Source organism: Triticum urartu, chromosome 6A (assembly GCF_056163025.1).
Source record: "Triticum urartu cultivar PI428250 chromosome 6A, HENAU_Tu73, whole genome shotgun sequence".
In the NCBI taxonomy this organism is placed as follows: Eukaryota; Viridiplantae; Streptophyta; class Magnoliopsida; order Poales; family Poaceae; genus Triticum; species Triticum urartu.
In genome coordinates this window covers 160492818-160636996 of record NC_141878.1, presented here as the reverse complement: position 1 = coordinate 160636996, position 144179 = coordinate 160492818, and the positions used below count along the sequence as shown (strand labels likewise).

Sequence of the window (144179 nt, the reverse complement as noted above, 5' to 3'; positions counted from 1 at the left end):
ATGGCACAAGAAACTATGATCTCTAGTTGTCATTGCAAACATGTTTATTCATAATAGGATGAATCAGGAACGATGAACTAATCATATTTACAAAAACAAGAGGGGTCGAGTTCATACCAGCTTCTCCCATCTCAAACAGTCCATCATATATCGTCATAACTGCCTTTCACTTGCACGACCGAATGATGTGAATAATAATAATGGTGCGCGTGCATTGGACTAAGTTGGAACCTGCAAGCATTTAATAAACAGGAGAAGACAAGGCAATATAGGCTCTTTTGTCAGATCAACAATAATGCATATAAGAGCCACTTCAACAATTTAATCATGGTCTTCTCCTATCAACCCCCAAAGAAAAGAAATAAAACTATTTACACGGGAAAGCTCCCAACAAGCAAAAGAAGAACAGGAAATCTTTTTGGGTTTTCTTTTTAATTACTACCACAAGCATGGAAATTAAAACTAGCTAGAAGCTACAACTAATTTTTTCGGTTTCTCTTAAGGTTTATTAAACACACAAGAAGAAAGCATAAAAAGAGAAAATAAACTAGCATGGATGATACAATGAAAAAGTATGAGCACCGACATCTAGCAATGAGTGTGTGAACATGAATGTAATGTCGGTGAGAAATACATACTCCCCCAAGCTTAGGCTTTTAGCCTAAGTTGGTCTATGGCCACGGCTGGCCTGGCGGATATCCATAATAATAGTTGGGGTCGTACTGCGATGCAACAGTTATTGCATCATGGGCTGCAGCTTGGAGGCGAGCTATCTCAGCTCTCCTCTTATACTCTTCCGCCTCCTCTCTGGTTATAAAATATCTCCCTTTTTCCTAAAAGTCAAAGAAAGTAGAGGTACGGAGAGCGACGTGATAGGTGTGCCGTCTGTCAAAGATTAGTCGGTACTGGAGGAACTGATCATTCCTCTCAACAAACGGATGATGAACCATAGCCTCATAATCCAAATAAGCAGGAGGCAACTCAATATCATCCTCACGTATGGTTATACCAAGAAAATTAGCTATGCGGGTTGCATAAATTCCACCAAAGAAATCTCCATTAAATCTATTAAGATGCAACCTACGTGCAACAATGGCTCCCAAATTATAAGATTTATCTCCTAACACAGCACTCCTAAGAATACTGAGGTCAGGGACACACATGTGACATGCCTCATCTTTACCATTAATGCATCTACCTATGAAGAGAGCAAAATAATGTATAGCAGGAAAGTGAATGCTCCCTATGGTAGCTTGTGTTATATCTCTAGATTCCCCCACAGTTATACTAGCAAGAAAATCTCTAAATTCAGATTTGCGAGGTTCCCTAACACTACCCCATTGTGGAAGTTTGCAAGTAGTGGTAAAATCCTCTAAGTCCATCGTATAAGATTTTTCATAAAGATCAAACAGGACAGTTGGAGAATTGCGTGAAGATGAAAATTCAAACCTCCTCACAAAGGAACTAGTGAGATAGTGGTACTGGCGGCACTTTTCCTCCTCGAAGCTCACAAGATCAGCGTTACGCAAATATGCATTAAATTCTTCCTTGATTTCCGCTCGATCCATAAAGTCCTCTGAAGGCCATTCACAGGGCCGCACTAGAGCGTCCCTTGGTGGCTTGTCATCAGCATCACCCATTGCAAGCTTGGGTTCTTGTTTCCTTGAAGAGCCACCTTGGTACATTTTCCTAAACATATTTCTTCCTCTGAAAAATTTCTGAAATTTTTAGTAACTTCAAATAAAGGTGAGCCAAGCTCAAAAAAATTGATAGCAACTACTCCTACAAGTGCCTAGAGCCTATATCATGCATCAAAACTACTTGGAACCATATAAATTTGACACGCAAACTCAAGAACAGGGTCACCTAGGCAGCACAAATTTGCAATGAATAAAGCACTAGAACAAAAACTAATTGGACCAATGGAAGAGTCACATACCAAGGAACAATCCCCTCAAGCAGTTTTATGAGAGGTGCTTTGAGCACGGAGATCGAAAATGGCAGCAATATGAGCTTGGGCTCGGGTTTGAGTTGGATAATGGTGTTTGTGGGAGGAAGGAGTGTGTGGGTGCAGGAATAAGTGGAGGAGGGCCACTGAGGGAGTCCTGGATTAGGGGGTCTCCGGACACCCAGACTATCTCCATTGGCCGGACTGTTAGACTATGAACATACAAGATTGAAGACTTCGTCTCGTGTCCGGATGGGACTCTACTTGGTGTGGAAGGCAAGCTAGGCAACACGGATATGGATATCTCCTCCTTTGTAACCGACCTTGTGTAACCCTAACCCTCTCCGGTGTCTATATAAACTGAAGGGTTTTAGTCCGTAGGACAACAATCACAACATACAATCATATCATAGGCTAGCTTCTAGGGTTTAGCCTCTCTGATCTCGTGGTAGATCTACTCTTGTACTACCCATATCATCAATATTAATCAAGCAGGACGTAGGGTTTTACCTCCATCAAGAGGGCCCGAACCTAGGTAAAACATCGTGTCCCCTGCCTCCTGTTACCATCCGGCCTAGACGCACAGTTCGGGACCCCCTACCCGAGATCCGCCGGTTTTGACACCGACATTGATGCTTTCATTGAGAGTTCCTCTGTGTCGTCGCCGTTAGGCTTGATGGCTCGTACAATCATCGATAGCGATGCGGTCCAGGGTGAGACTTTTCTCCCCGGACAGATCTTCGTATTCGGCGGCTTTGCACTGCGGGCTAATTCGCTTGGCCATCTGGAGCAGATTGAAAGCTACGCCCCTGGCCGTCAGGTCAGATTTGGAAATTTGAACTACACGGCCGACATCCGCGGAGACTTGATCTTCGACGGATTCGAGCCACAGCCGGGCGCGCCGCACTGTCACGATGGGTATGACATAGCTCTGCCGCCGAACAGTACCCCAGAGGCTGCGCCCGCATCAGCTCTGACCCTTAGCTCGGAGCCAACTACGCCAATCGAGGACGGGTGGTTAGACACCGCCTCAGGGGCTGCAGCCTCAACGGCGATTGAGCCGAACACCAGCATAATCCTCTGTGCAGCCCGTGACTCCAAGGTGCCGGACTCTTTTTCTGACTCTGAACCGCCCGCGCCCCTGCCAATCGAATCCGATTGGGCGCCGACCATGGAATTCACTACCGCGGATATCTTTCAGCACTCGCCCTTCGGCGACATTCAGAATTCACTAAGGTCTCTCTCTTTGTTAGGAGAGCCCTGGCCGGATTATGGCCAACAGGATTGGGATGCGGATGACGAAGAAATTCGACGCCCACCCACCACCCACTTAATAGCCACTGTTGATGACACAACTGACATGCTCGACTTCCACTCCGAAGACATCGACGGTATGGACGACGATGCGGGGGGTGAAGAGGAACCACCGCCCACAGGGCGCCGGACGTCCACCTCATCATATGACGTATACATGGTGGACACACAAAAAGAAGACGACGACGAGGAACGGAAGGACGCACCGAAGGCTTGTTCCCTCGAGAAGCAGTCAAAGCGGCGGCACAAGCACTGCCCCAAATCCCGCCTCGGCGGAAATAACGATCATACAGACCCAACATTGGAGCAGGGCGAACCACTGCCGGACCACGACAATATGGAGAATCAAATCGAACAAACCAATTCTATCAAAGATAATAGTCCGGACGACATAACGCCGGACAGGCACCCGGAGCAGCAGAATGCCCGTCAAAGTCTTGTTGCCACCGCGAGGAGTCTGAAAAAGCAGAAGCAAAGGCTCAAGGCTGCGCAGGACACACTCCAAATCAGATGGAGTAAAGTACTCAACACAGCAGCGAAGTACGGCGGCAATCGCCCCACCAAGAGCTACCCAAAGCGGAAGTTGCTACCTGAATTCAATGAGGAGGCCTTAGACCCCCCACAACCAAAAATCAAAACGGCCACCCTGCCAGATAGACGACCTCACGGCCAACATAGAGCGGCAAACAACGCCACTCACAAGCCAATACGCGATCCACGCTAGGGCTCGCACCAAAAGGGCGGCGCAACCAGATCCATCTATGGACCACACAAGCGCGCCCCAGCATACGATGTAACACAACAAACATCCGAACAACGCGGTACACCCAGATACAGGGGTGCCACACACCCCCTATGTTTCACCCAGATACGCGGTACACCCAGATACAGGGGTGCCGCACACCCAGATACGAAATGTGGAGACCATGAATTTCCAGAGGGATTCAAACCCGTAAACATAGAGGCATACGATGGAACAACAGACCGTGGGGTCTGGATTGAGGACTATATCATCCATATCCATATGGCTCGAGGAGATGATCTCCACGCCATCAAGTACTTACCCCTCAAGCTCAAAGGGCCAGCTCCTCACTGGCTTAAAAGCCTCCCCAAAAATTCCATTGAAAGCTGGGAAGAGCTCGAAGACGCTTTTCGGGCAAATTTTCAAGGGACTTATGTCCGACCTCCGGACGTGGATGATTTGAGTCATATAACTCAACAGCCCGGAGAGTCAGCCCGAAAGCTTTGGAACAGGTTTCTTACTAAAAAGAACCAAATTGTCGACTGTTCGGACGCCGAAGCCTTGGCAGCTTTTAAGCATAGCGTCCGTAACGAATGGCTTGCCACACACCTCGGCCAAGAAAAGCCGAGAACAATGGCAGCATTAACAAGCCTCATGACCCGCTTTTGCGCGGGTGAGGACAGCTGGCTAGCCAGATGCAGCACCAGCGACCCCAGTACATCTAAAGTTACAGATGGAAACAGAAAATCACGGCGCAACAACAATAACAAACGCCAGAATAAAGAAGACAGCACGAAGAGCACGACAGTAAACGCCGGATTCAAAAGCTCTCGGCCAGGTCAACAAAAGCCGCCCTCTAAAGGCGCCAGAGACGAACTGTCCAGCCTAAACAAAATTCTGGACCAAATATGTCAGATCCATAGCACCCCTGGTAAACCCGCTAATCATACCCACAGAGAATGTTGGTCTTCAAGCAGTCCGGCAAGCTCAACGCCGTCCACAAGGGGGAGGATACACCAAGCAAAGACGAGGATGAGCCTCTCAAGCAAGACACTGGGGAACAAAAGAAATTTCCACCAGAAGTCAAAACAGTAAACGTGTTACACGTGATCAAGGGGAGAAACAAAACGGCACTCCCAGAAAAATATGCCCAAAGGCATATCACCACGGAGTCCGGCCACTGGTCGTCTCAACCGATCACTTTCGACCATCACGATTACTCAGCAAGTATCCGGCGTGCAGGATGGGCTGCCCTGGTATTAGACCCAATAATCGACGGATACCACTTCACATGAGTCCTGATGGACGGTGGCAGCAGTCTCAACCTGATATACCAGGATACAATCCGCGAAATGGGGATAGACCCAATGAAAATTTGCCATAGAAATACTACCTTTAAAGGGGTAATGCCAGGCCTAGGGGCTCAATGCACGGGCTCCCTGCTACTAAAGGTTATATTCGGCTTCCGCAATAACTTCCGTAGCGAACATTTAACCTTCCACATCGCTCCATTCCAAAGTGGCTATCAAGCACTACTTGGACGTGAAGCTTTTGCTCGCTTTAATGAAATACCACATTACGCTTCCCTGACGCTCAAGATGCCCGGTCCACGCGGCATCATTACAGTGAATGGATGTATTAAGCAATCTTTGCGCGCCGAAGAGAATGCGACTGCCTTGGCAGCCGCACACTAAAAACGGCCTCACCAACTAAAGCATTTGATAGGTCGTCAAGACCACGGACGCGGTTAGACGAGTCTGGCGCTGCTATATGTAATTTGTACCGGATTGATGGACACACCCCTATTACAAATACAAGGGGCTCGATGCGCGCAGACAAGTGGCAATTTCTACTCATTTTTAGTTATACATGGTTTCTTTAAAAACTATCTTTTTGCACGACAACTTTTTCACCTAAGTTCCTCTCTTTTACAGATGATCATCGTGCTACACCCGTCCAGGATACGGCACAACGGAGACACAGGCGCAGACGTGCAGCAGGGACCCGCTCCAAGGATTCTTTTTAGATTAAGACCCTGCGTAAACCTTTTTTACTGTCTCTTGTTGATACACATCCCTCGAATTCTCAGTACAATTGAGAAGGATACTGACGTCTTGGCATGTGGCCACGTCAGAATAATGCACGTACCTGGACACAAGGGGCTTCTAACAAAGGGAGCTATTTAGGCCCGATTTATACCATAAAGACCGAATACCTTAGGGAGTGTTCGGCGTCGCGAGTTTGGCCTTATATGCATCAGCTCCGAATCATTGTCTTTGGTCAAATGTTGGGTTTGCCCGGCTCCTGTGTTTTGGTGCCTTACGTTCCGCTTTATCGGCTAAGGCAGCACCAGGAGAACTACTATGATTGTGCCCTGGTTCATCCGGACGAGCACCTCAGTAGAGAAAGCTGAAAACTGACTGTCATGATATAGCGTGAGACTGGTCAACCACTCGATGACCTATCGGAATGTTAGAATTCCTCCGCCCTAATGAAGGGCCATTTTCTGGCCAGGCATGTATGCACCCCGAGATCGAGAGAGTGCGGAGCCATCAGGGGCTATCTAGTAGCCCCACTGTCAAACTCCTATGGCTAAGTGAAAGTGTTAAAGCATTATAGTCCGCTTGCCTCGTTCGCTGCGCTATCACCTCCTTAATAGGACCAAGACGTTGGGTTAAGTGTGAACACGTGTTTTTTGTGAGAACCTCCGCATTATATGCGTGGGGGTTGAAGCCGACGACTGCAATCTTTCAGGTTATATACATATATACACAAACGGCCGCGCAGGAGGCATCACATTACTTTCCGGCAAAATTATAAATACAGCCTTACTATATTTCATAAAAATATTGTGTTTACAATGGGAATACATGTCATTTAAACATAATATTCTTCGAGCACTGGGAATCTATCAAACGAGGACCCTCAAGAACCTCTTCAAAATAGTGCTTGGCAGCTGCTCGGCCTATGGCCGAACCTTGCGCTGCAACAGTGGTAGCATCCATCTCCGCCCAATATGCCTTGACACAGGCAAAGGCCATCCGCGAGCCTTCTATGCACGCCGACCTCTTCATCGCGTTGATGCGCGGCACCGCACCAAGGAACTGCTGCACTAAGCTGAAATAGCTGTTCGGCTTCGGCTTCTCCGGCCACAAATGATCTACAACAGACCTCATGGTGAGTCCGGACAACCTATTAAGTTCGGCCCATTCGGCTAGCTGATCAGTCAAGGGAAGCGGACGCTCTGGAACGTTGAATTGCGACCAGAATAGCTTGTCCACTTCACGATCTGATTGATCCTGGAAGTATTCGACCGCATCGACAGCGCTCACCGCCAAGTCCAGAGGGGCATACCGTGGATCTCCGAACTTCCTCCGCAGCAGAAAGGGCTTCCCAGCCGCAATATCCCCGGCTTCGCGCAGCTCCTCCTTCGCCCTCATAGCAGAGCGACTGTCTTTGGTCGCCATAGTGGCCTTCTCAAGGTCCGCTGCCTTCACTCGGTTCTCTTCTTCAAGGAACTGGCAACTGTCGGCAATGCCTTTTAATTCTATGGCCATCTTGGCCATATTTTCTTTGCTTTCGCAATGGGCGGCCTTCTCGGCTCTTAACTCTTCGGTCGCCTTCAAAGCAGCCGCATTACTAACCCTTGCTTGTTCCTTGGCTCGGGTGAGTTCCGCCCGAAGGGTCTCCACGGTGGCAGCTCCGTCTGCAGTCACGACATATTAAAGATACTGGCATCATGCTGCTCTTATAGTGTGACATTCACCAGAAAACATTACTTACCATGTGATTCGTCAAGCCGCTTGTTAACAAGCTCGATGTCGGCGTCTTCCGCATCCAGTTGCCGTTTTAATTTGGCAAACTCACTAGTCTGGCTAGCCACCGGAGCTTCCACCACCTGCACATAAAGGCAGTCTAGTGATTTCCTGGGACTATGATCCTCTGTTCACCGCCGCTCTCGACGACAACCAGAGTCTCAGGGGCTACTATCTACACAGGGCACACCTAACATATGCGGTACTATCACATATTATCTCACGTACCTCAAAGCCTGTCAGTAGACTTATAAAGGCTTCATGTAATCCGCTTTCGGTGGACGAAATTCTCTCCATCACCGTACCCATCAGCGTATGGTGTTCTTCTGAGATGGCCGCTCGCCCCACCAGCTCCCTCAGAACGTCCGACAGCATACCTGACGGTGCCGGACTCTTTTGTTTGCTCTCTTCGGGAGCCGGATGCTGGGGACTTTGGGGGTCTATGGGATTATCTTCTAGCCTCACCATATCCGGAGAGGCCCTCTGTGACGACACTTCGGGGTCGCCCGCTTCTTGAGCGGAGGAGTCCGGGGGAGGCGTTTCGCTCTCCATCATCTCTGAAAGAAGATCCCCCGAAGATGAGCTCAGCTGAGAGGGGCTAAGGCCCGTACTGCAAGATATATGCGGCATTTATTTTCTCAGAAGAAAGATAGTATACCTTCACTATTAAAGTATTTTTGGGATCACTTATGACTCGTTGGAGGGCTGATCCCCCCGCGGACTTTGTGCGGCAAAAGCACCCCCCGAGGCGGGACCCTCTGTGGGAGACTTCTTCTCCCGTTTGGAGGCCTCGGCTTCCGGATCCTCGGAAGCAGTCCTTTTCCTCCCCTAGTTATCCTCCTTCATGGAGACGCTCATTCCCTCGGTGGGAACTGGCAGCAATGGGGGCCCGCATCCGCCCGTATTATCCCCCCCCCCGTATCTTCCTTCGAGGGCTCCGGGCAAGGTGCGAGCTCGAGCATCTTTTCCAATACCAGATTTTCCAAAACCTCAGGAAGGGGGCCAAACACCGAATCATCTTCGCCTTTGTTAGCCAGTCCTAGTCAAAGAGCGAACTCTCAGAAATAACTTCATGATGAATAAAGGACAGTGTGTTCGGCTAGAGGATTTCTTACTTATTCGGCGGCGCGGTTACTGCTCAGGCCCACGTCCTCAGTAGCATCCGGACACTCTATTTGAGGTCCGAAGAATGACTTGTACATCTCCTCGTGCGTCAGGCCGAGGAAACTTTGAATGGCACGCGGTCCTTCTGGGTTGAACTCCCACAAGCGAAGGGGCCGGCGTTTGCAAGGCTGGACTTGACGAACCAGCATAACTTGTATTACCACGACCAAATTAAAATCTCCCTCGAAGAGATCTCGAATGCGGCTTTGCAGCATAGGCACGTCCTTGGCTGGACCCCAGCTCAGACCTCTGCTAATCCATGACATTAGTCGTGGTGGGGGGCCCGAGCGGAAAGCGAGGGCAGCCGCCCACTTGGCACTTCTAGGAGTTGTGACGTAAAACCACTCCCGTTGCCATAATTCGGACACCTCCGGAAAGGAACCTTTCGGCCATGGAGCTCCTGCCATCTTGCCTGTTGATGCACCTCCGCACGCTGCATGTTGCCCCTCGATCATCTTCGGCTTCACTTCAAAGGTCTTGAGCCACAGGCCGAAGTGAGGGGTAATGCGGAGGAAGGCCTCACACACAACAATAAATGTCGAGATGTGGAGAAAGGAGTCCGGAGCTAGATCGTGGAAATCTAGCCCGTAATAGAACATCAAACCCCTGACGAAGGGATCCGGAGTGAGGCCTAGGCCTCGTAGGAAGTGGGAGACGAACACGATGTTCTCGTTGGGTTCGGGAGTAGGGACGACCTGCCCTTGAGCAGGAAGCCGATGCGAAACCTCGGCGGTCAGGTATCTGGCCTCCCTCAACTTCTTGATGTCCTCTTCTGTCACGGAGGAGGGCATCCATCGGCCTTGAAGGCTGGATCCGGACATGATTGAAGATCTGGAGCACCTAACCTGGGCTTTGGGTGTTGGAACTCGAGGTGGGGGAAGGGTTCGATTGAGCACGAGAGGGAAAAAGACAAAACCTTGTCCCTTTATAAAGAGGGTGAATATCAAGCGTCCTCTCCGTAGCCGTTTAGGACTTGCCTATAATCTAGGAGTCCTAGACACGGTTGGGTTACCCACGACCGCATTAATGAGAATCCCGTAATTGGGGGAACACGATCTCTGCTTTGACAAGACATGTCAAGAAACCGCCTCGCGTTATGTGTGGAGCTGGTTGAAGAAAAACGGTTCAAATAATCACCGGGACATGACATAACGTCATGCTGCCAAAACAAGTCAGCAAATTGGATTTGCAAGAATATTATTCTCTCTACGGCGGTATGTGGAACTTATTTTGCAGGGTCGGACACTATCCTCGTATTCAAATTCTTCTATGATGTATTCGGAGAAGGAACCCGCCTTGCAATGCCGAAGACAATACTGCGCGTCGGACTCATCGTCATTGAAGCCTGGTTCAGGGGCTACTGAGGGAGTCCTGGATTAGGGGGTCTCTGGACAGCCGGACTACCTCCATTGGCCGGACTGCTAGACTATGAAGATACAAGATTGAAGACTTCGTCTCATGTCTGGGTGGGACTCTACATGGCGTGGGAGGCAAGCTAGGCAACACGGATATGGATATCTCCTCCTTTGTAACCGACCTTGTGTAACCCTAACCCTCTCTGGTGTCTATATAAACCGAAGGGTTTTAGTCCGTAGGACAACAATCACAACATACAATCATACCATAGGCTAGCTTCTAGGGTTTAGCCTCTCTTATCTCGTGGTAGATCTACTCTTGCACTACCCATATCATCAATATTAATCAAGCAGGACGTAGGGTTTTACCTCCATCAAGAGGGCCCGAACCTGGGTAAAACATCGTGTCCCCTGCCTCCTGTTACCATCCGACCTAGACCCACAGTTCGGGACCCCCTACCCGAGATCCGCTGGTTTTGACACCGACGTTGGTGCTTTCATTGAGAGTTCCTCTGTGTCGTCGCCGTTAGGCTTGATGGCTCCTACTATCATCAATAGCGATGCGGTCCAGGGTGAATTGATACTGTGGACTTGAGGTTGTTTCCTTGGAAAGTGTACCGTATGCTCATTACCATTAACATGAAAAGTGACATTGCCTTTGGTGCAATCAATAACAGCCCCTGCAGTATTCAAAAAGGGTCTTCCAAGAATAATAGACATACTATCGTCCTCGGGAATATCAAGAATAACAAAGTCCGTTAAAATAGTAATGTTTGCAACCACAACAGGCACATCCTCACAAACACCGACAGGTATAGCAGTTGATTTATCAGCCATTTGCAAAGATATTTCAGTAGGTGTCAACTTATTCAAATCAAGTATATGATATAAAGAGAGAGGTATAACACTAACACCGGCTCCAAGATCACATAAAGCAGTTTTAACATAGTTTCTTTTAATGGAGCATGGTATAGTGGGTACTCCTGGATCTCCAAGTTTCTTTGGTATTCCACCCTTAAAAGTATAATTAGCAAGCATGGTGGAAATTTCAGCTTCCGGTATCTTTCTTTTATTAGTAACAATTTCTTTCGTGTACTTAGCATAAGGATTCATTTTAAGCATATCAGTTAATCACATACGCAAAAAGATAGGTCTAATCATTTCAGCAAAGCGCTCAAAATCCTCATCATCCTTTTTCTTGGATGGTTTGGGAGGAAAAGGCATGGGTTTCTGAACCCATGGTTCTCTTTCTTTACCATGTTTCCTAGCAACAAAGTCTTTCTTATCATAACGTTGATTCTTTGATTGTGGGTTATCAAGATCAACAGCAGGTTCAATTTCTATATCATTATCATTGCTACGTTGGGCATCAACATGAACATTATCATTAACATTATCACTAGTTTCAGGTTCATTACCAGATTGTGTTTCAGCATCAGAAATAGAAATATCATTTGGATTCTCAGGTGTTTCAATAATAGGTTCACTAGAAGCATGCAAAGTCCTATCATTTTTCTTTTTCTTCCTTTTAGAAGGACTAGGTGCATCTATATTATTTCTCTGAGAATCTTGCTCAATTCTCTTAGGGTGGCCTTCAGGATACAAAGGTTCCTGAGTCATTTTACCAGTTCTAGTAGCCAATCTAACTGCAAAATCATTATTCTTACTATTCAATTCATTGAGCAAATCATTTTGAGCTTTAAGTACTTGTTCTAGTTGAGTGGTAACCATAGACGCATGTTTACTAATAAGTTTAAGTTCACCTTTGACATTAGCCATATAATCACCCAAGTGTTCAAGCATATCAGCACTGTGTTTTAATTCTCTACCAAAATAAGCATTGAAGTCTTCTTGCTTAACCATAAATTTATCAAACTCATCTAAGCATGGGCTAGCAAACTTAGTAAATGGGATTTCAGCTTTATCATATCTATAGAGAGAATTTACCTTTACTACCTGTGTCGGGTTATCAACACCATGTATTTCTTCAATAGGAGATGGATTAAAATTATGCATTCCTTCGACAGGCGGTAAATTAAGACCATGTATTTCTTTAATAGGAGGTAAATTCTTAACATCTTCGGCATTAATACCCTTTTCTTTCATAGATTTCTTTGCCTCTTCCATATCCTCAGGACTGAGAAATAGAACACCTCTCTTCTTCGGAGTTGGTTTAGGAATAGGCTCAGGAAGTGTCCAATTATTTTCATTAGTCAACATATTATTCAATAGAATTTCAGATTCATCCGGTGTTCTTTCCCTAAAAACAGAACCAGCACAACTACCCAGGTGATCTCTGGAAGCATCGGTTAGTCCATTATAAAAGATATCAAGCATTTCATTTTTCTTAAGAGGATGATCACGCAAAGCATTAGGTAATTGGAGAAGCCTCCCCCAAGCTTGTGGGAGACTCTCTTCTTCAATTTGCCCAAAATTATATATATCCCATAAAGCAGCTTGCTTCTTATGAGCAGGGAAATATTTAGCAGAGAAGTAATAAATCATATCCTAGGGACTATGCACACAACCAAGATCAAGAGAATTAAACCATATCTTAGCATCACCCTTTAATGAGAACGGAAATATTTTAAGGATATAAAAGTAACGAGTTCTCTCATCATTAGTGAACAGGGTGGCTATATCATTCAATTTAGTAAGATGTGCCACAACAGTTTCAGATTCATGGCCATAAAAATGATCAGATTCAACCAAAGTGATTATATCAGGATCAACAGAGAATTAATAATCCTTATCAGTAACACAGATAGGTGAAGTAGCAAAAGCAGGGTCAGGTTTCATTCTAGCATTAAGGGATTGTTGTTTCCATTTAGCTAATAACCTCTTCAGATCATATCTATCATTGCAAGCTAAAATAGCTCTAGTAGCTTCTTCACCCATAACATAACCCTCAGGAACAACAGGCAATTCATATTTATTAGGGGGAGAGTCTTCAACATCACTTTCATCAATATTATCATTTTCAATAATTTCATTCCCTCTAACCCTAGCAAGTTGTTCATCAAGAAATTCACCAAGTGGCATAGTAGTATCAAGCATAGAAGCAGTTTCATCATAAGTATAATGCATAGCAGAAGTGGCATCATCAATAAAATGCGACATATCAGAATCAATAGCAGAAGCAGGCTTAGGTGTCACAAGCTTACTCAAAATAGAAGGTGAATCAAGTGCAGAGCTAGATGGCAGTTCCTTACCTCCCCTCGTAGTTGAGGGATAAATCTTGGTTTTTGGATCTCTCAAGTTCTTCATAATGATAAGCAAATATAAATCCCAAGTGACTCAAAGAATAGAGCTATGCTCCCCGGCAACGGCGCCATAAAATAGTCTTGATAACCCACAAGTATAGGGGATCGCAACAGTTTTCGAGGGTAGAGTAGTCAACCCAAATTTATTGATTTAACACAAGGGGAGCCAAAGAATATTCTCAAGTATTAGCAGCTGAGTTGTCAATTCAACCACACCTGGAAACTTAATATCTGCAGCAAAGTATTTAGTAGCAAAGTAATATGATAATAGTGGTAACGGTAGCAAAAGGTAATGAAAACAAAAGTAATGTTTTTGGTATTTTGTAGTGATTGTAACAATAGCAACGGAAAAGTAAATAAGCGAAGAACAACATATGGAAAGCTCATAGGCAATGGATCGGTGATAGAGAATTATGCCAGATGCGGTTCATCATGTAACAGTTATAACCTAGGGTGACACAGAACTGGCTCCAATTCATCAATGTAATGTAGGCATGTATTCCGAATATTGTCATACGTGCTTATGGAAAAGAACTTGCATGACATCTTTTGTCCTACCCTCTCATGGCAGCGGGGTCCTAGAGGAAACTAAGGGATATTAAGGCCTCCTTTTAATAGAGTACCAGACCAAAGCATTAACACATAGTGAATACACGAACTCCTCAAACTACGGTCATCACCGGGAGTGGTCCCGATTATTGCCACTTTGGGGTTGCCGCATCATAACACATAGTAGGTGACTATAGACTTCCAAGACAAGATCAAGAACTCACATATATTCACGAAAACATAATAGGTTCAGATCTGAAATCATGGCACTCGGGCCCTAGTGACAAGCATTAAGCATAGCAAAGTCATAGCAACATCAATCTCAGAACATAGTGGATACTAGGGATCAAACCCTAACAAAACTAACTCGATTACATGATAAATCTCATCCAACCCATCACCGTCCAGCAAGCCTACGATGGAATTACTCACGCACGGCGGTGAGCATCATGAAATTGGTGATGGAGGAAGGTTGATGATGATGATGGCGACGGATTCCCCTCTCCGGAGCCCCGAACGGACTCCAGATCAGCCCTCCCGAGAGGTTTTATGGCTTGGCGACGGCTCCGTATCGTAAAACGTGATGAATCCTTCTCCTTTATTTTTTTCTCCCCGAAAGCAAATATATAGAGTTGGAGTTGAGGTCGAAGGAGCTCCAGGGGGCCCACGAGGTAGTGGGGCACGCCCCCACCCTCGTGGCTAGGGTGTGGGCCCCCTGGTCTTGATCTTTTGCCAGGATTTTTTATTATTTCCAATAAGACGTTCCGTGAAGTTTCAGGTCATTCTGAGAATTTTTGTTTTTGCACATAAATAACACCATGGCATTCTGCTGAAAACAGCATCAGTCTGGGTTAGTTCCACTCAAATCATGCAAGTTAGAGTCCAAAACAAGGGAAAAAGTGTTTGGAAAAGTAGATACGACGGAGATGTATCACTGTACTCACCGATAAACTTCCCACAACTATTCGGAAGAGAGTGCAAATACTTGCTGTCTATTGGGATGATCCGAGGAAAGAACTTAGTGACCAGCACTGGCCCTAAGAATTTTCATCAGGCACATCAGACTCAAAGGAAATTCTCAAGTTGAGATAACCATTTTAAGCAAAAGGTTGGAAGTCCATTTTCTCATGTATCTGAGAAGGAGCAGGTCGACTTGTCCCACGTGATTTTGGAGTGGTGGCGCATGCCTTCTTAGAGCATCTCCAATAGGCGATGTAAAAGTGTATTCCCTAAAAATAATTTTAGGCGAGGATGGAGAATGTTTTTGGGCACCAAAATAGATTTTGCTTTATCAGATGCCCTAAACTAGTGCCCTAAAATTTCGAAAGTAATTGAAACATGAGATCCGATAGTGGGGAGCCAATGAGGAGGTTCTGATAGTTGTTGGAGGTTGAGGAAAGGCCGTGTTGGCAGGAACCGTAGGGGAGACGGGGGATGTGGACAAATCCAGCGACACCACGCTGACCGAGTGTTGGAACCTTAGCAAGGAGTGGTGGCTCGGTGGTGGCCGCTACATCGCTGGGTGGTGGCGGTGCATGGATGACCATCTCGGGTAGTGGTCGGTCTGGGAACAACCAGAATGAGGCGACATCGTCCCTAGATTCGCTAGCGACGCATGGGTCACGATAGATGTATCGATCAGCGGGGTGGCGGTGGAGCTGGGGGTGGCCGACAGAGTCACAGCGGCAGCCGGCAGCGTGTGGCGGCGGTAACCGGCCGGAATCTATGTGGGGTGGCGATGGTCAGTGACAGAGAAGTTTCACCCGATGCATAGGTTTTAGTCAGAACATTTTTGGTTTTGGGAAGCCACTAGAGGTGCTGCAAATATGCAACACATGTAGGAAAATTTTAGGGAACTTGTAAACAAAATTTGGAGCCCCATATAGAGATAGGGCATATGTTGGAGTTTTTTATTGTCCAAAGTACCTCAAATGGTAGTTGTTGTGGGATTTTAATTGTTTGGTGCATCTGTTGGACATGCTGTTAAGTATATCATGCATGTGGAAATGTTGCGGTTAGCAAGCGTGAGGCAAATCATGGGCGGCGTTGCTTCGAGGTTCTGCACACCTCTTCTATGGGCCCCACATCTAAAACAAAGCGACCACTCCTTCCCATCCTCATCCAACCGCGATGATCTCCTCCACATGTTTCTTATCCCCCTTGTCTCACCCTCTCTCCCCACCCCCCTTTGACAAGAACCTTCACCAAAATCATGACCCGTCGCTCACTTGTCCTTTGAGCTCCAATGCACGTGACCTCCCTATCCTTCTCTACCCCCTCGCCACAATGGCCTTATCATTCCCAATCTCTCATGTTTTCGTTCAAAGCCATGCCCAGCTCCACTCCCCTGCTTCGGCGTATGGGCAATATATGTGGATGTCTGGAGAGATGGTGTGGCCACCGGAGTTGTTACGATTGTCAACCGGGGTGTGGTGAAGGGTGGAGACTTTTGGAGAACATTGCATGGGAAATAAAAAAATTCCTATGCTCACCAAGATCAATCTAGGAGATGAACATCCACGAGAGGAGAGATTGCATCTACATAGCCTTGTAGATCGCTAAGCGGAAACATTGATACGTCTCCATGAAGGAAATATGCCTTAGAGGCAATAATAAAGTTATTATTTATTTCCTTATATCATGATAAATGTTTATTATTCATGCTAGAATCATATTAACCGGAAACATAATACATGTGTGAATACATAGACAAACAGTATATCACTAGTATGCCTCTACTTGACTAGCTCGTTGAATCAAAGATGGTTAAGTTTCCTAGCCATATACATGAGTTGTCATTTGATTAACGGGATCACATCATTAGAGAATGATGTGATTGACTTGACCCATTCCGTTAGCATAGCACTTGATCGTTTAGTTTGTTGCTATTGCTTTCTTCATGACTTATACATGTTCCTATGACTATGAGATTATGCAACTCCCATTTACCGGAGGAACACATTGTGTGCTACCAAATGTCACAACGTAACTGGGTGATTATAAAGGTGCTCTACAGGTGTCTCCGAAGGTACTTGTTGGGTTGGCGTATTTCGAGATTAGGATTTGTCACTCCGATTGTCGGAGAGGTATCTCTGGGCCCACTCGATAATGCACATCACTATAAGCCTTGCAAGCATTGCAACTAATGAGTTAGTTGCGGGATGATGTGTTACGAAACGAGTAAAGAGACTTACCGGTAATGAGATTGAACTAGGTATTGAGATACCGACGATCGAATCTCGGGCAAGTAACATACCGATGACAAAGGGAACAACGTATGTTGTTATGCGGTTTGACCGATAAAGATCTTCGTAGAATATGTAGGAGCCAATATGAGCATCCAGGTTCCGCTATTGGTTATTGACCGAAGACGTGTGTCAATCATGTCTACATAGTTCTCGAACCCGTAGGGTCCGCACGCTTAAAGTTCGATGGCGGTTATATTATGAGTTTATGTGTTTTGATGTACCGAAGGCGTTCGTAGTCCCGTATGAGATCGGGGACATGGCGAGGAGTCTCGAAATGGTCGAGACATAAAGATCGATATATTGGACGACTATATTCGGACATCGGAAAGGTTCCGAGTGATTCGGGTATTTTCGGGAGTACCGGGGAGTTACGGGAATTCGTATTGGGCCTTAATGGGCCATACGGGAAAGGGGAGAAAGACCTCAAAGGGTGGCCGCACCCCTCCCCATGGGCTGGTCCGAATTGGACTAGGGAGGGGGGCGCCCCCTTCCTTCCTTCTCCTTTTCCCTTCCCTTTCCTTCCCTCCTACTCCTACTACTTGGAAGGGCTCCTAGTTCTACTAGGAAAGGGGGAATCCTACTCCCGATGGGAGTAGGACTCCCCTAGGGCGCGCCATAGAGAGGGCCGGCCCTCCCCCTCCTCCACTCCTTTATATACGGGGGCAGGGGGCACCCCAAAGACACACAAGTTGATCGTCTCTTAGCCGTGTGCGGTGCCCCCCTCCACCATAGTCCACCTCGATAACATTGTAGCGGTGCTTAGGCAAAGCCCTACGTCGGTAGGACATCAACATAGTCACCACGCCATCATGCTGACGAAACTCTCCCTCAACACTCGGCTGGATCGGAGTTCGAGGGACGTCATCGGGCTGAACGTGTGCTGAACTCGAAGGTGCCGTACGTTCGGTACTTGATCGGTCGGATCGTGAAGATGTATGACTACATCAACTGCGTTGTGCTAAGGCTTCCGCTTACGTTCTACGAGGGTACATGGACACACTCTCCCCTCTCATTGCTGTGCATCACCATGATCTTGCGTGTGCATAGGAAAATTTTGAAATTACTACGTTCCCCAACAGTGGCATCCGAGCCAGGTTTTATGTGTTGATATAAGATGCACGAGTAGAACACAAGTGATTTGTGGGCGATATAAGTCATACTGCTTACCAGCATGTCATACTTTGGTTCGGCGGTATTGTTGGATGAAGCGGCCCGGACCGACATTACGCATACGCTTACGCGAGACTGGTTCTACCGACGTGCTTTGCACATAGGTGGCTGGTGGGTGTCAGTTTCTGCAACTTTAGTTGAACCGAGTGTGGCTACTCCCAGTCCTTGCGAAGGTTAAAGCAGCACCAACTTGACAAACTATCATTGTGGTTTTGATGCGTAGGTAAGAACGGTTCTTGCTAAAGCCTGTAGCAGCCACGTAAAACTTGCAACAACAAAGTAGAGGACGTCTAACTTGTTTTTGCAGGGCATGTTGTGATGTGATATGGTCAAGACATGATGCTAAATTTTATTGTATGATATGATCATGTTTTGTAACCGAGTTATCGGCAACTGGCAGGATCCATACGGTTGTCGCTTTATTGTATGCAATGCAATTGCGCTGTAATGCTTTACTTTATCACTAAGCGGTAGCGATAGTCGTGGAAGCACAAGATTGGCGAGACGACAACGATACTACGATGGTGATCAAGGTGTCGCGCCGGTGACGATGGTGATCATGACGGTGCTTCGGAGATGGAGATCATAAGCACAAGATGATGATGGCCATATCATATCACTTATATTGATTGCATTTGATGTTTATCTTTTATGCATCTTATCTTGCTTTGATTGACGGTAGCATTATAAGATGATGTCTCACTAAATTTCAAGATAAAAGTGTTCTCCCTGAGTATGCACCGTTGCCAAAGTTCGTCGTGCCCAGACACCACGTGATGATCGGGTGTGATAAGCTCTACGTCCATCTACAACGGGTGCAAGCCAGTTTTGCACACGCAGAATACTCAGGTTAAACTTGACGAGCCTAGCATATGCAGATATGGCCTCGGAACACTAAGACCAAAAGGTCGAGTGTGAATCATATAGTAGATATGATCAACATATTGATGTTCACCATTGAAAGCTACTCCATTTCACGTGATGATCGGTTATGGTTTAGTTGATATGGATCACATGATCACTTAGAGGATTAGAGGGATGTCTATCTAATTGGGAGTTCTTAAGTAATATGATTAATTGAACTTAAATTTATCATGAACTTAGTCCTGGTAGTATTAGCATATCTATGTTGTAGATCAATAGCTCGCGATGTTGCTCCCCATTTATTTTTGATATGTTCCTAGAGAAAACTAAGTTGAAAGATGTTAGTAGCAATGATGCGGACTGGGTCTGTGATCTGAGGTTTATCCTCATTGCTACACAGAAGAATTATGTCCTTGATGCACCGCTAGGTGACAACCTATTGCAGGAGCAGATGCAGATGTTATGAACGTTTGGCTAGCTCAATATGATGACTACTTGATAGTTTAGTGCACCATGCTTAAGCGGTTTAGAATCGGGACTTCAAAGACGTTTTGAACGCCATGGACCATATGAGATGTTCCAGGAGTTGAAGTTAATATTTCAAGCAAATACCCGAGTTGAGAGATATGAAGTCTCCAACAAGTTCTATAGCTAAAAGATGGAGGAGAATAGCTCAAGCAGTGAGCATGTGCTCAGATTGTCTGGGTACTACAATCGCTGGAATCAAGTGGGAGTTAATCTTCTAGATAAAATAGTGATTGACAGAATTCTCTATTCACCATCACCAAGTTAATGGAACTTCGTGATAAACTATAGTATGCAAGGGATAACGGAAACGATTCCCAAGCTCTTCGTAATGCTGAAATCAACGAAGGTAGAAATCAACAAAAATATCAAGTGTTGATGGTAGACAAGATCACTAGTTTCAAGAAAAGGGCAAAGGAAAAAGGGGAACTTCAAGAAGAACGGCAAGCAAGTTGCTGCTCGAGTGAAGAAGCCCAAGTCTAGACCTAAGCCTGAGACTAAGTGCATCTACTGCAAAGGGATTGGTCACTGAAAGCGGAACTACCCCAAGTGATTGGCGGATAAGAAGGATGGCAAAGTGAAGATAAGTATATTTTATATACATGTTATTGATGTGTACTTTACTGGTGTTTATAGCAATCCCTCAGTATTTGATACTAGTTCAGTTGCTAAGATTAGTAACTCGAAACAGAAGTTGCAGAATGAACAGAGACTAGTTAAGGGTGAAGTGACAATGTGTGTTGGAAGTGGTTCCAAGATTGATATGATCATCATCGCACGCTCCCTATACTTTCGGGATTAGTGATGAACCTAAATAAGTGTTATTAGGTGTTTGCGTTGAGCATGAATATGATTTGATCATGTTTATTGCAATACAGTTATTCATTTAAGATAGAGAATAATTGTTGTTCTGTTTACATGAATAAAACCTTATATGGTTACACACCTAATGAAAATGGTTCGTTGGATCTCGATCATAGTGATACACATATAAATAATACTAAAACCAAAAGATGAAAAGTTAATTATGATAGTGCAACTTATTTGTGGCACTGCCGTTTAGGTCATATTGGTGTAAAGCGCATGAAGAAACTCCATGCTGATGGGCTTTTGGAATCACTTAATTATGAATCACTTGATGCTTGCGAACCATGCCTTATGGGCAAGATGACTAAGACTCCATTCTCCGGAACAATAGAGCGAGCAACTGACTTATTGGAAATAATACATACTGATGTATGCGATCCGATGAGTGTTGAGGCTTGCGGCAGGTATCGTTATTTTCTGACCTTCACAGATGATTTGAGCAGATATGGGTATGTCTACTTGATGAAACATAAGTCTGAAACATTTGAAAAAGTTCAAAGAATTTTAGAGTGAAGTGGAAAATCATCGTGACAAGAAAATAAGGTTTCTACGATCTGATCGCGGAGACAAATATTTGAGTTACGAGTTTGGTCTTCAAATTAAAACAATGTGGAATAGTTTCACAAATTCGTGCCACCTGGAACACCACAACATAATGGTGTGCCCGAACGTCATAACCATACTTTATTGGATATAGTGCAATCTATGATGTTTCTTACCGATTTACCACAATAGTTTTGGGGTTGTGCATTAGAGACAGCTGCATTCACGGAAAAGGGCACCATCTAAATTCGTTTGAGACGACACTGTATGAACTGTGGTTTGGCAAGAAACCAAAGTTGTCGTTTCTTAAATTTTGGGGTTGCGATGCTTATGTGAAATAAGTTTCAGCATGATAAGGTCAAACCCAAATCGGAGAAGTGTGTCTTCATAGGATACCCAAAAAGAGACTATGGGTACACCTTCTATCACAGATCCGAAGGCAAGATCTTTGTTGCTTAAAATGGATCCTTTCTAAGAGAAGGAGTTTCTCTCAAAAGAAGTGAGTGGGAGGAAAGTAGAACTTGATGAGGTCACTGTACCTGCTGCCTTATTGGAAAGTAGTTCATCACAGAAATCTGTTCCCGTGACTACTACATCAAGTAGTGAGGAAGCTAATGATGATGATCATGTAACTTCAGATCAAGTTACTACCGAACCTCGTAAGTAAACCAGAGTGAGATCCGCACCAGAGTGGTACGGTAATCATGTTCTGGAGGTCATGTTACTTGACCATGACGAACCAAAGAACTATGAGGCAGCGATGATGAGCCTAGATTCCGAAAAATGGCTTGAGGCCATGAAATCTGAGATGGGATCCATGTATGAGAACAAAGTGTGGACTTTGGTTGACTTGCCCAATGATCGGCGAGCCATTGAGATTAAATGGATCTTCGAGAGGAAGACGGACGCTGATAGTAGTGTTACTTTCTACAAAGCTAGAATTGTCGCAAAAGGTTTTCGACAAGTTCAAGGTGTTGACTACGATGAGAGTTTCTCACTCGTATCTATGCTTAAGTCTGTTCGAATCATGTTAGCAATTGCCGCATTTTATGAAATCTGGAAAATGGATAAACAAAACTACATTCCTTAATGGATTTATTAAAGAAGAGTTGTATATGATGCAACCAGAAGGTTTTGTCGATCCTAAAGGTGTTAACAAAATGTGCAAGCTCCAGCGATCCATCTATGGACTGGTGCAAGCATCTCGGAGTTGGAATATACGCTTTGATAAGTTAATCAAAGCATATAGTTTTATACAGACTTGCTTGTGGTGAAGCATGTATTTACAAGAAAGTGAGTGAGAGCACTACAGCATTTCTGATAAGTATATGTGAATGACATATTATTGATCGGAGATAATGTAGAATTATTCTGCAAAGCATAAAGGATTGTTTGAAAGGAGTTTTTCAAAGAAAGACCTCGGTGAAGCTGCTTACATATTAAGCATCAAGATCTACAGAGATAGATCAAGACGCTTGATAAGTTTTTCAAGGAGTACATACCTTGACAAGATTTTGAAGTAGTTCAAAATGGAACAGTCAAAGAAAGAGTTCTTGCATGTGTTACAAGGTGTAAAACTGAGTAAGACTCAAAGCCCGACCATGGCAGAAGATAGAAAGAGAATGAAAGTCATTCCCTATGCCTTGGCCATAGGTTCTATGAAGTATGCCATGCTGTGTACCAGATCTATTGTATACCCTACACTGTTTTTGGCAAGGGAGTACAATAGTGATCTAGGAGTAGATCACTGGACATTGGTCAAAATTATCCTTAGTGGAATAAGGATATGTTTCTCGATTATGGAGGTGACATAAGGTTCGTCGTAAAGGGTTACGCTGATGCAAGTTTTGACACTGATCTAGATGACTGAAAGTCTCAATCTGGATACATATTGAAAGTGGGAGCAATTAGCTAGAGTAGATCCGTGCAGAGCATTGTAGACATAGAAATTTGCAAAATACATACGGATCTGAATGTAGCAGACCCGTTGACTAAACTTCCCTCACAAGCAAAACATGATCACACCTTAGTACTCTTTGGGTATTAATCACATAGTGATGTGAACTAGATTATTGACTCTAGTAAACCCTTTGGGTGTTGGTCACATGACGATGTGAACTATGGGTGTTAATCACATGGTGATGTGAACTATTGATGTTAAATCACATGGCGATGTGAACTAGATTATTGACTCTAGTGCAAGTGGGAGACTGAAGGAAATATGCCCTAGAGGCAATAATAAAGTTATTATTTATTTCCTTATATCATGATAAATGTTTATTATTCATGCTAGAATCGTATTGACCGGAAACATAATACATGTGTGAATACATAGACAAACAGTATGTCACTAGTATGCCTCTACTTGACTAGCTCGTTGAATCAAAGATGGTTAAGTTTCCTAGCCATAGACATGAGTTGTCATTTAATTAACGAGATCACATCATTAGAGAATGATGTGATTGACTTGACCCATCCTGTTAGCATAGCACTTGATCGTTTAGTTTGTTGCTATTGCTTTCTTCATGACTTATACATGTTCCTATGACTATGAGATTATGCAACTCCCATTTACCGGAGGAACACTTTGTGTGCTACCAAACGTCACAACGTAACTGGGTGATTATAAAGGTGCTCTACAGGTGTCTCCGGAGGTACTTGTTGGGTTGGCGTATTTCGAGATTAGGATTTTTCACTCCGATTGTCGGAGAGGTAGCTCTGGGCCCACTCGGTAATGCACATCACTATAAGCCTTGCAAGCATTGCAACTAATGAGTTAGTTGCGGGATGATGTGTTACGGAACGAGTAAAGAGACTTGCTAGTAACGAGATTGAACTAGGTATTGAGATACCGACGATCGAATCTCGGGCAAGTAACATACCGACGACAAAGGGAACAACGTATGTTGTTATGCGGTTTGACCGATAAAGATCTTCGTAGAATATGTAGGAGCCAATATGAGCATCCAGGTTCCGCTATTGGTTATTGACTGGAGACGTGTCTCGGTCATGTCTACATAGTTCTTGAACCCGTAGGGTCCGCACGCTTAAAGTTCGATGGCGATTATATTATGAGTTTATGTTTTTTGATGTACAGAAGGCGTTCGGAGTCCTGGATGAGATCGGGGACATGACGAGGAGTCTCGAAATGGTCGAGATGTAAAGATTGATATATTGGACGACTATATTTGGACATCGGAAAGGTTCCGAGTGATTCGGGTATTTTTGGGAGTACGAGGGAGTTACGGGAATTCATATTGGGCCTTAATGGGCCATACGGGAAAGGAGAGAAAGGCCTCAAAGGGTGGCCGCACCCCTCCCCATGGGCTGGTCCGAATTGGACTAGGGAGGGGGGGCACCCCCTTCCTTCCTTCTCCTTTTCCCTTCCCTTTCCTTCCCTTCTACTCCTTCCTTCTCCTTTTCCCTTCCCTTTCCTTCCCTCCTACTCCTACTACTTGGAAGGGCTCCTAGTTCTACTAGGAAAGGGGGAATCCTACTCCCGATGGGAGTAGGACTCCCCTAGGGCGCCATAGAGAGGGCCGGCCCTCCCCCTCCTCCACTCCTTTATATACGGGGGCAGGGGGCACCCCAAAGACACACAAGTTGATCAAGTTGATCGTCTCTTAGCCGTGTGCGGTGCCCCCCTCCACCATAGTCCACCTCGATAATACTGTAGCGGTGCTTAGGCGAAGCCTTGCGTAGGTAGAACATCAACATCGTCACCACGCCGTCGTGCTGACGAAACTCTCCCTCAACACTCGGCTGGATCGGAGTTCGAGGGACGTCATCGGGCTGAACGTGTGCTGAACTTGGAGGTGTCGTGCGGTACTTGATCGGTCGGATCGTGAAGACGTACGACTACAACAACTGCGTTGTGCTAACGCTTCCGCTTAAGGTCTACGAGGGTACGTGGACACACTCTCCCCTCTCGTTTTTGTGCATCACCATGATCTTGCATGTGCGTAGGAAAATTTTGAAATTACTATGTTCCCCAACACTCCAACATATCTATAATTTTTTATTGTTCCATGCTATTATATTATCCATCTTGGATGTTTTATATGCATTTATATGCTATTTTATATTATTTTTGGGACTAACCTTTTAACCTAGAGCCCAGTGTCAGTTTCTGTTATTTCCTTGTTTTTGAGTCTTACAGAAAAGGAATACCAAACGGAGTCCAAACGAGTTGAAACTTTACGTCGATATTTTATGGACCAGAAGAAGACCACGAAGTATCAGAGATGGACCAAAGAAGCCACGAGGCATCCACAAGGGTGCCCCCTAGGGTGCGCCCCCTACCTTGTCGCTGCCTCGTGGACCCCCCTGAGTTGAAACCGACACAAAAAATCTTATAAATCCAGAAACCCCTAGAAAGAAACCTAGATCGGGAGTTCTACCGCCGCAAGCCTTTGTAGCCACGAAAAACGAATTGGGAGCCCGTTTCGGCACCCTGCCAGAGGGGGAAACCATCACCGGAGGCCATCTTCATCATCCTGGCACTCTCCATGATGAGGAGGGAGTAGTTCACCCTCGGGGTTGACGGTATGTACCAGTAGCTATGTGTTTGATCTCTCTCTCTCTCGTGTTCTTGATTTGGCACGATCTTGATGTACCACGAGCTTTGTTATTATAGTTGGATCATATGGTGTTTCTCCCCCTCTACCTTCTTGTGACGAATTGAGTTTTACCTTTGAGGTTTCACTATTATTGGATTGAATACTATTATGGAGTTGAGAACACATGATGTACGTCTTGCGTGGGATACCCGTGGTGACAATGGGGTGTTCTATTGATTAACTTGATGTATGTTTTGGCACTCAACTCGTGGATTCCCGAGGTGACATTGGGGTCTATGCATAGGGGTTGATGCACGTTTTCATCCTTGTTTCTCCAGTAGGAATCTTGGGGCACTCTTTGAGGTTCTTTGTGTTGGATTGAATATTATGAATCTGGAGTTGTTTGATGCATATCATATAATTGACCCACGGATACTTGTGGTGACATTGGAGTACCTAGGTGACATTAGGGTTGATTGATGTGTATCATATGGTGTTATTTTACTACGAACTCTAGGGCTATTTGTGACACTTATAGGAATAGCTCAATGGATTGATCGAAAAGAATAACTTTGAGGTGGTTTCATACCCTACAAGCAATTTCATCTTATGTTCTCCGTGATAGGAACTTTGGAGTGACTTTTGTCGCATGTTGAGGGGTTGCCATATGATCTAATTATGTTATCATTGTTGAGAGAACTTGCACTAGTGAATGTATGAACCCTAGGCCTTGTTTACAAGCATTGCAATACTGTTTTCGCTCACTTTTGTTACTTGCTACCTTGCTGTTTTTATATTTTTAGATTACAAAAACCTTTATCTACTATCCATATTACACTTGTATCACCATCTCTTCGCCGAACTAGTGCACCTATACAATTAACCATTGTATTGGGTGTGTTGGGGATACAAGATACTCTTTGTTATTTGGTTGTAAGGTTGTTTGAGAGAGACCATCTTCGTCCTATGCCTCCCACGAATTGATAAACCTTAGGTCATCCACTTGAGGGAAATTTGCTACTGTCCTACAAAACTCTGTGCTTGGAGGCCCAACACGAGTCTACAAGAATAAGGTTGCGTTTTATATATCAAGCATTAAGAAATGCGGTTGATGTACTCAAACATCTTTGTGATCCAATCACGATCCGTCCCGCGAACTCCCGATCCAAGTGGCGAACGGACGGCACCTCCGCGTTCAACACACGTACGTCTTGATGATGCCTTCACCTCCTCGATCTAGCGAGCGATGGTGAAGTAGTAGCTCGAGTCCTCTGGTAGCATGACGGCGTCGTGGCGGTGGTGGTGGAGAAATCTCGGCAGAGCTTCGCTAAGCACTACGGAGAAGAAGATGGCTACAAGGGAGAGGGAGGGTGGTGCCATGACATAGAGATGTTCTCAAGGGTGCGACTGCCCTCTCTATAGCTCTCTATATGTAGGGGGAAGGGGGGAGGAGGGGGTGCCCTAGATCCCATCTAGGGGGGCGGCGGCCACAGGAGGAAACCCTAGATGTGTTTTGGGCGCCTCCCACCCCCGGGAGCCTTGCCCCCAAGGCAAAAGGGATGGCTTCCCTAGGGGGGCGCCCCCACCCCTTCTGGTTACGTGGGATGGGGTGAGGGGGCACACATCCCCTTAATGGGCTGGTTTGCCCCCTCCCCTTGGCCCATGAGGCCCCCAAACACTTGTTGGGCCCCTCGGAACCCCTTTCGGTCATGTTGGTCATCACCCGGTTGAAGGAAATATGCCCTAGAGGCAATAATAAAGTTGTTATTTATATTTCCTTATATCATGATAAATGTTTATTATTCATGCTAGAATTGTATTAACCGGAAACTTAGTACATGTGTGAATACATAGACAAACAGAGTGTCCCTAGTATGTCTCTACTAGAATAGCTCGTTAATCAAAGATGGTTGAGTTTCCTAACCATAGACATGTGTTGTCATTTGATGAACGGGATCACATCATTACAGAATGATGTGATGGACAAGACCCACCCGTTAGCTTAGCATAATGATCGTTTAGTTTTATTTCTATTGCTTTCTTATGACTTATACATGTTCCTCTGACTATGAGATTATGCAACTCCCGAATACCGGAGGAACACCTTGTGTGCTATCAAACGTCACAATGTAACTGGGTGATTATAAAGAGGCTCTACAGGTGTCTCCGATGGTATTGATTGAATTGGCATAAATCGATATTAGGATTTGTCACTCTGTATATCAGAGAGGTATCTCTGGGCCCTCTCGGTAATGTACATCACTATGAGCCTTGCAAGCAATATGATTAATGAGTTACTCACAGGATGATGCATTACAGAACGAGTAAAGAGACTTGCCGCTAACGAGATTGAACTAGGTATGATGATACCGACGATCAAATCTCGGGCAAGTAACATACCGATGACAAAGGCGACAACGTATGTTGTTATGCGGTTTGACTGATAAAGATATTCGTAGAATATGTAGGAGCCAATATGAGCATCCAGGTCTCGCTATTGGTTATTGACCGGAGAGGTGTCTCGGTCATGTCTACATAGTTCTCGAACCCGTAGGGTCCGCACGCTTAGCGTTCGATGACGATTTGTATTATGAGTTATGTGTTTTTGATGACCGAAGATTGTTTGGAGTCCCAGATGAGATCACGGACATGATGAGGAGTCTCGAAATGGTTGAGAGGTAAAGATTCATATATTGGAAGGTTGCATTCAGACACCGAAAAGGTTTCGGGAAGTTTCGGATAAGTTTCAGAGTACCGGGGTTATTGGAACCCCCCCCCCCCCCGGGGGGGGGGGGAAGTTAATGGGCCAACATGGGCCTTAGTGGACAAGAGAGAGGGCCGGCCAGGAGGTGGTGCCCCCCTTGCCAATCCGAATTAGACAAGGGGAGGGGGCGGCGCCCCCACTTTCCTTCTCTCCTCTTCCTCCTTCCCTCCTTCTCCTAGTTGGAATAGGAAAGGGGGGGTGCAAATCCTACTTGGACCGGGAGTCCAAGTAGGACTCCCCCCTATGGCGCGCCCCCCCTTGGGTTGGCCTCCTCTTCCCCCCTCCTTTATATACGTGGGAGGGGGCACCCCAAAGGCACACCAAGTTTTCTCTTAGCCGTGTGCGGTGCCCCCCCTCCACAGTTACACACCTCCGTCATATCATTGTAGTGCTTAGGCGAAGCCCCGCGCCGGAAACTTCATCATCACCGTCAACATGTTGTCGTGCTGACGAAACTCTCCCTCGTCCACAACTGGATCAAGAGCTCGAGGGACGTCATCGAGCTGAACGTGTGCTGAACACGGAGGTGCTGTACGTTCGGTGATAGGATCGGTTGCATCGCGAAGACGTTCGACTACATCAACTGCGTTACTAAATGCTTCCTCTTTCGGTCTACGAAGGTATGTGGACACACTCTCCCATCTCGTTGCTATGCATCTCCTAGATAGATCTTGCATGATCGTAGGAATTTTTTTGAAATACTGCGTTCCCCAATAGTGGCTCTAATACCCTTCATCCTATATATCAATCTTCACCTCCGGACCATTCGGGAGTTCCTCATCACGTCCGGGATCTCATCCAGGACTCCGAAAAATGTTCGGTAACCACCATAATGACTCAACTATACTTATATCATCACCAACCTTTAAGTGTGTAGACCCTGCGGGTTCGAGAACTATGCAGACATGATCGACGCACCTCTACAGTCAATAACCAATAGCGGGACCTAGATGCCCATATTGGTTCCTACATATTCTACGGAGATATTATCAGTCGAACCTCGATGTCAAGGATTCAGGTAATCTCGTATGTAGTTCCCTTTGTCTATCAGTATGTTACTTGCCCGAGATTCGATTGTCGGTATCTCCATACCTAGTTCAATCTCGTTACCGGCAAGTACCTTTACTCATTTCGTAATACAAGATCCCGTGACTAACTCCCTAGTCACATTGCTTTCAAGCTTCTTGTGATGTTGTATTACCGAGAGGGCCCAGAGATACCTCTCCGTCATACGGAGTGACAAATCCCAGTCTTGATCCATGCCAACTCAACAGACACCCTCGAAGATACCTGTAGAGAACCTTTATAGTCACCTAGTTACGTTGCGACATTTGATATACACAAGGTACTCCTCTGTTGTCAGTGAGTTGCATGATCTCATGGTCATAGGAACATATACTTGACATGCAGAAAACGATAGCAATAAACTTGACATGATCATACGCTATGTTTATAGCGTGGGTCTTGTCCATAACATCATTCTCCTAATGATGTGATCCCATTATCAAATGACAACTCATGTCTATGGCTAGGAAACCATAGGCATCTTTGATCAACGAGCTAGTCCAGTAGAGGCTGACTAGGGACATCTTGTTGTCTATGTATCCACACATGTATTTGAGTTTCCTATCAATATAATTCTAGCATGGATAATAAACGATTATCATGAACAAGGAAATATGATAATACCCAATTTATTATTGCCTCTAGGGCATATTTCCAACAGAGACCACATGACCGGTGGCGTGTTGCAACTGCAACACCTGGATGTTGTAATGGCGATGGCTAGGTACTAGAACCGTGACACATTGATGTTGGCATGGCGATGGATAGATGTTGGAATTTTGATGGATGAATGTTGAGAGAACACGGGGAGCTTACAATGGTGACCACAACTGGTGGGTGCAGGAACAACAACCACCGGATGTTGGAACTGCGACCATCGGAGCTTTCAGCGGTGACCATGACTTGGCAAGAGCTGCAACCATGATGGCCAGATGCTGGAGCTGACACCCGCCATAACTTCAACTGGATATGACGACAACTATAGCGGGGCTATGATACCTCCTTTTTAGTAATCCGATAAAGGAATAGAAAATTATTCCTCACCTATTTTCCCAGAGGTGGCCCTGGGTTATCGAACCCATGAGAGGAAGCTTCCCTTGAAGCGATGGTATTTAGCAAGCTTTCATTAAAGGGTCAATTCCAGCTTTTGACTGGATCAATTAAGCAAATGATGACTCAAACACTTAAAATAAAAAGAGGTACGGGTATGAGGTCTTAATGCTTACAACCATGTATTTTTGTTGGGACCAGATATGATCTTTATTTGTGCGCTCGAAGTTACCCATCAAGATGTACTTGTTACGAACTGAAGTGGGAATGTGTCCAAATAACATCTTGATCGGCATGATTCCTGCATCAAGAATCAGTTCTCCTATGGCGGGCCCTATCTGTCGCGCGGGGTTTCCTCGATAATTAAGATAATAATAATAATTGAAAGGATCGATATGGTAGACTAGAGGGGGTGAATAGACAACCACCAATTTTTAGCTTTTCTTAACAAATTAGGTTAAGCAAAAAAAAGGTTGTCTAGATATGCAACTAGGTGAACAAACCTATACGATTCTAGCAACAACTACAACACAAGGAAGCAAAGGATACACCACAATACAAGCTTGCACAAAGTAAAGGTAAGAGATAAGTGCAAGTGGAGCCGGTGAAGACAAGGATGTGTTACCAAAGTTCCTTCCCTTGACGGGGAAGTACATCTCCGTTGGAGTGGTGTGGAGGCACAATACCCCCCCCCCCCAAGAAGCCACTAGGGCCACCATATTCTCCTCACGCCCTCGCACAATGCAAGATGTCATGGTTCCACTAGTGGTGCCCTTGAAGGCGGCAACAGAAGCTTCACAAACAAGGTTGGAGCAATCTCCACAACTTAATTGGAGGCTCCCAACACCACCACGAAGCTTCACCATAATGGATTGTGGCTCCAAGGTGACCTCTTCCGTCTAGGGTGCTCAAACACCCAAGAGTAACAAGATCCGCAAGGGATTAGTGGGGGGAATAAATATCTCTTGGTGGAAGTGTAGATCGGGTCCCTCTCAAAACCCCTAGAAAATCAATAAGATTGGTTGGCTAGGGACAGAGATCGAGTGAAAATGGAGCTTTGAGCAACAATGAAGTTTGGGGAAGAAAGAGGTAAGTCTTCTTGTGGAAGAAGACCCAATATATATAGTGAGGACTAATCCGACAGTTTTTCTGTCCACATCCCTCACACAAGCGGCATTACCGCTCTAGGAGCGGTACTACCGCTCGGGCGATAGTTCCAGACCTAAGTGAACTAGTAGAGAGCCATGAGACTGTAGTGCAGCCGGAGCGGTACTACCGCTCACCGCCCTAGCGGTACTACCACTTAGGGTGCTTTATATAGGAACCAACAGTGGTAGGAGGAGTAGGGCGGCAGTACCACAACATCGGCACTACCGTTGCCCTACTGCCGCTCAGTCACAAACCAATCCAGAAGGCCACGAGTAAGCGGTAGCACTACAAAAAAATACACATCCATGACATTTTGGGCTGAACGAAACTTTTTTCTATCATGCTTATGACACTTCTATGACGATAATTGTGACAAAAACCGGTATCATCATAGATGTGGTGGGGTCCTACTTCTATGACAAAAAATCATGACAGAAAATGGGCTTTTCGTCCTGGGCGGCCGGAGACGCAGCTGCATGACATTCTTTGGGCCATCCATGACGGAAAAAATCGTGGTAGAAGCGAGGGCGAGGAAAATATCAGGGGAGTTCCTGGTTACGGTGGGTGGTCGGGGGACGAGCGATGCGCGTTTCTCTCGTACGTACGCGCGTGTGTGCGAGGCGTTGGGCTTTAACTGAACCCGAGCGATTGCACTGCAGGTTACGTGTTACTGAACCCGAGCGATCGATCCCTTGCTGTTAACTGAACCTGAGTGATTCCTTCGCTACTGCTGCTAACTGAAGCTGATCGAACACTGCTGCCTCCTTCCCTTGATGAATAGTGAGCATTGTTGGGGGGTTTTGGATGAACAGTTCCCGGTGGGGGGTTGGATGAAAAGGACCCCGTGGTAGTAGAGGCCGTTGCCGCTGGATGAACAGTACCCCAATCGATCGAGCCGGTGGATGAACAGGACCCCGTGGAGGGCTGGATGAACAAGACCCTGTGGAGGGATGTTTGAACAGTAGCTGGTGGAGGGCTGGATGAATAGTAGCCCATGGAGGGGTGGTTGAACAGGACCCCGTGGAGAGGGCTGGTTGAACAGTAGCCGGTGGAGGAGCGCGTGGTGGAGGCTGGATGAACAGGAGCACGTGGATGAACAGTCGCAGGTGGAGGCTGGAGGAGGTCGACGGTGGATGAACAGTAGCCCATGGAGGTAGTCGACGGTGGAGATGAACAGTATCTCGTGGAGTCCCGTTTTGCGGTACGCCACACCCCTCCCGATGAGCAGGACCCCCATTTCAACCGTATCGCTCCAACACAAGTCTGTTTCCTCCGTTTTGTGGTATGCCACGCCCCTCCCGATCAACAGGACCCCGCTTCGACCGTAGGAGGTCCGTTTCCTCCGTTTTGCGGTACGCCAGACCCCTCCCGATGAACAAGATCCCATTTCGACCATGGCCGGTCGAACACAAGGTTGTTTCCTCTGTTCTGTGGTATGCCCGGCCTTGTTTCCATCAGCTGTTCTGTCCAAGCCGGTTGGCTCCCGATGAACACGATGACGCATTCCGTTCCGACCTAGCCGGTTGCCTCCCCATGATCACGACGACGGCGCAGCTTCTCTGTTCCAACCCAGCCATCTACACGAGCCCTGGCCGTACATATGCGCGAGTAAGCGTTCGAGACCCCGCCCGTATGTACGTACATGGCCATAGTTTTTGGCGTGTAGCTGTATGTACGTGTACACGGTTTAGATGGGACAGCCTGAACTGCTACGTGGGGGGCCCTACGATGACATGTCCGCTACTTACTCGGCCACGGTTCATACTTGCAGAGAGACCGATCGAACGGTATGTACGTACACGTTCCAACAAGACAGACAACGGTATGTATGCTTCGACCGGGTGGGTCCTAGCTGTCAGGGAGGAAAAGTACGCACTTCCTTGCGTGCGAAGATATAGCTGATGTGTCCTAGTTGTTGAAGGAAATATGCCCTAGAGGCAATAATAAAGTTATTATTTGTTTCCTTATTTCATGATAAATGTTTATTATTCATGCTAGAATTATATTAACCGGAAACATAATACATGTGTGAATGCATAGACAAACAGACTGTCACTAGTATGCCTCTACTTGACTAGCTCGTTGATCAAAGATGGTTAAGTTTCCTAACCATAGACATGAGTTGTCATTTGATTAACGGGATCACATCATTAGGAGAATGATGTGCTTGACTTGACCCATTCCGTTAGCATAGCACTTGATCGTTTAGTTTGTTGCTATTGCTTTCTTCATGACTTATACATGTTCGTATGACTATGAGATTATGCAACTCCCGTTTACCGGAGGAACACTTTGTGTGCCACCAAACATCACAACATAACTGGCTGCTTATAAAGGTGCTCTACAGGTGTCTCCAAAGGTACTTGTTGGGTTGGCGTGTTTCGAGATTAGGATTTGTCACTCCGATTGTCGGAGAGGTATCTCTGGGCCCACTCGGTAATGCACATCACTATAAGCCTTGCAAGCATTGCAACTAATGAGTTAGTTGCACAATGATGTATTACGGAACGAGTAAAGAGACTTACCGGTAACGAGATTGAACTAGGTATTGAGATACCGACGATCGAATCTCGGGCAAGTAACATACCGATGACAAAGGGAACAACGTATGTTGTTATGTGGTCTGACCGATAAAGATCTTCGTAGAATATGTAGGAGCCAATATGGGCATCCAAGTCCCGCTATTGGTTATTGACCAGAGAGGTGACTCGGTCATGTCTACATAGTTCTCGAACCCGTATGGTCCGCACGCTTAAACGTTCGTTGACGATATAGTTTTATATGAGTTATGTATGTTGGTGACCGAATGTTGTTCGGAGTCCTAGATGAGATCACGGACATGACGAGGAGCTCTGGAATGGTCCGGAGGTAAATATTCACATATTGGATGATATGGTTTGGCTAAGGGGTCAGGCCCACGGGGCTATAAGTCAGTGCAAAAGGAGTTTTGCGGAGGCCAGGGGGCCAAATGCCGGAGACACTGGCGTCTGGCCCTGGGCCAGACGCCGAGGCCCATGGCGTCTCGGCCAGACGCCAAGGATTGTGGCGTTTGGTCCTGGAGTCCGAGTGGGACTCTTGCCTTTCGGGCAAAACCGACTTTGAGGAGGCTTTTGCTCCAAGTTTCGACCCCAGGGCTCAACATATAAATAGAGGGGCAGGGCTAGCACGAAAGACACATTAAGAAACACCAAGCCGTGTGCCGGCAACCCCATCTCCTCTAGTTTATCCTTCGTCATAGTTTTCGAAGTGCTTAGGCGAAGCCCTGCAGCTATTGTTCTTCACCAACACCGTCACCACGCCGTCATGCTGCCGGAACTCATCTACTACTTCTCCCCTCTTGCTGGATCGAGAAGGCGAGGACGTCACCGAGCCAAACGTGTGCAGAACTCGGAGGCGCCGTGGTTTCGGTACTTGGATCGGTCGGATCGTGAGGACGTACGACTACATCAACCGCGTTGTTATAACGCTTCCGCGAATGGTCTACGAGGGTACGTATACACCACTCTCCCCTGTCGTTTCTATGCATCACCATGATCCTGCGTGTGCATAGGAATTTTTTTGAAATTACTATGTTTGCCAACAGTGGCATCCGAGCCTGGTTTTATGCTTAGATGTCATATGCATGAGTAGAACACAAGTGAGTTGTGGGCGATATAAGTCATACTGCTTACCAGCATGTCATACTTTGGTTCGGCGGTATTGTTGGATGAAGCGGCCCGGACCGACATTACGCGTACGCTTACGCGAGACTGGTTCTACCGACGTGCTTTGCACACAGGTGGCTGGCGGGTGTCAGTTTCTCCAACTTTAGCTGAACCGAGTGTGGCTACGCCCGGTCCTTGCAAAGGTTAAAACAGCACCAACTTGATGAACTATCATCGTGGTTTTGATACATAGGTAAGAACGGTTCTTGCTAAGCCCAGTAGCAGCCACGTAAAAACTTGCAACAACAAAGTAGAGGACGTCTAACTTGGTTTTGCAGGGCATGTTGTGATGTGATATGGTCAAGACATGATGCTAAATTTTATTTTATGAGATGATCATGTTTTGTAACCGAGTTATCGGCAACTGGCAGGAGCCATATGGTTGTCGCTTTATTGTATGAAATGCAATCTCCCTATAATGCTTTACTTTATCACTAAGAGGTAGCGATAGTCGTAAAAGCATAAGATTGGAGAGACGACAATGATGCTACGATGGAGATCAAGGTGTCGCGCCGGTGACGATGGTGATCATGACGGTGCTTCGGAGATGGAGATCACAAGCACAAGATGATGATGGCCATATCATATCACTTATATTGATTACATGTGATGTTTATCTTTTATGCATCTTATCTTGCTTTGATTGACGGTAGCATTATAAGATGATCTCTCACTAAATTTCAAGATAAAAGTGTTCTCCCTGAGTATGCATCGTTGCCAAAGTTCGTCGTGCCCAGACACCACGTGATGATCGGGTGTGATAAGCTCTACGTCCATCTACAACGGGTGCAAGCCAGTTTTGCACACGCAGAATACTCAGGTTAAACTTGACGAGCCTAGCATATGCAGATATGGCCTCGGAACACTGAGACCGAAAGGTCGAGCGTGAATCATATAGTAGATATGATCAACATAGTGATGTTCACCATTGAAAGCTACTCCATTTCACGTGTTGATCGGTTATGGTTTAGTTGATTTGGATCACGTGATCACTTAGAGGATTAGAGGGATGTCTATCTAAGTGGGAGTTCTTAAGTAATATGATTAATTGAACTTAAATTTATCATGAACTTAGTCCTGATAGTATTAGCATATCTATGTTGTAGATCAATAGCTCGCGTTTAGCTCCCATGTTTTATTTTTGATATGTTCCTAGAGAAAACTAAGTGGAAAGATATTAGTAGCAATGATGCGGATTGGGTCCGTGATCTGAGGTTTATCCTCTCATTGCTGCACAGAAGAATTATGTCCTTGATGCACCGCTAGGTGACAAACCTATTGCAGGAGCAGATGCAGATGTTATGAATGTTTGGCTAGCTCAATATGATGACTACTTGATAGTTTAGTGCACCATGCTTAAACGGCTTAGAATCGGGACTTCAAAGACGTTTTGAACGCCATGGACCATATGAGATGTTCCAGGAGTTGAAGTTAATATTTCAAGCAAATACCCGAGTTGAGAGATATGAAGTCTCCAACAAGTTCTATAGCTAAAAGATGGAGGAGAATTGCTCAAGCAGTGATCATGTGCTCAGATTGTCTGGGTACTACAATCGCTGGAATCAAGTGGGAGTTAATCTTCCAGATAAAATAGTGATTGATAGAATTCTCTAGTCACCATCACCAAGTTAGTAGAACTTCGTGATAAACTATAGTATGCAAGGGATAACGGAAATGATTCCCAAGCTCTTCGTGATGCTGAAATCGACGAAGGTAGAAATCAAGAAAAACATCAAGTGTTGATGGTAAACAAAACCACTAGTTTCAAGTAAAGGGACAAAGGGAAGAAAGGGGAACTTCAAGAAGAACGCCAAGCAAGTTGCTGCTCAAGTGAAAAAACCCAAGTCTAAACCTAAGCCTGAAACCGAGTGCTTCTACTGCAAAGGAACTGGTCACTGGAAGCGGAACTACCCAAGTAATTGGCGGATAAGAAGGATGGCAATGTGAACATAGGTATATTTGATATACATGTTATTGATGTGTACTTTACTAGTGTTTATAGCAATCCCTCAGTATTTGATACTAGTTCAGTTGCTAAGAATAGTAACTCGAAACGGGAGTTGCAAAATGAACAGAGACTAGTTAAGGGTGAAGTGACGATGTGTATTGGAAATGGTTCCAAGATTGATATGATCATCATCGCACACTCCCTATACTTTCAGGATTAGTGTTTAACCTAAAATAAATGTTATTTAGTGTTTGCATTGAGCATGAATATGATTGGATGATGTTTATTGCAATATGGTTATTCATGTAAGTTAGAGAATAATTGTTGTTCTGTTTACATGAATAAAACCTTCTATGGTCATACACCCAATAAAAATGGTTTGTTGGATCTCGATTGTGGTGATACACATTTTCATAATATTGAAGCCAAAAGATGTAAAGTTAATAATGATAGTGCAACTTATTTGTGGCACTGCCGTTTAGGTCATATTGGTGTAAAGCGCATGAAGATCCATACTCATGGGCTTTTGGAATCACTTGATTATGAATCAGTTGATGCTTGCGAACCATGCCTCATGGGAAAGACGACTAAGTCTCCGTTCTCCGAAACAATGGAACGAGCAACATATTTGTTGGAAATCATACATGCTGATGTATGTGGTCCGATGAATATTGAGGCTCGTGATAGGCATCATTATTTTCTGACCTTCACAGATGATTTCAGCAGATATGAGTATATCTGCTTAATGAAACATAAGTTTGAAACATTTTAAAAGTTCAAAGAATTTCAGAGTGAAGCTGAAAATCATCGTAACAAGAAAATCAAGTTTCTACGATATGATCGCAGAAGTAAAATATTTGAGTTACGAGTTTGGCCTTCAATTAAAACAATGTGAAATAGTTTCACTACTCACGCCACCTAGAACACCACAGTGTAATGGTGTGTCTGAACGTCGTAGCCGTACTTTATTACATATGGTGCGATCTATGATGTTTCTTATCGAATAACCACTATATTTTGGATTTTTGGGGGTTATGCATTAGAGACAGCTGCGTTCACATTAAAAAGGGCACCATCTAAATCTATTGAGACGACACCGTATGAACTGTGGTTTGGCAAGAAACCAAAGTTGTCATTTCTTAAACTTCACGGTTGCGATGCTTATGTGAAAAAGTTTCAACCTGATAAGCTCAAACGCAAATCGGAGAAGTGCGTCTTCATAGGATACCCAAAAGAAAATGTTGGGTACACCTTCTATCACAGATCCGAAGGAAAGAAATTCATTGCTGAGAATGGATCCTTTCTAGAGAAGGAGTTTCTCTCGAAAGAAGTGAGTGGGAGGAAAGTAGAACTTGAAGAGGTAACTGTACCTGCTCCCTTATTGGAAAGTAGTTCATCACAGAAATATGTTCCTGTGACTACTACACCAATTAGTGAGGAAGCTAATGATGATGATCATGTAACTTCAGATCAAGTTACTACCGAACATCGTAGGTAAACTAGAGTGAGATCCACACCAGAGTGGTACGGTAATCCTATTCTGGAGGTCATGTTACTTGACCATGATGAACCTACGAACTATGAGGAAACGATGATGAGCCCAGATTCCGCGAAATGGCTTGAGGCCATGAAATCTGAGATTGAATCCATGTATAAGAACAAAGTATGGACTTTGGTTGACTTGCCCGATGATCGGTGAGTCATTAAGAATAAATGGATCTTCAAGAGGAAGACGGACGCTGATAGTAGTGTTACTATCTACAAAGAATTGTCGTAAAAGGTTTTTCGACAAGTTCAAGGTGTTGACTACGATGAGAGTTTCTCACTCGTATCTATGCTTAAGTCTGTCCGAATCATGTTAGCAATTGCCGCATTTTATGAAATCTGGCAAATGGATAAACAAAACTACATTCCTTAATGGATTTATTTAAGTAGAGTTGTATATGATGCAACCAGAAGGTTTTGTCAATCCTAAAGGTGCTAACAAAATATGCAAGCTCCAGCGATCCATCTATGGACTGGTGCAAGCATCTCGGAGTTGGAATATACACTTTGATAAGTTGATCAAGGCATATAGTTTTATACAGACTTGCGGTGAAGCCTGTATTTACAAGAAACTGAGTGAGAGCACTACAGCATTTCTGATAAGTATATGTGAATGACATATTGTTGATCGGAGATAATGTAGAATTATTCTGCAAAGCATAAAGGAGTGTTTGAAAGGAGTTTTTTGAAGAAAGACCTCGATGAAGCTGCTTACACATTGAGCATCAAGATCTATAGAGATAGATCAAGATGCTTGATAAGTTATTTCAATGAGTACATACCTTGACAAGATTTTGAAGTAGTTCAAAATGGAACAGTCAAAGAAGGAGTTCTTGCCTGTGTTGCTAGGTGTGAAGTTGAGTAAAGACTCAAAACCCGACCACAACAAAAAATAGAAAGAGAATGATAAGTCATTCCCTATGCCTCAGTCATAGGTTCTATAAAGTATGCTATGCTATTTACCAGTCCTATTGTATACCTTAGCATCTTTCTGGCAAGGGAGTACAATAGTGATCTAGGAGTAGATCACTGGACAGCGGTCAAAATTATCCTTAGTGGAATAAGGAAATATTTCTCGATTATGGAGGTGATAAAAGAGCAATGTTGAGGATATCGCTTATTGTTATTGTCTCGGTCAGCTAGGGATTAGAGATTAATCGAAAGTCGGTTGATTAATTGATTTTATCGGTCGACTATTAATCGGACTTTTTTGTAAATCTCAGGTTCTCAACACTATAATACGCTATATTCAACACCAAAACAATATTTGATAGAAGTGTTACCCTTATTTCTAGCCTTTGAATCCTCATTATTAATGACAAACAAAATAGGACAAAAGTACATATTCCGTAACAAGGTCCACAAAGCATAAATAAACATAGTTTTTGCAAACATAGTGCTATGAATAGGTTTGATTTATCGGTAGATTCCCAATAAATCGCTTGTCAGAACGATAAATCGGTACAAAAGATAAATGGCAAAGATAAGGCATAATCTCATCGGTCACCCCCCAATTAGCGATAAATCGGAAGATTAATCGATGTATCGGAAGATTTCTTGAACAGTGTAAAAGAGTTCGTCGTAAAGAGTTACGTCAATGCAAGCTTTGACACCAATCTGGATGACTCTAAGTCTCGATCTAGATACATATTGAAAGTGGGAGCTATTAGCTAGAGTAGCTCTGTGCAGAGTTTGTAGATATAGAACTTTGCAAAATACTTACGGATCTGAATGTGGCAGACCCGTTGACTAAACTTCTCTCACAAGCAAAACATGATCACACCTTAGTACTCTTTGGGTGTTAATCACATGGCGATGTGAACTAGATTACTGACTCTAGTAAACCCTTTGAGTGTTGGTCACATGACGATGTGAACTATGGGTGTTAATCACATGGTAATGTGAACTATTAGTGTTAAATCACATGGTGATGTGATCTAGATTATTGACTCTAGTGTAAGTGGGAGACTGAAGGAAATATGCCCTAGAGGCAATAATAAAGTTATTATTTATTTCCTTATTTCATGATAAATGTTTATTATTCATGCTAGAATTGTATTAACCGGAAACATAATACATGTGTGAATACATAGACAAACAGAGTGTCACTAGTATGCCTCTACTTGACTAGCTCATTGATCAAAGATGGTTAAGTTTCCTAACCATAGACATGAGTTGTCATTTGATTAACGGGATCACATCATTAGGAGAATGATGTGATTGACTTGACCCATTCCGGTAGCTTAGCACTTGGTCGTTTAGTTTGTTGCTATTGCTTTCTTCATGCGTTATACATGTTCCTATGACTATGAGATTATGCAACTCCCGTTTACCGGAGGAACACTTTGTGTGCCACCAAGCGTCACAACGTAACTGGGTGATTATAAAGGTGCTCTACAGGTGTCTCCAAAGGTACTTGTTGGGTTGGTGTATTTCGAGATTAGGATTTGTCTCTCCGATTGTCGAAGAGGTATCTCTGGGCCCACTCAGTAATGCACATCACTATAAGCCTTGCAAGCATTGCAACTAATGAGTTAGTTGCGGGATGATGTATTACGGAACGAGTAAAGAGACTTACCGGTAACGTGATTGAACTAGTTATTGAGATACCGACGATCGAATCTCGGGCAAGTAACATACCGATGACAAAGGGAACAACGTATGTTGTTATGCGGTCTGACCGATAAAGATCTTCGTAGAATATGTAGGAGCCAATATGGGCATCTAGGTCTCCCTATTGGTTGTTGATCAGAGAGGTGTCTCGGTCATGTCTACATAGTTCTCGTACCCGTAGGGTCCACACACTTAAACGTTCGTTGACGATATAGTTTTATATGAGTTATGTATGTTGGTGACCGAATGTTGTTCGGAGTCTCGGACGAGATCACGGACATGACGAGGAGCTCCAGAATGGTCCGGAGGTAAAGATTTATATATTGGATGATATGGTTTGGCCAAGGGGTCAGGCCCATAGGGCTATAAGTCGGTGCAAAAGGAGTTTTGTGGAGGCCAGGGGGCTAAACGCCGGAGACCCTGGCATCTGGCCCTGGGCCAGACGACAAGGCCCATGGCATCTGGACCAGACGCCAAGGATTGTGGCGTTTGGTCCTGGAGTCCGAGTGGGACTCTTACCTTTCGAGCAAAACCGACTTTGAGGACGCTTTTGCTCCAAGTTTCGACCCTAGGGCTCAACATATAAATAGAGGGGCAGGGCTAGCACCAAAGACACATCAAGAAACACCAAGCCGTGTGCCGGCAACCCCGTCCCCTCTAGTTTATCCTCCGTCATAGTTTTCTGAGTGCTTAGGCGAAGCCCTGCGGAGATTGTTCTTCACCAACACCGTCACCATGCCGTCGTGCTGCCGAAACTCATCTACTACTTCGCCCCTCTTGCTGGATCGAGAAGGCAAGGACGTCACTGAGCCGAACGTGTGCAGAACTCAGAGGTGCCTTGCTTTCGGTACTTGGATCGATCGGATCGTGAAGACGTACGACTACATCAACCGCGTTGTTATAACGCTTCCGCGAACGGTCTACGAGGGTACGTAGACAACACTCTCCCCTCTCGTTGCTATGCATCACCATGATCCTACGTGTGCGTAGGAATTTTTTTGAAATTACTACGTTCCCCAATAGTTGTCAGGGGGAGTATTTTTTTGCCCGTAATAAGGACGCACTTCCTTGCGTGCGAAGATGTAGCTGGTGGGTCCCAGCAGTCAGGGGGAGAAAACATTGTTTTTCAGGGTAAAAAGGATACAGTTGCATGCATGCGTCCATGGGCGTGGTGCGTCCCCACTGTTAGCCTCTCATGTACAGTCATCTTCCGATGACTCTCGGTTGTTGACCACATTGACTACACCATGCCAAGTGCACCAAGGCCAGTGGACGACGGCGAGGCCCTAGACTGGAACGACCCAGAGATGGGGAAGACACAGCAGTGGAGTCGCAGATGGAGAGGAGTGGGAAACTTGACTGGTTCGGGTGGGCGGCAGCACTGCCGCCCACGGGAGACAAGAGAAAGAACAGAGGTTGAAGAAGGAGCACGGCTGTTGGATTAACATCCAACGGTCCAGCTGCTAGAATCATTTGTTGATTAAGTTGACAAAGCCCTGCGTACACGTCTACTTAGTAGGCACACAAGCCAGTCACCAAATCTGCCGGGTCCCAGCTGTCATCAGGAGGAATGGTTTTTTTGCATAACAAGGAGGCACTTCCTTCCGTGCGAAGATACAACCGGTGGGTCCTAGCTGTCAGGGGAGGAAACAGCTTAATAAGGAGGAACTTTCCTTGTGTGCGACCATGGACCTCGTGGGTCCCAGCCATCAGGCTCTCCACATACAGTCCTCTTCCGATGACTCTCGTATGTTGACCACGCCAGGTCGAGCGCAGCAAGGCGGTGGACGACGGCGAGGCCCAGACTGGAACGACCTGGAGATGGGGAAGATGCGGAAGTGGAGTCGCAGACGGAGAGGAGTGGGAAACTTGACTGGTTCGGGTGTGGGGTGGGCCTACCCTCGGCAGAGAATAACAGGAGGTGCGGAGTGGAGGGATGGCCTGGCCATCGGTGGGGTAGCATTTCGTTGAGGTGCGCCAAACAACACCGTTGGATGTCAGAGGCTGGAGCAGGCGGTCCCGGCAGCGCTGGGGTAAGAAGATGAGAGATTGAAGAATAATGCCGGGCGTTGGATGTAAATCCAACGCCTTTCTTAGGCTTCGACCTACTGGCCCACATGTCAGCTAGTCCATTTGTTTTTTAGTCCATTTGGTGAGCTGGGTGAAACAATGATGTAGCATCTATGCAGCCCGTCTATATATATGGTAGAATTTAAAGCCCATTTGCGTTCGTCTTGAAATCCACAGACTTGCTGGGCTGGGTGAAAATATCAAGTTGGGCTGGACGAAGAAATGTTATAAAAACATAAACACATGATTGCACGTCTATTATTGCATTGTCCAGTAAAATCTTTGCAAGCTTATGTACGCAATCACTATGAGTTAACTTGCCAAGTTATATATAAATAGTTATTATTCTTATTATTTTGTAAGAACTTTCAATTTACGAAATAAAATATCATTTTAATTTGATGAGTTAATAGGACGTGGGGTAGTATTATTTTTTAGGCTAGACGTGGGATAGTTGAGTTGGTTCTAGGGGAAAGTGCTGGGAGAAAACTCAGTTTACATCGAAAAAAGAGTGTGAGAAAATTCAGATATAGGATTAATGAAAATGAAAAATAAAGGAAGTGGGAAGGTCTATAAAATAGTTGGACGAACATCAAGTTTAATGGAACCTTATGTTGTTTCTATTATATATATGTAATAAAATAAGATATAAATATAGGTTTAGCTTTGCATTCTTATAGAAAACATAGTTTCAGTTTTGCATTCTTATAGAAAAATAGAACTAAGTTGTGCGTTGTCTTGAAAAAAAACATAACTTGGGCTGCTAATGTTATAGAAAAGCTTGTTTGGGAGGCCCAGAGGCCGCTTGATACCTGTTGGATCCAAAAAAATGTTGAAACATGTCGTGGGCTGCCCATGTTAAACAACAAAACCTAGGCCATGGACCTGGTGGGCCCGGGACTGTCAGCCTCTCGACGAACAGTAATCTCCCGATTCCTCTTGTTTTGCTGACCATGTTGGGAGCGACAGACGGCGGCGCCGCGTCGAGAACACCAAGGCTATGATGGCCATCGTTGTATCGGAAGAGGACGAACGCTTGAACAAAATAAAGAAAAACAAATGGATAGGTGGTTGGCCCTATATGTCTGTGTACGAGACCTGCTGGGTCCACCTGGGAAGGGGAATATGTTGGGAGGAAGGAGATTCAAAGCACTGCAGCCGAGTGAACTAGTTTTTTCTAAACGGATGAGTGAACTAGTTACATACATAAGCAAATAGCCACTAAAAAGCAAACAGGTTAATGGGTTCTTAAAAGAAATATTTTGGACAAAACAGATAATTGCGACACATAGGCTAATGCATGAAACACTCAGATGATTAAGGTGCTTATAAACAGATAAAGTACAACATCTAGACTTTCCTGGCACGCTTGATCATGACGCCGCCGCTGTCCATGTACTCGTCGGTTACGGGAAGCAGACACGCCCTCATGTCCAAGATCTGCATGTACATGTCGTAGCATGCGTTATGCATATGCGTCCTTGGCCGTGTAGGTTATGTAGGCTAGATTCAGAGGTACCTCCCACGTGTTCAGGTCCTTTGGTATCGTTGTCTTCTTTCATGTTGGCGTATCAAGGGTCGATGGTGGTCTCGGCAAGGTCAACCATGGAGTCCTTCTCCTGCCCGTTGCCGATGATCTTGTATTGCTTCGACAAGCTTGTTGCACCAGATGGCCGAATGATCGCGTTCTTACTTCTCTCCACCGTAGCGAAGGTGCAGTCGGCGCTGTCGATGAAATGGGCGAATGCTCCGGAACCTCTGATGGCCCTAAAGGAGTGGTAGACGAGAACCTCGTCCCGCACACATACCTGGGTGACGGCGATCCGCTAGTCCCTGTCAGGAGATGAATGGATGTGTACAAGGTCTAGTCCTGCGACCTTGTGCTTTCTCGTCCTGTAGGTACTGCTTCAACTCGGCGAGGTAGAGCTTTTCAGGATCATTGGTGTACATCACATTCAACTTGGTGCGGCCATAGGACTGAACGGCGAACTCAAAGGGGAACTCCTTGCTGAAGTCCATATCCAGCAGGCTCACCCCTCAGATCGCCATTGGAGTCTCTTCAAGTGAACGAGTGGGTAGGCGGCGGCATCAGTTTGTTTTTCAGCTCTTGGGGAACTGGATTCAACAGTAAACTGAGTGTGTATAGGCGACATCAGTTACTACCCCTCCCTCACCCGTTGCACGCCCGGCAGAAGATGCACCCTCGACGCACTCAAACGCCTCCATTAAGAAACCTACTCCGGCCACACGTCGGTTCACGAGCGGGTCTGTATTGGTACTGTAATAACAAGAGTTAGTGGTCACTTTACTTAAGTTTAATTAGCTTTAATAGAAATTTATACTTAAAACAAGCAATGCATTGGCTCGTTCTATCAGTGCCATAGGATCAACATGCACAACAATTAGAATTATTATTCTCAAGACGCACACGATCAACACATTTGTCGCACTTTCACATAGATAATACTGCCAAGTTTGAACTGTTTGTTATGGTTGTTGTCCTCTGCATCATCATGCCGTGTTTCCCAGCTTGCAAGATTTGGAACCAACAAATAAGATCCAAGTAATAAGTACAACAAAGATGCCTACACATCTCATTGATTCTCAGCTTGCAAGATTTAGAACCAACAAATAAGATTCAAATAATAATTACAACAAAGATGCCTACACATCTCATTGATTCCCAGCTTGCAAGCACTGGTGCGCGTTGGTCCTAAACAAACGGTTTTTAACACCTTTCTGCGACGGCATTTGGAACCGTCGCCAAGTGAGTGTGTGCGATAGGGTGTCGTTCGCACACGACCCAGAAATCATCGGGGATAGGCCCTCCTGGGACCTAGGCTGGGGCTGTGTGCTATCGTTCGAGGCATCGAAACCCAATCATTTCCGTAGGTATGTACATCCCACACGGTAATCCGAGAAAATCATTTCCGTAGGTATGTACATCCCACACGGTGAATCCCAGAAAAATATTTCCGTTCATATGTATATCACACACAGTCAATCCAAGGAATACGTTTTCGTTCTTATGTACATCCGACACAGTCAATCTAGGGAACATGTTTCCGTTCGGACGTACATCCCACACAGTTTTATGTGTAGGCTCGTGTGTGAAAGGTGTAACTATCACACACGGTTTGCCATGGTTAAATGTTTGCTTTTATCAACTATATCACACACGATCTGATGAAGAAAATTGTGTGGCATTGGGCTATCCATTGCAAGCGCTTTTTCTGCTAGAACCGTTTGCAAAGGTCCATGACACATTTAGCAGGCTTATTAGTTTACAATTAATAATTCCAGTATTACGCAAATTCACATTTCATATCGAACAGTTATTTGCCAATTTCATATCAGGCACATAAATATATTATAATATCACAGTACGGTAGCTACATGAAAACAGCACAGTACAACATATAGCTAGTTCAACTTCATAAGAACAATATATTCATTTCCCTAATCGAGATCATCCAGGCTCGTCTTATCCACCTCTGCTTTCAGTTCAGTAAGAACCTGTTTTGCACGGGCCAACTGGGAAAGTGCCTCCTCCTTCGCCAACACCATCTTAGCAAAGTCTGATTTAAAAAATCTGAGCTCATTCTCCATCTTCAACTTCTTATCCCGCATCATGAAATATGCTTCAGCGTTGACAACACTTTCTCTAAGCCTACGTGTGTTCTCTTCCTCATACATGCTCCAGAGCTCCGCTAGGCACATCTTCAAAGACCGTGGCCACTCTTGATCAACCCACTCCAAGTAAGAACACTTCTGTTCATCCTATAATATTTAAAACTAGACCATTAACAATTGTAGGGGAAATGGGTTTATAGCAACATAGAAAATCACCAATGCTTATTTTGAAAAACTGAAGAAACATGTTAATTATGACATATCTTCTCAAAAAGATCAATGTGCAAATGAAATAATTGGTACTGAGACAACAACCAAATTCTGGAACATCAGAAGCTATAATTAACTACAACGACGCTAGAAGTTCTTACTCATGTACAATAAATAACAAATTGAACATTTTATGAGGAAGGTAAATATAACTGCAACAACATAGCGACAGTGTTTGGATGACAGCAAATTGATACTAACAGGTCTGTACATGCACAAATTTAGTAACATAGAACTAATAGCACTAAGGCCGTCCACTATGTATGCCAAAACTGGGGTAAAGACAACTGTTGCTACATCTCGCACTGGTGCCCTGCACTGGCGAGCCGATGCAGCGGAAAAAAATCAGGGACCCGGACTCCGAAGCACGTAGTTGCACCGATGCCCGGTTCCTTTGTGCCATAAAGATTTAGTATTTTACTGCTTGGCTACTTGGATGTGTGGCCAAAGTTGGCTGCACAAACTGCTGAAGCGGTGCCAAATAATTTTCTAATGGCACCGCTGATGAGATGGCAACAATTTAAGATACTAGGTACAAACTGTGACACTGTCTTAGGATGCGTTTGGTTGAAGGTGTGGTATGAATGGGTTGGGACCGTGACAGTGTCTGAATCACATCTAACAAATGATTTGTAACAACGAAAGTGGGTCTAACCTTCTTTGCACATGCCAGAAACTTCCTCCCACTGTCCATAGAATCAAACACAACTAGCTTCACGTATGGAGATTGATGGTCACAACGAGAAGATAGATCTTTAGCCACCCCGCTCCATTCGTTGCCACTGATGGTCTTAGGGAGCTACAAGAGGAAGAAATGACTCAAATTGACCGCCAGGTAAAAATCCTTCATTCCAAGTCATAGCCCGAGAGAGAGAAGAGAGGCATACCCGGGTGGTGAAGGAGTAGTTGCCGGAGGAGGAACCGCTGGAGAGGTCTTTGAAGAAGACCATGGCGACCCCGGCGGTAGGATGCGAGACGGCCAGAGCGAGGAAGCGGCTATAGCTTAGCGAGGAAGGAAGGAAGGAGGAAACAGGGGAAATGTGACTTGTGGTCGTGGAGAAAAGGGGTGGGGAAGGGGGCGGGGGTAGATATTTTGGTGGTAGGCCAAAATTTTGGAAATATGGAGGGGAACTTTGCGCGCGGTGCCGTCGGACCATTCACTTTGAACGATTGTGTGCATCGCAAATGATTCTTCTTCTTTACGCGCATGGGATGAGTTTGATAATTCAAATTTTGGTGGAAATTTCCCCGGGTACGTCATTGCATAATTTAACATCGCTTGCTAATTTGGGCACACAAAAGAGTGTACAGCAGACAGACCACACTTACTGAACCGAACAATTTTAGTAATTAAACAAAGCCAGTTGACCTAAACATTGCTCTAACAAAAGACCAGCATTAAAAATAAAGCCCAAGTACGCATACTTTTAACAAATCCGCCGCCACGCTGGCCTATGCATCGCCGGTGTGAGATGAGACGTTGATGACTTGTCCTGGCGACATGCCGCAATTGGTGGACTCCGCGTCCCCCCTGCTGAAGTCGACGACATCCTCATCCTCGTCCTCGGCGCCGCCCTCAAGGTTGTAGTAGTTGTAGTAGTGGCTGCGCTAGAGCTCGCGTGGGTACTCCACCGCCGATTACTCAACGGACAGACTCTTCTCTACCTCGACCTCGGCCACACGCAACTCCTCCTCCCGGCGCTCCTCAATCTCTGCTGCCTCCTGCATCTCCAGCTCCCGCTCGGCGACCTCATGAGGAAGTAGGTGCTCCATGGCCACCGCCGCCTTTTCAGACGTGGGTTGCATGTTGGAGTCCGAGGTGGCCTAGAATATCTTGGCGTGGATGGCCTCGACCTGGGCCAGGGTGACATCAGCGGCACGGATGGCAGCTCGAGTGCTCTCGGCATTTGCAGTCGTCATCGCAGCAACAGCTGCAGCCGTCTCGGCTGCTGCTGCTGCCCTGTCGGCTGCCGTAGATACCCTCTCGGCGGAAGAGGCCGCACTTAATGCGGATGCGGCGATACTCTCGGCGTAGGCGGCCGCGCTCTCGGTGCAGGCGGCAGCGCTCGGGGGGGGCGCACCCATTGTACGGGCCTTCACGAAGCGTTTCCACAGTGTCACCTTTGCAAGAAGGGGTGCGGGAATGAGGGTCGGGATTTGTGGATTCGAGGGTTGCCGGCACTGGAGCAGACGAGCCGACGAAGCTTATGGAGGGAGACTTAAATAGACCCAGATATTTTCATCGCAAACGGTTCCTTGAAAACAAATGTCTGTGATGTTGTAGATATTTTTTTATTAGCCGTGAAACACGAATTTGGAGTAAAGTGGCAACGGATGGTGTTTTAAATGTACAAGAAATTTTGTAGTACTAATACAACTGTCATGTCAAATTTTGGAAATTTTCAGGGGTCATTTGACCTTTTAAGACATTTAAGTGATTTTCTAGCCATTTAATGACAGTAATTGAAATTTGAACTACATGTACATGCAACAGCTAACCATAACGGTTTGAACACTCATATTTTGTGTACTTGTGTGCAATTTAATTCCATGTGCAGTAAATTGGAAGGAATTTTCAAACATATTGGTCTCAAGGCTATGACACAATTAACCATGGAGTGACATGGTATTTTAATTCAAAAAAATTAAAAAAAATCAGAAACACATGAAACCTTGGTTGATGTAATTTCATGCCACCAAGATGATGTGGAAAAAATTGGGCATGTTTGACGAAAGTTTGGACACACACCCCTCACAAACCGGAGAAACTCAGTAGAAGGCTCGTGGTTTCGAGAGGGAACAATGCATGTTTGATGACGAGCGGGAGATAGCTTCCTCTTAGGGCCTTCAATTTTTTCTATTTTTAACATGCACTACTACAACTGTAATGTGAAATTTTGGAATATTCTAGGTGTCATTTGACATTTTAAAGGCATTTAAGTGATTTTCTATCCATTTAATTCAAATTTGAACTACATCTACATGCAACGCCTAACCATAACGGCTTGATAAATCATATTTGTGTACTTCTGTGCGAGTTAATTCCATGTGCAGTAAATTAGAAGGAATTTTCAAACATATTGGTCTCAAGGCTATGACACAATTAAGCATGGAGTGACATGGCATTTTAATTTCAAAAAATTAAAAAAATATCAAAAACACATGAAACCTTGGTTGATGTAATGTCATGCCACCAAGATGATGTGGTAAAAAAATGGCATGTTTGATGAAAGTTTGGACACACACCCCTCACAAACCGGAGCAACTCACTAGAAGGCTCGTGGTTCCGAGAGGGAACAATGCATGTTTGATGACGAACGGGAGATAGCTTCCTCTTACGGCCTTCAATGTTTTTTCTACGTCTAACATGCACTACTACAACTGTAATGTGAAATTTTTGAAAATTCTAGGGGTCATTTGACCTTTTAAAAAATCTAAGTGATTTTCTAGCCATTTAATGACCATAATTCAAATTTGAACTACATCTACATGCAATGCCAACCAAAACGGTTTGAAAAATCATATATGTATACTTGTGTGCAAGTTAATTCCATGTGCAGTAAATTAGAAGGAATTTTCAAACATATTGGACTCACAACATGGACACATGCATACGTATGCATGGAGTGACATGGCATTTTAATTCCAAAAAAATTAAAAATGATCAGAAAAACATGAAACCTTGGTTGATTTAATGTCATGCCACCAAGATGATGTGGTAAAAAAATTGGCCTGTTTGACGAAAGTTTGGACACGCACCCCTCACAAACCGGAGCAACTCACTAGAAGGTTCGTGGTTCTGAGAGGGAACAATGCATGTTTGATGATGAACGGGAGATAGCTTCCTCTTACGGCCTTCAATTTTTTCTACATCTAACATGCACTAATACAATTGTCATGTGAAAATTTTGAAACTTTCAGGGGTCATTTGACCTTTTAAAGACATTTAAGTGATTTTCTAACCATTTAATGACCGTATTTCAAATTTGAACTACATCTACATGCAACGCCTAACCATAACGGTTTGAAAAATAATATTTTTTTGTACTTGTGTGCGAGTTAATTCCATGTGCAGTAAATTAGAAGGAATTTTCAAACATATTGGTCTCAAGGCTATGACACAATTAAGCATGGAGTGACATGGCATTTTAATTTCAAAAAATGAAAAAAATATCAGAAACACATGAAACCTTGGTTGATGTAATGTCATGCCACCAAGATGATGTGGTAAAAAAATTGGCATGTTTGACGAAAGTTTGGACACACGCCCCTCACAAACCGGAGCAACTCACTAGAAGGTTCGTGGTTCCGAGAAGGAACAATGCATGTTTGATGATGAACGGGAGATAGCTTCCTCTTATAGCCTTCAATTTTTTTTCTATGTTTAACATGCACTAATACAACTGTCTTGTGAAAAAGTTGGAAAATTTCATGGGTTATTTGACCTTTTAAAGACATTTAAGTGATTTTAACCATGTAATGACCGTAATTCAAATTTGTAGATCTACATGCAACGCCTAACCATAACGGTTTGAAAAATCATATTTTTTGTGTACTTGTGTGCGAGTTAAAAAATCATCACACGATGTAAATATCTGATGTTCAAAAAAGAAAATGTAAAGATCTGGCAAGACAACCGGCCCCCACATAATTGGTAGTCTATCTCACGGCTCGAGGTTTGGTAGGTGAATGGCGGGGATCATTAATTAACATGGTTCTGCATTGGAAACCGTCCGCTATTATGTTCACACACGTATTTTGGCTATTATGTTCACACATGGATTTTGCTGCGGGAATCGTGTGTAATTCAAACTACAGTACTCATAAATTCTGGCGACCAGCGTGTGTACTGTCCCCGTCGGTCTATATTCTAGCGGCCAATAAATACTACCTTGCTCACGGTGTCCCACCTGCATTCTCATCTACATCCTCCCCTCGCTCGCCCTCTCTCTCTCTCTCTCTCAAATCTCTGCCATGGCGACGCCGGTCTGCCAACACGCTGACGAGGAGTAGCTGCCCCCCGAGGACGCTCACTGATTAGAAGCGACGATTGAAAGCATAAGTGCTCCCTAGGTGGTTTTGATAATTGATGACAACATATCTCTTGTTGGACTAACACTTCTATCTAGCATGTTTCAGATAAGTTCAACAATGGAGTGGCATGGACTAAAGGTTGTGGGAACTCCTTCAAGATACTAAGGACAAGGGATTGGCTAAAGCTTCAAGCTCAAGACTCTTCACTTTTATATTTTAGTGATCCAAGATCACATTGAGTCCATAGGAAAAGCCAATACTATTAAGGAGGGATGAGGTGTTGCTTAATGAGCCTCTTGCTTCATGTGCTTAGTGATATGCTCCAAAACCCTCAACTACTTTCCCATATCATCATATGACCTAAACCCTAAGCCAAACTCGGTCCTACCGATTTTTCCTATCCGGCGCCACCGAGTTTCACTTGTCATTAGCCACTGCCAAACCCTAGCAATTCGGTTCTACCGATAGGGATCTCGGTCTCACCGAGATGGGATTGCAAACTCTCTGTTACCTATTGCAATATTCTCGGTCCCACCGAGATATGCAATCGGTCCCACCGAGATTGCAATGTAAACTCAGTGTTTCCCCTTTGTAACTTTTCGGTCTCACCGAGTTCCACTCGGTCCCACCGAAAGAGCAAATCGGTCCCACCGAGTTTGCCTGACCAACTCTCTGGTTAGCTAATTACCAAACTCGGTCCCACCGAGTTTGTGTGATCGGTCTCACCGAGATTACGTTATGCCCAAACCCTAACCGAATCGGTCCTACCGAGTTGCATGTCAATCCCACCGAAATTCCTAACGGTCACTAGGTTTACATTTTCGGTCCGACCGAGTTTTATGATTCGGTCCCACCGAGATTGGAAAACTGTGTAACGGTTGGATTTTGTGTGGAGGCTATATATACCCCTCCACCTCCTTCTCATTCGAAGAGAGAGCCATCAGAACACACACATCATTCCAACTCATTTGTTCTGAGAGAGAACCACCTACTCATGTGTTGAGATCAAGACATCCCACTCCTACCATATGAATCTTGATCTCTAGCCTTCCCAAGTTGCTTTCCACTCAAATCTTCTTTCCACCAAATCCAAATCCTATGAGAGAGAGTTGAGTGTTGGGGAGACTATCATTTGAAGCACAAGAGCAAGGTGTTCATTACCTACACACCATTTGTTACTTCTTGGAGAGTGGTGTCTCCTAGATTGGCTAGGTGTCACTTGGGAGCCTCCGACAAGATTGTGGAGTGAACCAAGGAGTTTGTAAGGGCAAGGAGATCGCCTACTTTGTGAAGATCTACCGCTAGTGAGGCAAGTCCTTCGTGGGCGATGGCCATGGTGGGATAGACAAGGTTGCTTCTTCGTGGACCCTTTGTGGGTGGTTGCTTCTTCGTGGACCCTTCGTGGGTGGAGCCCTTCGTGGACTCGCGCAACCGTTGCCCTTGGGTGGAGCCCTGTGTGGACTCGCGCAACCGTTACCCTTCGTGGGTTGAAGTCTCCATCAACGTGGATGTAGGATAGCACCACCTATCCGAACCATGGGAAAAACATCCGTGTCTCCAATTGCGTTTGAATTCTCCAAACCCTTCCCCTTACATTCTTGAAAGTTGCATGCTTTACATTCCGCTGCTCATATACTCTTTGCATGCTTGCTTGATATGTATTGTGTGTGTTGAAATTGTGCCTAAACTCCACTTAAACCGAAAAAGATTAAAAATTGCAACTTTAACACTAAGTGTCTAATCACCCCCCTCTAGACACATCTACTTCTAGATCCTACAACGAGGACCCCTACGCACCGCCTGACGAGGTTGCGCCGAACCCCCCCCCCCCCATCTTTGGATTGGTTTTGGGGCTAGTACAATCTTTGTCTATGGAAGTCGCTGCCGCCGGCTGAGAAAGCCAGGCAAGTGGCGTTCAAGAAGGAGATGGAGGAGGAGGAATCCAAGTACCAGGTGGCCTGTGAAGCCCGTGATGCCGCCTGGAAAAAGGAGGCAGCGGAGCTTTGGGGCCGGGCGCGTCGGCGTGCCGAGGAGGTGTACGAAGACGGGTACATCACGAGGAAGGTCATAGGAGCTGGGCGCCTCATCGCTGCATGGAGGTGAGCCGATAAGCTCCAACATGCCACCGACGAGGAGCTCCGGTGGGCGCCCAACGAAATGGCAAGATCGGCCGCGCGCGTCCGCCAGCAAAAGGCAGATCGATATGTCAAGCGATGTGAGGCGGAGGAGGCGGAGTACTGCCTCCGCACTAGGAAGACGCCATGCACCAGGGAGCTGCTGGCGAGGGGCTGCTGGAATACTGGCCCAGGAGGGATTATTAGTTTTAGTATTGTTTTTTTTCAATTTTATGCATTGTACATAGTAGTTAAGTATCATCATGTATATGTGATGATATTTTATATATATATATATATTCTATGATAAACTAATGAACATTTAATATATATATTATGAATTCCATTTTCTATCTATTTTTGTATACTAATTTGAATCTAGATGTTATCATCCACATATACAGAATGGAAAGCGTATACACACACATTGAAACAGAACATATAAGAATGGAAAACAGAGTACACACATTGAAACACAGCAATACTATGATTGTTGTAAATACATAGCTATCCACGTCGAAATGACTTTTCAAAATAAAATGCGTCCATGAGACCATGACCAGCAGCCCTTGCCTACGGTAGCTCTTGGCTCTGCCTGAACTCATGCAGGCATTCGTCCAAGCGGTTGACACGCTCGCGGTACATCTGGAGCGCAATATCGAGCTCCAAGCTGGCTATTTCATCGGATATCACCAGCTCGAGGATGCGACAGCCATGTTCCTCTACTGCGCCCAGGTGGACACCTGGGCCAAGGAGGCGGTCGAGCCTACAGACCAGCGCGTTGGCATCCAGCGAGCCGCGGACAAGGCGAAGGGCGGCACCCATGTGAACGGCGCGTCAGGCGTCCGGTGCAAGTATAGCGCGGCCGGCCTCTGGTGCAAGTACGGTGCTGAGGGCCTCTGCCCACTCCTGGCTAGGAATGGGGGTACTGACCGGACGTGTACCCAGTTGCGACGCCATGTCGACAGCAGGCAAGCGCCGATGGATCCGCTCTTGCTGTGCAGCGTGCCGCGCCTCTCACTCTGCGGCGCTCCAACGGTCTCGTCGTGCTGCGAGCCGCAGCCTATCGGCGTGGACGCACCTAGCTTGCTCTGCGGCGCGCCTTCGATCATGTTGTGCGGCGAGCTGTAGCCTGTCGGCACTGACATGCCTATCTTGATTTGTGGCGCTCAAGTGCCATGCGCCAAAGGTCTGCTCAACCCTAGCGATGACGGCGTTGTCCATCGCATTGCCGGGGAGCGCCTCGACCTCGACGGGCTGTGGCGCCTGCTCATTTTCCTCGTCGACGAGGTTGATGGCAGAGGCGGCGCTTTGGTGGGTTGGCATGCTTGGAAAAGGTGGATGTGCTATAGGCTGCGCTTGTCTCCTCTATGCGTCACGCGCCACCTATGCGCAATATCGCTGGGTGGCGGGAAACAGGTGAGGAAATGGCGGGAAACGGTGGCGTGTTCATAAAATGCCATCAATTAATGGAAACTTAGCATAGAAGGAACATCGAGCTAGCACAAGAAGGAGATGATGATCAGATGAACACGGACCACACTAGGGAACCGTTTCTGTTATTATCGGTATTCACACACATTTTTTATTATAGACATGTTTGCGGCATGTCACAAACATCTTGTTATATTGAACCGTTTATGTTCTCTTACCTCAACGCAAACAGTTCATCCGAGTGAACCGCATGCCGTATATCGCACACACCTTCATCTAGCTGCCCGTTTTTTTGTGTTGCCTAATCACAAACAGTTCATCCGAGTGAACCGTATGATGTATATCGCACACACCTTCATCTGCCTGCCCGTTTCTTTTGTTCCTCCTCATCGCAAACAGTTAATTGAGCTGAACCGTATGCCCTGCATCGCACACGCAACTAAAATCTAAACCGTGTTTGATGCATCCCCATCACAAATGTTTTGCACCTTTTTTGACGGGTTTTTTACACCACTGTTTGCGATTATGGCATCGCACATAGTTTCGTCAAAGGGTCTCTGATCGTAGTGTCGCGTTACCAGCATCCTGCAATAGTGAAGATTCAGAACCAACCCATTAGAGCCTTTTGATAAAGTGAATGTCAGGATTAAATCCATCTTGGCTAGCCGTGTCATGCAATCGAAGAACTTGGCGAATGCTCTTGACCGTCACAACATCTATAGTTGAGTATTCCTATTTGCACAGCACAAATAAGAAGAGCATGATTACTATAATAATGGCACTCCTTGAACTCAACCTCCAACTCCACTCGGATGAGGCTTGCCTGGAGTTCCATGATTCAATTCATGCGCCTTTTTCTATAGTTCACCTGAAATGAAGCAAAGATTGGATCATTCAGCTAGCAAGACGTACTTGCTCTCGTGAGCTGGCAGGTTTTTCTTTAGTAGTTGCACTAAAATTGAGGAACGTTAAGGTTGGATGTATGGCTCATGTAAGGTGCAACTATAATTTTCTTATCCTTTTGTGCAGTTCCACTAAAATAAAGTGCCATTGTGGTGACAGTGACGGCCCATCTTGCAAAGGCTAATAAAATGTTGCACGAGATTACCAGCAGAATTTGACGGAGATTTTGGAAACTCCAATCACCATTTTGTGCAGTTGCACCAAAATTGAGAGATGTTGCCCATGTGACATTTTAGTTGAACTGCACAAGACACTCATTCCAAAAAAAAAGTGTTTTGTGTAGTTCACCAAAAGGTCACAATAGCAACAAAGTGAAATGGATATCCCTATCTACACAAAAAGATAGAAAGTAAACAGTTGCTGGTCAATAAGAATATACGAAACATACACGAAATGAAAAGAAGCATCTTAATTATGTTCATGGAAATCACGCAAGGACAGTAGTAATTTTAAAACATCAGCAATGCTTCATGTTACCAGAAGCATTACGATCAACAATGACATTCGTCAAATATGGGATTACTTTAATGGTGGCATTGCTTGTTTACCAGATATAGTAAATCAACAGCAGCTAAAGAGTTGGTTTAAGGGTATGGGACCGTGGGGACACCAGGACACTCATCAGCGTAAAGGAGCAACTTACTTATCATACTGGGGAAAATAGCAAGAGTACCATTTGTAACACAGTTTAATTGCATCATATCACTGGAGGCATTATATTAATAATAACACTGGTTAGACATGTCTTTAAGGTAACAGTGTGATCGCTTCATTTTACATGCGCCCTTACATTAACAACAGCAAAAGGTTGGCATAAGGACATGCGACAGTGGACGCATCAGCACAATGTACCTACAAGGAGGCATAAAGTGGTGATGCCGAGTTTGTTGATGTTCTGTGAGGGCAGCAAATCTAATCCTGGAGACCTTTTACTGTGTGAGGGCAGCAAATCTAATCCTGGAGACCTTCTACTATGTGAGGGCAGCAAATCTAATCCTGGAGACCTTTTACTATGTGAGGGCAGCAATTCTAATCCCGAACCTTTTACTATGGGAGGGAAATAAATCTAATCCTGGACATACTCTGTTGACTTGTCCACCAGCTGCCACCTTCTATCCTTTTTTCAACCAATAATAGATTTGCTCCTTATCCAGTTTGTACTGTGTTTTCCCATTATTTCCCTTTTCAACCAAGAGACCAGTTGGGTATCCGGTCTCTACAACTTTCACCATATTATTTCCTCTTTGAATAAAGTCCTAGATTCATGCTACAACTTTCCCCCTTTCTTCGTTGTTTGAACCAAGTCCTAGATATGCATGAAGTAGCTTTACCTCTAATAATACTAAAAATTTAGGTGGCTTTGGAAGAGCTGATGGGAGTAGAAAAAGATGCACATGCAGACACGTGGGGAGCTGGGGCAGTAGAGCAAGGCCGCTTTTGAAGAACTTATACCTGAGGGTCGTCGAGATGTCGGCGGCGGCAGGTCGGATCTGCGCACAATACGTCAGGGAGGAGGAAGGGTCGGAGGACCTCCCGAGCCGGCGCTGTGTCAGAGAGAACAACACGGGCAGAGGATCGGGCCCCTCCAGCAGCTGTGGGTTTCCTCCCTCGCCAGCGATGACCGCGTGAATGATGCACCTAGTCCTCTACACACACCAGCCGAAGGGATCCGGTCGGATCTGTGACTGATGTCTACTACACAACCTTCTTCTTGTAGACGTTGTTGGGCCTCCAAGTGCAGAGGTTTGTAGGACAGTAGCAAATTTCCCTCAAGTGGATGACCTAAGGTTTATCAATCCGTAGGAGGCGTAGGATGAAGATGGTCTCTCTCAAGCAACCCTGCAACCAAATAACAAAGAGTCTCTTGTGTCCCTAACACACCTAATACAATGGTAAATTGTATAGGTGCACTAGTTCGGTGAAGAGATGGTGATACAAGTGGTATATGGATGGTAGATAAAGGTTTTTGTAATCTGAAAATATAAAAACAGCAAGGTAACTAATGATAAAAGTGAGCGTAAACGGTATTGCAATGCTAGGAAACAAGGCCTAGGGTTCATACTTTCGCTAGTGCAAGTTCCCTCAACAATAATAACATAATTGGATCACATAACTATCCCTCAACATGCAACAAAGAGTCACTCCAAAGTAACTAATAGCAGAGAACAAGCGAAGAGATTATGGTAGGGTACGAAACCACCTCAAAGTTATTCTTTCCAATCAATCCGTTGGGCTATTCCTATAAGTGTCACAAACAACCCTAGAGTTCGTACTAGAATAACACCTTAAGACACAAATCAACCAAAACCCTAATGTCACCTAGATACTCCAATGTCACCTCAAGTATCCGTGGGTATGATTATACGATATGTATCACACAATCTCAGATTCATCTATTCAACCAACACATAGAACCTCAAAGAGTGCCCCAAAGTTCCTAACGGAGAATCACGACGAAAATGTCTGCCAACCCCTATGCATAGGTTCATGGGCGGAACCCGCAAGTTGATCACCAAAACATACATCAAGTGAATCACGTGGTATCCCATTGTCACCACAGATACGCACGGCAAGACATACATCAAGTGTTCTCAAATCTTTAAAGACTCAATCCGATAAGATAACTTCAAAGGCGAAACTCAATCCATTACAAGAGAGTAGAGGGGGAGAAACATCATAGGATCCAAATATAATAGCAAAGCCCGCGATACATCAAGATCGTATCACCTCAAGAACACGAGAGAGAGAGAGAGAGAGAGAAAGAGATCAAACACATAGCTACTGGTACATACCCTTAGCCCCGAGGGAGAACTACTCCCTCCTCGTCATGGAGAGCACCGGGATGATGAAGATGGCCACCGGAGAGGGATTGCCCCCTCCGGCAGGGTGCCGAAACGAGTCTATATTGGCTTTCGGTGGCTACGAAGGCTTCTGGCGGCGGAACTCCCGATCTATTGTGCTCCCCGATCGTTTTAGGGTATATGGAGATATATAGGCGGAAGAAGTACGTCAGGGGGGCACGAGGGGCCCACGAGGGTGGAGGGCGCGCCCAGTGGGGGTGGGCGCACCCCCCTGCCTCGTGGCTTCCTCGTAGATCCCCTGACGTGCACTCCAAGTCTTCTGGGCTTCTTCTGATCCAAAAATAAGTTCCGTGAAGTTTCAGGTCAATTGGACTCCGTTTGGTTTTCCTTTTCTGCGATATTCTAAAACAAGGTAAAAACAGAAACTGGCACTGGGCTCTGTGTTAATAGGTTAGTCCCGAAAATAATATAAAAGTGCATAATAAAGCCCATAAACATCCAAAGTTGATAATATAATAGCATGGAACAATCAAAAATGAGCAGAGAGAAAATGTCGCTACCGCTGTCTTGTTTAGATCTGGAGAGGATGGGAGAATGAAGAGAGCAACCCTAGTAAAGCAAGCGCTCAGGCCCCCGTGTACATATATAGTGGAGTGATTATCTTTTTCTCTCCACAACAAGTATTTCAATTTGTGTACATGGCATTAAAGAAAATAAACTATATATTTAAGGTGACTAACTGTATGACTCCTACTTACTACTACTACTAGTAGTATTGTTCACTTGTGCTCCCCGGCCCTCCATTCATTGAACAATCCCACTTGTGAATAAACATACAGTACTAGTATTTTTATAGAACGAACAATCTCAAACTATTTTCGCGTAGTTAAAAGTTGAGGGCGGGGCTTTTCCCGGGCAGTACGCGCGGCAGTTTTCGCGTAGGCGCTTTGACAGAGAGGCGAGGAGGGTGAGGGAGTAGCGGATTCAACTTACTTACAGCTAGAAAGGTCGGGTTGTGCGATTTGACGGCGCGTTACTACTGGAAAGACTTGTGATATGACTACTCACTATAGTCATGAATTACTGGCGGTACGACCGGGGTGATGCCCCCCTTCCGTTCCGCACTCTAATCTGGTGCATGACACGTTGACCCGGATGCTGGCTCTCCCACATGTCGGCGAAGTACGTAAAGAGCAAAGAATCATGCGGTATATACTAGTAGTACTACTACTCACGTCGAAGGAGTGCGAACTACGGCAGCCCAGTGAACCAGCAGTAGAAAATAATGTGCTGATATGGCCATAAAAACAATGTGCTACGGTCTAGAATGTAGCATGTACAGTACTACTCCTCTTTGTTTGGATCCCTCAGTTAGAGCTAGTTTGGGTTGAAATAGCCTCAAATTATCCAAACAAAAGGGGTTAGTTTGAGCTAGTTTGCTCTAACCCAGCTAAATAAACTAGCCGGTGGAGAGGTTCTAATTGGGTTAGTTCTCCTCGGGCCCACTAAAAGAGAACTAAAAAAGTCTCCCCTGCCCGCACCAGATCGCTCCCTCCGCCCCCCCCCCTTGCATGGCTCCTCTTTGTTCCCCATCGGGCCGCCCGCCCAAGCTTCGCTCCGCCGCTCGCCCTCTCTCTCCTCTGGCCGCCCTCTCCCTCCGGCCTCTGCCGCCCTCCCCGGCCTCCCTCTCCCTCCGGCCTTCGAAGCTCGCCATTCTCCCCCTTCACCGGTCATTTTTCTCCCTCTGTCGTGTGCAGCGGCGGTGCATCTAGGAGGGAGGTCGCGAGAGGGGTGAGTTTGTTTGTTCCTTCTGTGTCTCACAGCCATATCATTAATATTGCTCGCTCTAGCGCTAATTCTAATTTGGAAAAGTAGATCCTGATTAAACTTGGTGTAGATTTGTGGTGCACGCATGGAATTGTTTGATGCTACTTAAGGAGTTAATAAATCTTTCTAGAGGCCCAAAGATTCAGTTCACATTTCTAGGTATTTCAGTTTCAGGCTTGCATTATTTCTAAAGGCCCAAAGAATCAGTTCACCTTTCTAGGTATTTCAATTCCAGGCTTGCATTATTTCTAGAGGCCCAAAGATTCAGTTCACCTTTTTAGGTATTTCAGTTTCAGGCTTGCATTACTTCTAGAGGCCCAAAGATTCAGTTCACCTTTCTAGGTATTTTAGTTCCAGGCTTGCATTATTTCTAGAGGCCCAAAGATTCAGTTCGCAGTTGTCGGCAAGTGGCCCTGTGATACATCTACGTCGTATCTATAATTTTTGATTGTTCCATGCCAATATTATTCAACTTTCATATACTTTTTGGCAACTTTTTATATTATTTTTGGGACTAACATATTGATCCAGCGCCCAGTGCCAGTTAATGTCTGTTGCATGTTTTTGGTTTCGCAGAATATCCAAATCAAACGGAGTCCAAACGGGATAAAACGGACGGAGCTTATTTTTGGAAAATATGGAAAATTCGAAAGGAAAATCAACGCGAACCAGTGCCCGAGGTGGTCACGAGGCAGCCCCCCCCCCCCCGGGCGCGCCCCCTACCCTCGTGAGCCCATCGTAAGGCGGTTGACGCTCTTCTTTTGCTGCAAGAAAGCTAATATTCGGAAAAAAAATCACGGCGAAGGTTTCAGGCCAATCGGAGTTACGGATCTCCATATATATATGAAACGGTGAAACAGAGCCAGAACAGAACGCAGAACCAGAGAGAAACAGAGAGATAGATCCAATCTCGGAGGGGCTCTCGCCCCTCCCATGCCATGGAGGCCAAGGACCAGAGGGGAAACCCTTCTCCCATCTAGGGACAAGGTCAAGGAAGAAGAGGAAGAAGGGGGCCCCTCTCCCCCTCTCCTCCGGTGGCGCCGGAACGCCGTCGTGGCCATCATCATCATCACCGCGATCTTCACCAACACCTCCGCCATCTTCACCAACATATCCATCACCTTCCCCCCTGTATCTACAGCGGTCCACTCTCCTGCAACCCGCTGTACCCTCTACTTGAACATGGTGCTTTATGCTTCATATTATTATCCAATGATGTGTTGCCATCCTATGATGTCTGAGTAGATTTTCGTTGTCCTATCGGTGGTTGATGAATTGCTATGATTGATTTAAAATTGCTTGTGGTTATGTTGTTGTCCTTTGGTGCCCATCATATGATTGCGCACGTGGATCACACCATAGGGTTAGTTGTATGTTGATAGGACTATGTATTGGAGGGCAAGAGTGACAGAAGCTTCAACCTAGCATAGAAATTGATGCATACGGGATTGAAGGGGGACCAATATATCTTAATGCTATGGTTGGGTTTTACCTTAATGAACATTAGTAGTTGCGGATGCTTGCTAATAGTTCCAATCATAAGTGCATAGAATTCCAAGTCAGGGATGACATGCTAGCAGTGGCCTCTCCCACATAATACTTGCTATCGGTCTAGTAAAGTAGTCAACTGCTTAGGGACAATTTCGCAACTCCTACCACCACTTTTCCACACTCGCTATATTTACTTTATCGTTTCTTTATCTAAACAGCCCCTACTTTTTATTTACGTACTCTTTATTATCTTGCAAACTTATCCAACAACACCTACAAAGTACTTCTAGTTTCATACTTGTTCTAGGTAAAGCGAACGTCAAGCGTGCGTAGAGTTGTATCGGTGGTCGATAGAACTTGAGGGAATAGTTGTTCTACATTTAGCTCCTCGTTGGGTTCGACACTCTTACTTATCGAAAACTGTTGTGATACCCTATATTTGTGGGTTATCAAGACCTTTTTTCTGGCGTCGTTGCCGGGGAGCAATAGTGTGGGGTGAATATTCTCGTGTGTGCTTGTTTGCTTTATCACTATGTAATTTTTATTTTCTGTTCTTAGTTGTTTCCTATCTTTAGTTACGGGTAGGAAACGCAAAATACCAAAAAATTAGTTGTACCTACTGAACCAATGGTTGAAGAACCAATCAAAATCTATCACACTGCTGAAGCTTATTACTTGGATCATCTTCGATCCCTATGTGCTCGTGCTGAAACCCTAACTAGTTTAGTTGAGGGCAAATCCTTAGATGAGCATGCTTGTTATGTGCGACACCATATATCTGAAAAAGGGAAACTATTATGGGGTCAAATTCAACGTTTGCAATGCTATGCTTGGAATTTATGTGAAATATATGATTTTACTTGTTGTTCTGAAAACCCTAAGAAACACCTTCCCTATCAATGTGAGTTTAGTAATAATGGAATCGTATCTTCGTATTCTAAGGGTGTTTATAATTACTATGATGTTCAATAAATTGAAGAATTTGTTGCTTTTAAGGGTGCTTTTGAAATTGCTTCTTTGATTGAAAAGTATGATGCTACTCTTTACAAATCTTTAAATTTTGCTATACTTGAATATTGTTATGAGAATTATGCTTCTAATACCTATGTTAAACAATATATTGAGGAATGCTCCACTGTCCAAGAAGAGACTAATATTTTGTAGGAGTCTATGGAAGAAGAAATTGATGAAACTGTGAGCTCATTGAATGAAAAAGATGAGGAGGAGAGCGAAGAACAAAAGGAGGAAGAGCGGATTGATCACCCGTGCCCACCTTCTAATGAGAGTAACTCTTCAACTCATACATTGTTTAATTCCCCTTCGTGCTTACCGAAGGATGATTGCTATGATGAATGTTATGATCCCATTGATTCTCTTGAAATATCCCTTTTTGATGATGCTTGCTATGCTTGTGGCCAAGATGCCAATATGAATGATGCTTATGGAGATGAACTTGCTATAGTTCCTTATGTTAAACATTAAATTGTTGCTATTGCACCCACGCATGATAGTCCTATTATCTTTTTGAATTCTCCCGATTACACTATATCAGAGAAGTTTGCACTTATTAAGGATTACATTGATGGGTTGCCTTTTACCGTTGCACATGATGATTTTGATGAATATAATATGCATGTGCTTGCTGCTCCTACTTGCAATTATTATGAGAGAGGAACTATATCTCCACCTCTCTATGTTTCCAATACGATAAAATTGCAAGAAACTGTTTATATTATGCATTGGCCTTTACTATGTGTGCATGAATTGTTCTTTTATGACATGCCCATGCATAGGAAGGGAGTTATACTTCGTCATTGCTTGATATATGTTACTTTGTGCTCACTACTAAATTACAAATCATTGCTAATTAAAATTGGCTTTGATATACCTTGGGATCCGGGTGGATCCATTACTTGAGCACTATATGCCTAGCTTAATGGCTTTAAAGAAAGCGCTGTCAGGGAGACAACCCGGAAGTTTTAGATAGTCATTTATTTATGTTGAGTGCTTGCATATAGTTTAAAAACAACAAAAATAAAGAGGGGAACCCAAAGCTTTTTCAAAAAGAAAAGTGAAAGTGAGAGAGACGAGCACTGTGAAAGTGGGGGACGTCCTTGAACTTTGTTCATGCCCATGGGAACTTTGTGAATCTTAATTACAGAAACCTTTCAAGAAAAATAATTATCCCCTTGTACAATTTCATTGTATTATAAAAATAATGTGCCAAGGTTTGCCTTTAGGATGTTTACATTTGCTTGATGGTTTGTGCGGTGCAGGACAGAAACTTTGGCTGTAGTGCGCGATTTTTCATTTTTAGCTGGAACGTCAAATGGTTATTATTCTTTTTGAACTGTCTTACTATACAAATTTTTTATTTTTACTTATTTTTTTACAATTTTTCAAGTATCATAAGTATGGTGAATGTTCATATTGCTACAGACTGTTCTGTTTTAGGCAGATTCTGTTTTTGATGCATAGTTTGCTTGTTTTGATGAAACTATCAATTTATATCGGTGGATTAAGCCATGAAAAAGTTATACTACAGTAGACACAATGCAAAAACAAAATATGAATGGGTTTGCCACAGTACTTAGAGTAGTGATTTGCTTCATTATACTAACGGATCTTACCGAGTTTTCTGTTGAAGTTTTGTGTGGATGAAGTGTTCGATGATTGAGAAGGTTTCGATGTGAGAAGAAGGAAGAGAGGCAAGAGCTCAAGCTTGGGGATGCCCGAGGCACCCCAAGTAAATATTCAAGGAGACTCAAGCATCTAAGCTTGGGGATGCTGGGGAGGCATCCCCTCTTTCTTCAACAAATATCGGTATGTTTTCGGATTCGTTTCGTTCATGCGGTATGTGCAAGTCTTGGAGCATCTTTTGCATTTAGGTTTTTACTTTTTATTTTTATGCACCATGCTGGTATGAGATAGTCCTTGGATGATTTATAGAATGCTCTTTGCACTTCACTTATATCTTTTGAGTATGGCTTTATAGAATGCTTCATGTGCTTCGCTTATATCATTTGAAGTTTGGATTGCCTGTTTCTCTTTACATAGACAACCGCCATTTGTAGAATGCTCTTTTGCTTCACTTATATTTGTTAGAGCGTGGGCATATCTTTTCTAGAAAGAATAAAATTCTCTTGCTTCACTTATATCTATTTAGAGAGATGACAGGAATTGGTCATTCACATGGTTAGTCATAAAATCCTACATAAACGTGTAGATCGCTGAATATGATATGTTTGATTCCTTGCAATAGTTTTGCGATATAAAGGTGGTGATATTAGAGTCATGCTAGTTGAGTAATTATGAAATTGAGAAATACTTGTGTTGAGGTTTGCAAGTCCCGTAGCATGCACGTATGGTGAACCGTTATGTAACGAAGTCGGAGCATGAGGTGTTTATGGATTGCCTTCCTTATGAGTGCGGTCGGGGACGAGCGATGGTCTTTTCCTACCAATCTATCCCCCTAGGAGCATGCGCGTAGTACTTTGTTTCGATGACTAATAGATTTTTGCAATAAGTATGTGAGTTCTTTATGACTAATGTTGAGTCCATGGATTATACGCACTCTCACCCTTCCATCATTGCTAGCCTCTCTAGTACCGCGCAACTTTCGCCGGTACCATAAACCCACCATATACCTTCCTCAAAACAGCCACCATACCTACCTATCATGGCATTTCCATAGCCATTCCGAGATATATTGCCATGAAACTTTCATCATCATATACATGACTTGAGCATTTATTGTCATATTGCTTTGCATTATCGTAAGATAGCTAGCATGATGTTTTCATGGCTTGTCCGTTTTTTTGATGTCATTGCTACGCTAGATCATTGCACATCCCGGTACACCGCCGGAGGCATTCATATAGAGTCATATCTTTGTTCTAGATATCGAGTTGTAAGTAAATAAAAGTGTGATGATCATCATTATTAGGACATTGCCCCAGTGAGGAAAGGATGATGGAGACTATGATTCCCCCACAAGTCGGGATGAGACTCCGGACGAAAAAATATAAAAATATAAAAAAAAGAGAAAGGCCAAAAAAAGAGAAGGACCAAAAAAACAAAAAAAAAGAGAGAAAAAGAGAGAAGGGGCAATGTTACTATCCTTTTACCACACTTGTGCTTCAAAGTAGCACCATGTTCTTCATATAGAGAGTCTCTTGAGTTATCACTTTCATATACTAGTGGGAATTTTCATTATAGAACTTGGCTTGTATATTCCGATGATGGGCTTCCTCAAATGCCCGAGGTCTTCATGAGCAAGCAAGTTGGATGCACACCCACTTAGTTTCAGTTGGAGCTTTCATACACTTATAGCTCTAGTGCATCCGTTGCATGGCAATCCCTACTCACTCACATTGATATCTATTGATGGGCATCTCCATAGCCCGTTGATACGCCTAGTTGATGTGAGACTATCTTCTCCTTTTTTTCTTCTCCACAACCACCATTCTATTCCACCTATAGTGTTATGTCCATGGCTCACACCCATGTATTGCGTGAAAGTTGAAAAGGTTTGAGGACGTCAAAAGTATGAAACAATTGCTTGGCTTGTCATCGGGGTTGTGCATGATGTGAATATTTTGTGTGGTGAAGATGGAGCATAGCCAGACTATATGATTTTGTAGGGATGAGCTTTCTTTGGCTACGTTATTTTAATAAGACATAATTGCTTGGTTGGTATGCTTGAAATATTATTGTCTTTATGTCAAAAGATAGATTATTGCTTTGAATCACTCGTGTCTTAATATTCATGCCATGATTAGACATATGATCAAGATTATGCTAGGTAGCATTCCACATCAAAAATTATCTTTTTATCATTTACCTACTCGAGGACGAGCAGGAATTAAGCTTGGGGATGCTGATACGTCTCCGTCGTATCTATAATTTTTGATTGTTCCATGCCAATATTATTCAACTTTCATATAAAATTGGCAACTTTTTATATTATTTTTGGGACTAACATATTGATCCAGTGCCCAGTGCCAATTCCTGTCTGTTGCATGTTTTTGGTTTCGCAGAATATCCATATCAAACGGAGTCGAAACGGGATAAAAACGGACGGAGCTTATTTTTGGAAAATATGGAAAATTCGGAAGGAAAATCAACGTGAACCAGTGCCCGAGGAGGTCACGAGGCAGGGGGGCGCCCCCTGGGCGCGCCCCCTACCCTCGTGAGCCCACCGTAAGGCGGTTGACGCTCTTCTTTTGCCGCAAGAAAGCTAATATTCGGAAAAAAATCACGGCGAAGGTTTCAGGCCAATCGGAGTTACGGATCTCCATATATATATGAAACGGTGAAACAGAGCCAGAACAGAACGCAGAACCAGAGAGAAACAGAGAGATAGATCCAATCTTGGAGGGGCTCTCGCCCCTCCCATGCCATGGAGGCTAAGGACCAGAGGGCAAACCCTTCTCCCATCTAGGGAGGAGGTCGGAAGAAGAGGAAGAAGGGGCCCCCTCTCCCCCTCTCCTCCGGTGGCGCCGGAACGCCGCCGTGGCAATCATCATCACCGCGATCTTCACCAACACCTCCGCCATCTTCACCAACATCTCCATCACCTTCCCCCCTCTATCTACAGCGGTCCACTCTCCCGCAACCCGCTGTACCCTCTACTTGAACATGGTGCTTTATGCTTCATATTATTATCCAATGATCTGTTGCCATCCTATGATGTCTGAGTAGATTTTCGTTGTCCTATCGGTGGTTGATGAATTGCTATGATTGATTTAAATTGCTTGTGGTTATGTTGCTGTCATTTGGTGCCCATCATATGATTGTGCGCGTGATCACACCATAGAGTTAGTTATATGTTGATAGGACTATGTATTGGAAGGCAAGAGTGACAGAAGCTTCAACCTAGCATAGAAATTGATGCATACGGGATTGAAGGGGGACCAATATATCTTAATGCTATGGTTGGGTTTTACCTTAATGAACATTAGTAGTTGCGGATGCTTGCTAATAGATCCAATCATTAGTGCATAGAATTCCAAGTCAGGGATGACATGCTAGCAGTGGCCTCTCCCACATAATACTTGCTATCGGTCTAGTAAAGTAGTCAATTGCTTAGGGACAATTTCGCAACTCCTACCACCACATTTCCACACTCGCTATATTTACTTTATCATTTCTTTATCTAAACAGCCCCTACTTTTTATTTACGTACTCTTTATTATCTTGCAAACCTATCCAACAACACCTACAAAGTACTTCTAGTTTCATACTTGTTCTAGGTAAAGCGAACGTCAAGCGTGCGTAGAGTTGTATCGGTGGTCGATCGAACTTGAGGGAATATTTGTTCTACCTTTAGCTCCTCGTTGGATTCTACACTCTTACTTATCAAAAACTGTTGCGATCCCCTATACTTGTGGGTTATCAAGACCCTGCTACCCATGCTGGTGTCGACCTCAACTCGCAAGCGGCGGCGTCGGAGGGGTTCCCGGGGCTTGGGCTCTACAGAGCCTTCCTCCAGAGCGACGATGACGATCTCCTCCCTGGGTTCGTGAGGGGCTTCGGGCTCCTTCCCTATCGTGAATGACTTCCGTGATGAGTTAGCTCATCCTTTGTTTCATGGAGTGAATTGTTTTTTGTGAAGCTTGATTGAGGACTTGTATGTTTAAGTGGGATATCTCATTTGTATGGACAAAGTAAAATTTATCATGCTTTGCATGCTTGATTTGTAAAGATGGTTTGTTTATGTCAATTGTGAGCGGGAGGAGGCCACAAAAGAATCGGACACACCAAATCCGGCAGGAAATAGGGTCCAAAGTAGTCAAATGATCGAGAAAGAAAATTTATTGTCAATCTAACCCTGCCATCCATACACCCTTTGGTTTAGAGTTAGTTCAGGGTTAGAATGTAACTCTAACCTCTAACTGAGTTAGAGTTCTCCTCGTCTCGATTCATCACCATCATACTTTCGTCATTCATGTGTTTTCAGTATCCTGCGAATCAAAGAGGCCCTTAGACTGGTTTAGGTCCGGTATTTTTTATAAATGTGTTATGTCCAAAATTTAATGAACGTGCTCCGGTTTCTATGAAAATAATCCAGTTTCATGTAGTAATTAATTAATTTATTTATTCTTCTGAGGGGGGTTTGCATGTAATTCGTGAGGTCTTAAATGTAAAGTACCCTGACATATGCTCCGAGTCGTGCATGCACTACGACCCGGATGCTCAATGCCCCACATGTCGGCAAAAGGAAGCACGTGGAAATAGCCTAGGAGTACATATAGCTATAGGAGGATAAATGCGTGAAAAAATATGTACGGTGAAGCGTAGCTACGGTTCAAAAAGGAGACCTAAAGTGATGACAGGCATAGGTCGTGCGCACCCAACTAGTGGTATTACTAGACATATGACTACTTTTTCCCTCAAAAAAAGAGGTACGAGTGCTCAGTACTCCTATTCTATCAATACGAGTCCCATTTGACAACAGCGTCCGGTGGGCGGGGTGGGGATTTGTCGATGGTCGGTTTCTCTCTTCTAATTCTAAACTCAGCCGACGCCCGGTGGGCGGGGTGGGGATTTGTCGATGGTCGGTTTGCTCAACTATGGCCCCACCTCACAGTGAAAACGTTACGACTAGAATAAAAATGACATATACACCCTCCGTTCCTAAATATAAGCCTTTTTAGATATTTCAAATGGAATACAACATACGGATGTATGTAGACATATTTTAGAGTGTACATTCACTCATTTTGCTCTGTATGTAGTCACTTGCTGGAATCTCTAGAAAGACTTATATTTGGGAATGGAGGGAGTACTATACTAATAAAACATTAAGGCCACAAGGCGATGCAGTGCTGGTTATAGGAGGCAAGAAGAAGAGAGGCATCCATCGACGACATCCACCTCCTCCACTCAGGGCGCTGATGTCTACTACACAACCTTCTTCTTGTAGATGTTGTTGGGCCTCCAAGTGCAGAGGTTTGTAGGACAGTAACAAATTTCCCTCAAGTGGATGACCTAAGGTTTATCAATCCGTGGGAGGCGTAGGATGAAGATGGTCTCTCTCAAACAACCCTGCAACCAAATAACAAAGAGTCTCTTGTGTCCCCAACACACCCAATACAATGGTAAATTGTATAGGTTCACTAGTTCGGCAAAGAGATGGTGATACAAGTGCAATATGGATGGTAGATATAGGTTTTTGTAATCTGAACATATAAAAACAGCAAGGTAGCAAGTGATAAAAGTGAGGAAAACGGTATTGGAATGCGTTAAAACAAGGCCTAGGGTTCATACTTTCACTAGTGCAAGTTCTCTCAACAATAATAACATAATTGGATCATATAACTATCCCTCAACATGCAACAAAGAGTCACTCCAAAGTCACTAATAGTGGAGAACAAACGAAGAGATTATTGTAGGGTACGAAACCACCTCAAAGTTATCATTTCTAATCAATCTATTCAAGAGTCCGTAGTAAAACAACGCGAAGCTATTCTTTCCGTTCAATCTATCATAGAGTTCGTACTAGAATAACACCTTAAGATACAAATTAACCAAAACCCTAAAGTCACCTAGATACTCCAATGTCACCTCAAGTATCCGTGGGTATGATTATACGACATGCATCACACAATCTCAGATTCATCTATTCAACCAACACAAAGAACTTCAAAGAGTGCCCCAAAGTTTCTACCGAAAAGTCAAGACGAAAACGTGTGCCAACCCCTGTGCATAAGTTCACGAGGTCACGGAACTCGCAAGTTGATCACCAAAACATACATCAAGTGGATCACATGTTATCTCATTGTCACCACAGATAAGCACGTGCAAGACATACATCAAGTATTCTCAAATCCTTAAAGACTAAATCTGATAAGACAACTTCAAAGGGAAAACTCAATTCATCAAAAGAGAGTAGAGGGGGAGAAACATCATAAGATCCAACTATAATAGCAAAGCTCGCGATACATCAAGATCGTGCCGACTCAAGAACACGAGAGAGAGAGAGATCAAACACATAGCTACTGGTACATACGCTCAGCCCCGAGGGTGAACTACTCGTCATGGAGAGCGTCGGGATGATGCAGATGGCCACCGGAGAGGGATTCCCACTCCGGCAGGGTGCCCGAACAGGTCTAGATTGGTTTTCGGTGGCTACGGAGGCTTCTGGCAGCGGAACTCCCGATCTAGGTTTCTTTCTGGAAGTTTCTATATATATAAGAGGTTTTGGCGTCGAGAACAAGTCAGGGGAGTCTCCGGGCTATCCATGAGGCAGGGAGGCGCGCCCAGGGGGGTGGGCGCCCCCCCCCCACCCTTGTGGGCAGCCCAAGACTCTTATGGCCCAACTCTTTTACTCCATGGCCTTCTTCTGGTCCAAAAATAAGCTCCGTCAAGTTTCAGGTCAATTGGACTCCGTTTGGTTTTCCTTTTCTGCAATACTCAAAAACAAGGAAAAAACAGAAACTTGCACTGGGCTCTAGGTTAACAGGTTAGTCCCAAAAATCATATAAAATAGCATATAAATGCATATAAAACATCCTAGATGGATAATATAATAGCATGGAACAATAAAAAATTATAGATACGTTGGAGACGTATCAAGCATCCCCAAGCTTAATTCCTGCTCCTCCTCTAGTAGGTAAACGATAAAACAGAATTTTTGATGTGGAATGCTACCTAACATAATTATCAATGCAATTTTATTTATTGTAGCAAGAATATTCAGATCCATAAGATTCAAGACAAAAGTTTAATATTGACATAAAAATAATAATACTTCAAGCATACTAACCAAGCAATTATGTCTTATCAAAATAGCATAGCCAAAGAAAGCTTATCCCTACAAAATCATATAGTTTGGCCATGCTTCATTTTTGTCACACAAAATGCTCCCATCATGCACAACCCCGATGACAAGCTGAGCAATTGGTTCATACTTTTTAACGCGCTTCAGCCTTTTCAACCCTTACGCAATACATGAGCGCAAGCTATGGACATAGCACTATGGGTGGAATAGAGTATGATGATAGGGGTTATGTGAGCAGAAAAAAAGGAGAAAGTCTCACATTGACGTGGCTAATCAATGGGCTATGGAGATTCCCACCGATTGATGTCAACGCAAGGAGTAGGGATTGCCATGCAACGGATGCACTAGAGCTATAAGTGTGTGAAAGTTCAAAAAGAAACTAAGTGGGTGTGCATCCAACTCGCTTACTCACGAAGACCTAGGGCATTTTGAGTAAGCCCATCATTGGAATATACAAGCCAAGTTCTATAATGAACGATTCCCACTAGTATATGAAAGTGACAACATAGGAGACTCTCTATCATGAAGATCATGGTGCTACTTTGAAGCACAAGTGTGGTGAAAGGATAGTAGCATTGCCCCTTCTCTCTTTTTCTCTCATTTTTTTGTTTTTTTGGGCCTTCTCTTTTTTATGGCCTCTTTTTTTATCTTTTTTTTTATTTTTCGTCCGGAGTCTCATCCGGACTTGTGGGAGAATCATAGTCTCCATCATCCTTTCCTCACATGGGACAATGCTCTAATAATGATGATCATCACACTTTTATTTACTTACAACTCAAGAATTACAACTCGATACTTAGAACAAAATATGACTCTATGTGAATGCCTCCGGCGGTGTACCGGGATGTGCGATGAATCAAGAGTGACATGTATGACAAATTAAGCATGGTGGCTTTGCCACAAATATGATGTCAACTACATGATCATGCAAGGCAATATGACAATGATGATGTGTGTCATAATAAATGGAACGGTGGAAAGTTGCATGGCAATATATCTCGGAATGGCTATGAAAATGCCATAATAGGTAGGTATGGTGGCTGTTTTGAGGAAGATATAAGGATGTTTACGTGTGATAGAGTGTATCGTATCACAGGGTTTGGATGCACCGGCGAAGTTTGCACCAACTCTCAAGGCGAGAGAGGGCAATGCACGGTACCGAAGAGGCTAGCAATGATGGAAGGGTGAGAGTGCGTAATATCCATGGACTCGCATTAGTCATAAAGAACTCATATACTTATTGCAAAAGTTTATTAGCCCTTGAAGCAAAGTACTACTACGCATGCCCTTAGGGGGATAGATTGGTAGGGAAAAACCATCGCTCATCCCCGACCGCCGCTCATAAGGAAAGCAATCAAACAACACCCCCATGCTTCAAATTTGTCACACAACGTTTACCATACGTGCATGCTACGGGACTTGCCAACCTCAACACAATTATTTCTCAATTTCACAATTACTCAACTAGCACAACTCTAATATTACCACCTTTATATCTCAAAACAATTATCAAGTATCAAACTTCTCATAGTATTCAATTCACTTTATATGAAAGTCTTTATTATATCCCTCTTGGATGCCCATCATATTAGGACTAAATTCATAACCAAAGCAAATTACCATGTTGTTTAAGACTCAAAATAATATAAGTGAAGCATGAGAGTTCATCTATTTCTTCAAAATAAAACTACCATCGTACTCTAAAAAGATATAAGTGAAGATCAATGAGTAGTCGAATAATTATGCAACTATGTGAAGACTCTCTAACATTTAATAATTTCAGATCTTTGTATTTTATTCAAACAGCAAGCAAAACAAAAGAAAATAAAATGACACTCCAAGCAAAACACATATCATGTGGTGAATAAAAATATAGCTCCAAGTAAAGTTACCGATGAACGAAGACGAAAGAGGGGATGCCTTCCGGGGCATCCCCAAGCTTAGGCTCTTGGTTGTCCTTGAATATTACTTTGGGGTGCCTTGGGCATCCCCAAGCTTAGGCTCTTCCCACTCCTTATTTCATAGTCCATCGAATCTTTACCCAAAACTTGAAAACTTCACAACACAAAACTTAACAGAAAACTCGTAAGCTCTGTTAGTATAAGAAAATAAATCACCACTTAGGTACTGTTGTGAACTCATTCTAAATTCATATTGGTGTAATATCTACTGTATTCCAACTCATCTATGGTTCATACCCTCCGATACTACTCATGGATTCATCAAAATAAGCAAACAACACATAGAAAACAGAATCTGTCAAAAACAGAACAGTCTATAGTAATCTGGATCAAACGTATACTTCTGGAACCCCAAAAATTCTAAAATAAATTGCTGGACGTGAGGAATTTATCTATTAATCATCTTCAAAAAGAATCAACTAAGTATCTATGATAGCCTGGCTTATTAGGGATGATAGACTACTCATATCAATAAGGAATTCCTTCTTTTCCGGAAGCCCATTCGAACAGAACTCCAAAGTTAAGCGTGCTCAGCTTGGAGTAGTGCCAGGATGGGTGACCGATCGGGAAGTTGCTCCCGGGTGCGCACGAGTGAGGACAAAGTGCACAGAAAAAACTAGTATTGATCTGTGGGGCCAGTCTAGATCCCGCCAGGAGTAACGACCACCGGTGGGTGTGTCCGGGGCGTTACAAGTTGGTATCAGAGATGACCCTCGCGGTTACATGGATGTTTGTGGACAGGTTCATGGTCATGTTGTTCATGACGTGTGTGACCCGTCGTGGCACCCGTCATGGCACATGTACCAGACTGGATGCACAGACGTATGTGCCAAGAGGGAACGTTCCTGTGGCCCGACGAGGACGTCGGTTCCTCTGAGTGGGGGTGTATGTGATAGCCTGGCTTATTAGGGATGATAGACTACTCATATCAATAAGGAATTCCTTCTTTTCCGGAAGCCCATTCGAACAGAACTCCAAAGTTAAGCGTGCTCAGCTTGGAGTAGTGCCAGGATGGGTGACCGATCGGGAAGTTGCTCCTGGGTGCGCACGAGTGAGGACAAAGTGCACAGAAAAGACTAGTATTGATATGTGGGGCCAGTCTAGATCCCGCTAGGAGTAACGACCACCGGTGGGTGTGTCCGGGGTGTTACAGTATCACTCTCCAGTAAAACATAGCAGCAAGTCTCGTGAGCGCTAAAGTTTTAGTTTTTTACAGCAAGATCGCAAAGACTTTCCCCAAGTCTTCCCAAAGGTTCTACTTGGCACAAACAGTAATTAAAACATAAAAACTCAATCATAACAAGTGCTATATAAATTATTTATTACTAAAGAGGAAAAAAAAGCAAGGAACAAAAATAAAACCGGGTTGCCTCCCAACAAGCGCAATCGTTTAACGCCCCTAGCTAGGCATGATGATTTCAATGATGCTCACATAATAGATAAGAATTGAAATATAAAGAGAGCATCATGAAGAATATGACTAGCACATTTAAGTCTAACCCACTTACTATGCATAGGGATTTTGTGAGCAAACAACTTGTGGGAACAATAATCAACTTGCATAGGAAGGTAAAACAAGGATAACTTCAAGATTTTCAACACATAGAGAGGAAACTCGATATTATTGCAACTCCTACAAGCATATATTCCTACCTCATAATAATCTTCAGTAGCATCATGAATAAATTCAACAATATAACCATCACATAAAGCATTCTTATCATGATCTACAAGCATAGAAAATTTACTACTCTCCACATAAGCAAGATTCTTCTCATTCGGAATAGTGGGAGTATCATAAGAAACTCGAATACTATAAATTGTTTCCACATTAAAAGAGTAATGGTCAGGAAAATGGTAATCGTAATCATGACAAATTTAAATATAATCATCACTACTTTTTATAGCATACGTATCATCACAATAATTATCATAAGTAGCAACTTTGTTCTCATCATAATCGATTGAAACCTCTTCCAAGATAGTGGAATCGTTACTAAATAAAGTCATGACCTCTCCAAATCCACTTTCATAATTGTCACAATAAGATTCAACACCCTCCAAAATAGTGGGATCATTACTTCCTAAAGTTGACACTCTTCCAAACCCACTTTCATCAATATAATCATCATAATAAATTTGCATATCAAAACTTGGGAGATTAAAAATATCATCTTCATAAAAAATATCATCCCCAAGCTTGGGACAAACATTAATTGCAGCAAATAAATTCTCAAACATGTCATTTTCATCAAACATAGCATCTCCAGGCTTGGGCCTTTTTATATCATAAGCATAATCATTCTCATCATTAATACTATGGATAGCACCAATAGTATAACAATTATCATCATCACAATATGAGTAATAGGAGCAACACCATTTGGGAGGGATACATTTTTACCTTTGCTTCTCCATCTTTTCTCTTTCTTCTTCACATCATGTGTGGGTTTAATCCTCTTTTCGGAGCTCCTTATTAATGAGATTGGTTGAATAGGAGGCTCCTCCTCGTTACCTGATTCATCATAAGAAATAATAGGAGAATATTGGGAAGTCTCTTCCCTTTCATTAGTATTCTCTTCATCTTCTATTTGTTTTCTTGTCTTTACGTAATTGGCAATATAAGGACTTTCAATGCAATTCACTGCACAATACATAAAAATTTCTTCTAGATCAAAATCAAGAAATCTTTCAAGATTAAATTTTGGAATACCCTCAGTTATACGTTTCATTTCTTAATACCCCAAAAGAAGACTAAGCTCTTTATGATGCTCAAGGGTAATCAAGTTATCACAATTTTTGGACACGATTTGATCATGAAACAAATAGCATTGGAGCTTTAAATGACCATGTTCATTGCAAAGTTCACAAGGATGGCAATAAATATTGAATCTTTCAGCACAATCATCTAGCCTTTCTTGCAACCATTTAGTTTCCAAATACTTATGCCTCTTGCAAAATCTATCTTCCCTATTTGGTGTGTGTCGGTGTCAAAACCGGCGGATCTCGGGTAGGGGGTCCCGAACTGTGCGTCTAAGGCGGATGGTAACAAGAGGCAAGGGACACGATGTTTTACCCAGGTTCGGGCCCTCTCGATGGAGGTAATACCCTACGTCCTGCTTGATTGTTCTTGATGATATGAGTATTACAAGAGTTGATCTACCACGAGATCAGAGAGGCTAAACCCTAGAAGCTAGCCTATGGTATGATTGTCTGTTGTCCTATGGACTAAAACCCTCCGGTTTATATAGACACCGGAGGAGGCTAGGGTTACACAAGGTCGGTTACAAAGGAGGAGATATGCATATCCGTATTGCCTAGCTTGCCTTCCACGCCAAGTAGAGTCCCGTCCGGACACGGGATGAAGTCTTCAATCAGGTATCTTCGTAGTCCAACAGTCTGGCCAAAGGATATAGTCCGGTTATCCGGAGACCCCCTAATCCAGGACTCCCTCAGTAGCCCCTGAACCAGGCTTCAATGACGTCAAGTCCGGCACGCAGTATTGTCTTCGGCATTGCAAGGCGGGTTCTTCTCCAATTTTGAATGTTTGTTAAGTAGTGTCCGGACCCATAAATGTTGGACTTCTTGGCTTCTGTGCCCAATAAGGGCTATCTTCCACGCGTCGAATGAATACAAGGAGACAGGGCGTTTTTACATTCACCCCCCTAGCCAGATAAATAAATTGTCTATTAAAGGGATGGGGATACTTAGATCCAATCCATACCATCCTCCCACAGCGAGAATCCATCGGAGAGCGCCTTGGAAAAATCCATTCCAACATGGCCGACCACCGAAGCTCCTCCTCTCGCCCCCGTAGCCTATGCCCGGTGATTGGGAGAGATGTTCCGTCCCACACAGTCGATTAGTCGAACTGCAGACTCAGGGATTTCTCCCTCCAGCATATATGGTTCTCGTCTGAGCCGGGCTCGCCACCTACAATGGCGGGGAGCAAGCGGAGAGCTTCCCCACCCCCTCTACAGGGGAGCGGGTGTGCCTTGTCCTTACTTATTAAGGGGACTCGGATTTCCAATTCATCGGTTCCTTCGTGGGCTCCTGGAGTTTTACGGCCTCCAACTGCATAATTTCACCCCCGCTTCCATATTACACATCGCGGCTACGTTGCCCTTTGCGAGTTATTCCTGGGTTGCGAGGCTCATTTCGAGCTGTGGAAGAGGTTATTTTGCCTCGTCCCCCTCACATAGAGGGGGTCACTTTATCAAGTGGGCGGAGCCGAAATATGGCGCATCGCCGAAACCGGATACCTGTCCGGTACTCCGAAGAAGACGTCCAAAGACTGGCCTTCGGAATGGTTTTATATGGAGGACGTCCCCCTTCCGGACCCTGTTCGGCGGGGTCTTCCTGAGTTCAACAATGCTCCTCTGAAGAAACGTCGAAGCTAGCGCCCACGGAGCCCCCAGGAGGAAGACAACGGAGAAGTCCTTTACGTGATGAACCGGATTAAAGCGTTGGCTCAATCCGGATTGACAGTAATCGAGGTTGTGTCAATATGCATAATGCGGGGAGTGGAGCCACTTCAATATCGAGGACACCCCCTGTGGTGTTTTAACGGGAAGATGATGCCACCCGTTGCGGGCGTAAGGGACCGGACTCCGCTACTGCTTTAGCAAAAATTATGTCCGAGTTGTTCAAGGGAGAGGAAGAGGAGTTCATACGCATCAAGCCCCGGCATGGATTCTCCATGTACAACCCTCCAAGCTGGGTGAGTTATACCTCGTTACTCCCATTCTTCCCGCATTTTTTTGTCGTAGGTACTTACCTCGCCATTTTACGGCAGGAACTGCGAAAAGCGGTAATGGAGGTCAACAGCCCATATCCACAACCAGAGGACCCTGACCGGGCCCTCGGTCCCGGACTCGAAGAAGATCCAGACATATTCGTGGAGCTGATAGACAGGCAGTTCTATCAATTGAGCTGTGATGACGCCATGGTGGCCATTACGGCCGACTATCCTGGTCTGCTCCCTGCGTCGCACGTAAGAAAAACCAAAATCCCAACTCCAAAAACTAGGATCCCCTTTTAGACACGTCACCTACCATATACATATGGTGTTTTACAGGGAAGGCATTCGGGACGCCGTGCCGAACCCGCAGCAACTCGCCAACAAGAGGCATCGAGGCCGGGTAGGCCAAAAAGGAAGGCGGTCAGGACGGAGACGCCAGCGCAGAGGTATGACAAAAAACCCCGCTCTGTGGTTGTTGTCTTTCTCAAAATGTAATGACGTCCATGTTTCTTTAATAGAAAAAACGCTCGCCGGAATATGTCCGGAGAGGCTACCGATCATGCTTCCACCAGTCGGGCTCCAGGGCCGGACATAGAGGTGGAAGCCGACATGGGCGGACGCCGAATACTCTTCCTACAGAGGATGCGGATAGACTGTCCGCTACAAATTCAGAAGTGGAGAGCGCCATGAATCTTAGGCGTCGCCGGGCCGTACTCCATGACGCTTGCTTCTCACTAGAGGCATTTGATGCCTTCAATTCTGGAGACGCGTACCTCCGTGCTGCTCAAAATGGTCTAGCCAGAGCCACGGACCAGTATGTAAGGGATGTACGGGTAAGTACATCTGATGATTATATGTATCAGTAGCCCTTGAGACTTGAAGCAGTTGACGCGACTGATTTAAGGATCAATATTATGCAGGTTCTTACGGAGAAGAATTCCCAACTGTCTCAAGAGCTGGACGAGTGCAAGGCCCAGCTGGAAGCCGCTGTTGCCGCATTGAAGGAGTCCAAAAAGGGTCCTCCTGGTAACTCTTTTGTCTATTGCAAAGAATATCAGTACCAGGTAGTATGCGGCGTATATGCACACCTAACAATAGATGTTGCAGGTGGCCCCGGAGTGAATCCGGAGGCCATGGAGGCGGATACGGCACGTGATGATCGACAGCGAAACGATGATGAGCGCGTGCTGTCGCAAGTCAGGCAGGAGAAAAATGATCTCCGAGATGCCAATATCCGGCTGGGCGTGGAACTAAAGGATGTCCGAGCCCAGCTTGCGGACTCCGTGAAGGAGAATAAACGGCTTCAGCGCGGCATTTTTAGTAAGTGCTTGAATGAACTTTTTAAAGGAGTTCGGCGAAGAAGCCTGCTAACAGCGTGATATCTGCAGGTATGCTGACGGGTCATCCCGCGGAGGAGATGCCCGGGTCCTCGGGTGATCTTCTACCAGAGCTCTCACAACTGCACGAACGAGTTCGGCAGGTGATGCAGAGTATTGCCCAAGCCTTGTGGCCGTCCGCGTCCCTGCCAGGAGCATGGGGGAGCTTATAGAGAAGCTGAAGGGATCACGGTGGCGCTTCCGGTTATGGAAGATATCAGCCTGCCGACAAGGTGCACGGGAAGCCTGGGCTATGGTGAAGACACGATACACCAAGGCTGACCCAAACCACATGGCCGAGGTCGGACCTGTGGGGCCCGATGGGAAAGAGATCCATGTCAGTTTAGTGTATGATCAAGTAGACTTAGCGGCAAAGTATTCCCAACGGGATTGTAGGCTAGACAGCCTGTTGGATGGTATAGAAGAAGAATTTAATCAGTCTTAGTGACTGTGTACTTCAAGTGACATATGTAATGTCCCTAGCCAGATTGTAAATCATTTGTCATGGCGGACCTTTTCGCTTCGACCTCTGGACCCGATAGTCCGGAGTGTATCTGAATACCCACTCGGTTATATAAAAACCGGGGTATGCATGGAAACCAGGCATAGGGGTCATAAGTGCTTGAACAGACAAGTACCCAACTAGCTATGTTATATTACATGGGTAGTAAGAAACATCTTCCAGGGAGAATAGTTCCGTTAAGGGTTCCTTTCCCTGGGTACGCATGCCCTAATGTGCATGTCCGAACTGCAAGACGCGGGTTAAAAACATCTGGGGGCATCTAGTAATTTAAATGAAAGTCATCTTTTATTCACCGACCGAATATTCCCTTAAGAACGCTAGCTTTCGGCTTCACCCAGTCTGAGGTACACATCCGGCTGACCCGGCAGTAACAATCGCAGAGGTGCTCCCCTTATGCCCTAGCCCAATTAACGGGAACATAGGGCATAAACACAAGAGCCAGGCAACCCAGCTTGGCCAAAACTTAAGTCATATTGATGCATATAATGGCAAAAAAGGGTACATGTGGAAGAATAACACATGTGCAGGGCACGAAGCCCGAAAAAATAATGAGATTAAGCTTATGTATAGGAAGCCCCCAGGTATATTGAGCGCGGTTAGCGCATCGAGATTGTGTAACCAAGACACAGGTTTAGCCCGTTAGGGCTTTGAAGAGAAAAGAGAGAAAGAAAGAGGGAAAAAACATATGTGCAAAAAATTCATGGAGGTAAGGAGACGAACATAGAGTCCAGCGCTAGGTGCAGAATCTTCGGAGTCTGGCTGCGTTCCATGGGTTTGGCTCGAGTCGATTATTCGATGCATCCCGCAGACGGTACGCTCCATCGGTCAGAACCTGGTCGATAATGAAGGGACCTTCCCATTTGGGCTTGAGATTTTTCTTTTTCTTCTCCGGCAGGCGCAGAACTAGTTCACCAACGTTATAGGTTTTGGCCCGCACTTCTCTGCTTTGATACCTTCGAGCATGTTGTTGATAGAATGCGGAATGGGATTTTGCCACGTCGCGCTACTCCTCCAGGGCATCCAAACTGTCCTGCCGATCGAGCTCGACCTCTCTTTCTTCGCACATGTGCACTCGAGGTGAGTCATGAATTATGTCGCAAGGCAGCACCGCCTCAGCGCCGTACACCATAAAAAATGGTGTGTATCCGGTAGTGCGATTAGGCGTGGTCCGCAGCCCCCATAGTACGGAGTCGAGCTCCTCTACCCAATGGGTGTCTGATTCCTTTAAGGACCGGACTAATCTGGGTTTAATACCACTCATGATAAGACCATTCGCTCGTTCGACTTGAACGTTGGTTTGCGGATGATACACAGAAGCATAATCGAGCTTGATGCCCAAGTTGCTGCACCAAAGTTTCACCTCGTCGGCTGTAAAGTCCGTGCCATTGTCAGTGATGATCCTGTAGGGAACGCCATAATGGTGTACAACCCCGGATATGAAGTCTATCACCGGTCCGGATTCAGCCGTTTTGACAGGTTTGGCTTCTATCCATTTGGTGAATTTGTCCACCATGACCAGTAAGTATTTTCTCTTATGGGTTCCCCCTTTGAGGGGTCCGACCATATCAAGCCCCCAGACCGCAAAGGGCCAAGTAATGGGGATGGTTTGGAGGGTGGTAGGTGGCATGTGGCTTTGGTTTGCAAAAAGCTGGCAACCAACACAATGTTGAACCAGATGTTGTGCATCTGCCCGGGCCGTCGGCCAATAAAAACCTGTACGGAAGGCCTTACTTACAAGGGCCCAGGCTGTTGCGTGGTGGCCGTCGAGTCCGGCATGGATTTCTGCCAGCAGCTTCCGCCCTTCCTCTTCAGAGATGCACCTTTGAAGGACTCTGGTTGTGCTTTTCTTATAAAGCTCTCCCTCATGGACCTTGTAGGCTTTAGATCGCCGCACTATGCAGCGAGCCTCATTTTGGTCCTCGGGTAATTCCTATCTAGTTAGGTAGGCCAGGAATGGTTCTGTCCACGGGGCGATGATGGCCATTATCACGTGGGCGGAAGGTGTTATTTCGGTGGCAGAGCCTCTGATTGTGTCAAAGTATTCGGTATCTGGGGTTGTGGCCGGGTCCGGACTAATTTTGCCGGTGTCCCCTTCCCATACCACGGATGGTTTAAATAGTCTTTCCAGGAAGATGTTTGGTGGGACAGGGTCGCGTTTAGCACCGATACGAGCTAGGATGTCCGCTGCCTGGTTGTTTTCCCGAGCCATGTGGTGAAATTCCAGCCCCTCAAACCGGGATGACATTTTGAGGACAGCATTGCGATATGCCGCCATTTTTGGATCCTTGGCATCGAAGTCTCCATTTATTTGGGATATTGCGAGGTTCGAGTCCCCACGCACCTCTAGGCGTTGGATGCCCATGGAGACTGCCATCCGGAGGCTGTGTAGTAGGGCCTCGTATTCGGCTGCGTTATTTGAGTCTGTATATAGTATTTGGAGCACGTATTGCACCGTGTCTCCGGTGGGGGACGTCAGGACGATGCCAGCCCCTGGACCAGCCAGCATTTTAGAGCCGTCGAAGTGCATGATCCAATTGGAGTATGTGTCGTACTCTTTAGGGAGTTCGGCTTCTATCCATTCGGCTACGAAATCGGCCAGTACTTGCGACTTAATGGCTCGTCATGGCTTATATGTTATGTCGAATGGGAGGAGCTCAATAGCCCATTTGGCAATCCGGCCCGTGGCATCATGGTTGTTTATTATGTCATTGAGTGGTACTTCGGATGCCACTGTGATCGAACACTCTTGAAAGTAGTGTCGTAATTTCCAAGATGTCATAAATACCGTGTATGCTATCTTTTGGTAATGTGGGTACCGTGCTTTGCGTTGAGTGAGGACGGTGGATACATAATATATCGACTTTTGAAGCGGGAATTTATGTCCGTCCGTCTCTCGTTCGACGACGAGCACTGCGCTTACAACTTGGTGAGTTGCCGCTATATATAATAGCATTGGTTCGCCAACAGTTGGCGCAGCCAGGATTTGGTTGGCGGCCAGGATGGCTTTCATTTCTTCCAGTCCGGCCGTGGCTGCGTCCGTCCATTCGAAGTGTTCGGTGCGCCTAAGAAGGCGATAAAGGGGAAGTGCCTTTTCTCCTAATCAGGAGATAAAGCAGCTTAAAGCCGCCACGCATCCAGTCAATTTCTGGATTTGCTTGAGGTCAGTTGGGATAGCCAACTATGACAGAGCTCGGATTTTAACCGGATTTGCTTCAATTCCTCGACTAGAGACGATGAACCTCAGGAGCTTTCCGGTGGGAATGCCGAAGACGCATTTTTCTGGATTGAGCTTAATGTCGTATGTTCGGAGATTGGTGAACGTGAGCCTCAAGTCGTCTATTAAAGAGTTGACGTGTCTGGTTTTAATGACCACGTCGTCTACGTATGCCTCCACAGTCTTGTCGATCTGCTTTACCAGACATGTCTGGATCATGCGCTGATATGTTGCGCCGGCGTTTTTGAGCCCAAAGGGCATTGTGTTAAAGCAGAAGGGGCCGTATGGTGTTATAAATGTTGTTGCGGCTTGATCAGACTTCGCCATCTTAATCTGGTGGTAAACAGAGTATGCGTCGAGGAAGCACAATGATTCGTGTCCCGCGGTAGCGTCGATGATTTGATCGATGCGAGGGAGTGGGAAGGGATCCTTTGGGCAAGCCTTGTTAAGGTCTTTGAAATCGACACATAGGCGCCAGGATTTGTCCTTCTTTGGTACCATCACGAGGTTTGCTAGCCAATCTGGATGTTTTATTTCTTTAATGAATCCGGCTTCCAGTAGCTTGGCCAGCTCCTCTCCCATGGCTTGTCGCTTAGGTTCAGAGAAACGCCGAAGAGTCTGCTTGACCAGCTTGAATCCTTTTAGAATATTTAGGCTATGCTCGGCCAATCCGCGTGGGATTCCTGGCATGTCTGAAGGATGCCAGGCGAATGTGTCCCAATTCTCGCGCAGAAACTCCCGTAGTGCGGCGTCTACAGCGGGGTCTAACTATGCCCCAACGAATGCTGTTTTTGTACGGTCCGTTGGATGGACTTGGAATTTAACTATTTCGTCTGCTGGTTTAAAGGAGGTGGACTTGGATCTTTTGTCTAGTATCACGTCGTCCATGTCCACCGTGGAGCGCAGCGTGGTTAACTCATCTGCCACAAGGGCTTCGGATAATGCCTCGAGGGCTAGTGCGGCTATCTTGTTCTCAGCGCGAAGTGCTATGTCTGGATCACTAGCTAGAGTGATAATTCCCTTGGGTCCGGGCATTTTGAGCTTCATGTACCAGTAATGGGGTATGGCTTGAAAAATCGTGAATGCCTCCCGCCCTAGAAGGGCGTGGTATCCGCTACTGAACGGGGCCACTTGGAATGCAATTTCTTCAGACCTGTAATTCTCCATAGTGCCGAATACCACATCAAGTGTGATTTTCCCAGTGCAACGTGCCTCACGACTAGGGATGATTCCTCGGAAGGTCGTACTGCGTTGCTCAATACGGTTGTTGTCTATGTCCATTTTTTGGAGAGTTTCCTCATAGATGAGGTTTAATCCGCTGCCGTCATCCATGAGCACCTTAGTGAGCCAAAAGTCGTCCACAATTGGACTGAGGACCAAAGTGGTTGGTGCTCGGGCTGCTATTCGGTATTTAGGTTCGTCACTGGCATTGAAGGTGATAGCCGTGTCGCTCCATGGATTTATTGCTGCCACATGGCAGACTTCGGCGAGGCCGCGGAGTGCTCGCTTACGCCTGTTATTTGAGGCGAAGGTCCCGAAGACCGTTAATACTGTGTTGTTATCCGTGGAGATTTCTTCTGAGGTATTTTGGGTGAGAAGATCCTCGCCGCTTTTGGCCACCTGCCGGAGTACCCAACATGCTCTAAGGCTGTGTGTTGATATGGTATCTGTTGTACTATGAATTTTTGCAGGGCCCGTTGAGCCATCCCTCCAATACGGTTCCACGCCCTGTAGTGGGCTTTTGCTTCTTTATAATTGGGTCAGGAGACTTATAAAAGTGTGCCCTTTTAGTTCAGACTGGGGGTTTTGTCAGAGCCGGATTATCCGAAAATTGTGTTTGGGTTTTCCAGGCACTTTCCATCGCACAGTATTTCCGTACTATGTCCGCCAAGTCAGCAAAGTGCGCTACATCACGGCGACTTATAGCATTGAGGACTCCCTTGTCCGTGCAATTGTTGCAAAGAACGAAATTGCATCTTCCTCGCGACAGTCCTTGACCTTGTTCATTACAAGGAGGAATCTGGCCCAATAGTGATGTACTGTCTCTTGGGGCGCTTGCCTGATGTGGGAAAGATAGTTTGTATCTGGGTGGGTGGGTGGATTTAAGTCCAGACCTTGACCCAATCTGTGATCCCGGGGCAGGGGAGTTTCCGATATTGGAAGTTCGGGCTCCGGGATGTTGCCCTGTGGGTTTGGTATGCGGCTTGATTCTGGATTCAGGGTTAGGGCGGCGTCCTCCCGCGAGCGCGTATCCTATTCAGAGAGCTTGGGAATCCGGACATAATTCGTCCTCAGGATAGAGTGAGAATCGCCGCATTTCTCCTCCACCACCGCTATTTGATGGGTGACCGGCGGAGAGTTAATCTCCCTTTGGTCGGGTTTAAGCCCGATCCGATCGTAGTCCGTAGCAATACATGAGCATGAGCCATGGATATAGCACTATAGGTGGAATAGAATGGTGGTTGTGGAGAAGGCAAAAAGGGAGAAGATAGTCTCACATCAACTAGGCGTATCAACAGGCTATGGAGATGCCCATCAATAGATATCAATGTGAGTGAGTAGGGATTGCCATGCAACGGATGCACTAGAGCTATAAGTATATGAAAGCTCAACAAAAGAAACTAAGTGGGTGTGCATCCAACTTGCTTGCTCATGAAGACCTAGGGCATTTTAAGGAAGCCCATCATTGGAATATACAAGACAAGTTCTATAATGAAAAATTCCCATTAGGATATGAAAGTGACGAAATGAGAGACTCCCTACTATAAAGATCATGGTGCTATTTCGAAGCACAAGTGCGGTAAAAGGATAGTAGCATTGTCCCTTCTCTCTTTTTCTCTCATTTTTTTTATTTGGGCCTTTTCTATTTTTTAGGCCTCTTTTCTTTCTCTTTTTTTATTGTTCGTCCAGAGTCTCATCCCGACTTGTGGGGGAATCATAGTCTCCATCATCCTTTCCTCACTTGGGACAATGCTCTAATAATGATGATCATCACACTTTTATTTTCTTACAACTCAACAATTACAACTCGATACTTAGAACAAAATATGACTCTATATGAATGCCTCCGGCGGTGTACCGGGATATGCAATGACTCATGAGTGACATGTATGGAAGAATTATTAATGGTGGTTTTGCCACAAATACAATGTCAACTACATGATCATGCAAAGCAATATGACAATGATGGAGTGTGCCATAATAAACGGAACGGTGGAAAGTTGCATTGCAATATATCTCGGAATGGCTATGGAAATGCCATAATAGGTAGGTATGGTGGCTGTTTTGAGGAAGGTATATGGTGGGTGTATGATACCGGCGAAAGGTGCGCGGTATTAGAGAGGCTAGCAATGGTGGAAGGAAGAAAAGTGCGTATAATCCATGGACTCAGCATTAGTCATAAAGAACTCATATACTTATTGCAAAAATCTACAAGTTATCAAATCAAAGCATTACGCGCATGCTTCTAGGGGGATAGATTGGTAGGAAAAGACCATCGCTCGTCCCCGGCCACCACTCATAAGGAAGACAATCAATAAATAAATCATGCTCCGACTTCATCACATAACGGTTCACCATACGTGCATGCTACGGGAATCACAAACTTTAACACAAGTATTTCTCAAATTCACAACTACTCAACTAGCACAACTTTAATATCACCATCAAACTTTCATATCTCAAAACAATTATCAAGCATCAAACTTCTCATAGCATTAACACACTCATAAGAGAATTCTATTATTAATCTTGTATACCTAGCATATAAGGATTTTTTTAAGAAAATTACCATGCTATTTAAGACTCTCAAAATAATCTAAGTGAAGCATGAGAGATCAATAGTTTCTATAAAACAAATCCACCACCGTGCTCTAAAAGATATAAGTGAAGTACTAGAGCAAAACTATATAACTCAAATGATATAAGCGAAGAACATAGAGTATTCTAACAAATTTGAAATCATGTATGGCACTCTCAAAAGGTGTGTACAGCAAGGATGATTGTGATAAACTAACAAATAAAGACTCAAATCATACAAGACTGTAACACCCATGATGCGGCTATATCCCCCACGTGTCAGAGCACGACTTAGAGGCATAACCGCATAGTAGGCATGTCGCAAGAGGGGTAATCTTTACACATCCCATGTATTGAATAAGAGAGGGGTAAAGAGTTGGCTTACAATCGCCACTTCACACAATACATAAATATAGCATTACATCATCCAGAATACAATCAAGGTCGGACTACGGAACCAAATAAAGAAAGACAACCCCTAATGCAAAAGATCCCCGATCGCCCCAACTGGGCTCCTCTACCGATCATCCGGAAAGGACACATAATAACGTCCTGAAACCTCGTCGAACTCCCACTTGAGTTCAGTCGCGTCCCCTGAACTGGCATCATTGGCACCTGCATCTGGTTTTGGAAGTAATCTGTGAGTCACGGGGACTCAGCAATCTCACACCCTCGCGATCAAGACTATTTAAGCTTAAGGTAGGAAAAGGGGGGTAGTGAGGTGGAGCTGCAATAAGCACTAGCATATATGGTGGCTAACTTACGCAAATGAGAGCGAGAAGAGAAGCAAGGCACGGTCGAGAGGCTATAAAGATCAAGAAGTGATCCTAAAACTACTTACGTTCAAGCATAACACGAGACTGTGTTCTCTTCTCGGACTCCGCCGAAAAGAGACCATCACGGCTACACACGCGGTAGTTTCATTTTAAATAAGTTAAGTGTCAGGTTTTCTACAACTGGATATTAACAAATTCCCATCTGCCCATAACCATGGGCACGGCTTTCGAAAGTTCAAAACCCTGCAGGGGTGTCCCAACTTAGCCCATCACAAGCTCTCACGGTCAACGAAGGATATTCCTTCTCCCAGGACGACCCGATCAGACTCGGAATCCCGGTTACAAGACATTTCGACAATGGTAAAACAAGACCAGCAAAGCCACCCGGATGTGCCGAAAAATCCCGATAGGAGCTGCACATATCTCGTTCTCAGGGAACACCGGATTGTCCAAATTTCTGGTAGGCCAACCCAGAGTTGCCCCTGGTGGCCACCGGCGGCTGACAAGTTGGACCAACACTCAGAGGAGCACTGGCCCGGGGGTTTAAAATAAAGATGACCCTTGAGTCCGCGAAACCCAAGGGAAAAAGTCTTAGGTGGCAAATGGTAAAACCAAGGTTGGGCCTTGCTGGAGGACTTTTATTCAAGGCGAACTGTCAAGGGGTTCCCATTATAACAAAACCGCGTAAGGAACGCAAAATCAAGGAACATAACACCGGTATGACGGAAACTAGGGCGGCAAGAGTGGAACAAAATACCAGGCATAAGGCCGAGCCTTCCACCCTTTACCAAGTGTATAGGTGCACTAAAGTAAACAAGATATAATAATGATATCCCAACAATAATCATGTTCCAATCAAGGAACAAACTCCATCTTCACCTGCAACTAGTAACGCTATAAGAGGGGCTGAGCAAAGAGGTAACATAGCCAAGCAGCAGTTTGCTAGGAAAGGTGGGTTAGAGGCTTGGCATGGCAATATGGGAGGCATGATAAAGCATGTGGTAGGTATCGCGGCATAGCAAAAGAGCGAGCAACTAGCAAGCAAAGATAGAAGTGATTTCGAGGGTATGGTCATCTTGCCTGCAAAGTTCTCCGAGTTGACGTAAGCTTGATCCTCGTAAGCATACTCAACGGGTTCCTCGATCACGAACTCGTCTCCCGGTCTACCCAAGACAAGAACACAAGCAAAGGAAACCACAATCAACCACGGTGCAATGCGCAAGCAACATGATGCAAAACAAGGCATGGTATGCGGGATGTGCTATGCAATGCATATGCATGCTCTGGAAGGAGAAGATTGAACCAGGCCTCAACTTGGAAAACTCAAGTGCGCCGCTGGAAAGATGAGTTGATTTCGGTCGAAATCGATATAAAGATCACCGGAATCGGATGCATGGTTTGCAAATGGCAAGCAAAACAAGAATGGCACAATTCTGCGATTAACAGCACGATGCCATCTAACATGCAACAAGAAACTAAGCTACTGCACTCCAACATAGCAACAAAGCACATGGCAGTGATCTACTCAAGATATTTGCCAAAAGATGAACACTGAGCTACGGCTAAATCACACAATAGCGGGTTCAACCAAGCATGGCAAAAGTGCAAAAGATTCAGCATCACAGACTTGGTGAAAAAAACTAACAAGTCAGGAATTAACATAAGGAAGCAATGTTTAGAGCAAGATATCAACATGCTACAGGAACAGAACATAACAAGCAAAGGCATGGCATGAATCTACTCAAAGCATATAACAAAAGTCCCTTACTGACCATAAGCCAAAAAGGAATAGAAGATATGATGGCACCCATGTAAACATAGCAAGTTTCGTTAACAGATTCAGACTTAGCAGAAAACTGGACATGGCAAAAACAGAGTTATGAAGGCCTCTTTGCGAGCTCGATGCACTCATCACAAGGCATTGCATGACACGCTAAGCATACTACCAGCAAGAAGACATGTTCATGAAGCTAACCAAAGCAAGAACAAACTTATAGCATGCATGGATCAACTACAACAACCTTGGCAAAATTGATTAACACGTAAATAATCTGCCAGGAACATTTTATAGCAAATGTAGAGCAAGATTGAGTCATGCTACGGCACACCATAAATGCAAATAGGGACATGGATGGATAGAGCACAACCATATGTCCAAAACATCCCTACTGAACATACTCAAAAGAAGCATGGATCTCTCTGTAGCAACATGAATACATGGCATAAAAATAACAGCAGAGCAAAGACTTAGTGAAATTCTAAGTCCCTGAAATCAGCAATATTACGACAGCTACTTTGCATGCATGTGCTAGTCACCACATTGATCACAAAAATACATAGCATACACCCCTGTAAAGATGGCATGACATAGCCCAAAACACATGTAGAGCTCATGCTCATATGAAGCACACAACAAATATAGCAAAAATGACAAATGCTCAAGATCTGTTAAGAAACAGAAACTGACATTTTATAGCACTATTGCATCAACAATTTGGGCATCAAGATGGACTCAAACAAGCATGGCACAATGGAACAAAATGAAGAGCACATCCAGATGAACAATTTGATATATCACACGCGCAAAACGGAGCTACGGATGAGAAGTTATGGCATGTTGAACAAGGCATAAAATTAAACAGAAAAGGGACTTAGGGAAAATCGAGTCAACCTAGGGTTTTCTTAGATCCAGATCCGGGCGGCACGGTTTACGAGGATGACCGGAACGGGCTCGCCTAAGAGGACGGGAACTGTCGGGGATATACCCCGCGGTATGACCCATTCGGATATATGACCTGGCCGGACTTGATGTTTCATTGGTAACGCACCAGAGGATTGGCGACTCATGTGTCTGGCGGCTCACTGGTGTGACAATTCACGAGCCTGAAGGCTCATTGGTGATCCGGCGGGTGTTTCAGATGGATGACAAGGCCCAAGGACCAGAAGGCCGGCTCATGTTATGATGGGTCGGATTAAGAGGAAAGACATAAGGAATATTCTCCTACAAAGGAAGCGAGACCAGGACTCCACTTATAATAGAGTAATCCTAATCCTACTAGGACTAGTCATGTAACCCGCCCTTCCAACATATATAAGGGGGGGCAGGGCTCCCCAAAGAGAGACAAGCAACAAGAAACAATCTCGAGGGCTAGACACAAAGGGGGAGCCGGCTTATGCGGCGACTCTCTCATGAGCATAATGAGATCTAGCCACAAACAGCACGTAGGGCTATTACCGGATGAAGTTTTCCGGGGCCCGAAGCTGTCTAAATCCTTCTCTTGTGCGTTGATCCGCCCTGCGTCTCTCATCCCGATCAACTCCTCTCAGGCTACCACAAAGATGTGATGGCCTCACGACTAAGTCCTCACACTAGGACATCTGCCATGATAATTCCACGACAGTTGGCGCCCACCGTGGGGCTCGCACGGTGGTGTTGAGTTCTTGGAGGGATCTCTACCAGGGATCAAGGAGTTTGTGATTTTTCGGACGAAGAGGAACATGTTTGGAATGATCTGCATCAACTTCAAGTTCATCGGTTCAGATTTATAGTCTGTGAGATTTGAGGTTAAGAAAAAGTAGGTTTGAATCCGTGCGCCGCCGCATGCGACCTGGTGGTCCATCCGTCCGGAGCCAAATCAATTACAAGAGTACCACTGCAAGAGGCCAAGTGCAAAAAGGAATTCCATCCGTACGAATGAAAATCATTAAGTTACGGTTATTTTTGATTTGATTCGCCAAGTTGCCGCCACCGCGTACAGGATTTGCCGAGACGGTCAATTTTTTTCATCACATCAAGCATCACAACCTAATGGTTTCAAAGGCTGGTGTACTTCTTCACTAGTACTCCCTCCATTTCACAATGTAGTGCTTTCTTTATCTTCGTGCTTCAACTTACCAAAACCGATTGCAGCGGGAGCAAAAATTATATCAGTGAATTCGTATTCGAAAGAAATTTTTAATTATATAATTTTTTTCTCCCGCCGCAGTTGGTCTCGTTGGTTAAATTTATGGTTAAAATTGCACCTTGGGAAACGCGGGCGCACTATATTTTGAAACGAAAGGAGTATATCACCTGAAGCCAAATCAGTTTTCTTTAGTCAACTCTGATTGCTACAAGGAATCTATCAAAAGGGGGAGTCAAATCAACTACGACTTGATTTCTGAGTCACCACCGAGCGCGCCTGTGCCGGTCGAGCCGCCGCAGCCGTTCTGAGCCGCCTCCTGCTGCTTCTGTCTCTGCGGCCACAAGCCCGTCGCTTGCCAAAACTGCCACAGCTCTTATCCCTGAAGCGTACGAGCGAACATATTAGTGAGTTATGCGACGTCCAAAGGCTAGTTCACTGGAGGGGAAGGCCCGTATAGAGTCCTACGCCTGATAAATAAATCCAACAGGACCTCCAAAAAATTGTATGTATTAGTTCCACGTACTGTCCCAATGGCACAAGGACCAAGGATTTTGACACTCTTGTCTCTCACCAGAAGGAAGCTACCAAGGCTGATCAATTGTGGTTCTGTGCTACACGGAAATCGTCTGTCCGGTTATTCGCTGCCGCGGGCTACATCAATACTCCCTCCTTTCTGATTTATAGGTTTTATCTTAAAATTTTAGTTTTTAAATTTTATAAGGCTCAATTTGATTGTTCCTCATCACATTTTCAGACTTCAAGGTGCATTAAATCATTGCATGCAAGTATTAAGAAAAAACTGACAAATGCATGCACTTTACCCGACTCGTGCTTTTTTGGACTCCGCTTTTGCAGGATCCTGTGAGGCATCGAATTCTTTGGCAAGTCTCTTCTTGCTAGTGTTGTACGCGTTTTATTCCTTCGCCCGACATGCTTTCGTGATAAAAGAATCATAGCAACATAGCGTGAGGTTCCATAGGTTGATGAGCCTGATCAGTCGTGTAAGCTATTTACTACAGCCGTCTTAGATGGCCCCAGGTATCCTCTTCGGCTTGATCTTTCCTTTGCTTCGATCGCCAACTTGCACTTCCTTATTCCACTATTGCGATATCATACATGCATTGCAATTAATGTATTCGTAAACATAAGTTTTTAAGGAAAACAAAAGCACTAATTGAATGCTTTTGCAAACTACAAAAAATATTCCACCACTCCTCATCTACCTTGGTTGATGAGATTTTTAAATTGAGCCTTATAAACTGGAAAGGAGGGAGTACACAAGAGCCCGTATCCAGCATGGTTTTCGCTCTAAAGCTACCTGATGGACCTTTGCCCGTCTCAACTGCAGCAGGGGAGAGTTGCCGGCGCCTCGCTGCCCTCCGCTTCCGGTCGTCGCTCCTCCGTGTTGAGCCGCCTGTCTTCGTCAACTTGAGCTGGTTACTTGCCAACGTGCTTCGCCAGCTGTCCGCCTTCTCCGACGCACAACTTTGTTGCTGCTGCTCACCTCCGCGGGCGCCTCAATGGAGAAGTGTTGTGGACCGCCGCCGTGCTCACCTCTGCACCCGGCTTCCGCAGCAGCCGACCGGTGCCTCGAGCCGCTGCTGCGGCCAGCCCCGTCGCTCCTCCTCGAGCCACCGGGGTGCTGCTGTTACGCCGAGCCGCCCTGTGCAAAACCGTCGGGCCCCTAACGCTGCTGCCTCGCGCCGCTTCGAGCGCTCGCACGCCTGACCCGCCCGCCGTGAGACGACGTGCACCGCCGTGCTTTGGTACAAGCCGCCTCGCCTTCACGGCCTTGGTCTCCGCCGCGCGCTGCAAGTTTGCCTGTAGGCCGCCTCTGCCACCCTGCTGCCGTGGGATTACAAACGCGACCAAGCCGCCGTTGCCCGGTGCCGTGCTAAAGCGCTGCTTCACCTCGCATGCTTTTACTGCAGTTTTTTTTCACAGACGGGAAGGCAGAAGCAGATAATAAGAGATAAGGAGAAACCTGCTACGTGCATGGATTATGCGGCCAGAGTGCTAATCACATGCATATACTATTCGTTTTCCATGCACTTCCAGTACTTCATGCACGGTTCAATCCCCAAACTTGATATTATCCAGCGATGCATAGCGTGGTTGCCTAGATAAAACAGAGGAAGCCAGAGGAGATGTATTGGTCCAGCATTATCCATCGCCAGTGTCCGCGTTCGTCCGACAAAACATCATATGCTATTTTCTCTAAGTATTTTATCAGCACATCTTTTATTTGAGAACAATTACTCTGTTTGCGGTATTTTTTGAAGCAAGGCAAAACAACTCTGAAAAAAGCTTCATCTCAAGTCGCCGCCGCTTAAAGTTGTTTACATCTCCACCGTGGTCGCATCGCTGGGCCACCCTTCATCGGAAGCCGCCGAGGCCGTGATCGGCCCGCACCTCGGTTCAGCTGCCGCGGTTTTTGCATGTGCGGCTTTGGTCTTGCTTCTGCCAGTGATCACCGTTGCAGCCTGTCTCAACTGAGCCACCTATGCAGCAGCGCGTCCAAACGACGGAGCCGCCGCCGTGTTCAATTGACCCGGCCCATCTCTGCTCTGCTCCGTGCGCGTAGCCGTCCGGCTCACCTTCCGTCCAGGACGCCCGATCCAGTACCTTCGCGGCCACCCCATGTACTTCACCGCATTTCCAAGTCGCCGAGGTGGGCTCTGTTTCCGCATTGGCCCGTGGATGGCCATTAATTACTTATGGACGCTTTACGGACCATTTGACATCCTTACAAATCAGGTAATATCCATCTAACTATATTTTTAGTACATGTTGTTTTTTCCAAGAACAATTACTCTTGTCCGCGATATATTTTGTGCAAGACAATGATTATCAAAAAGATGGTGTCATACTGTGCCTATGGAGGGCGCGTTAGCGTTATCACTCCCCGGCGTTTCCGCCCGCTTGCTGTTGAACGGGTGTGCGTAAGCCGCCGCCCGTGCAGTTCGATCTACGTCAACTCGCTGAGACCGCACCCGCGATTGACTTGCCGTCTGCGTGGCGTATCGCGCCTGCAATTAATTCGCTCGTCCGCACCGGCTTACAACGCCATAGCCGGCTCATCTATCTGCCCCTTTGATCGGCTCAACAGTGGTTGATTTCAAGCTTCACCGTGGTGATCATCAACTCTGCGGTGAATATTTACTGGCCTGACATATCAGGTGAAATCCATCCAGTATATTTTTATATTATATATTGCTTTATTTAAAGGAGTAATTACTCCAGCTTGCAAAGTTATCTAATGCAGGACCCTAAAACCGCCATATTGATGCAAATTTAAAGGCCATCAGAAAATTTCCGGCTTAAAAAGAAGGATTCCGGTTTAAAATCCGGCTCAAGGGAAAGCTGTCTCCCACAAAAGCTTTGAAGGTCTCAATATCCGGTTTAAGAATTTCCGGTTCAAGAGAATACTCTCTCGCAAGTTCGAGTTCTCAGAAAAAATTAAAGGGGCCAAAGAGAGTCTGTTGGAAAAGCACAGCTCAAACATAGGTGCCCCTTGAGCACAGCTCACAAGGTCATTTGGGGGCTTCCTGTTCAAACATAGGTCGTATTCGAACCAAAGAGAACATAGTTGTCGGTACCCTCTTGATAGGCATAATGACAAACCCACTAGGGGGCTTCTTGATCGTATTCGAATCATAGCTTAACCCATTTTGGGTCCGACTTTGATCGTATTCGAATCAGGGTCGTTGAAAAAACTCTCAAGGTCATTTGGGGGCTTCCTGTTCAAACATAGGTCGTATTCGAACCAAAGAGAACATAGCTGTCGATACCCTCTTGATCGACGCAACGCTAAAACCACTAGGGGGCTTCATGATCGTATTCGAATCCTAGCTTAACCCCTTCTGGTCCGGTTTACTGATCGTATTCGAATCAGAAGCCTCATTTTTTCTCTATTTGGCTTAAGTTTTTTTGAAAACAATCTTTGTTTTTATCTTGAGACCTTTTTGTTCATATTTGAAGCATATATGTGGTTTCGATTAACCCGGCTTGACTTTGGATGATAAGTCGCCATCATATGACAATCATAAACATTTGGTAGTTTTGCCTTCTAAAGATTGGGTTATCACCCTTACTACATAGGTATCCTAAACCGGCAGTACGATTCAATATCACAGGAACCGGTTTTCCAAACCGGATTATATTGTTCAAATCTTTAATAGCCAACATGGCTGGATTTTATTATGGTTATCAATAGTCAATGTTATGATGAAGGTCTTCAAAGTCGCTTCAGCGCAATGGTTATTATTTTATTAATGGACATGATTTATTTTTACAATGGAGGGAATAGTCCCGAGTCGCTGCAGGCTTACGACCCGGCACTTGGGGGCTACATTATTCAAATTGAGATTGCATCAAATATGCATGTCCCATGTCACTGCCAGCATGCACCATGGCACTTGGGGGCTAATGTAAAGTCATTTTTTGATCAACTTATTGAAGACCCGAGTCATCCCATTGTAATGAGCCGGCCCTTGGGGGCTACCAATTGCTCTTGTCAAAAATTCAAGGTACACAAGCCTCAGTCCAGTATATTGAAAGATCCACTACTCAATTGGTAGAGTACAAAGCTCTTAACCTTATGGACGTGGGTTCAAGCCCCATGGTTGAGACTACATCATATGATGTTATTATCAATGAATTATATACGAAGTCCCAGCTCAGTACTATCTTACTGAGCCGGCCCTTGGGGCTACATGTTGCTGCTCACATCTACATGATCATATTTAAAAAGTCCCTGCTCATTTATTGCATAATGACCTGGCCCTTGGGGGCTACAAGTAATATGGATATAAGGGAGAAATATCTTCTAATTTCTAGTTTTTAGTAAACCAGATTGACCCGGTGTCTGCAACAATCATGACCCGACGTCACCAACAATCATGACTCGGCGTCACCAATAATCATGAACCAGCGTTGTCAATAATCATGACCCGGACTTATCAGTTTTTATAACCCGGCAATGGTGGTAATCATAAACCGGCAAGTTCTGCATCTTCAAGCCGGCTGAATATCAGTTGAATATTTGAAGACCAATATTTTTGTCAAGAGATCATTGAAGACCGACTCAAATGGATTCTTTATTTACAATATTTCTTCTACAAGCAAGTTGATTATGAAGCCGGCCTATTGACCCGGATTTTCTAGGAGGAAATGACAAGGACTTAAGGATGATTAGGTGCCGGCTTACAAGAATATTTAACCTGAAGCACAACCTGTCAAATTTGCTCTTGTGTTTATATTGCAGATTAGTTTAACATGGATAAATCCAAATTAAACTGGGGGCTAATGTCGGGGATATACCCCGCGGTATGACCCGTTCGGATATATGACCCGGCCGGACTTGATGTTTCATTGGTAACCCACCAGAGGATTGGCAACTCATGTGTCTGGCGGCTCACTGGTGTGACGATTCACGAGCCTGAAGACTCATTGGTGACCCGGCGGGTGTTTCAGATGGATGACAAGGCCCAAGGCCCAGAAGGCCGGCTCATGTTATGATGGGCCGGATTAAGAGGAAAGACATAAGGAATATTCTCCTACAAAGGAAGCAAGACTAGGACTCCACTTATAATAGAGTAATCCTAATCCTACTAGGACTAGTCATGTAACCCGCCCTTCCAACATATATAAGGAGGGGCAGGGCTCCCCAAAAAGGGACAAGCAACAAGAAACAATCTCGAGGGCTAGACGCAAAGGGGGAGCCGGCTTATGTGGTGACTCTCTCATGAGCATAATGAGATCTAGCCACAAACAACACGTAGGGCTATTACCGGATGAAGTTTCCCGGGGCCCAAAGCTGTCTAAATCCTTCTCTTGTGCGTTGATCCGCCCTGCGTCTCTCATCCCGATCAACCCTCTCAAGCTACCACAAAGATGCGCTGGCCTCATGACTAAATACTCACACTAGGACATCTGCCGTGACAATTCCACGATAGGAACGGCGGCTGGAGTAGTGGAGGAAGACAGGCGGCGCCGGAGCTGGGCGGCGCCGGCGGTGGATGGCGGCGTGGCGGCCTTGGGCGGCGCGCGCGGGACGGTCGTCGGCGGCGGCGGGGCCGGCCGGCGCTGGGCGAGGCGATGCGGCGTGGTGGTCCGGCGAGGCAGGGGCGGCGGTGGAGGCCGGCGACGGCACGGGCAGGCGGAGGACGAGCAGGCGGCGGAGATGGGCTGCGGGGGCCGGCGTCGGGCCGCGGCGCACGCGGTGGCCGGGGCTGCCACGTGGTGTCCTGTGAGTGGAGGGAAGCAGCGGCGCAATTTTTGACCGGCCGGACCGGACGTGTCCGGCGGCGCGGGGTGGAAGATGGCTAGGGTTTCACCCAAAAATTCGGAGGAGTGCACATATTTATAGGTAGAGGGAGCTAGGAGAGTCCAAAAGAAGTGCGGTTTTCGACCACGCAATCGTGATCGAGCGGCCGAGAGAATGGAGGGGGTTTGGATGGGTTTTGGGCCACTTTGGAGGGGTGTTGGGCTGCAACACACACGAGGCCTTTACGGTTCCCCGATTAACCGTTGGAGTATCAAACGGACTCCAAATGGCACGAAACTTGACAGGCGGTCTACCGGTGGTGTACCAAGGCCTCTTGGAAAATCTCGATCCATTCCGAGAATGTTTAACACCCGCACACGAAAAAAGGCAAAAGGGGGCGCCGGAGGACGTAGGAGCGCCGGATTGCAAAACGGACAACGGGGAAAATGCTCGGATGCATGAGACGAACACGTATGCAAATGCGATGCACATGATGACATGATATGAAAAGCATGACATGAGCAAAATGCAAAACAAAGACAAAACCCAACCACGAGGGAATATCATAACTTAGAGCCGAAAATGGCAAGAGTTGGAATACAAATATGGTCAGTTACATCCGGGGTGTTACAAAGACACTCCAAGCAAAACACATATCATGTTGTGAATAAAAATATAGCTCCAAGTAAAGTTACCGATAGAAGTAGACGATAGAGGGGATTCCTTACGGGGAATCCCCAAGCTTTGGCTTTTAGGTGTCCTTAGATTATCTTGGGGATGCCATGGGCATCCCCAATCTTAGTCTCTTGCAACTCCTTGTTCCATAATCCATCAAATCTTTACCCAAAACTTGAAAACTTCACAACACAAAATTCAAAGTAGAAAATCTCGTGAGCTCCGTTAGCGAAAGAAAACAAAAGACCACTTCAAGGTACTGTAATGAACTCATTCTTTATTAATATTGGTGTTAAACCTATTGTATTCCAACTTATCTATGGTTTATAAACTATTTTACTAGCCATAGATTCATCAAAATAAGCAAACAACACACGAAAAACAGAATCTGTCAAAAACAGAACAGTCTGTAGTAATCTGTAGCTAGCGCAAGATCTGGAACCCCAAAAATTCTAAAATAAATTTATGGGCGTGAGGAATTTCTCTATTAATCATCCGAAAAAATAATTAACTAAATATCACTTTCCAAATAAAAATGACAGCAGTTCTCGTGAGCGCTAAAGTTTCTGTTTTTTACAGCAAGACATCAAGAGTTTCCCCAAGTCTTCCCAACGGTTCTACTTGGCACAAACACTAATTAAACACAAAAAACACAACCAAAACAGATGCTAGGTAAAATATTTATTACTAAACAGGAGCAAAAAGCAAGGAATAAAAATAAAATTGGGTTGCCTCCCAACAAGCGCTATCGTTTAACGCCCCTAGCTAGGCATAAAAAGCAAGGATAGATCTAGGTATTGCCACCTTTGGTTGGTAATTCTTCAATGAGGCATCTACCATCCTTAGGAATTTCTTTATTTTTAGTTATTATCAAACTTTTAGGCACAAGATCGAAAAATTCATTTGTAACAAATGGTTCCTTAATGATAGCAACAAGATTGGGATGAATACTTATAGATTTGAGATCCGCAGTTTCCTTACTAGAGGATTCACCCTTATTTTTAGGAACATACATAACCTTGGAAATTTTAGTCGGAGGACTTGGAGTATTCTTTACGGAATAAAAAGCGGTTCCCAAGTTGGTAATGATACCCTCAAGTTTATCGATTCTAGTGGAATCATGATTTATTTTCTCATTAACTATGGGTTCCTTCTCTTTAATATTTTTCAAAGTGACTCCTACTTTAGATCCATATTGAGAGATTCGGTTGTGGATCTTTTTATCCAAATTTTCAATTTACTCTACGGTAGCAACCTTATTTTCAATAATTTCGAGCCTTTGCATTACATGCTCCAAAGTTAATATAGTTTCATTAACCAAAAGAGGTGGTGAGCCAAATAAATCTATCATGGCATTATAAGAATCAAAAGTGTGGCTACCCAAGAAATTCCCTCTGGTAATGGTATCAAGGACATATCTGTACCAAGGAGCAACGCCTACATAAAAATTGCGAAGAAGAACGGAAGTAGATTGCTTCCTGGTAGATTTATTTTGAGCATTGCAAATTCTAAACCAAGTGTCTTTTAGATTTTCTCCCTCCCTTTGCTTAAAATTTAGAACTTCATTCTTGGGAGACAACAGAGAGATAGAGGATTCGCCATAACGACAAGCAAACGGAAAAGAGGCAAACGGAAAAGAAAGGGAGGATAGAGAGAGAGGGCGAATAAAACGGTAAGGGTGAAGTGGGGGAGAGGAAAACGAGAGGCAAATGGCAAATAATGTAATGCATGAGATAAGGGTTGTGATGGGTACTTGGTATGTTGACTTTTGCGTAGACTCCCCGGCAACGGCGCCAGAAATGGCTCGTTGTCGGGAGTCAAATCTTGACTTGCGCGAACCTCCCCGATAACAGCGCCAGAAATCCTTCTTGCTACCTCTTGAGCACTGCGTTCGTTTTCCCTTGAAGAGGAAAGGGTGATGCAGCAAAGTAGCGTAAGTATTTCCCTCGGTTTTTGAGAACCAAGGTATCAATTCAGTAGGAGGTTGCGCGTGCGTCCCTAGTACCTGCACAAAACAAATAACTCCTCGCAACCAACGCGATAAGGGTTTGTCAATCCCTTCACGGCCACTTACGAGAGTGAGATATGATAGGATAAAATTTTTGGTATTTTTGTGATAAAGATGCAAAGTAAAAAAGCAAAGGAAATAAATAAGTATTGGAAGATTAATATGATGAAGATAGACCCCGGGGCCATAGGTTTCACTAGTGGCTTCTCTCAAGAGCATAAGTATTTTACGGTGGGTGAACGAATTACTGTTGAGCAATTGACAGAATTGAGCATAGTTATGAGAATATCTAGGTATGATCATGTATATAGGCATCACGTCCGAGACAAGTAGACCGACTCCTGCCTGCATCTACTACTATTACTCCACTCATCGACCACTATCCAGCATGCATCTAGAGTATTAAGTTCATGAAAACAGAGTAACGCCTTAAGCAAGATGACATGATGTAGAGGGATAAATTCATGCAATATGATAAAAAAAACATCTTGTTATCCTCGATGGCAACAATACAATACATGCCTTGCTGCCCCTACTGTCACTGGGAAAGGACACCGCAAGATTGAACCCAAAGCTAAGCACTTCTCCCATTGCAAGAAAGATCAATCTAGTAGGCCAAACCAAACTGATAATTCGAAGAGACTTGCAAAGATAACCAATCATACATAAAAGAATTCAAAGAAGATTCAAATATTGTTCATAGATAATCTTGATCATAAACCCACAATTCATCGGTCTCAACAAACACACCGCAAAAAGAAGATTACATCAAATAGATCTCCACAAGAGAGGGAGAGAACATTGTATTGAGATCCAAAAAGAGAGAAGAAGCCATCTAGCTAATAACTATGGACCCGAAGGTCTGAGGTAAACTGCTCACACTTCATCGGAGAGGCTATGGTGTTGATGTAGAAGCCCTACGTGATGGATACCCCCTCCGGTGGAGCTCCAGAATAGGCCCAAGATGGGATCTCGTGGATAAAGGAAGTTACGGCGGTGGAATTAGGGTTTTGGCTCCGTATCTGATCGTTTGGGGGTACGTAGGTATATATAGGAGGAAGGAGTACATCGGTGGAGCAACAGGGGGGCCATGAGGGTGGAGGGCGCGCCTGGGGGGGGGGGGGGGGTAGGCGCGCCCCCTACCTCGTGGCCTCCTCCTTTGTTTCTTGATGTAGGGTCCAAGTCTCCTGGATCATGTTCAGTGAGAAAATCATGTTCCCGAAGGTTTCATTCCGTTTGGACTCCGTTTGATATTCCTTTTCTTCGAAACCCTAAAGGCAAAAAATAGCAATTCTGGGCTGGGCCTCCGGTTAATAGGTTAGTCCCAAAAATAATATAAAAGTGGATAATAAAGCCCAATAATGTCCAAAACAGTAGATAATATAGCATGGAGCAATCAAAAATTATAGATACGTCGGAGACGTATCAGCTATATGTAATTGCAAACCTATTCACACCGATCACAACCTAAACAGTTTCCCACTTAGGAGCGTATTAGTACTACTCGGTTATAAATACTACTATGCAAAGATGACTCCACATTCCTCCTCAAGTCCTCACCCACAAAAAACAATCAAGTCATTTAGCATCATTCCATTGCGTCTTCCATGGCCAACGTGAGTTCTGGGTAAGAGATTTCCACCAGGGAGAGGCGAGCATGGAAGAGGAAGCACGAGAGATGTCCCGCCTCACCGCGGAAGCAGCCGACATGTCCAGCCGCACAGTAGTAGCATCACAGAGGTCCCGCCGCGCTCGCCGAAGCAGCATGGAGGTCCCGCCGCCGTCGATGTAGCAAACTGGTCCGGCCGCGAGAGATGTCCCACCGCGCTGCCGGAGCAGCACGGAGGTCCCACCATGCCGTGGTGGCCTGGGAAAATTTCTCGCGGTCAGGCGAGGACTCTTACAGGCGCATGCATGCGATCATCCACAGCCAGATGGATCAGATCACCGGCTGGGCAAGGTTGCAGGACGAGGCTACCGGCGTCATCCGGCAACTAGGGGAGGGCAATGCGAAGCTCCGGGCCGAGCACGGCCTGCTGAAGGCAAAGATCGCCAGAAGGGCGAAGCACGCGGAGGAGACCGCTGCCTTGTTGCAGAGGACGGGCGTCATCGTCAAGAAACTTATGGACGAGAATGCCATGCTCCGCATCGAGCACAAAAGGCTGGTGGGGGAATCCAAGGATGATGCCAAGCAGCGTATTAAGGACATGAAACTGATGAAAGAGATCATCGCCACTCGCCGCGAGAACTAGTCTCCGCGACCTGCAGTGCATAAAGAAAGTGGAGATCGGCGAGCCAGATCGTTGTATGCGTCTTCCTTCTTCTTTTGCCCTTGTGTATTTCGGGCATAGCCGCATGTGGATTTTTCAATTATCTTCCTAATTATGTAAGACAATTATTATCCACTCTCGTCGTCCTTATATATATTCATCAGTCTTGCTATAAGTCACAGTAGATGCTATATAGGTCCGTCAGATCTTACATCAAGATCCGTGCAAAAATTTCTTTTCAGATTTTCTTTTTTCTCTCTTAAATCTCAGTCGAGGGAGACATAGCCACGCCACTAAACAGACCTTGGGAGAGAGGTGGATGGCAGATGGAGGTCAAAGGGCTCTCTTCCTGATAAGCATGCGTAGGGATCTGATCGCACGCCTCCCGTACTCAAATAGCTACCCTGCACGGCGCCTCCTAGCTAATAAAAAAAGGGGACGCGTGGCTGCACGTAAATAGTAAATAGAACGCCCACAGTTTCAATAATACTTGTGTTTCTGATTGTAACGTGACAGCACTTGTTCCAAAATGACTTTGTTGATTGTTAATGTGTGCGCCTTCACAAATCGGACAGCAAAATTACCACAGCATGTTGGTGCCATGTCATGACACCAGGCCAAGTTTCATGATTTTCACGCGTCTTTTGGAATTACAGGAATTAGAAAACCAAGTTTCTCAATGTTTCCAGCCGAGCCACGACGCCCAGATGTTTGAATTTCATTCCCATTTCTTGCATGGGACCTAGAAATTCACCCGAGGACACACATGTGATTATTCAACCAACTTTGGTGCACGAGAGCATGTGCTTGTAGTTCAAATTTGAATTATGCACATTAAATGACCAGAAACTCAATTAATGTAGAAAAAAGGCCAAACGAACCTAGAATAATTCCAAAATTTAACAGGGCACTCATGTAGTTCTATGTTGCCTCTGTAAAGAAACTCAAGGGGGGCAACGTATATCGTTTCACACTCAAAGGTGACACGTTCCCTCTCAGAACCATGAGCCTTCTTGAGAGAAGCTCTGGTTTGCAAGAAGCTTATACCGAAACTTGTTCCAAATCGGCCTAATTTTTTACCACATCATGTTAGTGCCATGACATGACACCATGCCAAGTTTCATGATTTCCAGGCGAGTTTTGGATTTACATGAATTTTAAAACCAAGTTTCTCGATGTTCTTGGTCGAGTCACGATGCCAAGATGTTTAAATTTGATTCCCATTTCTTGCATGGGACCTAGAAATTCACCCAAGGACACACATGTGATTTTTCAACCAACTTTGGTGCACCGGAGCTTGTGCTTGCAGTTCAAATTTGGATTATGCACATTAAATGTCCAAAAACTCAATTAATGTATAAAAAAGGCCAAACGAACCAGGAATAATTCCAAAAATTAACAGGGCACTCATGTAGTTCTATGTTGCCTCTGTAAAGAAAATCAGGGGGGAGGCAGCGTATATTGTTTCGCACACAAAGGTGACATGTTCCCTCTCGGAACCACGAGGCTTGTTGATTCTCTCTCTGGTTTTGCAAGAAGCTTATACCAAAACTTGTCCCAATCCAGCCAAAAAATATACATATGAAAATAAGGTTTAGATTATCCCGAACATCTCGCTACCTAGACCAATGTACTCTGATTTGAATTCAACATAAAATGGATACAGATATTTGAATTGGAGATCGTATGGTACATGTAGTTCATAGTGAAATATGATGACTGCTATATGCATGTTTTTTGTTAACAAGATAATATTCAAATTATTGTATAACTTGACAACAATCGTATTCAAATAAGGAAAATTGATTCAAATTTAGTCCATATGGTAGACTAAAATATATATGTTCCTAGGGTGGAGTAAAATGTTCATATATGATGGAAGATCAAAATGTAGTACTACATCCATTATAAACCGCAAGGTCACCTAACGATATATTCGAATTCAACATAACGTGGATTAAAAAATTGAAATTCGAGATCCTGGCATTTGTAATCATATAAAAAGGGACATGACTCTTTCTTTTGGTGGGAATTGATTTGTTTTTTGTTGTTGTTGAGGGAAGTGTGAATCGATTTGGTACTGTATAGGGTAAACTTGTTCTCCTGATTTTTTACAATTTTCTTGTAGTTTTTTCAATGACATCTATAGCAATATAGTAAAAGGGGACATGACTCTCGGGTGTCTTGTATGAATTGTTTTTTGTACATGTTAAGTTTGTTCTGCCGAAAAGGAATCTGCGCCTTGTTATCCCAAAAATTTCAAACTCGAATATATTTTGTCTCATCTGCTTTGAAACTCCCGCCTCTTCAACCCGCTTTGTGCCTTGTTATCCCGAAATTTCGACCCGCACGAAAACTCTCTCTGAGGGAGTCCTGGATTAGGGGGTCTCCGGACAGCCAGACTATATCTTTTGGCCGGACTTTTGGACTATGAAGATACAAGATTGAAGACTTCGTCCCGTGTCCGGATGGGACTCTCCTTGGCGTGGAAGGCAAGCTTGGCAATACGGATATGTAGATCTCCTCCCTTGTAACCGACTTTGTGTAATCCTAGCCCCCTCCGGTGTCTATATAAACCGGAGGGTTTGGTCTGTAGGACAACATACAATGATACCATAGGCTAGCTTCTAGGGTTTAGCCTCTACGATCTCGTGGTAGATCAACTCTTGTAATACTCATATCATCAAGATCAATCAAGCAGGACGTAGGGTATTGCCTCCATCAAGAGGGCCCGAACCTGGGAAAACATCGTGTCCCCTGCCTCCTGTCACCATCCGCCTTAGACGCACAGTTCGGGACCCCCTACCTGAGATCCGCCAGTTTTGACACCGACATTGGTGCTTTCATTGAGAGTTCCACTGTGTCATCATCGTAAGGAGGGATGGCTCGTCTAGTTGTCAAGGACAACATCACCTCTGGGGGAGCCCTGGCTGTAGGCCAAACTCTCCGACTAGGTGGCTTCGTCATGACCGCCCGCTCGGCTGCTACGCCGACGATGACTTCTTGGGTCATCGAAAATAGCCTCCACATCGGCTCGAAATTCACTGAGCAGATGGATCCAATGGAGCTCTCCTCTTTGAACAAGCTCTTGGATCGCATCGCCGCTCTAGGAGTCGCTACGGACTACGATCGGATTGGGCTTAAAACCGACCAAAGGGAGATTAACTCTCCGCCGGTGGTGGGGGAGCAATGCGGCGATTCTCCCTCTATCCTAAGGACGAACTATGTTCGGATTCCCAAGCTCTCCGAGCCGGATACCCGCCCACAGGAGGACATCGCCCTAACCCTGAACCTAGAATCAGGCTGCATGCCGAACCTGCGGGGCAACATCCCGGAGCCCGAACTTCCAAGATCGGAAACTCCCCCGCCCCGGGGTCTCAGATTGGGTCAAGGTCTGGACTTAAATCCACCCACCCACCCAGATACAAATGATCTTTCCCACATTAGGCAAGAGCCCCAAGAGACAGTACATCACTATTGGGCCAGATTCCTCCTTGTAATGAACAAGGTCAAGGACTGTCGCGAGGAAGACACAATTTCGTACTTTTGCAAAAATTGCACGGACAAGGGAATCCTCAACGCCATAAGTCGCCGTGACATAGCACACTTCACTGACTTGGCGGCCATAGTACGGAAGTACTGTGCGATGGAAAGCGCCTGGAAAACCCAAACAAAATTTTGGGATAATCCGGCTCTAACAAAACCCCCAGTCCGAACTAAAAGGGTGCACTTTCATAAGTCGCCTGACTCAATTACAAAGAAGCAAAAGCCCACTACAGGGCGGGGAACCGTATTGGAGGGATGGCTTAACGGGCCCTGCAAAATTCGTCGTACAGCGGATACTATACCAACACACAGCCTTAGAGCGTGTTGGGTACTTCGGCAGGTGGCCAAGAGCGGTGAGGATCTCCTCATCCAAAATACCTCAGAGCACCATCCCGTGGATAACAATACAGTATTGACAGTCTTCGAGACCTTCGCCTCAAATAATAGGCGTAAGCGAGAACTCCGCAGCCTTGCCGAAGTCTACCACGTGGCAGCAATAAATCCGTGGAGCGACACGGCTACCACCTTAAATGTCAGTGATGAACCTAAATTCCGAACAGCCCAAGCACCAGCCGCCTTGGTCCTCAGTCCAATTGTGGACGGCTTTCGGCTCACTAAAGTGCTCATGGACGGCGGCAGCGGATTAAACCTCATTTATGAGGAGACCCTTCAAAAAATGGAAATAGACAAAAACTGTATTGAGCAAAGCAGCACGACCTTCCAAGGAATCATCCCTAGTCGGGAGGCACGTTGCACTGGGAAAATCACACTAGATGTGGTATTCGGCACTCCGGAGAATTACAGGTCCGAAGAATTACATTCCAAGTGGCCCCGTTCAGTAGCGGATACCATGCCCTTCTAGGGCGGGAGGCATTCACGATCTTCCAAGCCATACCCCATTACGCGTACATGAAGCTCAAAATGCCCGGGCCCAATGGAATCATCACTCTAGCTAGTGATCCAGACATAGCACTCTGCACCGAGGACAAAACAGCCGCACTGGCCCTCGAGGCATTATCCGAAGCCCTTGTGGCGGAGGAATTAACTGCGCTGCGCTCCACAGTGGACAGGGACGACGTGATACTAGACAAAAGATCCAAGTCCACCTCTTTTAAACCAGTGGATGAAATAGCCAAATTCCAAGTCCACCCAATGGACCCCACAAAAACAGCATCCATCGGGGCACAGTTAAACCCTGCTATAGACGCCGCACTATGGGAGTTCCTGCGCGAGAATTGGGACATATTCGCCTGGCATCCTTCAAACATGCCAGGAATCCCACGCAGGCTGGCCGAGCATAGCCTTAACATTCTAAAAGGATTCAAGCCAGTCAAGCAGACTCTTCGGCGTTTCTACGAACCTAAGCGACAAGCCATGGGAGAGGAGCTAGCCAAGTTACTGGAGGCCGGATTCATTAGAGAAATAAAGCATCCAGACTGGCTAGCAAACCTGGTGATGGTACCAAAGAGGGACAAATCCTGGCGCCTATGTGTCGACTTCAAGGACCTTAATAAGGTTTGCCCAAAGGATCCCTTCCCCCTCCCTCGCATCGATCAAATTATAGACGCTACCACAGGACACGACTCATTGTGCTTCCTCGACGCATACTCCGGTTACCACCAAATTAAGATGGCGGAGTCCGATCAAGCCGCAACGGCATTTATCACTCCATATGGCACCTTCTGTTTTAACACAATGCCCTTCGGCTCAAAAACGCCGGCGCAACGTATCAGCGCATGATTCAGACATGTCTGGAAAAGCAGATCAGCAAAAGAGTAGAGGCATACGTAGACGATGTGGTTGTTAAAACCAAACACGTCGACTCCTTAATAGACGACTTGAGGCTCACGTTCGACAATCTCCAAACATATGACATTAAGCTCAATTCGGAAAAATGCGTTTTCGGCGTACCCGCCGGAAAGCTCCTGGGCTTTATCGTGTCCAGTAGAGGAATTGAAGCAAATCCGGCCAAAATCCGAGCTCTGTCGCAGTTGGCTATCCCAACTGACCTCAAGCAAATCCAGAAGTTAACTGGATGTGTGGCGGCCTTAAGCCGCTTTATCTCGCGATTAGGAGAAAAGGCACTCCCCCTTTATCGCCTTCTTCGGCGCACCGAACACTTCGAGTGGACGGACGCAGCCACGGCCAGATTGGAAGAAATAAAAGCCATCCTGGCCACCAATCCAATCTTGGCCGCGCCAAATGTCGGCGAACCAATGCTGTTATATATAGCGGCAACTCACCAAGTGGTAAGCGCAGTGCTCGTCGTCGAACGAGAGATGGACGGACATAAATTCCCACTTCAAAAGCCAGTATATTATGTATCCATTGTCCTCACTCCATGCAAATCACGGTACCCACATTATGAAAAGATAGCATACGCGGTATTCATGGCATCCCGGAAATTACGACACTACTTTCAAGAGTGTTCAATTACGGTGGCCTCAGAAGTACCACTCAACGACATAATAAAAAACCGCGATGCTACGGGTTGGATTGCCAAATGGGCTATCAAGCTCCTCCTGTTCGACATAACATATAGACCACGGCGAGCCATTGAGTCGCAAGTACTGGCCGATTTCATCGTTGAATGGAAAAAAGCCGAACTCCCTAAAGAGTACAGTGCATACTCCAATTGGATCATGCACTTTGACGGCTCTAAAATCTTGGCTGGTCTGGGGGCTGGTGTCATCCTGACGTACCCCACCGGAGATACAGTCCAATACGTACTCCAAATACTATACACAGACTCCAACAACGCAGCCGAATACGAGGCCCTATTACACGGTCTCCGGATGGCAGTTTCCATGGGCATTCAACGTCTGGAGGTGCATGGGGACTCGAACCTCGCAATATCTCAAATAAATGGAGACTTCGATGCCAAGGATCCGAAAATGGTGGCATATCACAACGCCGTCCTCAAACTGTCAGCTCGTTTCGAGGGGCTTGAATTCCACCATGTGGCTCGGGAAAACAATCGGCGGCGGATATCCTCGCCCGTATCGGCGCTAAGCGCGGCCCTGTCCCACCTAACATCTTCCTGGAAAAGCTGTTTAAGCCGTCCGTGGTATGGGAAGGGGATACCGGTAACAATAGTCCGGACCCGGCCACAACACCAGATATCGAACACTCTGACACAATCGGAGGCTCTGCCATCGAAATAACACCTTCAACCCATGTGATAATGGTCGTCATCGCCCCGTGGACAGAACCATTCCTGGCCTACCTAACCAGGCAGGAACTACCCGAGGACCAAAATGCGGCACGCTGCATAGTGCGGCGATCTAAAGCCTACAAGGTCCACGAGGGAGAGCTTTATAAGAAAAGCACTACCGGAGTCCTTCAAAGGTGCATCTCCGAAGAGGAAGGGCGGAAGCTTTAGGCAGAAATCCATGCTGGACTCGACGGCCATCACGCCGCAACCCGGGCCCTTGTAAGCAAGGCCTTCCGTACAGGTTTCTATTGGTCGACGGCCTGAGCAGATGCACAGTATCTGGTCCAACATTGCGTCGGTTGCCAGCTTTTCGCAAACCAAAGCCATATGCCGCCTACCACTCTCCAAACAATCCCCATTACTTGGCCCTTTGCGGTCTGGGGGCTTGATATGGTCGGACCCCTTAAAGGGGGAACCCATAAGAAAAAATACTTACTGGTCATGGTGGATAAATTAACCAAATGGATAGAAGCCAAACCCGTTAAAACAGCTGAATCCAGACCGGTGATAGACCTCATATCTGGGGTTGTACACCGTTATGGCATCTCCCACAGCATCATCACTGACAACGGCACGAACTTTACAATCGACGAGGTAAAACTTTGGTGCAGCAACATGGGCATCAAGCTCGATTATGCTTCTGTCTATCACCCGCAAACTAACGGTCAAGTCGAGCGAGCAAATGGTCTTATCATGAGCGGCATCAAACCCAGATTAGTGCGGTCCTTAAAGGAATCAAACACGCACTGGGTAGAGGAGCTCGACTCCATACTATGGGGGCTGCGGACCACGCCGAATCGCATTACCGGATACACACTGTTTTTTATGGTGTACGCCGCAGAGGCGGTTCTGCCTTGCGACATAATTCATGACTCACCTCGAGTGCGCATGTACGAAGAAAAAGAGGACGAGCTCGATCGGCAGGACAGTTTGGACGCCCTGGAGGAGGAGCACGATGTGGCAAAAGCCCGTTCCGCATTCTATCAGCAACAGGCTCGAAGGTATCAAAGCAGAGAAGTACGGGCCAAAACCTATAACATTGGCGAACTAGTTCTACGCCTGCCGGAGAAGAAAAAGAACAAGCTCAAGCCCAAATGGGAAGGTCCCTTCATTATTGACCAGGTTCTGACCAGTGGAGCATACCGTCTGCGGGATGCATCGGACAATTGACTCGAGCCAAACCCATGGAACGCAGCCAGACTCTGAAGATTCTACGCCTAGTGTCGGACTCTATGTTCATCTCCTTACCCCCGTCAATTTTTTGCATATCCGTTATCTATCTTTTCTCTCTTTCTCTCTTCCTTTTTCTTCTCCTCAAGGCCTTAAAAGGCTAACTTGTGTCTTGACTACACAATCTTGACGCGCTCAACCGCGCTCATTATACCTGGGGGCTTCTTATACAGAAGCTTATTATAACTATTTTTCTGGGCTTTATGCCCCGCACATGTGTTATTCTTCCGCATGTACCTTTTTCGCCATTGTATGCATCGATATGACTTAAGTTTTGGCCAAGCTGGGTTGCCTGGCTCTTGTATTTATGCCCTATGTTCCTGTTAATTAGGCTAGGGCATAAGGGGAGCACCTCTGCGATTGTTACTGTCGAGTCAGTCGGATGTGTACCTCAGACTGGGTGAAGCCGAAAGCTAGCGTTCTTAAGGGAATATTTGGTCGGTCAACAAAAGATGACTTTTATTTATTTTGATACATGCCCCCAGATGTTTATAGCCTGCGTCTCTTTTTGCAATTCGGACATTCACATTAGGGCATGCGTACCCAGGGAAAGGAACCCTTAACGGAACTATTCTCCCTGGAAGATGTTTCTTACTATCCATGTAATATAACATAGCTAGTTGGGTACTTGTCTGTTCAAGCACTTATGACCCCTATGCCTGGTTTCCACACATACCCCGGTTTTTACATAACCGAGCGAGTATTTGGATACACTCCGGACTATCGGGTCCAGAGGTCGAAGCGAAAAGGTCCGCCATGACAAATGATTTACAATCCGGCTAGGGACATTATATATGTCACTTAAAGTACATAGTCACTAAGACTGATTAAATTCTTCTTCTATACCATCCAACAGGCTGTCTAGCCTACAATCCTGTTGGGAATACTTTGCGGCTAATTCTACTTGGTCATACACCAAACTGATGGGGGTCTCTTTCCCATCGGGCCCCACAGGTCCGACCTCGGCCATGTGGTTTGGGTCAGCTTTGGTATATGGTGTCTTCACCATGGCCCAGGCTTCCCTTGCACCTTGTCGGCAAGCTGATATCTTCCATAATCGGAAGCACTGCCACACTCCCTTGAGCTTCTCTATAAGCTCCCCCATGCCTCCTGGCGGGGAGGCGGATGGCCACAAGGCTTGGGCAAAACCCTGCATCACCTGCCGAACTTGTTCGTGCAGTTGTGAGAGCTCTGGTAGAAGATCACCTGCAGACCCGGGCATCTCCTCCGCGGGACGACCCGTCAGCATACCTGCAGACATAACTCTGTTAGCCGGCTTCTTCGCCGAACTCTTTCAAAAGTTCGTTCAAGCACTTACTGAAAATGTCGCGTCGAAGCCGCTTATTCTCCTTCACGGAGTCCGCAAGTTGGGCTCGGACATATTTCAGTTCCACGCCCAGCCAGATATTGGCATCCTGGAGATTATTTTTCTCATGCCTGACCCGCGTAAGCACACGCTCGCCAGCATTTAGCTGTCGATTAACACGTTGTGCATCCTCCGGCATGGCCTCCGGATTCGCTCCGGAGTCATCTGCAATATCTATTGTTAGATTTGCATGCAAGCCGCATACTATCTGGTACCTGTCATTCTTTGCAATGGAAACAAGTGTTACCAGAGGGGGCCTTCTCGGACTCCTTCAACGCGGCCACCGCGGCCCGTAGCTGGGCTTTGCACTCTTCCAGCTCTTGAGACAATTGGGTATTCTTCTCTGTAAGATCCTGCACAAATAATGATCCTTAAATCAGTTGTGTCAACTGTTTCAAGTCTCAGGGGCTACTGATATATAATCGTCAGATTTTCTTACCCGTATATCCTTTACATACTGGTCCGTGGCTCTAGCAAGACCGTTTTGAGCAGCATGGACGTACGCGTCTCCTAAGTTGAAGGCATCGAACGCATCTTGGGAGGAACAAGCGTCACGAAGTACGGCCCGGCGACGCCTGTGATTCATGGCGCTTTCCACTTCGGAATTTGTAGCGGATAGTCTATCCGCATCCTATGTAGGAGGAGCATCCGGCGTTCGCCCCGTGTTAGCTTCCGCCTCTATGTCCGGCCCTGGAGCCTGACTGGTGGAGGCGTGATCGGCAACCTCTCCAGATATAGTCCGGCGAGCGTTTTTCCTACTAGGAAACATGGACATCATTATATTTTAAGAAAGACGACAACCACGGAGCAAGGTTCTGTATCATACCTCTGCACCGGCGTCTCAGTCCTGACCGCCTTCCTCTTTGGCCTACCCGGCTTCGGTGTCCCTCGTTGGTGAGTCACTACGGGTTCGGCATGGCGTCCCGAAGGCCTTCCCTGTAAAACACCATATGTGTACATTAGGTGAAGTGCATAAAAGGGGATCCTTCTCGGAAGTTGGGACTTCGGTTTTTCTTACATGCGACGCAGGGAGTAGCCCAGGATTGTCGGCCATGATGGCCACCATGGCATCATCGCAGCTCAATTGGTAGAATGTTCTGTCTATCAGCTCCACAAATATATCCGGATCCTCTTCAAGTCCGGGATCGAGGGCCCGATCAGGGTCCTCCGGTTGTGGAGATGGGTTGTTGACCTCCCTTACAGCTTTTCATGGTTCCTGCCATGAAACGGCAAGGTGAGTACTTATGATGAAGAATGCGGGAAGGTTGGGAGTAAAAAGTGACAGCTCACCCAGCTTGGAGGGTTGTACATGGAGAATCCATCCCGTCGCTTAATACAGATGAACTCCTCTTCCTCTCCCTTGAACAACTCGGACAGAATTTTTGCTAGAGCAGCAGCTGAGTCCGGTCCCTTATGCCCGCAGCGAGTGGCATCATCTTCCCGTTAAAGCGCCACATGGGGTGCCCTCGATATTGAAGTGGCTGCACCCCCCACATTATACATATTGACATAACCTCGATTATTGCCAGTCCTGATTGAGCCAGCACTTTAATCCGGTCCATCAGGTAAAGGACTTCTCTGTTATCTTCCTCTTGGGGGCTCCGTGGGCTCCAGCTTTGGCGTTTCTTCAGAGGAGCATTGTGGAACTCGGGAAGACCCCTCCGAATAGGATCTGGAAGGGGGACGTCCTCCATGTAAAACCACTCTGAAGGCCAGTCTTTGGACGTATTCTTCGGGGTACCGGACAGGTATCCGGTCCCGGCGATGCGCCATATTTCGGCTCCGCCCACTTGATATAGTGACCCCTCCTGTGTACGGGGCACAAGGCAGAATAGCCTCTTCCGAAGCTCGAAATGAGCCTCGCAGCCCAAAAATAGCTCACAAAGGGCGACATAACCAGCGATGTGTAATATGGAAGCGGGGGTGAAGTTATGCAACTGGAGGCCGTAAAACTCCAGGAGCCCGCGGAGGAACGGATGGATTGGAAATCCAAGTCCCCTTAGTAAATAAGGGACAAGGCACACCCGCTCACCCTTGGAGGGATTGGGGAAGCTCTCCGCTTGCTCCCCGCCATTATAGGTGGCGAGCCCGGCTCGAACGGGGACCATATATGCTGGAGGGAGAAATCCCTGGGTCTGTAACTCTACTAATTGGTTGTGCGGGACGGAACACTTCTCCCAATCACCGGGCTTAGGGCTACGGGAGCGGGAGGAGGAGCTGCGATGGCCAGCCATGTTGGAATGGATTTTTCCGAGCGTGCTCCGATGGATACTGAGGATGGTGTGGTTTGGATCTAAGAATCCCCGTCCCTTTAATAGACAGTTTACTTACATGGCTAGGGTGGCGAATGTAAAAATGCCCCGGCTCCTCGCATTCGCTCGACACATGGAAGATAGCCCTTATTGGGCGCAGAAGCCAAGAAGTGCAACATTTATGGGGAGCCGGGCACTACTCGGCAGATATTCAGAATTTGGAGAAGAACCCGCCTTGCAATGCCGAAGACAATCTGCGCGCCGGACTCATCGTCATTGAAGCCTGGTTCGGGAGCTACTGAGGGAGTCCTGGATTAGGGGGTCTCTGGACAATTGGAGTATATCTTTTGGTTGGACTGTTGGACTATGAAGACACAAGATTGAAGACTTCGTCCCGTGTCCGGATGGGACTCTCCTTGGCGTGGAAGGCAAGCTTGGCAATACGGATATGTAGATCTCCTCCCTAGTAACCGACTTTGTGTAACCCTAGCCCCCTCCGGTGTCTATATAAACCGGAGGGTTTGGTCCGTAGGACAACATACAATCATGCCATAGGCTAGCTTCTAGGGTTTAGCCTCTACGATCTCGTGGTAGATCAACTCTTCTAATACTCATATCATCAAGATCAATCAAGCAGGACGTAGGGTATTACCTCCATCAAGAGGGACCGAACCTGGCTAAACATCGTGTCCCCTGCCTCCTGTTACCATCCACCTTAGATGCACAGTTTGGGACCCCCTACCCGAGATCCGCCAGTTTTGACACCGACACTCTCCTCATCCGAAATCGGTCCTGCAGCCCAGACATGCGAAATCCCCCTTCTACCCCTCAGCCGAAAATGTCGGCTCGACGTCGCGGTGTCAAAACCGGTGGGGGTACGCTGGTAACTTACCCTACATTTTAGACAAACGCGTATCTAAGCCATGGGTCCCCCTACCTTCCCCTTCGTCCCCCCATTCGTACACCGAGGCCGCCAAAACCCGCGAAACCCCACGCTTCTCCGTCGGCCTCCCGGCCGCCGCCCAGCTGGAGACTCTTCCCCGACGACATCGTCCATCGCAACATCTCGCCGTCCCTCATCGACCGCACCGGATGAGGATCCATCATCGATCTCGTCGTCCCACCGGATCAGCCGCCCCGTCCTCCACCTCTAAGGAGCTGCCCTGATGTTCGCCTCGTCTATCGCGCCACCTCCATCCCCATAGCACCGTCTTGACCTACCCCACCGTAACCGCAGCACCCTCACCAATTCCTCCGATGAAGCCGAGGCACACTCGACGCCACCAAGGAGGTTCTGCACTCACCGCTGCATTTTATCTTTTATTCGATCTCACGGGGCTGCCGGTGCTCGATGTCGAGCAGCCATGGCGGGTCTCCATCGACGGAGCCGTCGCCGGCACTTCATCCACGGCGTCTCTCCCCCATGTCGTTGCTTCCTCGGTGGTGACTTCCACACTAGCACTAGCTGCAGCTGCTCCGTCTCTCGCTAGCGCTGCTGCTACTACTCCGGCTCTCGCTCGCGCCGCGGCTCTTTTCTTGCTTGTCGGTCGCACTTCTGCACTGCTCTTACTTTCGTTCGTGCTGCTGCTCTTCTCTGCTATTGCTGTCGGTCGTGCTGCTGCTCCGCTCTTGCTCTCATTCATGCTGCTGCTCTCGCTCGTGCTACTGCTGTTGCACGACCTCCGGCAGCTATAGGAGTTGTTGCTTTAGCACTCGCTCACAGTGCTACTGCACGACTTGCTCTCTGCTAGTGCGTACCCTGCTAGAGCATCTGCTGATTTAGATCACTGCTTCTCTGCTACTAGTGCTCAAATGCCCTAAACATCTATTGCAATGCTCTGCTACTAGTTCAATCAGTTTCGACAGTAAAATTCAGTTTCGACTGTAAAGTTCAGTTTCTTTAGTTAAGTTCAGAGTGAACAGAATTTACAGCATCTGTCGAAGCGGCTGTGGCGCGGCTGATGCGTTTTACATCTAGCACTTTTTTGTGATGTATTTTACATCATCTATTGCAGATGATATTAGAGTCCCACTTCAGATTAACGTTGCATGTCTTGTCCTGCTTCAGCCTCGCCGTTGTACACCTCATCGGAGCTGCTCCAATGACGGAACCATCCATCACAGCGGAGCAGTACCCTCGGCGCCATTTCCAGAGGCCTTAGATCTTCTTCCCCGCCTCCGACAGTCACACCAACATCACCATCCTCCACGTCCAACCCAATGATGCTGAGGTCGACAAGGCTATGCCAAAGAGGTTGTACACTTGTTGCATCACTTTTCAAATTAATATGCATGAAGAACAGGACTAATTGCATTACTAGCATAATAAGATTCTTATTTTTTTCATTTTCACGTGGTTTGACTTTAATTTGACCATGTTTCTCCATTCCTGTGTTCTTCCAATTCATGTGAACCAAACACCCAGATTGACAGAAATCCTATGTTTCCAAATGCTCTGTTTTGCACGCGCATTCCTATCCTATTCCCGTGTTTTTCCTGTCCCTGCGTTTATAGAATCCTCCAATTCTAAGGAGCCCTTCCAGATTTACTTCATTTTCAGATAGGCATCAAAGAAAACTCTGTGTGTTATGTCCTGCTCCTGTCGTGCCGTCATCCACCCCACCTGAGGTGCACCATCGACAGAAGCATTCACTCTAGCACAGATTCCCCCCTGCAGACTTTCTTTTGCCGCCTCAGATCATCTTCCCCATTGCCGGCAGCCACGCCAACTGCATTACCATCATCGACTAAGCAGATGAACCTGAGGACTACACAGTTCCGGAAGAGAGGTCGCAGTCTTTCGTGTTTGCTTACGTTATACATCGGTTATTATTACCTGCTACTTTATCGTTCAAACTTCAGTTTTAAAATGCCCGTGGGTCTCATATCGAGGCAGCAATGAATAGTATATGTCTACTATCTGGTTCATCTGGGGTCTTCTATGTGGTTCATGTTGGGTGGGCAACAAACAGTAGATGATCCATTCTCTATCTTTTTAAAACTGAAGCTATAATCTACCCGCTATTATTAGTTTTGGATCTATCCACTCGTTTGCTACCATCAGTCTTGATTTCTGCATGCACCCCTTAGGCCTTACAAAATCTAACTATATTTTTTTATTATGCATGTCAGTTATTGTACACAATCGTACTGAACATGTAGAGAAAAAGAGAAGATTGTTGCATGGGAATATAATGTCATGCAGACGCCGCTCCATGGTGGGTGAAGTGGGCCCCCCTCCCGCCATTCCAGATTGTATGCCAGAGGAAGATAATTGTTCAGATGGGGATTCAGAGGGAGCCGACCACTCCTATTTACCACCTGAGGTGTTTGCTCTAACCTGGCATGCTGATGTTGGTCATATCATGCATATGGCGCCTCGCATTGCTTACATTATACATCTTATATGTCATCAGCTTAGTTTAGATTTTCTTTGTGTGAATGCCACCTGTTTGGTTTCTATATCATACTCCCACCGTTCCTAAATATTTGAATTTTTAGAGATTTCAACAAGTGACTACATACGGAGCAAAATGAGTGAATCTACACTCTAAAATATGTCTATATACATCTGTATGTGGTAGTCCATTTGAAATCTCTAAAAAGATAAATATTTAGGAACAGAGGGAGTATATGGGAATTATGCAATGCCATCTTCTTTAGCCAGGCATCATATACGTGAATCATGCAATGCCATCCTGTTTAGCCAGTCATCGTATATGTGAATTGTATCGTGCCATTTTTCATAATGTATTCCATTTGTCAACAATGTTTATACATTCATCTACTCTTCCTCTGCATCAGCCATTTGAGTCGGTCATGGGAAAATCTGGAGTCAAAACAAGGTCTTCTGAGCAGTAAGTGCTACCTGTCGATGCAGATTTCTTGCTGGTTACAGATAGCTCCTCGGAGGAGGATTCAGAGACAGATGACCAGTCGTACCCCCCCCCCCCCCGAGGTGCATGCTCTAACTTGACAGGGTTATATTGCTCATATCATGCATATGGTGTCTTGCATTGCCATGCCATCTGCTTAGATTAGACATGCTTTGTGTGAACGTCTCCTGTTTGCTTTCTATATCAGATATGTGAATTATGCAATGCCATGTTTTTCAGCCAGTTATCATATATGTGAATTATGCACCGCCATGTAGCCAGGCATCATATATGTGAATTATCTCATGCCATCTTTTTTTCATTATGTATTCCATTTGTCGACAATCTGTGTATATTGAAGTACTCTTCATGTGTATCAGCCATTTGAGCCGATTATGGAAAAATCAGGAGTGAAAACAAGGTCTTCAGAGCAGGCAATGGTACCTGTTGAAGCATATATCTCGATGGTTACAGGGAGCTCCTCAGAGGAGGATCCAGAGACAGATGACCAGTCCTATATCCCACCTGAGGTGTATGCTCTAAGTTGCAATATTTATATTTCTCATATCATGCATATGGTGTCTTGCATTACTTAGTTTAGACATCATATGCACAATATTGAATTCCATCTGCTTAGTTTAGAAATCCTACATGCGAGTGCCAGCTGCTTAGTATATGAATCAATTATGTTAATTGTATCATGCCATCCTGTATACTTAGACAACATGTATGTGAATTATTTCATCCCAACCTATTTTAGAAAGACATCATATAGTTTTGTCATGTCATCATGTTTAGATACTCATCATATGTTGAATTATGCCATTATATCTTGTTAAGTTATCCATCATATATCTGAAACTGTGTCATGATATCCCGTTTAGTTAGGCATCATATATGAAAAAATTGTGTCATGTTATCCTATTTGGTTAGACAACATATATGTGAATTACCACATCTGTCTATCATACAATGTCTGTAAGTTCAATTTATTTTCTTGTTTATCGGCCATTTGAATTGGAGGGGATGATGGCAGTGTCTAAGGGAGCAAAAACCCGTTCTTCACAAAAGACAGTGCTACTGGTCGATACAGATAGAACCATGGTTGTACTGGCCCACAAACTAGCCCCACCACACATAATCAAGACTCTTCTAGATTGCACACTTACACCGTTGGGCAGAGAACCAGCTACAACCCATCTAACCCCAACCCTAGTGGATAGTAACCCACTTCTAGTTGACAAAGCACCATGTCCACCACAGAGTACCCCCACACAGGTAGTTTGTAAAGCAACTGCAGTGCCCAAAGCATGAAGACCACCACAGCGAACCCAAACTCCACATTTAAAGCAGAAGAGCAATTGTTCTCAGGTCAGGTTCCGTAGCTATGGTCCGTACTCCTTTGATGTTGCATCACTGTATTTACTCATACCAACTACTTTCGAATTTGAAGGATCCCATTAAAACTCCAATGGCGCAACAGGTATGTTTTAAACCTATTTCTTTAACTGGATTGTTGTTCTAACTTCTTGCTCTATGTTGATTTCAGTTTCAGTTGTATAAACAGTTATGTTCTCATGTGATGCACATTACAAGTGTTGCCAATGTTGTGTAGTTTCTCACACTTATATTCTGTCTATGCTGCTGTGTCTTAAAAATATATGAGTTGAACTGTGTCTCTATCTTGATTTGGCAACATAAACTAGAACGATATGGACAATACAGTGACCATGGTACATAGATATATGTTTGTTTCATGATGTTATCTTGTCCACCTTACTACTGAACCGGTTTACCAAAATGAGTTTCATATACTACATGTTAAACCTGTGATGTGTTTGCTTGTTTCTCTTATAGTATGCGAACAGAGTATTGGAGAAGAGCACCCCACTATGCAATGGTAGAGAAAGTAATGCAGATAAGGTTCAAGATAGTGAGACAACCTTGTTGGTCTCCAAGAAAGGTGATAAAAACAATCTTGTAGACAGTGAGAAAACCCCATAGTCCTGCGTTGATGTAGTGTTCGAGTTACTGGCCAGTACCGCTGGCACAAGCTCTTTGAACTCGATGCCTGGATCACTTTGGCTTCTTCAGTCTCAGCTACAAGCTGAAAGGCATCAGTCAGCTGTGTTGCGGCAAGAAGCCGAAGGACCGAGGAAGTCCCTGTAGAATTCAGATGCATACTTTCTTGTGCAGCAGCAAGTGCTGGAGGATTTAAGCGCCAAACAAGAGAAAGTTAATAAGCTTGCTAAGCATCTTGCCAACATTATGGGTACCCAGGATATTGTTTCTTGAGCTCTTCTGAAGTGGTTTCAGTTCTGGACTTGTTTTGCTGCGGCGTTTATTTGCACTGGTCACCAAGTTTGACAACCAGTGTATATGATATGCGGCTTTGTTCCCTATATTTGCACTGGTGGTGAACTTTGATGCCCAGTGGATGTAATATGTGTAATAGCCGTGATAGCCTAGCGTAAGTTGCTTGCTTATTTATTTCCTTCTTGTCTTGTTTATTTGTTTGCTTTTAGTCAGTGCAGTTCTTTTTCCGCAGTTTGCTAGTGGCCGCAATAACCTATTTTTTAAAACTAGTCCACAATAACCATGGGCTACATATTTACTGTAGTTACCATGGGCCTCCTACGGGCCGTAGAAACAATTGGCCTTCTAAGGGTCGTAGAAATGATGGGCCTTCTACGGGTTGTAGCATCAATGGGCCTTCTACGAACCGTTTGATCGATCGTCCAAACATGGGCCAATAACAGACCGCATTATGGGCCATAAACGGGCTAGATTTGGAATCGTCCGTTCATGGGCCGACCATAACGGGCCATCGTTAATCTGCCGAATTTGATGACGCTACAAAAACGGCCCAATAGATTAACGGACCGCAAATGCCAGTAACGGGCCGTAAGTAACCGAATGCTGGAAATAAGCCCAAGAATAAATGGGCCCTTAGAAGGCTGAAAGATAACACGGGTTGAAAATGTCCCAATGGAATAATGGGTCGTTAATGGGTATAAAGCGGTACACTCTTCATTGCGGGCCAGATTCACCATGTTTTGCGTCTCCATCTACAAGGGTTTAAGCTTGGGGGAGTTAATACGTCTCCGTCGTATCTACTTTTCCAAACACTTTTGCCCTTGTTTTGGACTCTAATTTATATGATTTGAATGGAACTAACCCGGATTGACGTTGTTTTCAGCAGAACTACCATGGTGTTGTTTTATGTGCAGAAAACAAATACTCTCGGAATGACCTAAAACTCCACGGTAGGTCATACAAAAAATAATAAAAAATCCTCGTCAAATATGAAGACCAGGGGCCCACACCCTTTCCACGAGGGTGCCCCCCCCAGGGCGCGCCCCCTACCTCGTGGGCCCCCTGGAGACCCTCCAACGCCAACTCCAATTCTATATATTGAGTTTCAATGAGAAAAAAATCAGAGAAAAGAAATCATTGCGTTTTACGATACGGAGCCGCCGCCAAGCCCTAAAACCTCTCGGGAGGGCTGATCTGGAGTCCGTTCGGGGCTCCGGAGAGGGGGGTTCGTCGCCATCGTCATCATCAACCATCCTCCATCACCAATTTCATGATGCTCACCGCCGTGCTTGAGTAATTCCATCGTAGGCTTGCTGGACGGTGATGGGTTGGATGAGATTTATCATGTAATCGAGTTAGTTTTGTTAGGGTTTGATCCCTAGTATCCATTATGTTCTGAGATTGATGTTGCTATGACTTTGCTATGCTTAATGCTTGTCACTAGGGCCCGAGTGCCATGATTTCAGATCTGAACCTATTATGTTTTCATGAATATATGTGAGTTCTAGATCCTATCTTGCAAGTCTATAGTCACCTACTATGTGTTATGATCCGGCAACCCCGAAGTGACAATAATCAGGACCACTCCCGGTGATGACCATAGTTTGAGGAGTTCATGTATTCACTATGTGCTAATGCTTTGTTCCGGTTCTCTATTAAAAGGAGGCCTTAATATCCTAAGTTTCCAATAGGACCCAGCTACCATGGGAGAGTAGGACAAAAGATATCATGCAGGTTCTTTTCCATAAGCACGTATGACTATATACGGAATACATGCCTACATTACATTGATGAATTGGAGCTAGTTCTATGTCACCTTATGTTATGACTGTTACATGATGAACCGCATCCGGCATAATTATCCATCGCTGATCCGGTGCCTACGAGTTTTCCATATACTGGTTCTCGCTTATTTACTTTCCCGCTGCTACTGTTACAATCACTACAAAATACCAAAAACATTATTTTTGTTGTCTTTAATTTTGTTGCCGCTACCACCACTATCATATTACTTTGCTACTAAACACTTTGCTGCAGATACTAAGTTTCTAGGTGTGGTTGAATTGACAACTCAGTTGCTAATACTTGAGAATATTCTTTGGCTCCCCTTGTGTCGAATCAATAAATTTGGGTTGAATACTCTACCCTCGAAAGCTGTTGCGATCCCCTATACTTGTGGGTTATCAAGACCTTTTTCTGGCGCCGTTGCCGGGGAGCATAGCTCTATTCTTTGAGTCACTTGGGATTTATATCTGCTAGACACTATGAAGAACTTGAGAGATCCAAAAAGCAATATCTATCCCTCAACTACGAGGGGAGGTAAGGAACTGCCATCTAGCTCTGCACTTGATTCACCTTCTATTATGAGTAAGTTTGCGACACCTACACCTGCTTCTGCTATTCGTTCTGATATGTCGCATGTTATTGATGATGCCACTTCTGCTATGCATGATACTTATGATGAAACTGCTTCCATGCCTGATACTACTGTGCCACTTAGTGATTTTCTAGAAGAACAAATTGCTAGGGCTAGAGAAAAAGAAATTATTGAATCTGAATACGATGATGATAGTGATGATGAAAATATGCCTGTTATTCCTAAAGGTTATCTTTTTGATAAAGATGCTTCTTTAGCTATTTTAGCTTGCAGAGATAGATATGAGCTTAAGAGGTTATTAATTAAATGGAACAAAGAATCACTTAGAGATATAATGAGACCTGACCCTGCTTTTGCTACTTCACCTATATGTGTTCCTGATAAAGATTATGAATTCTCTGTTGATCCTGATATAATTACTTTGGTTGAATCTGATCCGTTTTATGGCTATGAATCTGAAACTGTTGTGGCACATCTTACTAAGTTAAATGATATAGCTGCCCTGTTCACTAATAATGAGAGATCACGTTACCTCTATTTACTCAAAATATTTCCGTTCTCATTAAAGGGCGATGCTAAGATATGGTTTAATTCTCTTGATCCTGGTTGTGTGCGTAGTCCCCAGGATATGATTTATTACTTCTCTGCTAAATATTTCCCCGCTCATAAGAAACAAGCTGCTTTGAGGGAAATATACAACTTTGTGCAAATTAAAGAAGAGAGTCTCCCACAAGCTTGGGGAGGCTTCTCAAGCTACTTAATGCTTTGCCTGACCATCCTCTTAAGAAACCTGAAATACTTGATATCTTTTATAATGGACTAACTGATGCTTCCAGAGATTACCTGGATAGTTGTGTTGGTTCTCTTTTCAGGGAAAGAACACCGGATGAAGCTGAAATTCTATTGAATAATATGTTGACAAATGAAAATAATTGGGCACCTCCTGAGCCAGCTCCTGAGCCACCTCCTGAGCCACCTCCTGCTCCAATTACTGAGCCTATTCCTAAACCAACTCCGAAGAAGAGAGGTGTTCTATTTCTCAGTCCCGAAGATATGCAAGAGGCAAAGAAATCTATGAAAGAAAAAGGTATTAAAGCTGAAGACGTTAAGAATTTACCTCCTATTGAAGAAATGCATGGTCTTAATATACCGCCTGTTGAAGAAACATATGATCTCAATTATTTATTTACTGAAGAACCTCCTGATCCCGATATCCCGACACAGGTAGTAAAGGTAAATTCTCCCTATAGATATGATAAAGCTGAAGTTCCTCCTAGTAAAATTGCTAGTCAGCGCTTGGATGAGTTTGATAACTTTATGTATAAGCAAGATGACTTCAATGCTTATTTTGGTAGACAATTAAAAGAAAATGCTTATATGATTAGACGCTTGGGTGATTATATGGCCGATATTAAAAGTGAACCTAAACTTATTAGCAAACATGCTTCTATGGTTACCACCCAAGTAGAACAAGTACTTAAAGCTCAAAAAGAAGTGCTTGATGAAATGAATAGTAAGAAAAATGATTATGCTGTTAGAGTGGCCACTAGAACTGGTAGAATGACTTAGGAACCTTTGTATCCTGAAGGCCACCCTAAGAGAATCGAGCAAGATTCTCAAAGAAATAATATTGATGTTCCTAGTTCTTCTAAAAAGAAGAAGAAGAAAAATGATAGAACTGTGCAAACTTCTAGTGAACCTATTGCTGAACCACCTGATAATCCAAATGATATATCTATGTCTGATGCTGAAACACAATCTGGTAATGAACATGAACCTAGTAAAAATATTAATGATGATGCTCATGATGATGCTCAACCTAGTAATGACAATGATGTAGAAATCGAACCTGCTGTTGATCTTGATAACCCACAATCAAAGAATCAACGTTATGATAAAAGAGACTTTGTTGCTAGGAAACATAGTAAAGAAAGGGAACCTTGTGTTCAGAAACCCATGCCTTTTCCTCCGAAACCCTCCAAGAAAAAGGATGATGAGGATTTTGAGCGCTTTGCTGAAATGATTAGGCCTAACTTTTTGCGTATACGATTAACTGATGTGCTCAAAATGAATCCTTATGCTAAATATATGAAAGATATCATTACTAATAAAAGAAAGATACCGAAAGCTGAGATTTCCACCATGCTTGCTAATTATACTTTTAAGGGTGGAATACCAAAGAAACTTGGAGATCTCGGAGTACCTACTATACCTTGCTCCATTAAAATAAATTATATTAAAACTGCTTTATGTGATCTTGGAGCCGGTGTTAGTGTTATGCCTCTCTCTTTATATTGTATACTTGACTTGAATAAGTTGACACCTACCGAAATATCTTTGCAAATGGCTGATAAATCAACTCCTATACCTGTCGGTATTTGTGAGGATGTGCCTGTTGTAGTTGAAAACGTTACTATTTTAACGGACTTTGTTATTCTTGATATTCCCGAGGATGATAGTATGTCTATTATTCTTGGAAGACCTTTTCTTAATACTGCAGGGGCTGTTATTGATTGCAACAAAGGCAATGTCACTTCTCATGTTAATGGTAATGAGCATACGGTACACTTTCTGAGGAAACAACCTCAAGTTCATAGTATCAACTCCATTGGAAAAATTCCATCAATTATAATTGGAGGTTTTGAATTTCCTCTTCCTACTGTCAAGAAGAAATATGATATACTTATTATAGGGGATGTGCATATCCCCGTTGAGGTAACTTAGTGTTATTCGGAATTTCTCCAGTTTCATGATTATCGGAATGAGTTTGTTAACAAGACTTGATCAACCTTGTTAGTGGATTCTTTTTGATGAGCATGAGATGGATGAAACTAGAAGCACAAACTTCTGTACCCTTTTTATATTTTCTATTGTTTATATTAAATAAAGTAAAAATAGTATTTTTCTGTCTGTTATCTGATTATCCGTGTAATATAAAAATAACCTGAAAATAAAAGTCCTCGGAATGACATGCCAATTTAATATGATTTTTTCAGGAATATTTGAGGATTTACTGTGCAAAAATCGCCGTGGGAGGAGCTGCCACCTGGCCACGAGGGTGGTGCCCCCCCCCCCTATAGGGCGCGCCCCCTGCCTCCTGGGCCCACGGTGGCCCTCCTCCACTTATTCCAGCACCCATCTTCTTCCTCTGTCTCACACAAACCCGAAAAACCAACTCAAGCACGAGTTCCAGCCACTTTTGCTGTGATTTTCGATCTCCTTGCTCAAAGCACCTCTTGCAAAACTGTTTGGGGAGATTGTTCCTTGGTATGTGACTCCTCCATTGGTCCAATTAGTTTTTGTTCTAGTGCTTTATTCATTGCAAATTTGTGCTGCATAGGTGACCATGTTCTTGAGCTTGCATGTCAAATTTATATGGTTCCAAGTAGTTCTAATGCTTGATATAGGCTCTAGGAACTTGTAGGAGTAGTTGCTATTAGTTTTATTGAGTTTGGTTACTTTTATTTTGAAGTTACTAAAAACTTCAAATTGTTTCAAAAAAATGATGAGGAGATTATTGAGGGGCTCATCAAGCCAAAGCTCGAAGGAAAAGGCACCAAAGCCTAAGTATAATTTCCCACGCACCGCGGAGATTCGGGCGTGTGAATGGTCTTCTGAAGATTTCTTGAGAGCAGCCGGTATCTATGAAGATTTTCATGAATTGGCTCACAATGCTGGCCTCACCGCTTTCCTCCACGACCAATGCGATCAGTATCTCTTACTCACAAATACCTTTGTGCAAAACTTTTATTTTCATCCTAGGAACTCACCACCTACGGTGGAATTTCATTTATATGATGAGCCTAAGGAGATGTCACTTTATGATTTCTGTCGGATTTGTTTAGTCCCTTTTGAGGGCAAGACAGAAGAACCACATCATAATGATGTGGCTGGGTTTATTGATAATATCACGGTAGGAGAAACCAGGAAGGTTTCCGATGCACGAATCACTAGCATACATTTTCCTGTTTTGCGTTACTTTGCATTATTTGCTAGTCGTTGCTTAATTGGACACGGAAATTCTGGAAACCTTAGTATGCCTGATTTAATTATTCTGCTCCAAGGTTTATATAGTGATAACACTTCTAGTATGGGCGGTATTATTGCTAGACAGTTAAATATGAACCGTACTAAGGGCCCCATCTTTGGAGGCATCTATGCCACACGCCTAGCCGCACATTTTAACATACCTATGAGGCATGCTGAGAAGGAAGAAAAGGTGCTGCCCCGTGTTTATCTAGAACATAAAAGTATGGCGGCACATGATTTTATTGTTAAGAATAGGGCAGGGGAGCTTAAATATCAATTATTCTTTAATAAACATCATCATGAGACTATTACCTTGCCTGCTCCTTCTTTGTTTGATTTGACTGCAGGCACGTACCTTGTTCCGTTGACGGCTATTCACGCCTACCGGAACCCTGCACCAACCGAGGAGCTAGAACAGGAACCACAAAATGAGCCCCCACGACAATCTGGTTATTCTTGGGATCCAGAGATGACTGTCAGCCAGTGGCAGTCAGAGTCTTCTTCTTCATCACAATATGATCCCAACTATCCTTCCTCATCACAGTACGACCCCAACAACTATTATTATGGATATCCGCCAGGCCAGCCGTGGCCATAGACCAACTTAGGCCAAAAGCCTAAGCTTGGGGGAGTACGTATTTCTCACGGACATTACATTCATGTTCACACACACTCATTGATAGATGTCGGTGCTCATACTTTTTCATTGTAATATCCATGCTAGTTTATTTTCCTTTTCCTGCTTTCTTCTTGTGTGATTGTTAAACCCTAAGAAAAACCAAAAAAAATTAGTAGTGGTTTATTTTTCTGCTGTAGTAGTAATAATCAAAAAGAAAACCCAAAAATATTTCCCGTTCTTCTTTTTCTTGTTGGGAGATTTCCCGTGTAAATAGTTTTATTTCTTTTCTTTGGGGGTTAGTAGGAGAAGACCATAATTAAATTGTTGAAGTGGCTCTTATATGCATTATTGTTGATTTAACCAGAGCCCGTATTACCTTGTCTTCTCCCGTTTATTGAATGCTCGAAGATTCCAGCTTAATCCAATGCATGTGCACTCTTATTATTATTCACACCGTTCAGTCGTGCAAGTGAAAGGCAATTATGATGATATATGATGAACTGACCACTTTTGTTTTTGTAAATATGATGAGTCCCGCGTTCTTGATTCGGCTTATTATGAATAAACATGTTTGCAATGACAATTAGATATCAGAGTTGCTTGTGCCATGCTTGATTAGCTATGAGTTATAATGATTTACCTTGTGTGCCAACATGCTATTGAGATGGTTATGATGTGGTATGATGGGGTGGTATCCTCTTTTGAATGATTTAAGTGACTTGACTTGGCACATGTTCACGCATGTAGTTGAAACGAATCAACATAGCCTTCACGATATTTATGTTCATGGTGGATTATATCCTACTCATACTTGCATCCAATGTTTATTAATTTTAATGCATGTACATGGTTGTTGTCGCTCTCTAGTTGGCCGCTTCCCAGTCTTTTGCTAGCCTTCACCTGTACTAAGCGGGAATACTGCTTGTGCATCCAATCCCTTAAACCCCAAAGTTATTCCAGATGAGTCCACTATACCTTCCTATATGCGGTATCTACATGCCGTTCCAAGTAAATTTGTATGTGCCAAACTTTAAACCTTCAAATAAACATTTTGTTTTATATGCTCGAATAGCTCATGTATCAACAAAGGTTGTCCTTATCTTCCATGTTAGGCGGGTTATTCTCAAGAGGAGTGGACTCCGCTCCTCACTCACGAGAAAAATGACTGGTCACCGGGATGCCCAGTCCCATGCTTTATGCAAACTAAATCAAAATTAATTGCAAACAAAACTCCCCCTGGGACCTGATGTATGTTGGAGGCACTCGTTGTTTCGAGCAAGCCATGGATTGATGTTTGTTGGTGGAGGGGGAGTATAAACTTTACCATTCTGTTTGGGAACCGCCTATTAATGTGTTTAGCATGGAAGATATCGCCATCTCTTAGTTGCTATGTTGAAAATGAAAGTATACCGCTCAAAATACAATTTATCTCTATTTCAAAACCGAGCTCTGGCACCTCTACAAATCCCTGCTTCCCTCTACGAAGGGCCTATCCATTTACTTTTATGCTGAGTCATCACCCTCTTATTAAAAAGCACTAACTGGAGAGCACAGCCGTCATTTGCATTCATCACTATTAATTTATGTTGGGTGTGACTATGATTGGATCTCTTTTACCATGAATTATAATGTCTAGTCAGTACTTGATCTTTAAAGGTGCTCTGCATTTATGTTTTGCGGTCTCAGAAAGGGCTAGCGAGATACCATCTTGTTATATCATATTATGATTGTTTTGAGAAAGTGTTGTCATCCGAGATTTATTATTATGACTTGCTAGTTGATTATGCTATTGATACGAGTGATTATGAGACCTGAGAATTATTGCCAAATGTGGTTAGTTATGATTTATGCTGAAAACTTGAATGCTGGCTTGACATAGTTACAACAACAAGAGCAAATAGAGTTTGTAAAAGGTTTTCTTTCTTTCTTTCAGTTTGTCAAATGAATTGCTTGAGGACAAGCAAGGGTTTAAGCTTGGGGGAGTTGATACGTCTCCGTCGTATCTACTTTTCCAAACACTTTTGCCCTTGTTTTGGACTCTAATTTGTATGATTTGAATGGAACTAACCCGGACTGACGCTGTTTTCAGCAGAATTACCATGGTGTTGTTTTATGTGCAGAAAACAAATATTATCGGAATGACCTGAAACTCCACGGGAGGTCTTAGAAAAAATAATAAAAAATCCTCGCCAAATATGAAGACCAGGGGGCCCACACCCTTTCCACGAGGGTGGGCCCCCCTAGGGCGCGCCCCCTACCTCGTGGGCCCCCTGGAGCTCCTACGACCTCAACTCCAACTCTATATATTGAGTTTCGATGAGAAAAAAATCAGAGAAAAGAAATCATCGCGTTTTACGATACAGAGCCGCCGCCAAGCCCTAAAACCTCTCTGGAGGGCTGATCTGGAGTCCGTTCGGGGCTCCGGAGAGGGGGATTCGTCGCCGTCGTCATCATCAACCATCCTCCATCACCAATTTCATGATGCTCACCGCCGTGCGTGAGTAATTCCATCGTAGGCTTGCTGGACGGTGATGGGTTGGATGAGATTTATCATGTAATCGAGTTAGTTTTATTAGGGTTTGATCCCTAGTATCCATTATGTTCTGAGATTGATGTTGCTATGACTTTGCTATGCTTAATGCTTGTCACTAGGGCCCGAGTGCCATGATTTCAGATCTGAACCTATTATGTTTTCATGAATATATGTGAGTTTTAGATCCTATCTTGCAAGTCTATAGTCACCTACTATGTGTTATGATCCGGCAACCCCGAAGTGACAATAATCGGGACCACTCCCGGTGATGACCATAGTTTGAGGAGTTCATGTATTCACTATGTGCTAATGCTTTGTTCCGGTTCTCTATTAAAAGAAGGCCTTAATATCCCTAAGTTTCCAATAGGACCCCGCTGCCATGGGAGGGTAGGACAAAAGATGTCATGCAAGTTCTTTTCCATAAGCACGTATGACTATATACGGAATACATGCCTACATTACATTGATGAATTGGAGCTAGTTCTATGTCACCTTATGTTATGACTGTTACATGATGAACCGCATCCGACATGATTATCCATCGCTGATCCGGTGCCTACGAGTTTTCCATATACTGGTTCTCGCTTATTTACTTTCCCGCTGCTACTGTTACAATCACTACAAAATACCAAAAACATTACTTTTGTTGCCGCTACCACCACTATCATATTACTTTGCTACTAAACACTTTGCTGCAGATACTAAGTTTCCAGGTGTGGTTGAATTGACAACTCAGCTGCTAATACTTGAGAATATTCTTTGGCTCCCCTTGTGTCGAATCAATAAATTTGGGTTGAATACTCTACCCTTGAAAGTTGTTGCGATCCCCTATACTTGTGGGTTATCAGCCACGTGTTGGTCACCCTTTACGAGAGCACTTCTATGAGACGCGATTTATCGTCATGGAAGTGGACACTTCTGTGATGATAATTTTGATAATGTCATGGAACACTTCTATGACAGCACAGGTATGACTATCTTGATTCTGTCATAAAGTCGTCATGGATGTACATGCATGACAGAAAACGTGACCTACTGTAACAAACATGTATCATCATGGAAGTGTTTTTTTGTAGTGTAGTGATTGGGCGGTAGTACCGCACGCAAGCAGTACTACCGCTCCACTTCTGCTTAAGTTCCTGACCTACAGCGAGATCAGCAGAGGTGGGGCGATAGTAGAGACGGAAGTATCGTAAGTGGTACTGCTACTCTACTTTCGCTCAACTGTCGCTAAGCGCGAAGAAGCAATAGAACACAAAGAATAAGTGGCAGTAGTCATGGAACTGGATCAGCGGTAGTACCTGCCGCTGCCTTGGGACAGGTTATCAGAAGCACAGAGGATGAACTCCAAAGGTGCGGGAATGGAAGTGGGTGCAAATGAAGATGTGTAAGTGTTTATTCCACCCAAACCTTTCTGATGCGGACCCCATCCTGATAGTACGGTTTTCTTACGACTCAAGTCCATCGAAAAAGAAATGCAGGAAAAATAACCGTCTTCACTCTATAACTCCGAGGGGCTCAAATCGTCTTGTGCCATAGAATATCTGAAATGCTCAATGCACACGATTAGTCCGCAAATGCACTGTCATCAATCACCAAAACCACTAAGGGAGAAATATTCCCTAACAATAATAATCAGACAAGAGCGTCGGCGTTTAATGACTACGCCTCACGAATCCCCAAGGATTGGATCCGTGTTACCATACTAAACCCTTCTGTCACTGCTGTTCAGAATAACACTTCATGTTCTCCCTTCACTTAGCCTCACCGTTGCTCGATCTCCATGATCTTGGGTACCAGGAGGGATGAAGATCGCAGACAAGACAAGAGACATCTACAGAACAATTTTATTTCACACATACGGGATGTTAATTCAAAGCCCTTCCATTGACCCCCACAAAAAATACAAAGGGTTTCAAGGCCTATGCCTCAACCCATACCTTACCAAACTACTCACACATGGAGATCAAATCACAAGAACAAAACATTGAAGAACACATCTTGAAAGATTGATTGATTGCAAATATGTATTACAATGGGTGCTTTGTGCGATGCACGATTGCAAGTATGAACTAGAGGGAGTTGGGCTATGGTGGTGATGGGGCTATGGAGATGGAAATGGTGGCGGCTAGGGTTGATGAGAGGGGATGACGATGGTTTTGTTCTGGCTTCGTTCGACGCATCTCTGTTGACATTTTGATGGGGTCCCCTTTATGTAAATTGTTCATGTGGACAAGCTGCCTCAGAATTCATGCCATATGACCGCTCATACAGGTGCTCGCGGTCGTATGGAACGTCGTCTTTTGTGTTGTTTCTTCTAGTGTGCCTCCTGGTGATTCCTTCTTTCTTCATTTCCATTCATTTCCTTGTTCACACGTGATTTCTTCCCTTTTTAGCCCATTTCCTATGGAAACATATCAAAGAGAGGATTTGTGGAATCTTTTGCATTCATTAGTCATTACTAGCAATATCGGATCGAATATCTCAGTTTTAATGAAATAATAAATCTCGATTTAAACTAAGGGTGGATGATGTAGAAATATCACTCGTCAACTTTCCCAAGCTTAAACTTATTGCCCTAGAGCAACATAGAGAGAAATCCAAATCATAAGGAACTCAGTTGTTTAAACCAAAATAACGAAAAGGTTTTGGTTCACTTAGATCGGTACGCCTAGATAGCCCTCCCCTTCTTGACCTGAAAACTTAGTGCAGTTGTAGCGGTGGCATGGTTATTGCATAGTGTTAGTGAAGCAAAGATAATCAACACAAAGTTTTTGATCTACTAGATAAAACAACTTTGCAACACTCAATTCTATTTATTCTAGATAGCACTTGCTTGTCGGAAATGCACGGAAGAGTTTTCTTCGATAGAGCCATAAAAATAAGTTAGGGACTGAAAGGCATGTAGATAAACATGATGCTAGAGTGCTCATAAAAATGCCCACAGTTATCTTATCCTCAAGGCTCTTAAGCACTTCATTTCAATCATTGTTTGCTAAAACTTTGATTGTCACATGAAGGGATTATGCCAAGTAAGTGATCATGCATAGAGTTTCGTTGTGGCTTAATTTTTGGAACTATAAACCTTTGGTATTGTCTCTTTCGAGCTCTTGTGACCAGTCCCCTTTATTTACCACATACACATTCATTCAAAAGAAAGTCGAATAATATCCGTTTGTAGTGTTGCTACTACATATGGTAACAAACTCATAGCCAAAATTCGAGTTGTTCCTCTGGTTGATCGTTCGTTGGCTAGCGGGGTCCTCAACATAACATCAAGAAAGGTGACAAAGCCACATTTACACATGTACACGTGCATAGGGTAGAAGGGCCATAGCACCAGCGAGTAGCAGGGATGGAGACGTAGGGTCTGAGTGTGGTTTTTGATGGGGACAAATGTTGGAGTCCTACAACGGTCCAAACTCTCGCAAAGTCCTCCTAGTTTGCTTCTGGTTGGTCCACGGATCGATGCGAGATAGCGTTAGAAGTTCTGCTAATCTTCGCGGTCTGAACATAGACGTTTGCACACGATATAAGGGTCCGCTTTCAAGATGCCCTAGAGCCTACGATATCACGCATTATGTAAGATACTTTAATAAATTTATTTGTTTACTAAGAGCATGATTAATAAACAGCCAACTAATGGCTATATGATGTTGTCATATCATTTATAGTTACTCATATAATAAGATTATCTATAAGGTTGACTATAAGATTAGTACTTTTTCTTGTCTTCTCTCCATCTATTTCTTCACATTGATTGAGAGCACGCGTATACCTAGGCTCTTGCATGAGGGCCCACTACCCTTTTTCTTTTTCGAGAGTACGCAAAATGCGTACCTTAGCTTTATAGAAGATAGAGAAATAATTACAAGAGGTTATATTCCGGTGCCCAGCCACAGGCGGCTGTCACCACGACATCCACTCCACACACACAAAGCGACTACTCTATGATATTGGGTTCTCCTCTTCCTCGCACGGCTGCCCGCAGAAGAAATTCCTTGTGAACTGCCTCGGCTACTTCCACTTCCGAGGCCGTGGTGTTGTTGCGAAAAACTCTGTCGTTCCTCTGTTTCCAAATGTTCCAACATGCCGACGTGCATAGGGTATCGAAACCTTTGCGATCCCTCTTGTTGATGCGCTTCCTGGAGGCCATCCACCAATCACCCAGTGTATGGTCCCTGGTAGGTGTGAGCTCAGTGTCGATGCCAAGTCTCCTGAAACTGAGAAACCATACTTGCCTGGCATACACACATTGCATGAGAAGGTGCTCGACCGTGTCCTCCTCCTGCTCACACAGGAAGCAGGGTGACTATGCTCTTGCAATCCATGCATGTGCCTACGGTCAGATGTCCAAATCCTGTGTTGAAGTGCTAGCCACATGAAGATCTTACACGTTAGCTTAGCCCAACATCGCCAAACTACCGACGCACATTGAAACCGAACACCTCCATGGCACATCATCTTGTAGGTAGAATTTGCCGAATAAGTGCCACTAGCCTCCCACTGCCAGATCAGGACGTCCTCCATGTTTGGCCTTAGCTCCATTTGGAGCATTATCTCCCACATTCTTAAGAGCTGGAGTAGCTCCTCCGTGTTCATGTCACCCCTAATATCCTGGGTCCAAGCATGGAAGAGAAGCGCTTCATTGACCTTTCTCCTATTAACCACTTGCTTCCTGACCTTGCGAATGAGGAGTGGCGCGATCTCGCTGATGTTAGAACCATTGATCCAACAATCCCTCCAGAACAACACTTGCGAGCCCTTGCCAACATTCCATTTTACCAAGTTGTCGAATGCCTTAGTCACATCTTTGCCTGAGTTGAGGTTCAAACCTTGCCAAGGTCGACCATTATCTGTCTGCTTCAACCACTCCCATCTTAGTCTGAGCACCAGTCCCTGTTTGTAAAGATCCATGACTCCAAGGCCTCCCAACTCTTTGGGGCGGCACACCCTTTTCCAAGCAACCGCGCACTTGCCTCCTTGGATCTCCTCAGTCCCAGCCCAAAAGAACGTGCGGCAGCCCTTATCGATCTTCTCCAGCGCCCACTTGGGGGCCTCAGCCACGATCAGATGGTGCGTGGGCCGCACGCGCACCACCTGATTAACAAGGATCAGGCGCCCCCGCCTAGTCACCATGCCGCGTTGCCATCCTGTCATTAGCTTCAACACGTTGTCCACAATGGGTTGCCAGTCCGATCTCGTGAGTTGCTTGAGCCCCAACTTGAGCCCTAGATACTTGATGGGAAACTTCTCCATCTGCCAAGGCAACGCCTGCCGCACCCGCTCCTCGTCCTCTTCGTCAGATGGGATCAAAACAGCCGAGGATTTAGTGAAGTTGACCCTGAGACCCGATGCTTCACCAAAGATCAAGAGCGCATCCTGGACGAACCAAAGGTCCGATCTCCAAGGCCGAATAAACATGATCACATCATCAGCGTACAGCGAGAGTCTTTGCATTGGCGTGCAACCTGGCATCTTGCTAACCACATTCAATCCCTGTGCCTTGATCACAAGGGACGTGAGCACATCCATCACAATGACAAACAGGGGCGGGGAAATGGAGTCCCCCTGCCTTAAACAACAAGCATGCATGAATTTCCTGCCTGTGCATCCATTTACCACCACTCGCAAGCTGGCAGTCCAGAGGAGGATCGAAATCCAAGATCTCCAAGTGCTCGAAAAGCCCTTTGCCCGTAGCACCTCGAAAAGAAAAGGCCACGACAAGGAGTCAAACGTGCGCGAGATATCCAACTTGAGCATAACTCCCTTCGTCCTCCTTTTGTGAAGTTTCCTTGCTAGCTGTCTCACAAGCAAGAAGTTATTATGAATATTCCTTCCCTTGATGAAGGCCGATTGGTTCACTTGGACCAACTCACTCATACGCGGCCGCAACCGCATTGCCAACAGCTTCGAGGCCATCTTCAGGATGCTATGAAGTAAACATATTGGCCTAAACTCATTGATCTAGCAAGCATCCGGTTTTTTTGGGATCAAAATGATCAGTGCCTGGTTGAGCCTCCCAAATCCACGCCCATTGTTGATAAAGATCTTATGCATAGCAGCAATCACATACCGCTTGACGATCGTCCAAGCTTTCTGGAAGAAAATCCCAATAAAACCATCCGGCCCCGGTGCGCGATCCGAGGGCATGTCCCTCACCACATTCCAAATTTCCTCCTCTTGAAATACCATGTCTTGGTCAGCCAGATCTACTTGCTCGATGCCCAAGAACTCCAAGTCCAACGTGTGCTCGCCAAGCACACGGGTGCCAAGCAACTCGCTATAAGCTTCGAAGAACGCCTCCTCCTTTCCAGCCTAGTCTGTTATAGTGTGACCATCCACTGAGATCGTGGGTATGAAGTTTTTTGCTTTCCTCCCATTCGCCATCAAGTGGAATAACTTGGTATTGGCGTCACCCTCCTGCAACCATCTTAGACGGGATCGTTGCCTTGCTATAGTTCACCATCCGACATCGTTCACCGGTCCCACTACCTTTTTTCATGTCTCTCTTCCACATAAGCAAAATTGTGATGTAAGCGGGCTACAAGTCTATGCAAGAGTCCACTTCCCTTACTTTTTCACGTCTCTCTTTCATATAAGCAAAATTGTCATGTAAGCGGGCTATAAGCCTGCTATTGTACTTGCTCTAACATTGAAGTCAGTGCTTGCAAGTAACAGCTTGTTTACTTCACATTATTTTCTCATTTCCAGGTTACCAAATATATTTGTTTACTTACTACTACTGGTATCTAAAGTTAACATTGCAAACAATGTTACAACTAGCACGCATCATGTAGAAAATAACTATAGGAGCCTGTCTACAGTTTTCAGTTCAGAAAAAGAAAGCAAGGTCGCCGTTGAGATCTTGATGAGAATCCTGAATTTTATCCTCCCTTCTTCGCTGGAAATGAGCTTGATTTATATGAAATTAATGAGACCTTTCTACCAGACGACTACCGCAAGACACATCCAGATTATGCCCAGGTAGAACGACAAAATTTCATCAACTGTGTCATCTTCTTTTTCAGATCGAACTTCCATATGGTTCATTTTATCCACATCCACTGATGATGCACCAGGAAGCAACTACACATCCACTGATGACTCGAAGGAAGGATTCTTTTACAGCTCGAGGACCAGAGATGAGGCATAACTCATGCTAAAACCACACTTGACATTGTAATCTAGCAACCTATACTCTAAGAGCCAACTGATCCTGCCATGAGATCTTCCTCTTCCCAGCTCGCGCCGCCGCAGGGTTCCGAGCATCCCAGAACGCCGACATTTTCGAGTCACTAGGACCGGCGACAACATTGCCCTCTAACATGTACTTGTTCACCTTGTCTGCCCTAGCAGTCTCCTGGTAACCATGAAATTCTTCGGTCTCCTCAGAGGAACTCTGAAAGAGCAAAACCCATTCAGATGAGATGAGATCAGATGAAACAGCAATGTCACTACCAAAGCTAAGATTTCCAAAGCCATTACCAGCTCACAAGCCTCGTTGAGGTCGATAACCGGAGACGCCCGTGGAACCGGATGCTGCCTTTGCTGCTGTGCGGGCTGATGACCTTTGCTTGAACTCCCAACAGCCTGAACGGACCGGTGGTGATCAACCCACACGGCTGTCCGGGAAGTAGGCGCCATTGCCGGGTTCTTCAATCTATAAACAGCAGTCTGAGATGGATTTTCGGACATCGATGTGTACCTTCTCCGCAAAAACCTGCAATGTCATAGGGTTCAAATGAAAAATGGTGTTTATCATCAGAGCGCATTGATTGGCAATCAGATAATATAACGAAGAGTTGAGCATTTGGTGATTACTTGACTTCAGCCGAAAGCCTTTGCTTTTTCAGCTTCTCCAAATGCAATCTGTTCTTCTTTGCTGCAGTTTCCTGATGAAGTCAACAAAAGCAAATTATCAGACACCAACGGCCTGAGTGTTGTTGGCACATGATAACCCCAACAGATTAACAAATCAAGAAGGCAATTTGCTGGAAATCCGCTCAGGCCAAGTAATGCACGATCCTTTGCTAAAAGGATCATGAATGGAGTATAAAATGGACTAGTACGCCTCAATCAAATCTTGAACATATGCTCTGATGAGGCGAAAAGATCAAACTTGGAACCTCGAATTTAACCCCGAAGGTTGAGTTTAACCCTAAGAACACCAGATCCAAAAGAAACACCCCAAGAAACAAAAGGCAGAATAACTCCTGGGGAAAAGGGGGAACAGTAAAACCACAAAGATCAGATCAAACACAAGGCGAAGAACAAGAAAACAAGATTGACATCGAACACAAGAAAACCCCCAAACCTGAGATCAGATCGGGGATCAAAATCAAAGAAACAGTAAAAGAAGCCGGCGCGCCCACCTTGAGGAGCTCCTTGTAGTCCTGGAGGAGGCTCTGGTACCTCTGGCTCGCCCTGAACGCCTCGCCCCCGTCGCCGCGGACGGGCCGGGGCGCGCGAGGCAGCGGCCGAGGCGTCATCGCAGCAGCCGCCGCCGGCTGGGCCAGGACCACCTTGTGAGCCCTCTTCATCGCCGCCTCACCTCACCGCGGTTGGGAACAAGAAGAAGCCCGGCGGATCGTGGAGAGACGGAGGAGAAAGCGAGAGGGGCGGGACCGAGGGAGGGAGGGGGGAAGGAAGGAGATAATACTAATAAAGGTTGGAAGGGGAAGCAGGGGAGGTGTGGGTGGAAGTTTCTTGCGCCTGCTCCGTCCGCCCTCTCTCTCTCTCTCTCTCTTCCCGCGCCGTGTGAAGGGAGGGAGCGGAGGGGACTGCTCTGACCCATGAGTGAGATGGTGGTGCCGAAAACCCAAAAGGGCCCATGGTGACCGAGGATGGATGAGAACAGGGAGGGAAGGCGAGGAGGCCGGCGCGCACGCAATGAACACCAACAAGGCAACAACTCTTTTCTCTCTCCCGTTGTTTCTCTCTCTAGGCAGACTCGGCTCGGCTCTAGTGGGCGGTGGTAGAGGGGGAGGTGGTGGGTGGTAATGGCATATGGAGTGGACGGGAGTAGTGGGGCGCTGTCTCTCCTTTCCCTCGCTCGCTTGCCGCCCGGCCTCCACGAGGAGCGAACCAGTCGGTCGTCTCTCGTGTCATTGGTGGCGAGGAGGCTACTAGAGCGAGCGACTGGGCTGGGGGAGGGAGACAAAGAAAAGGGGAGGATGAATGTGACGATGCAGACCGGCCCCGTACCTCCTCCCCTTGCCGTGTTTCTCCCTCTAGAAATGTCATGGCCAGTTGGCCACACATCCATCCAGCCCTGGGAAAAAGCAGGTATTGGGGGGCGTGGGTGGACGTCAGGACATGGACGCCGGCTTTGTCTCTCTCCCCTCTCCACCTCTCCAATTCTCCATGGATGGCTGGGATCTCTTCTTTATTTCCCGGCAGCCTGTCCTCTAGAGAGAGAAAGCCGCGACCCACAATTTGTGGGTGGGTGTGCGTGATGGTGGCTGCGACATGGCTGCTGCCGCTGCTGCCCCGCACGCATTGATACAGGATGATGGGTGCGGTGGGGCTCGGTGGGTGGGCAATGGCGTTTGACATTGTAGCTCTGCCAATTAAATATTGCTGCTGCTGCTAGGCTGGGGAGTGACGGAACTGTCCTCAAATGCGAATCTTGCCGAATGAGATGCTGAAAAACAAGCAACTTCCAATTCACATTCTGGCACCTCGGAGAGTAAGAGCATCTTCAGCCGTTGGCCCTCCTAAAAGGCATAAAAATCGTCGTCTCAGGACGAGCCAGCGGTAGAATCGGCGTTGGGGCGGTTGGGTATTGAGCCGTCGCCCCAGTCGCCGATAGAATGGGCCGCTTTTCGGTCTAGATAAATAGAAAAATGGCCTGATATCGATGAGAAATGGCCTATATTTGGTGTGGTTTGCCGTTAAATTTTCAACATAAATAATTTTTTATCACATAATTTATCACAGAAAATCAAATAATTCAACAACAAATAGTTCAATACAAATTATATAGTTCAACAAATAAAAACTCATCACACGTTGAGCTAGGCGTCTCCCTTAATCCTCCATAGGTGCTCCATCAGATCCTGCTGCAGTTGATGATGCACTTGTGGGTCTCGGATCTCCTGATGCATACTGAGGTAGGCAGTTCAGGTTGCCGGTAGCTGGTGATCAATTTCGACTAGAGGACCCTGCCTGTAGTATGGTTCAGTGTTAAACACTGACTCTTCCTGCCCGCTTTCGATGATCATGTTGTGCAAAATGACACAGCAAGTCATGATCTCCCCTATTTGATCTTTCGACCAGGTCTGAGCAGGGTACCGGACAGTAGCAAATCGAGATTGGAGCACACCAAATGCCCACTCGACATCCTTCCTGCAAGCCTCCCACACCTTGGCAAAGTGGGACTTCTTGCCTCCTGGCACATCGTTTGAGAGTCTTCACAAATATAGACCATCTCGGATAGATGCCATTAGCTAGATAGTACCCCTTGTTGTAGTGTCGCCCATTGACCTCGAAGTTCACCGGAGGAGAATGACCTTCAACAAACTTGGCAAAGACAGGGGAGCATTGCAGCACGTTGATGTCATTGTGAGTTCCTGGCATACCAAAGAAGGAGTGCCAAATCCAGAGGTCGTCACCGCCTCAAGTACCACACTGCAACCGCCTTTGGCGCCTTTGTACATCCCCTGTCAAGCAAATGGGCACTTCTTCCATTTCCAATGCATGCAGTCGATGCTTCCAAGCATCTCAGGAAATCCTCTTGCTGCATTCTGTGCTAGGATCCGAGCAGTGTCTTCCGCATTGGGTGTTCGCAAGTATTGCGGTCCAAACACTGCCACCACTGCCTGACAGAACTTGTAAAAACACTCAATGGTGGTGGACTCGACCATGCGCCCATAGTCGTCGAGTGAATCACCGGGAACTCCATATGCAAGCATCCTCATCGCTGTCGTGCACTTCTGGATTGAGGTGAATCCAAGTTTGCCGGTGCAATCCTTCTTGCACTTGAAGTAGCTGTCGAACTCACGGATGGAATTCACAATCCTGAGGAAAAGCTTTCGGCTCATCTGATAACAGCGCCGAAATGTTTTGTCGCCGTGCAATGGAGCGTCGGCGAAGTAGTCGGAGTAAAGCATGCAGTAGCCCTCGAGATGATGCCGGTTCTTTGCTTTCATTGCTCGCCAGCAGGTCGGCGAGGGCGACGAGGACCATGAGATGTTCCTCTTCCTGGACGTCGGCCTCGGCTTCCTCTTCCAGCAGCGCGGTGAGCGCTTCATCGTCATCCGAGTCCATTACCGAGGCAGGCAAATCACCGAACACCTTGCGAGCGCGGTGGGCGCGCACTCGCCGCTACACCGCCCCTCCGCGGTTAGAAATGCCAGAAAAATCACTCAGCCGGTGGTGGAGAGGCTGCCTCGGCGAAACCTCTGCTCTTTTTCCGGCGGGGATGGACTATCTAGCGATGGCGGGCGGTGGGCGGCGCCGGGATCAGCCGGTTGGCAGTCGAGCGCGCGGGGGGTGGGAGGCGAATCTGGAAGAAAGACTTGACTTTTCACCCGACGGTGTGGGCCAAACGTGCTTTTCCCTAGCGCCGGAGCCCCCGAGCGCCCCCAGTGTGCCGGGTTCGGCCTGCGATCGCCGGGCCCAAAAACGGGTCGAGCCGGTGGATTTCGGCGTCCTGGGGGCGTGACTGGGGCGTTTTTTCGGTGCCGGCACCGAAAAAGTCACCTGGGGGGGTCTGTTAGGGGCATGGCTGGAAATGCTCTAAAGGCAAGGCTGCCCCAAGATCGCAAACTAAGAGCATGTTCAATACATGATGCAAATTAGGGGATGTAAAAATATATATCTTTAAAAAGTGCATTTTATACATCTTAAAAAGAAGATAACTCCAACATATGGTGTATTCCATCCGTCCCATAATGTACTAGTGTCAAAAACTCTTACATTATGGGACGGAGCCACGGAGGGAGTGTACTGTAAAAGTGCAACTCCAATAGATGATGTATATTTGGTGATGTAAACCTTCTACTTCAACAAATAATTTTGTTGAGCATGTTGCGTGTGACGTGGAAGAGACCGGCTGGTGGTGGGTCAGAGCGTTGATGGGCAGCTCAAAGCCCATTTGGGGTGGGCGGCGGCTGCTT

At 45.2% G+C, this 144179-nt stretch overlaps 1 protein-coding gene across 1 annotated transcript; it reads right to left on the bottom strand.

Moving 5' to 3' along the window:
• Window positions 1-139058: 139058 nt before the first annotated feature.
• LOC125517398 (uncharacterized) lies at window positions 139059-141507 on the bottom strand. The gene is made up of 4 exons (XM_048682592.2): window positions 140433-141507; window positions 139882-139952; window positions 139546-139780; window positions 139059-139459 (listed from the first exon to the last, which is right to left on the bottom strand). The coding sequence occupies exons 1-4, from the start codon at window positions 140598-140600 to the stop codon at window positions 139253-139255; spliced, it is 681 nt and encodes a 226-aa protein (XP_048538549.2). The 5' UTR covers window positions 140601-141507; the 3' UTR covers window positions 139059-139252.
• Window positions 141508-144179: the final 2672 nt, after the last annotated feature.

What these genes read in the sequence shown, in the direction of transcription:
- LOC125517398 (XM_048682592.2), bottom strand. Translation starts at nt 140,600, where the DNA reads ATGAAGAGGGCTCACAAGGTGGTCCTGGCCCAGCCGGCGGCGGCTGCT. An exon ending in ACTACAAGGAGCTCCTCAAG is followed by an intron (nt 139,953 to 140,432) that starts GTGGGCGCGCCG and finishes TGACTTCATCAG; the next exon opens with GAAACTGCAGCAAAGAAGAA. An exon ending in AGGCTTTCGGCTGAAGTCAA is followed by an intron (nt 139,781 to 139,881) that starts GTAATCACCAAA and finishes ATGACATTGCAG; the next exon opens with GTTTTTGCGGAGAAGGTACA.